This window comes from Hordeum vulgare, chromosome 5H (genome assembly GCF_904849725.1).
Source record: "Hordeum vulgare subsp. vulgare chromosome 5H, MorexV3_pseudomolecules_assembly, whole genome shotgun sequence".
Classification (NCBI taxonomy): Eukaryota; Viridiplantae; Streptophyta; class Magnoliopsida; order Poales; family Poaceae; genus Hordeum; species Hordeum vulgare.
The window spans coordinates 141,621,908-141,766,086 of record NC_058522.1 but is presented as its reverse complement, the minus strand read 5'-3'; positions in this window follow the sequence as shown (position 1 = coordinate 141,766,086).

Sequence of the window (144,179 nt, the reverse complement as noted above, 5' to 3'; positions counted from 1 at the left end):
TTTGTTGCTTTATCTTTGGACAGAGATATCTTGTGGGAGAATGGCTGAATATTTTGGGTGGCTATCTCTAAGCACTTGAGCAACCAATTCATCATAATACCTCACCCCTTTTAATAGTATTGACTTTCCTATGGACTCAAAGTGATTTCTCACAACTGTAACTGTTGAGTCTTCTTGCTTGAAGCTTGATACAATCCTATTCCTGCCTTCCTTAAGGGGTTTCTCCTCACAATCCTTTAGCCAAGGCAGCTTTGAAGTTTTCTAAAATATACTTGGATAAGCTCATTAGTGCAATGATGCATATGATGTGATCAATTATAAAAACCACCTCGGGGAGCAATTGTGCTTTCAATCTCCTCCTTTTGGTAATTGAGGACAACATATAGATCAAAGCTTCAACAAAAGATATAATCAATGATTAGTGTCGGTGGACTAAAGACTGGGGTCCCTAGTGCCACGGGCGCAAAGAGCCCCTGACGGCAGGGCATGGAAGGATCGAGACAAGATGCATCCCCAAGATTACCAAGGGCCCGGCAGACCTGCCTTGCCAGGAAGATAACCAAGGCCAGGCCCATTTAGTGGGCGTGATGAACTCACCAAGTACAGACCTCGACAAGCCTCCCTTGCCGAGATAACAACCGAAGCCCCGGTAAAGCTCCCTTGCCGAGACAAAGACCCAAGGCCCCGGCAAGCTCCCTTGCCGGGATGACGGGGCTAGGCACTGGAGGGCAACCACCGTCGCCACAGTGCCACCGCCCCCAAGTTCCAATGCATTCCGCATGCGCGAGCGCAGCGTCTAGGTGTCGAAACACATGGATACATGTCTTCACCAGCACATTGCTGACAAGGACAAGACACGCATTTAATGCACCTGACAACGGTAGATGGATAAGCACCACCCTAGGTTCACTGTAACTTCTCGTGAACCTACCACCAAGCACTGTAGGTGGCCCCTTTGCCTATAAAAGGAGGCCCTTAGCTCATTCACAAGGGGACAGACTCTTTGGACATTGTCCCATAAGAAGGTCATCAACGATCACTGTAACAATCAACAACAAAACGCTTAATACGACCAGACTAGCAGGACATAGGGTTTTACGCATAAGTGCCCCGAACCTGGGTAATAAGGCTTGCCGAGTGCTGATCGTTACCTCTGCTCTTGACGCCACATTTCCCTCCCTACGATCACAAGGGTTTCATGTTGATTCCCGTAGGTGTCGACCTAGCATCACCGACATCTTTGGCACGCCAGGTAGGGGCTGCGGAGTTCTGCGTGAATCAGAGCAAACTCAGCACCAGATTGTTCGAACTTTGGGTGCTACGCCGCTTTCCCCCGAAACAGGGTACCGTAGCAGGTGCTCTGTTCTGCTACGGCTTCCCAAGGCCTGCACGAGCACGTTGCTACCCATGCGCAGGGCAGGGAGGTGGAGGCTCCAAAGGCGGTGCCGTCGGGCCGATGCGTCGCTCGGGGCTAACGCGTAGTTGTCGAGGGCGTGCCTGGGCGCTTCAGAGAGGCCCCGACGCATACTCCGGCGGACCCAACTCTGCGGAGTAATGCATAGTCGTTGAGGATGCGCCACCTCCAGTGCGAGTGTTGTGCCCCTGAGGGCATTCGCATCGTCGCCTAAGGACACGCTCGGGGGCTCCGCAAGCACAGCCTAGCAAGAGAAAAGCAAAGGGGTTACACCCTTGCCAGCTTTTCCTCCAAATGACGGTGTCGGACCGTCGGCAAGAAGACTTTGCTGGAGGAAAAAGCCGCCGGGAGCAGTGATTCCCTCCTTGCCGAGGGCTCCGACGCCCTGGCAAAAGACTCAAACGCCATGCAACCGCGGCGTGAGCAGAAGGGTTTTTAAGTTTAAGATTCACATATGAAGTAGATAGATTCTTTGCTTCCCTTTTGAAAGTTTCCAATCTTCGTGTGTGGATTTTGCACATACTGGGACCTTTCCAAAGATCAGTGCACCTTGTCTTTTTTTTGAACTCGTTCAAACAAGCTGAATGGCCACAGAGTGCCTTCAAACAGCTGCGAACCTGATCAACAGAACAAGCGGCTACGTAGCACCCGATTTCGTCTCAAGCTGCGGTTGGCAATTTCCATTGTTGCACTAAATGTGGCAAGGAGCCTTGCCGGTAGTTGCCGGCAAGCTCCCAAATTGTGCAAAGATGAATCATACAAAGAACAGAATCAAGATAAGGGGAAAACAGTCTTTTCTTTCATTTGAATGGATATATTTGGCTCCACTAAGAAAGCATCGTTATCCTAACCTAAAGACTCTGTCTTTTGATGAGGATCAGCCTACGCGGAGGAATTTGAGTTCATGAAGAGAAGGCGTGACAAGGCCCGCGGTACATTCACGCTCGCCCCCCAGCGTTGTACCGACGGAAGCGGGTTCGGCCTGTCAAGCAGCGAGAAGGGGGCGATGGATCCGGTTGAGATCCCCCACTCCGGGGCAAGGGAGGGGCGTGACCGGGCCGCGTCAGTGCATGAAGTACTCAGTCCCAACCGAGGGAATCGCCATCTGATTCAATTCCCCCGGGCTTATGACTAGGCCCGACACCGTCACGGCCACCGCCCCCCTCGTCACCGTCACTCAGAGCGGAACTCTCAATGCTGCTAGATCGACCTTCATAGTAGCCAGGAAGAGCACGTGGGCCCCGTAAAGCAACATGGAGGACCGCCTCAAGGGCAAGCCCCAGGGAAGGCGGAGGCGTTGGAGTAGCGCTCCGCCTCCCCGGGCCTCAACCTCCGCGACGACCGCGGCCCCTCGGCCTTCCTCCACCACGGGCGCTTGGGCCTTCTTCCGCCGCGGGTCACCTAGAAGCTGTGGCATGATCCGAACGGGATCCTCTGGCTGCCCTGGCGATCGATAGTGGCCAACCCCGTCCCCTAACCATGGTTAGGGGCGAGCGCCGACTGTAGACAACAGAAGATCCTGAAGACCAAGGCTGAGGAGTTGGTGGATTCAGAGGGAGTTGGGTGAGAAAAACCCCACGCAAAACCCTCCCAATTTATAGGACGGGGTGTGGGGGCTAGCCTCCCTTGCTCCAGAAGCCACCACCCCTCGTACCCAATCGCTCGAGTTCACAGGCGAACAGAGAACCGCCCTGCTGCACCAATGCATGCACGGGCGGGCCCAACCACTACTGTGCCTTTTAAGGCCACGTCTTCCACCTGTCCATCCATAACTGCGCATGCCACACGCGTGGCAAAGGCGTTTCAGGAGGCGGAGAGGCCACTCCACGCGCAACCTCCCACTTCGCGTATCTCATGCACGGCGTGGGGAAAAGCAACCGCCAGCAGATCCAGCCATGAAGGCCCGTGCACCTCTTTGGGCCTGGCCCAACAACGCTTCGCACGTGTGTGTGGCCCAGGCCCGGGGGCTCCTGTCTGTGCACTAAAGACTAAGGTTCCTAGTGCCCCAGACTTGTGCACGGGCGCAAAGAGCCACTGACGGCAGGTCATGGCAGGACCCAGACAGGATGCATCCCCCAAGATTACCAAGGCCCCGACAAGCCTACCTTGCCGGGAAGATAACCAAGGCCACGCCCATTTAGTGGGCGTGATGAACTCACCAAGTACCAGACCTCAGCAAGCCTCCCTTGCTGGGATGACAACTGAAGCCCCCGACAAGCTCCCTTGCCGGGACAATGACCCAAGGCCCCGGCAATCTCCCTTGCCGGGATGACGGGGCTAGGCACTGGAGGGAAACCGCCCTCGCCACAATGCCACCGCCCCCAAGTTCCAGCGCATTCCGCATGCGCCAGCGCAGCGTCCAGGTGTCAAAACACCTGGATATGTGTCTTCACAAGCACATTGCTGACAAGGACAAGACGTGCATTTAATGCACCTGACAGTGATAGATGGATAAGCATCGTCCTAGGTTCATTGTAAATTCTCGTGAACCTACCACCAAGCACTGTAGGTGACCCCTTTGCCTATAAAAGGAGGCCCTTAGCTCATTCACAAGGGGTTACACTCTTTGGACATTGGTCCAGAAGAAGGTTATGAACGATCACTGTAACAATCAACAACAAAATGCTTAATACGACCAGACCAGCAGGACATAGGGTTTTACGGGTAAGCGACCTGAACCTGGGTAAAAAGGCTTGTCGGGTGCTGATCGTTAGCTCTGCTCTTGACGTCACCTTTCCCGCCCTACTATCACAAGGGTTTCACGTTGATTCCCATAGGTGTCGACCTAGCATCGCTGACAATTAGCATCGATGCTTTGATAAGTATGTGAAAAACAAGAGCTCCCCCTAAATTTGTGCATGATTTTAAGTTAGCCTTTGAATGAAAATGCACAATCGATTAGGATCATGGGTCACTCTTCCATGTCACATACAACTTGGTGGTGCACATAAATGTTATGAATGAATAGTAATGCACATAACTCCAAACAAGAAATTGAATGATCAGGAAGTAGATAGCTCAAAAGTAGTAGTGTGGTAGCAGCAATCAAACAAAGTATATGATCAAACACTTCTCCCAAACGGATAAAGTCATCCAAAAGGCCAATTTTTTTGAAAAAACAAATGATAGCCAATAAAATGCAAAGCTCTCCCTCTCGAAGCCTATTTGATCTATACACTTCTCCTCCTTTGGCAACAAGTTACCAAAAAGTTCAAAGCTCTAGAACTAATCGTCGCTCTAGGCTCGATCTCCTCCGGTAGTTGATGATCGAGTGGATAAAAGAGCGTCCACGAAGGATTGTGTAAATGTCCCTAGAGGTGGAGGTGTAGATAGTGGTGGTGCAGGAGGAAGAGGTGGAGGTGCTGAAGCTTGAGTTGATGAAGATGGTCCTACTTCCGGAACTGGCACATCTGCTGACCTAGTCTCGGTCGTGAACTGAGTAGTAGTAGGAAGAGGTGACTCTTCATCCTCACTACTGGAACAGGATATATGCACAGAATCAACTTCATGCTAGAGCTGCTCAACAATGGTAGTTAATCCGTTACCTTAACATCCAGGTAATGAATGTTTGTTTCCATGATCCTCTAGAGGCTCTTCTGGTTCAGCAAGATCTCAGAAATTTTCTTCTCCATCCCTTGGATGGTGCTGACCAATAATGACATCTGCTCATCTCTAGTCCTGAGCTGTGGGGTTGGATCTTGAAAGTGCATTACATCGACTAGAGGGGGGTGAATAGGAGATTTTTAGAATTTCATCGCTGAGGAAATTCCTTTTGAGCAAATTCCTCACTGATGACTAACTTACAGCGGAAACAGTTACGGATCAGACGTGCAAACTTTCACAATAGCAGTATTACAGAGTGAAGAATGTGAAGAACAGATTGCACAGTAAGCAGGCACGCAGAATACAGATGATGATTAACTTAAGTGAAGAATTTGGGGTTGAGGAAATTCAGAGAAAGTCTTCAGCAAATTCTTCAAACAGTCACAGTGAAAGTCATCAACACATAATACAGAGAAAGTAAAGAGTTGAGGAATTAGAACCCGATTCTTGGTGAAGACTGTTGTTGATGACCCAGTTCCAACTGCTGTGACAGTTGTACATCTAGTTTGGAGAGGCTTGGTATTGAAACCAAAGAACACCCAGTCCCGGGACACATAGTCCCTACCGTATTCTCCTTGAGCTAAGGACACACAGTCCTCGCCCAACACTCGTGGTAAGTCTTCAGGACAGACTTCCAAACCCTCACAAACTCGGTCACCCGGCGATCCACAATTGACTGCTGGATTTCTCTAGACCATGACGCCTAACCGTCTAGAGGATGCACAGTCCTCAAAGGTAAAAGGCTTCAGTCCCACACAGGAACAACTTCTTCAGTGATGCTCAATCACTAGGTTTGGTTTGTGGTTTCGGTGGGTGGTGTATTTCCTCACTGATGATTTACTCTCGAAGGCTCTCAGGAATTTGGGTTGCTCTTATGACAAGTGTCAGTTTCTAACGGAGGAGCCAACCAGCTAGTGGTTGTGGGGGGTGGCTATTTATAGCCTCGGAGCATCCCGACATGATTTGATACTAATGCCCTTAAATAATATGATCGTTGGAGTGGATAAGACCAGTGACTTGGCGTGGTTATCGAAACGGTCGGGACCCTCAACTGTGAGAGTCCTCATGTCACTCATATTCCTCACTTGAGGCTTTTGGTAGGATTAGGCTTGGTTGAGCATCATGAGGAAATCCATTCCATAGTGTTACTTTGACCCCCTTTAACAGTACGGTGTTCCTATTCATCAAATGCGAAGAAAGTAAAACAGAAAACGTAAATCTTCACGCTTCAATTTCTTCAGAACGATTTTCTTCAGGAACCACCGATCTTCTTAATATCAATATCTTCATGAGGAATATGAATTTCATCGTAGATTCCTCGCGATTCATTTCTTCAGCTTCAGACCAAATTCTTCAAGTGAAGACATATATTTTTAGGGGTCGATATTCTTCAAATATCTCAAACTCCTCAATGACTTATAGATCCTGTGTACACTTATAAACACATTAGATACTTAACCTATAATTCTTCAAACCACCAAAATAACTAAGGGGCACTAGATGCACTTACAATCTCCCCCTTTTTGGTGGTTGATGACAATTAGGTTAAGTCTTCAACAGGGATAAAAAATAGGAAGTGTCAATACTCATTTGAGGAATTTGAGAACAAGATTCAGAGAGACTCCCCCTGAAGATGTGCATACTTTGAGGATTCTGCTTTTATAGCAGATGCACATCGATGATTTATATCATGGAGATCTCCCCCTGAATCTTGTAAATCATGCATACATATAACATAACATATGAAGAAAATGAAGATGCATGATGACAAATGGTATCTGACGAATTCTAGCATGCGTGCATTAAAACTTGAGGAATAAGCATGCGAAGAAAAGCGTTCAAAAGCGTTAGAGTACCATCGGGCTTAAGTTACAACTCATTACATAAAAACTTCAGAAGAGCCAAGAGTTTGTAACTTAAATATAATTCATAGGCCCCAAAAATATCCCGCTTGAAGACTAACTCTCGAGTTTCTTCCCCTTTGTCATCAAGTGACAAAAAGGGACAAACTGAGGACTAACGCCCATGGAGACTTCATTTCTTGGCGGTTGATGAAGATCCTTGACGCTTCTTGGGTGTAGTCTTCTTCCTTCGGCCGGTTGCTGTATCGAGTTGTTCCTCATCAGATTCGGCGGTGCGGAATGAAGAGAAGGAGCTGTCTTCAAGATCTGGCATTGGAATGGGCCTGAACTTCTTCTTGGGAGGCCATGACCAGTCAAAGTCCTGCTCAAAGTTCATTTCTTCAAGCTCAGTCTGGGTCTTCAGATGTGAAAGGGTAGCCCAGGTGCGATCAAAAACCTCATGCAGATAGTGATGATTAATCTTCACAGAGTTCTGGGTTTCAGTGAGGGTTTTCAAAATGGCACCAAACTGGCGTTTGACCCATTTGTGATTGTGATCCACCTGCTGATGAAGACTGAGGAGAAGCTCTCTGGTGGTTAGCACTCGAGGAGGAACAGGGCTTGGTGGACGAGTCTCAGTATTGTCCCATGAAGAATATGCGTCTGGCTCTTTGAACTGACCATCAAGGGGCCTGCTGCCTTCGTCAATCACAGACTTTCCTTTTCCCTCAATGGGCTCGAAAGTCTTCTTGTTGACCCGGATAGGAGGCATATAACCAACATGGTTTTGGAAATCAGCGTCGAAGTTGATGCCTGTCCTTGTCCTGATGAATCTCATGATCCATGGGGCATAAATTTTGTGATCAAAGGGGCACATGGCATTGTCGGCCAAAGTCCTCAAGAATATATCATGGATATTCATAGGAATACCGCGAATGATGTTGAAGAGGATATTCTTCATGAGGCCGACAACATCTTCTTCATCGTCATGGCCTTTGATTGGCGCGAGCACACTGCAGAGAATGCGGTAGACAGACCGGGGTGTGTACTTGAGCTCTTGGACGAGGAATGTGGTTCTTGAGGGTTTTCCTTCAGCCAAAGGCTTCATGAGGACTTCCATCATTCCATTTGGCACCTCACGGTCACCATAAAGCTTCACTGCCCCATCTGAAGGAATTGGTACGGGCAGTTCTCTGAGGAGTTCAGAAGCAGGAGCCTTGTAGTGAGTGTTTCGGGTCATCCAATCAAACACCCAAGTGTTGATGTCATCAGCGTTGCCAGAGATGTGCAGAGTTGCATAGAACTGAAGAATGAGCTCACTGTTCCAGTCTGATATGTCGGAGCACATAGGAAGCAAACCTGCATCATGGAGTACACTCAGGAATGGTTCCATGCAAGGTATTGCTTCAAGCTCAACATGAGGAATGTGGCGGTGCTGGAATATCTTGTTGCGTCCACAGAGCACAGAGGCGTAGTAGTTCATCTGAGTCCTTGTCCAAAACTTCAGATGCCTCATTTGAGGCTTGTCATATTGGTTCTCTCCGATGAAATGCATGCGTTCCTCAAAGAAATTTTCTTTGTGAAACTTTGGACGCTTGGAGAAGGGCTGGCGCTGAACTGGCTTGATATTGTGCTGAGGAATGGGAGGGGAAACAACCAGGGCAGTCTCTGGGTTGAGTACAATGAAGTCATTGTCAGGGGAGGGAACATTTTCTTCAGCAGTTTCCTCAGGTTGAGGAATTTCATCGGTTGGTATTTCTTGCTCTGGCTGAGCTTCAGGCTGAGGAATTTCTGCTCCTTTCTCAGCATGAGGAGTTTGGTCAGCCTGTTCAGAATGAGGAGTCTGCTCAGAATGTGCATTTTCCTCAGCTTGTTTTTCTTCAGCTGGCTTTGTGGCAGAAGCAGATTCATCAGCTGCTGCAGCTGAAGCTTGAGCAGGTTCTGTCTAAGGAACAAGAGGTTGAGGACTATCATCATTCTGGATCTCCTCATCAGTATGTTCCTCAGAGGCAACATCCTTCATTTCCTCATCTGCCCTTGTAGTTGGGTCACCAATGATGACCATTTCATATGAAGGTGCAACATTTAGAGGCACCGGGTCCAGAGGGGCAGATTCTTTAGTTTCTTTGAGGCGCTTTGCCTCTATCTTTTCTTGTGCTGAGGAAGCTTTTCTCTTCTTTGCTTCCTTCTTAGCAGCTCTTGTCTTCTTCGCGTCTGATGCAGACAGGATTATCTTCTTGACCTTTGAAGCTTTTGGTGAAGGTGTTCTTTCTGCAGATTCGTCAGCTGGTAGTGAGGAACCAGCTGGAACAGAGTCATTAGCCTGCTTTGATGAAGCAGCTAAATCAGGAGCAGTTTCTTCAGAGGTTGCAATTTCATCAGTTGTAGTCTCGGTGATTATTTCTTCAATGGCCGGTTCATCAGCACGGCGCTCCTGGTGTTCTTCCTCAGCTTGAGGAGTTGCCTCCTCATCAGGAGATGTATCTGCTGGTTGCTCAACCAGGGGCTTAGGAGTTGGTGCTGGTGGTGGGTGTCGTTTGTTGTAGTCATCAACAACACTAGTGGCTAGCTTGATGAAATTGCGCTTGATGCTTTTGCGGTCTGACAGTTTGTCACACTTGTCAGTCAAGACATGCAGCTCTGCCTGGGTTGACACCAGTGCATCAGGAGTCACCTTGAGGAGATTTTGCCTGAGGAATTTCTCCTTTTTGGCCTTTGCAATCTTTGCCTTCTTGGCCTTCTGTTCCTTCCACTTGGCTTCGTTTATGAAGGTGGCCACCATGTGGCTGATGCCAGGAGGAAGTTTCAAATCATCAATGGGTGTGTTTGGGTCCTCATACCATACATTGATGTAGTCGAGAAGGACCTTGGGGTCCATGGCCAGAGGAATAGCACTGCCTGATGCTTGTGCTACCCGTTCTTCCTTGTTTCTGATGATGGCTTGCAGGGTTTCATCATCATACTCATCACTTCCCTCTGATGCAGACGGGACTGCGATGATTTTGCTGGGGCTGAGCAGAGGTGCACGTTCAGTAGTTGCCAAAGTCTTCGCAAGTGGTGTTGAAGACTTTGTCTCTGAGCTTGTTGCAGCTGGGAGTGAGGAGCTGGAGCTGGCGGTCGTAGGCTTCACGACATTTTTCTGTACCGGTTTTTCCTCAGACTTTGGAGGTGGAGCTGAGGATTTTGGTGCAGAGGAGATTGGTGCTGAGGGTTTTGGCGCTGATAGTTTTGGTGTTGAAGGTTTTGGAACCGTGGGTTTTAGAGCTGAGGGTTTTGTGATAGAGGGTTTTGTGACAGAAGCATGTGCAGACTTCTCTTGAGGCTTTGGAGACTTTGGCTTTGTTGGCACAGACTGCGTGTGAGGAATCTCTGAGCCTGAAGTTTCTAACGCTAAGGAATTTGCAGCACCGGAGGCAGCAGCTGAGGATTCATTAAATTTCGTCACTGCAGCTTCAGCTTGCTTCTTGAGCTTGGCCAGATGCCTTTCTTTCTCATCTGGGTAGTCATCAATTGTCATAAGACTTGAGGGATGTGCTACTTGATGATCCTCAAGTGGGGCCCTTCTGCCAGGAGGCTTCAAAGAGAATTTCTTCGCATATTTTGGAGTCACAAACCTGTACTCCTTCCATTCCTTCGCCCATCTGCGTTCAATCTTCTGCAGCCTAATCTTTCTCTTGGCCATTGTCTCAGGTTCTTTATCAGGCGTACAATAGTCTAAGTATAAGTCCTCAGGAATATCAGCAGGTGTGTTCTGCTCCAGTTTCTTTCCTCCCTTCTGTTTCCTTTCTTCCTCCATTTTCTTCAGACGAGGAATTTGCTGATGATTTTGAACTCTTGAGGATTCTGATGAGCCTTGAAGAGTTTCTTCCAGAAACGCTGGAAATGAGTTAATGTGATGAGAACCGAGAGATTCATCAGCTGACATGTGTGTACCTGTGAACAGAGTATAGTTGCAAGGAATTTGGAGAGGTCATATGCGTTCTCAGATTTGAAGAAAATGAAAATGTTTGACAGTTTGAGGAATATAACCAGTGGTTGAGGAATTTGCCTAAGCATACTGTTCTTGGGTTCTAGAGTTGTACAGATCCAAAAATTTGCACAATTGAGGAATCTCGTGAAAATCTTAGATGCTTAGCTAGTTCATCAATGATTGTGGTGATAGATAGTGTTTGAGGAATCACGTGCACATCGTATCTTGAGGAAAAACAGATTTCTCATAGAAGGGGTAAAATTTCAGATCTAATCTGCTGTAAAAATGGGATATATTTACCCTGGAAGGTGCGAACGAAGAACACAGAAAGTAGTGTTGGAGAGGCTCTTCGGTCGAGTGTCCAATGCACCCTAACTTGGTGGCAGAGGTCGTCTACGGCGGCGGCGGACGTAGATGTTCCGACTCCGACATGATCCTGGCGACGAAAAGGTCGAGGCAGTGAAGCTCTTCCTTACCGGCGACAACACTACCAGCGGTGGCGCTAGGGTTCGGTGGAGAGTGCGATGGCAGGAGAGCGATGAGGCGAAGAAGAGGATACCGAGGGGGATAAGGACCTATTTATAGCCCGAAAGTTACTGTTTGGCGCGAAAGTTTCGGACCAAATAGCCCCTGCCTCTACATCTCCGCAGGACAAGTGTAGTTCCCGTACGATGCGGTGGAGATAGTGGAGATCGTGGTTATCCAGTCATGGGAAGTGGGGGTTCAGTTACTGTGCCTTTAAAGAAAACAATTTTTGAATATTTGAGGATTTTTGTTACAAAATCATCAGCCGACAAGGATGCAGTGAGGATTTTGAACAAAGTTTCAAGTAGAACGCATATGAAGAATTGAATAGACTGGATAAGTATAGCATAGAGGGAAAGTCGGGTCTGATCACATTCACTTAGCAGATACATCAACTTGAAGAAATAGGAATAAGTGAATGTTGTTGAGGACTAGAAATCACAGTCTACCTAGGCAAATGAAAGTCATCAAATGTTTTTGAAGATTTTGTGATAGATCAACACAATGAAGAATAACTGTTTTGAAGAAAATGCATTGTGAGGAAATTGATCATTTGAAGAAAATCAACTTGAGGAATTTCACATTGGGCGGTGGCGTTACCCACCATATAAGAATGTTGATTACAGACGCTGCGTACAATTGTCGTAGGGCCCTGAGAATCAATTTCTTCGTTAATATCTTCACATTCAGAGTGACTTTCTTCATCAGTTTGAAGAAAATCGTTTCATCATGTGTTGCACATCTAAGTCATCAACTTTGCATAAGTGTTAGGATGTGTGCATGTTTTTACAAAACATTTGAAGATTCTAAGATATTTAGCTCACACCGCAACTTGCAAAACCTTTTCTCATCCAAGGGCTTAGTGAAGATATCTGCCAATTGATCATCAGTCTTCACATGGCCGATGAGGATATTACCCTTGAGGACATGGTCCCGAAGAAAATGATGACGAATCTGGATGTGCTTGGTCTTCGAGTGCTGTACTGGGTTGTATGCAATCTTGATAGCACTCTCATTGTCACAGTAGAGAGGCACATTCTTCATGTTGATGCCATAATCCTTGAGGGTTTGCTTCATGCATAGCAATTGAGCACAGCAAGAACCAGCAGCAATGTACTCAGCTTCGGCAGTGGAGAGTGATACGCAGTTCTGCTTCTTTGAGGACCAGCAAACTAGTGATCTTCCGAGGAAATGGCATCTGCCAGATGTTGACTTGTGATCCACACGGTCACCAGCATAGTCTGAATCAGAATACCATACCAGATGAAGATTGGAGCCCTTGGGATACCATAATCCTAGTGTTGGTGTGTGAGCTAAGTATCGAAGAATATGTTTCACAGCTTTATGGTGTGATTCCTTTGGTTTTGCTTCAAACGCGCACACATGCAAACACTAAGCATTATATCTAGCCTAGATGCACATAGATACAATAAAGAGCCAATCATAGAATGGTATACCTGCTGATCGAAATCTTTACCATTTTCATCAATGCCGAGGTGGCCGTTGGTAGGCATCGGAGTCTTGGCACCTTTGCATTCATGCATGTCGAATTTCCTCAGAACATCCTTGAGGTATTTCTCCTGTGATGTGAAGATTCCATTGCTTTGTTGACGAATTTGAAGACCTAAGAAGAATTTCAGCTCCCCCATCATGGACATCTGATATTCTTCACTCATCATGTAGGAAAATTCATCACTGTATCTTTTGTTAGTACAGCCAAATATGATATCATCAACATATATTTGACATACAAATAGCTCATTATCATAAGATTTTGTGAAAAGAGTTGGATCGAGTGAACCAGGTTTGAAGCCTTTCTTCATGAGGAATTCCTTCAATGTATCATACCATGACCGAGGGGCTTGCTTGAGGCCATACAGAGCCTTTTTGAGTCTGAAGACTTTGTCTGGATTCTTTGGATCCTCAAAACCTGGGGTTGAGCAACATATACTTCTTCCTCAAGCTTACCATTGAGGAATGCACTTTTCACATCCATTTGATATAAGGTGATGTTATGATGATTAGCATAAGAAAGTAGTATTCGAATGGCTTCAAGTCTAGCAACAGGTGAAAAAGTTTCATCGAAATCTATTCCTTCAACCTGGGTGTAGCCTTGGGCTACTAGTCGTGCCTTATTCCTCACCACTTGACCGTCCTCATCTTGCTTGTTTCGGAAAATCCACTTGGTGCCGATGATGTTATGCTTGCGAGGATCTGGTCGTTTGACGAGGTCCCATACGTCATTCAGCTTGAATTGAAGAAGTTCGTCTTGCATGGCTCGGACACTTTTGAGGGTTCTGTGATGGACACAAAGGAAAAATGCCCACAAAAGTTAACTAAGTGTGAAGCTTTTGAGCGAGTGAGAGGACCTGGCGCGTTGATGTCGTTGAGGATTTTGTCAAGTTCAACTTCGTTTGCAATCCTCTGATGAGTTGGTTGAGGATTTCGTCTGGGCTGAGGAAGTGGTGCTATTGCAATTTCCTCAGGAGCATCTTCTTGGTTTTTATCAGCGATGGGGATCGTTTCTTCACCAATTTCCTCAGTGGGGACAATGTCTTCAGTAGGCTTAAGCTTTATTGCTTCCTCAGGAGACAGCTTATCTGGATCAGAAGGCAATTGCTCTCTTTGCGAGCCATTAGTTTCATCGAACCGCACATCTACAGTCTCAACAACTTTGTTGTGATAGTTGTTGAAGACTCTCTAGGTGTGCGAGTCCTTTCCATAACCGAGCATAAAACCTTCATGTGCCTTAGGTGCAAATTTTGAGCTATGATGAGGATCTCTAATCCAGCATTTTGCACCGAAGATTTTGAAATAACTTACATTGGGTTTCTTGTGAGTGAGGAGTTCATATGAGGTTTTCTTGAGGAATTTGTGAAGATATACCCTGTTGATGATATGACATGCAGTGTTGATTGCTTCAGGCCAGAAGCGACGAGGAGTCTGATATTCTTCAAGCATAGTTCTTGCCATTTCAACCAGACTCCTGTTCTTTCTTTCGACGACACCATTCTGCTGAGGATTATAAGGAGCAGACAATTCGTGAGTAATACCAAGTTCATCAAGATAATCATCAAGACCAGTGTTTTTGAACTTGGTTCCATTATCACTCCTGATATGTTTGATCTTGATGCCGAAGTTCGTCGAGGCCCTTGAAGAAAATCGTTTGAAGATTTCCTGCACTTCAGTTTTATACACTATAATATGCACCCAAGTGTATATGGAATAATCATCAACTACGACAAAGCCATATAGACATGCTGCATTGGTTAGTGTGGCATAGTGAGTAGGTCCAAATAAATCCATATGAAGCAATTCAAATGGACGTGTAGTGGTCATGATGGTTTTGGAGGGATGCTTGGATCTGGTCATTTTCCCAGATTCACAAGCACCACAGAGATGATCCTTGAGGAATTTGACTGATTCGATGCCAATGACATGCTTCTTCTTTGCAAGTGTGTGCAAATTCCTCATGCCTGCATGACCTAGTCTTCGGTGCCACAGCCATCCTTCTGAGGTTTTTGCTAGTAAGCAAGTGGCTGGTTGACGACCTGTAGAGAAATCAACAATGTACAAATCCCCTATTCTTACACCTTCGAAGACTTTGGATCTGTCAGATTCCATGATGACTACACATCTATATCTACCAAAGATAACAATCATATCAAGATCACAAAGCATCGAGACTGACATGAGGTTAAAACCAAGGGATTCAACAAGCATCACTTTGTCCATATGCCTATCCTTGGAAATAGCTACTTTGCCAAGTCCCAATACCTTGCTTTTGCCTTTGTCAGCATATGTGATTTGCTTCAGAGGTGATGGACTTAGTGGCATATTCATCAGTAAGCTTTTATCACCAGTCATGTGATGTGTGCAGCCACTATCGAGAACCCACTCAGTATTTTTGGGTTTGTCATCCTGCAGATGAATTAGTATAGCTTACCATCTCATATGCTTCAGATTTGAAGAATATGATACTAATTTCATCAGATCAGTAATTTCATCATAACAGAAATGTAAGGACGTGTGAAATATTTCTATTTCATCAATCATTAGCTTGCGTCCTATCAAGCATTTCTCAGGTCTCCAGCAAATTCTTCAGATGATGATTTTCATCTGGAGACCTGGCCTGCAGAGATGATTAGGTTGATTTCTTCACCACCCACATCTGAAGGGGTGGTAAAGCGTTCATCATCCTGCGAGCACCATATGAGAAAGGTGGCATTGACGCTAATGCACTTCTCTTAACAGTAGGGGGATTAAAGTACTCATATGAATATGCAGAGAACTGGTTTGAGGATTCATGAACATAATGATTTGAGGAGTAACGCTCATATTCATATTCCTTGTGGTTTCCCTGCATGTTAGACGCATAAGCACGGGTACGAGCATAGTTTTGACCAGTTAAGGTTTTTGATCCTCTTGAAGACTTTGGTCCTCCTGAGGAATTTGATCTAGGGTTCAGATTCTTCAGTGGTGGTGTCATGAGGACATTCACCTGAAGATTTTCAAGACAACTTTTGGGGACCCAGATTTTCCTCAGAGGAGGCTCATTCCTGCAGTTAGTTCCAACATATCGAGCAAATACTTCACCAGATTGATTTTTGAACAGTTTATAGTCGGAATCAAATGACTCATCTGAGAAATAGGATAATTCACATTAGAAGCCAGTTAGATTAGATGAATCGAAAGGAGGCCCAGTAGCAGCAACCCATGATGTTTTGGGATACTGCTCGGGTTTCCAATAAGATCCATCAGCATTTAATTTCCTCTCAAAGGCAATTCCTTCTTTCCTCGGGTTCCTGTTCAAAATCTGCTTTTTGAGCACATCACAAAGGGTTTGATGTCCTTTGAGGCTTTTGTACATACCAGTCAAGTACAATTCCTTCAACCGTGCATTTTCATCCGTAACATTTGTGTTTTCCTCAAGTGAGGAAATAGACACAACAGGTGTAGTTGAAGAATTTGTAGCAGAGGTAGCGTTTGAAGATTCTGGTGAGGAATTAGCAGTTTCGCGTTCAATGCATTTAAGACATGGAGGAATAAATTCAACCTGACTAGAGCTAATCTGTTGAGCTAGTAATGAATCGTTTTCCGTACGAAGATCATCATGAGACATCCTCAGCTTCTCAAGATCAAGCTTCCTTTGAAGAAATTCATAGGAAAGTTTCTCATGATCAGTGAGGAGTGTATCATAACGATCATGAAGATTATCAAATCTAGACTGAAGACATTTCATGTCATGAGTGAGGATTTCGGTAAGGTTCATTTCATCATTCAAGAGATCATCACTCTTGTCTAGCAGTTTCTGAAGCTTTTCCAGAGCAGTTTGTTGTTTAGTGGCAATGATAACAAGTTTACTGTAACTGGGTTTTTTATAATCATTAGGTTCACAGTCACTTGAATCAGAGGAGGAGGCATTGTTTGATACCTTTGAACCTTTTGCCATGTAGCAATAGGTTGGAGCGATGTCATCAGCATAGTCATCAGTATGGATTGTGCAATCATTTTCTTCAAGATTGAAGATTGACTTGTTGACGAAAGTGGTAGCTAGTGCAAGACTAGCCTGTCCGGATTCTGAGTCTTCTCCAGAGCCTTCTTCTTCATCACATTCCTCTGATTCTGCCTCGGAATCCATTTCCTTGCCAATAAGGGCCCGAGCCTTTCTGAAGCTAGTCTTCTTGTGTGAAGAGGACTTTGAAGATAAGGATTTTTAAGATTTCTTCTTCTTCTTCGAGTCATCAGAACTGTCATCCTTGTATTTCTTCTTCTTTGATTCCTTTCCCCAGCGGGGACAATCAGCAATGTAATGACCTAATTTCTTGCACTTCTGACAGGTCCGTTTCTTGTAGTCCTCAGATGCAGATTCTGATTTCCTCATGTCTCTTCTTGATGATTTACCGAACTGGCCTCGTCGTGTAAATCTCTGGAATTTCCTCACAAGCATTGCAAGCTCCTGACCAAATTCTTCAGGGTCACAACTGTTGTCATCTGTGTCTTCTTCTTCAGATGAGGAAATTGCTCTAGCCTTCAGTGCACCTGGTGTGGAATAGCTTTGTCCATATAGATCTCTCTTTCCTTCTAGCTGGAATTCATGAGTATTTAGCCTTTCAAGGATATCAGTTGGATCTAGCATCTTGTAGTCTGGTCTTTCTTGAATCATCAGAACTAGAGTGCCAAATGAAGAATCAAAGGATCTCAGCAGTTTCTTCACAACTTCGTGATCAGTGATGGCTCGAGCTCCCAGTGCTTGCAGTTCATTTGATATATCAGTGAGGTGATCAAAGGTATCTTGGCAGCTTTCATTGTCATGTCTCTTGAAGCGATTGAAGAGATTGTGAAGAATATCAACACGAGAGTCACGTTGGGTTGATACTCCTTCATTTACCTTGCACAGTCTCTCCCAGATCAGTGTTGCAGAGCCCAAGGCACTTACTCTTCCAAACTAGCCAGGGCTCAGATGACCACAGATGATGTTCTTCGCTTGAGAATCGAGTTGCTTGAATTTCTTCACATCAGCTGCAGTGACACTGGCAGAGATGATGTGGACTCCATTTTCCACAATATACCAGAGATCATTATCAATAGCTTGTAAATGCATTTGCATTTTGTTCTTCCAGAAGGGAAAGTTCTTTCCTTCGTAGGTAGGACATGCTGCAGTCACCTTAAAAATGCCTGCAGTCGACATAACTAAACCTCCAGGTGGTTAAACCAAAATCACATAGAACAAGGGAGTACCTTGCTCTGATACCAATTGAAAGTGCGTTATATCGACTAGAGGGGGGTGAATAGGAGATTTTTAGAATTTCAGCGCTGAGGAAGTTCCTTTTGAGGAAATTCCTCATTAATGACTAACTTACAGCGGAAACAGTTATGGATCAGACGTGCAAACTTTCACAATAGCAGTATTACAGAGTGAAGAATGTGAAGAACAGATTGCACAATAAGCAGGCACGCAGAATACAGATGATGATTAACATAAGTGAGGAATTTGGGGTTGAGAAAATTCAGAGAAAGACTTCAGCAAATTCTTCAAACAGTCACACTGAAAGTCATCAACACATAATACAGATAAATTAAAGAGTTGAGGAATTAGAACCCGATTGGTGATGACTGTTGTTGATGACCCAGTTCCAACTGCTGTGACAGTTGTACATCTGGTTTGGAGCGGCTTGGTATTGAAACCAATGGACACCCAGTCCCGGGACACACAGTCCCTACCGTATTCTCCTTGAGCTAAGGACACACAGTCCTCGCCCAATATTCGTGGTAAGTCTTCAGGGCAGACTTCCAAACCCTCACAAACTCGGTCACCCGGCGATCCACAATTGACTGCTGGATTGCTCTAGACCATGACGCCTAACCGTCTGGAGGATGCACAGTCCTCAAAGGTAAAAGGCTTCAGTCCCACACAGGAACAACTTCTTCAGTGATGCTCAATCACTAAGTTTGGTTTGTGGTTTCGGTGGGTGGTGTATTTCCTCAGTGATGATTTACTCTCGAAGGCTCTGAGGAATTTGGGTTGCTCTTATGACAAGTGTCAGTTTCTAACGGAGTAGCCAACCAGCTAGTGCTTGTGGGGGGTGGCTATTTATAGCCTGGGAGCATCCCGACATGATTTGACACAAATGCCCTTAAATAATATGACCGTTGGAGTGGATAAGACCAGTGACTTGGCGTGGTTATCGAAACGGTCGGGACCCTCAACTCTGAGACTCCTCATGTCACTCATATTCCTCACTTGAGGCTTTTGGTAGGATTAGGCTTGGGTTGAGCATCATGGGGAAATCCATTCCATAGTGTTACTTTGACCCCCTTTAACAGTACGGTGTTCCTATTCATCAAATGCGAAGAAAGTAAAACAGAAAACGTGAATCTTCACGCTTCAAGTTCTTCAGAACGATTTTCTTCAGGAACCACCGATCTTCTTAATATCAATATCTTCATGAGGAATATCGATTTCATCGCAGATTCCTCGCGATTCATTTCTTCAGCTTCAGACCAAATTCTTCAACTGAAGACATATATTTTTAGGGGTCGATATTCTTCAAATATCTCAAACTCCTCAATGACTTATAGATCTTGTGTACACTTATAAACACATTAGATACTTAACCTATAAGTCTTCAAACCACCAAAATCACTAAGGGGCACTAGATGCACTTACAGATCTGGAGCATTCCTAGCAGCCTCTGACTCCGCTGCCTCTCGAGATGTAGCTGAGCTGGGATGGGTGGAGTCCATCACAACTTCATTATCTCAAAACTCTGGCTGAACTGGTAGGTGGGACCGATCAAGTAGATATGCATGCTTGCCAATCTTGGCATTGATGAGCATCTAAATATATGGAGCATATCCACATGATTTCTTTTGATTTGCAGCAGTCCTCTTGACAGTGTGAACTATCAAGTCCATCACTATGAACTGGGTGGGGGTGTCTAGATGAGGCATCATGTTGATGGAATAACCTCTAATCATCATCATCTCCTGATTTGGTCATGAGGGTGTATCTCATAATTGTGTTTGTAGTTGGTATCCCTTCTTGCAAGAAATGGACAGAGCCAAACTTGTGCGTATGAACATACTTATGGGGCACTGGCTTGTACATGTTTGCCATAGAGTTATGCTTCATCTTGGGTTCTGAGTACACATACAGATGTCCTTCTTGTTCCTTTGGAGCACCAATGATAGTGGGCCACTCATCCACGGTAGACTCATACGGGTGACCTTCACTCATCCATACAATCCTTCCATCACAATTGAAATGAGCGGTGGAATAGAATTGCATGATCATTTCATCATTCCAAGCAATCATCTCTATGCCAACAAAATCTTCAATATCGACTAGCCTGAAGTTTTCTCTCAAATGAGGAAAATAATGTTCATTGGCCTTGATATATTCCCAATCGACATATCTCATGTCGCTGACTGCAGGACACTTATCAAGCAACAGAGTCTCATATAAATCTTGTTGATCCTTTGTGTGAAAGCGGGGATCAACAACAATTATTCTTCTCACAACATATGGATTAGATGATCTCCATTTCCCAGTCCTTGATCTCTTCTATTTTTCATGTCCTCAGCAGTTGGGTGATCAGCATTGTGGGATGGCAAACGAGCTCTCAGCTTCATTACCATAGAGGCATCCTCTTACTCTTTTGCATCAAACTCTATGGATGTAGAGCCTTTGTTCTTCTCTGATGAAGGAATGTCCTTGATAGTCCTCTTGGGAGCTACAGACTTCTTAGGAGTTGAAGAGTTCTTAGGAACAAAAGGCTTCTTTGGCATAGCATCAGCCATCAGCTTTTTCTTCTTAGGAGGAGGGACCTTAGCTGAAATTTCTTCCTCCTCATCATCAACATCTTCCTCTAGGTCTTCATACATTGAGGTTGGCCTTCCAACTGCATGGACAATTCTCTATCTGGATCTCTTCTGACCTGGCTTCTTTGCAAGCCTAGCTTCTAGAACTTCTATGTCAGCACTTCTCGCATATTTCTTCCTCACAGTCTTCCCGACTATGGTCTTCTCTTTATGCTTTTGGGGAATAAATTCCTCTGGGATAAAGTCAACATCTTTTTCATCTGAATTGACCTTCATTCTGGACCTGGTAGCTGCCTTGGGCAAGCCATGGCAGCTAGGTGTCCCTGGGTCAGAAGGTTTCCTCTCAGGACTAGTGCCTGAATCCATAACAGCACTTGGCTCATTGAAGTTGTTCTGACTATCCTCTAATCCTAACATATTGTCAAATAGCCAAGTAGACAAGCAGACCCTATGAAGGGATATAGAAGATCTCGAAGGGATGAGCATCACAACAATCAGACGTTTTGAAAAGTTTGAACTTTGAAAAAATAGGTTTAACATTCAGCAAAAAGGGATTTCAATTCCACCAAGTCAAACCTATCAGAGCCACCGAGACTGACGTTCTCATCAACAGGAACTTGGCACCCTATTCGGTTTGACCAAAAAGGAGAACTCGGTTTCAGCGAGACTATTCTCAGTAGCCCTAAAACAAACTTGGTAAGACCGTATTTTATGAACCGGTCACACCGAGATTCAATCTTGCGGACGGCTAGGGCTAAGAATTCCATTGTTCTCTAATCTACGAAGTTTTTCTTCTAGAGAGGATGAGTGCAGAAGTGGACATAATTCATCAAAGCCTTAATGCGCAAGAATCAGATTTGGAGCACATAGAGGGGCCGGATCCATACCCTAGCTTGGTGATGGATTCGGTACGACGGCGATGATAGTGAAGATTCCCGTCGATGGTAAAGACTCCGGTGACGAGGGCGCATGGGAGGATCAAGGCGATGTACAAGGGACTAGGGCACGATTGTGAGGAGGAGCGGCTGGCGATATTTGAAGTGATTTCCCAACAGCCGGGTCTACAAGATATATATATCTCCTAGCTTTTGGTGACATCGAGACTGAATTTTCAGTGCAACCGAGTTCCACAACTGTCAACTAACAGTGAAACTCGGTGAGGCCAAAAAGAACAACTCGGTCGTACCGAGATGAGAAAACCCGATCAACCCTAGGCTTCGGTTGGACTGAAATTTTGAGGTTGGTCACATCGAGATGCACTTTGGGAGGTTTTGGAATTCAGCCCTTGTCGAGATGGATCTCCGAGTGCTTCTCACACAGAGTGTCCCTAAACTTCTTGATAAAATTTTGTGTTGTAGCATGAATAGAATTTGAGACAAGAAATCATATATATCTACAGGGAAGTACTTAGGCATTCTTGTATATCCAATTGGCCAAATGAAATAGAAAGCCAAATAACAACAATTGGATATCCTCGAATGAGCAAATTATGCATACCAACATGCTCACACAATTAGATGTCAAATAAAGCATGGTGAACATGCATGAACATTCTAGCATCATTCAAGCACTTTGGCGATGAGGAAGTCATCTATATATGAGTACATTGACATAGGAGCCAAGTAAAATACTTGGTGATAGGTCATACTCATTGATTATGCACAAGTGGGGTTACCACTTTTACATAAAGCATTAATGTGCTCACATCATTTAGGATACGCTTATACTCAAGTCTTCGAGTAAAGCTACCCTAGATGTGACATCCCCCTACGAGGGATAAACTAGACTTGGGTTTTGTCCTAGAATACTTCAAGTAGGTTTAGTAGTTGTGGATGCTCATTGTTGATGAAGATCATCTTTGATTTGGGGCAATCCTAGTTGTTTCTTACCCTTCTCACCTACAAGGGTTAGTCCCAAAGCAAAAATGAACGTATGCAAGAATATCTATGGACATGGCATGAAGTGCATGGGGGGTGATATCCAAACATGCGTTAATTACCTTGTCCTTTGCTTAACTTTGAGGGAATGTGTGACTCCTTGAACTAGTGCATATGGTTGGAGTTGATAGCATATAGTTCTTGCCAAAATGAATAAGAGTGAATTTCAATTAGTGGAGTCACCCCTCAAGAATAGTCTAGTTCTTCCTCTTGGGGACCCACATCAACTTGACGGGGATCCTTGGAGTTGTGGTAGCACTAGATGAGGTAGTGCTAGTGGTGTCCTTGGGAATCCACCCGACCTTGGCTTGGGGTTCTTCCTCAAATGAGTCAATGTCCTCTTGAAGCTTGCCCTTGCCCTTGTGATCTTGTGGTTGAAGGTCATCTTGAGAGCTTGTTCCCTTGGGAAGAGTAGGATCATACTTTTCCTCTTGAGGAACGAACTTCGGGATGGGATATGGACCTTCTTCCCATTCATATCCTTTGGCATTGAAGTAGCCAACACCTTGCTTCTTCCAATATTCTCCTTGCTTGTGCACAATTTCCTTGAATTGCTTACTTTCGGCAAGACTCTTAAAGACACCTCTCTCTATAATTCCTTTCAATAAATTGTTTTCTTGCTCAAGTGTAACTTGGCTAAGAGAATTATTAGTGTAATCAAGAAAGCTACTAGCAACAAAATCATTTAATGTAACTTTAGCATTGTTGTTACTAGATGAAGAAACTTCCTTGCCTTTGTTACTAGTGTTCTTAGGTTTAACTTGTGGAACAAAATTAGACAAGAGTAATCGTTTGACTAGATAAGAAGTACTCTTATTTCAAAAACCATCATTGATTGCTTTTAGAAACTCATGTTGTTGCTCTAAATTTAGCTTCTCGAAGCATAGCTTCGCATGAGTTCTTGCAAGCTCTCTATGATCTTCTATAGTAGTTTCATGATCTAACTTAAGAGTGTTTAATTCTTTCGTTAGTCGTTCAATATTTTTCTTATCATCATCATTTGATTTCTCTTGACTAGCATGATTATTTTTAATTTCATTTTCAATGTTATCACTAGTCTTATCAAGGAGCAAGTCATCTTCTCCTAAAAGTCATTCTCATCACTATCAAAGTCAAAGTACTGAGGGTGTGATACCTTGGGGCCTTTTGCCATGAAGCAGTTTTCAATCCCTTCATTTGGTGAATCAAATAAGTCACTTGAGTTGGAGGAAACGAGTGCAATACCGGCAACACCTTTGTATTGACTATATTCGGAGTTGGAGTGGTAGCTTCTCTCAGATTGATTGTCAGACTCGGAGCCGGAAATCCATTCACTAATGTGAGCTTGATGTCTTCTTCTTGAGATGCTCTTGTTGTACTTGTCCTTCCTCTATGATTCCATTCCCCTCCGGAAGTGTCTTCGTTCATAATGATCTTCTCTACTCCTTCTCTCTCTGCAAGGTGACTCATCTCTTGAGCTTCTTCTTCTAGGCGACTCTTCTATTCTTTTGTGGGGAGCTGAGTACTCATTAGAATAATGTTCGGGCTTTCCATAATTGTAGCAGTTTTGGTCACGACTAGAAGAGTGGTCCTCATCATATCTTGAACATGAGCTTCTCTCCTTGCCTCTACTTTTGTAGAACTTGTTGAATATTCTGACATGAGGATGATCTCTTCATTGGTAACAAGGTTTTCATTTGAAATAGAAGTAGTATCACTTGAAGCTTTGTAAGCACCGCTTGACTTGTTTTGCAACTCATCTTTGTCCTTGAGTGACATTTCATGAGAAACAATCCTTCCAATGACTTCAGTTGGCTTGAGATCCTTGTAGTTTGGCATTATTTCAATTAATGTGCACACGGTGTCATATGTTCCATCCAAGGCTCTAAGTATATTCTTGATGATGAATTTATCGGTCATATCTTCATTCCTAAGCTGGCAGTCTCATTTTTGATGAGAGCTAGCCTAGAGTAGATCTCAGCAACTCCTTCACCATCCTTCATCTTGAACTTGTCAAGCTGACTTTGAAGCACATCCAACTTAGATTCCCTGACAGAATGAGTACCTTTGTGCATATCAATCAAAGTATCCCAAATTTCCTTTGCATTCTCAAGGTGGTTGATTTTGTTGAATTCTCTGGGGCACACACAGTTGAACAGGATATCGTAGGCTTGAGCATTGTATTGCAACATCTTCAACTCATCCACTGTCGCATCACGATCCGATTCTCTTCCTTCTCTGAAGAAATCACCTTGCACAGCAACACAAACAACAGCCCAAACGGTAGAATTATGACGAAGAATATGCATTTTCATCCTATGCTTCCAACTAGCGTAGTTTGTACCATCAAAATATGGACATATACGGTGATAATTTCCCTCACCAGACGCCATACTCTCATATGTTCTGAAATCAATGAAGTGGATACCTAATCTCTGATACCACTTGTAGGATCGAAAGTATGTCTCGAGGGGGGGGGTGATTAGACTACTTGACATGATAAAAACCTAGCCTTTTCCCAATTTTATTTGGGGCCAGTTTTAACAATTATGACTATTCAAGTTCATCCTACACATGCATATCTAAGAGTATAGGAGTGGAATGTAACGACATGCAAATGTAATGTATTGGGTAAGGTAGTAAGATCAAACGCAAAGGTTGACACAACAATTTTTGGCATGGTTTCAATAGGTGGTGGTATCGCACGTCCATGTTAACTGACACTTCAACGCACGGAGGGTGACAACTGTGAGAGTCCATGGAGGGCTCCATCGCAAGGGGTCCACGAAAAAGCGGCCATGTCTATTCCACCATTGCTTCTGTCCACATAGGACTAGCCTCACTCATGGTAAATCTTCATGAAGTATGTGAACTCCTTGCCCTTACAAACTTCTTGGTTCAACTCAACAACATGAAGTAGGAGGCTCCCAGGCAACACCTAACCAATCTAGGAGGCACCATCCTCCAAAAGGTAATAGATGCGGTAGAATGATGAACTCCTTGCTCCAGTGCTTCAAAAGATAGTCTCCTCAACACTCAATCACTCTCTCACAGATTTTCCATGGGTAGGAGAGACTGATTTTGTGGACAGAAAATTGGGGAGGCTAGAGATCAAGTTTGAAATGGATGGATTGGAATATGTTGATCTCAACACATGAGTAGGTGGATCTCTCTTAGAAATATGGATCTCGGAAGTGGGTGTGTGTTCTTAGTGCTTCCTATCTGAATGATAGGAGGTGGACGGGTATATATAGGCATCTCCCAAAATCCAACCGTTACAACATTATTGCCCAACTCGGTGACACACAAAGGAATCTCGGTGGTACCGAGTTGCACTAAATCTGGCAACTTTTGAATTCTCGGTGAGACCAATATATGAATCACCAATACGATGTCCTAAATCAGTTTCCAAATCTTGGTGAGACCAATTTTAATCTCAGAAATGCCGATTCTTACAATTTTCTCAAGAGAAAGTTTTTCACTAAATCTCGGTGGCATCGATAAAAAATTTGGTGGTACCGAGAGGTTATGGTTTGGCAAAGTATGTGTCTGGTGGAAAATTGGTAGGGCCGAGTGGAAAATATTGGTGGCACCAATTTTGCTGGTTTAGCTTTGGACAAAGATATCCTGTGGGAGAATGGCTGAATATTTTTGGTAGCTACCTCTAAGCAGTTGAGCAACCAATTCATCATAATACCTCACCCCCTTTTAATAGTATTGGCTTTCCTATGGACTCAAAGTGATTTCTCACAAATGTAAAATGTAGAATCTTCTTGCTTGAAGCTTGAGCCAATCCTAGGGGATAACCCCGGGGTAAGCAAAAATCAAGCACTTCTCCATTCACCTTTCAAAAACATACATAGGATGACCACTTCTCCACGAAGGGTCGGTTGCTCCTGGTCGACTGCACGGTCGAGTCGGCTCGGGAAATTTCGCTCTCCATCCGGCTCGACTGCGTCCCGCCAGCCAGCGGGTCAGCTCCAGTCACATCGCGATGATAAACTGCGTCACAGTATCTATCAGATTTCGAGCTCCGCAAAACCCTAAAGATTTGAACACTGGAGCGTGTACGGAGGTCTCTCCCTGCTTCGCCTCGCCTGGCCCGCTACTCGATGGAAATGAGGAAGCACTCACTCGAAGGTGAGGTGAACTCACAACACAGTAGTTTACCTAGGTTCGGGACGCTGCAAAGCGTAAAAACCTACTCCTGCTTTTTGTGGATTGCCTCTCACGGAGGTTGATGAACGAGATAGTACAGTGCTCTTGAGCCTCCAGAGGCCAAGTGGCTTGGTGTGTTTCTCTAGGGTTACGATGATCCTTCTTCCTGTTCAGGTATCGTACCCTCTCTATTTATAGTGGAGGCTATGGTCCTCTTCCCTTATAATAGGCGGGAAGGGATCCCACAATGGCGAGTTTCGGTGGGAGACAAGCGAACATACTTCCCTTGTCAAAAGTGGTCTTCGCCTGTAAAGCCGCTGCCAGCGCCACAGAGGTGAACACAGGGATGACGTCCGTCCTGCCGGCGGGGGACCATGGTCTTTTTGCACCGGAAGGGAAACCTTTAGGAGATGCTTTTGGAGTTTCGATTCGCTCCCAGCTCCTTTGCACTAAAGGGGGAACTGTCCTGTCCTGCCATCTTCTAATTGCCTTCCCTTATATGGCGTCATCCTTGACTCCTGAAGCCCGATCTTGCCTTGAAATATCCATCGCCCTGGAGGGGTCCCGAGGAGGGCCCCAGCAGGTCTTGATGTCGCTCTTCCTCACGATGCTTGGCCCCTCGCGAGGGCCTTGTTCGGGGTGGTGCTATTCCTTGCCGACCTTGTGTTGACGAAGTGGGCCAGCTCTGGGCCGCATGCAGGTAGGTCTGTGTACCCCCATTCCCTGAACGCCGATAGTATCCCCCGGGCCCAAGGCGCTCCTGGGTTGGCTTCTTGGCGAAGCCTTGAGGATGGCCCGAAACGTCACCGGCCCCATTTGCCTGTAGTTCAGGTGACACACATGTCTAGAAGCTGCGTGGCGACGCTCTCGCTCCTCGAGGTGCCCCGGTGGTGCTAGGCCACGATGATGCGATTCCCAAGACTCACGCATGCCATAATTTTTCTCATTGAATGTGACCGCACCCAACGGCCTTGGCGGATGTGACCTATCGACGGACAGGTGAGGCGACGTGGGCGGGAGCGCTTCCATCGGCCCACCTCGTGTCCCTCGTGAGTCATGCGACGCCCATGCTCCCGCGATGGTTCGCGGCTAGGGCTCGCCCATAAATACGCCCAGCCCCCTGCAGGGGAAGGCACCGCAACCTTGAGCTCCTTCTCTGCTTCACCATCAACCGCGAGGAGACTTCTTCCCCTCCTTCGCTATTCATCTTCATGGCAACCCCTAGAGATGGCTCTGGCCAGGGAAAGCGTGTGGCGCATCCTGCGCCTTCGCCCGCCTTCGGGGGCAGCGGCAGAGGGCCTTCAGGGCCTTCAAGCTTTCTCTCCCACTGGGTAATGGCTGACAAGTAAGTCCTTCGTTGCGTTTCCTTTGTTTCTTGCTCCGTCTGTTGTCCTTTGGTTGATCTTCCTTCTTCTTCAGCATGCCCTCCTCCAAGAAGCCGAAGCTCGGCGAGCTCCAAGAGGAGGTGTAAGAGCTTCAGGCCTGGCTTGAGAGCATCCAGGCCGCCCTTGACGTCGCTCACCAAGGTGAGGTGGAGGCCAAGGAGGCGCTAGTATCGCTGCAACAGCAGGTCCAGGAGGCGGCGGACGCCGTGTAGGTTGCCCAGGATGAGGCATCGTACGCCAGGTTAATGGCGTCCCAGCGCACCCTATAGTTTGTCGGCATCGCCGACCAGGCGGCCTCCGTGATGCGTCGGTTCACGAGGAGGGCCCCGACGCTGCCCAACATGAGGATCGACGGGGGCTACCTCGTCTTCTTCCAGGAGGTCGTGGAGGCGCTTGAGGCCAGCGTCCATCGCGTGGAGGAGGACAGCGCGTGCAGTGCGCGCGAGCTTCTGGGCCTCGCCCTACCGCTCGTCTTCTCCAACTTGAGCCGCCTTGCCCCGGAGCTCGACGTCCGGCTCATTGTCGAGCCGGCGCCCGTTGAGCCCCACCATCCTCTCCGGGATGAGGTCCGTCCGCACGTGGATGCCCTGGTGGGGTTCTATGTCTAGGTGCCCGCCTCAAGCGAGGAGGGTGATCCCGACGCTGGGCCAGCCGGTGCCATGGGTGACGCCGGCAGCCCCTCCCCTTAGTGCCACAAGCTCCCATTTACCTGCTCTTGTAATGGTGAATCAAGAACTCTGCCTTGCTGGGCGTTAAGCTTTTGCTGCTATTACCTTTGCTGCTCTCCTCTTTTCTTTTGCTTGTGAAGCGATGTTTTGAGTGCTAATGGTCGTTGTAGAGGGGCTGCAGAGCTTAGGGCCGGTTGCGGCAGCTGCCGTAGCTTGGGGGTGACGGAGGAGGCACGACCTTCCGGGAGTTCTGCCCTCCTTAGGCACCTCTTGTGCCGCCGCATGCTTGGGTGTTGGACTCGCTCCTTGCTGCCGTTGGATCCTTAGGCCCTAAATCCTTCGTTAGTGTGCATATTTCGATTCATTGTTAGTTTACCATAAAGCGGGAGGGTCCAGGTCAGGGCATGTTAGGCGCTGAGCTTATGGATTTGCGTCGGTCCCTTGTGTAGTTCCTCTGGTGCATCTCCTATTTCGCAAACGGGAAGAAGTGAAGACCCTTTCGGCACTCTATGTCTGCAGGTCCCGGTCAAACACATTTCCTCGCCGCCGGGAGGTCCAACCCGTTACCAAGGCAGTCCCTCACGGGGCAAGGCCCCAGCACCCTAAGGGAGCTGAGTGGTTTTGCGACCAGCAGGGCTCTCGAGGCACGCTGCTCAAGAGCCCCCTTAACACTCTAGCCGCTCTGCGTCATCGGCCCCAGTCTTAATGGCCGATAAGGCTCCTGAGGCATGCCCAGGAACCCCCTTTCTGGCACCCGATCGATTCCGCACCTTGTCCCTTTTGTCATTGCCCCCGGGGAGCCCTGAGGCCCTCCCGAGACTCTTTGTGGTGTATCAAGTTTTGGTCCGGACCCCCTAACGGGGGTTGACCACTGAAAAACGTTGCCCCTGAGGTGGTCAGTCCTTGCATTCATGCTCCTTGACTCCTTGGGGTGGCGCGGAGTAGTCGTCTCCAAATACGTCCTTCCGACGGGAGGTTCCAAAGCTAGTGAAATAATGAAAGTGCATTATATCGACTAGAGGAGGGTGAATAGGAGATTTTTAGAATTTCATCACTGAGGAAATTCCTTTTGAGGAAATTCCTCATTGATGACTAACTTACAGCGGAAACAGTAAAGGATCAGAAGTGCAAAGTTTCACAACAACAGTTTTTCGGAGTGAGGAATGTGAAAACAGATTGCACTGTGAGCAGGCACACAGACTTAACCTAATTGTCATCAACCACCAAAAAGGGGGAGATTGTAAGTGCATCTAGTGCCCCTTAGTGATTTTGGTGGTTTGAAGACTTATAGGTTAAGTATCTAATGTGTTCATAAGTGTACACGGGATCTATAAGTCATTGAGGAGTTTGAGATATTTGAACAATATCGACCCCTAAAAATATATGTCTTCAGTTGAAGAAATTGGTCTGTAGCTGAAGAAATGAATCGCGAGGAATCTGCGATGAAATTGATATTCCTCATGAAGATACTGATATTGAGAAGACCGGTGGTTCCTGAAGAAAATCATTCTGAAGAAATTGAAGCATGAAGATTTATGTTTTCTGTTTTACTTTCTTCGCATTTGATGAATAGGAACACCGTACTGTTAAAGGGGGTCAAAGTAACACTATGGAATGGATTTCCTCATGATGCTCAACCCAAGCCTAATCCTACCAAAAGCCTCAAGTGAGGAATATGAGTGACATGAGGACTCTCACAGTTGAGGGTCCCGACCGTTTCGATAACCACGCCAAGTTACTGGTCTTATCCACTCCAATGGTCATATTATTTAAGGGCATTCGTGTCAAATCATGTCGGGATGCTCCCAGGCTATAAAATAGCCACCCCCCACAACCACTAGTTGGTTGGCTGCTCCGTTAGAAACTGACACTTGTCATACGAGCAACCCAAATTCCTCGGAGCCTTCGAGAGTAATTCATCAGTGAGGAAATACACCACCCACCGAAACAACAAACCAAACCTAGTGATTGAGCATCATTGAAGAAGTTGTTCTTGTGTGGAACTGAAGCCTTTTACCTTTGAGGACTGTGCATCCTCCAGACGGTTAGGCGTCATGGTCTAGAACGTTCCAGCAGTTCATTGTGGATCGTCGAGTGACCTAGTTTGTGAGGGTTTGGAAGTCTGCCCTGAAGACTTACCACGAGTGTTGGGCGAGGACTGTGTGTCCTTAGCTCAAGGAGAATACAGTAGTGACTGTGTGTCCCGAGACTGCGTGTCCTTTGGTTTCAGTACCAAGCCGCTCCAAACCAGATGTACAACTATCACAGCAGTTGGAACTGGGTCATCAATGACTGTCTTCTCTGAGAATCAGGTTCTAATTCCTCAACACTTTACTTTCTTTGTATTATGTGTTGATGACTTTCACTTTGACTGTTTGAAGAATTTGTTGAAGACTTTCTCTGAATTTCCTCAACCCCAAATTCTTCACAATAGTTAATCATCATCTGTATTCTGCATGCCTGCTTACTCTTTAATCTGTTTTCACATTCTTCACTCTGAAATACTGCTGGTGTGAACGTTTGCACTTCTGATCCTTTACTGTTTGCGCTATAAGTTAGTCATAAGTGAGGAATTTCCTCAAAAGGAATTTCCTTAGTGATGAAATTCTAAAAATCTAGTATTCACCCCCCTCTCGTTGATATAACGCACTTTCACTTGGTATCAGAGCAAGGTGCTCCCTTGTTCTGTGTGATTTTGGTTTAACCACCTGGAGTTTTAGTTATGTCGACTGCAGGCATGTTCAAGGTGACTGCAGCATGTCCTACCTACGAAGGGAAGAACTTTCCCTTCTAGAAGAACAAAATGCAAATGCATCTACAAGCTATTGATAATGATCTCTGGTATATTGTGGAAAATGGCGTCCCCATCATTTCTGCCAGTGTCACTGCAGCTGATGTGAAGAAATTCAAGCAACTTGATTATCAAGCGAAGTACATCATCTGTGGCCATCTGAACCCTGTCCAGTTTGGAAGAGTAAGCGCTTTGGGCTCTGCAACACTGATCTGGGAGAGACTGTGCAAGGTAAATGAAGGAGTATCAACCCAGCGTGACTCTCGTGTTGATATTCTTCGCAATCTCTTCAATCGCTTCAAGAGACATGACAATGAATGCTGCCAAGACACCTTTGATCTCCTCACTGACATATCAAATGAACTGCAAGCACTGGGAGCTCGAGACATCACTGATCACGAAGTTGAGAAGAAACTGCTGAGATCTTTGGATTCTTCATTTGACACTCTAGTTCTGATGATTCAAGAAAGACCAAACTACAAGATGCTGGATCCAGCTGATATCCTTGAAAGGATAAATACTCATCAATTCCAGCTAGAAGAAAAGAGAGATCTATATGGACAAAGCTATTCCAGACCACGTGCACTTAAGGCTAGAGCAATTTCCTCATCTGAAGAAGAAGACACAGATGACAACATTTGTGACCCTGAAGAATTTGGACAGGAGCTTGCAATGCTTGTGAGGAAATTCCAGAGATTTACACGACGTCGCCAGTTCGGTAAATCATCAAGAAGAGACATGAGGAAATCAGAATCTGTATCTGAGGACTACAAGAAACGAACCTGTCACAAGTGCAAGAAATCAGGTTACTACATTGCTGATTGTCCCCGTTGGGGAAAGGAATCAAAGAAGAAGAAATACAAGGATGACAGTTCTGATGACTCAAAAAAGAAGAAGAAATCTTCAAAATCCTCATCTTCAAAGCCCTCATCGCACAAGAAGACTAGTTTCAGAAAGGCTCGGGCACTTATTGGCAAGGAAATGGACTCCGAGGCAGAATCAGAGGAATGTGATGAAGAAGAGGGTTCTGGAGAAGACTCAGAATCCTGACAGGCTAGTCTTGCACTAGCAACCACTTTCGTCAGCAAGTCAATCTTCAATCTTGAAGAAAATGATTGCACCATCCATACTGATGACTTTGCTCGCTCCAACCTATTGCTTCATGGAAAAAGGTTCAAAGGTATCAAATAATGCCTCCTCCTCTGATTCAAGTGATAGTGAACCTAATGATTATAAGATACCCAGTTACAATAAACTTGCCATCATTGCCACTAAACAAAAAACTGCTCTGGAGACGCTTCAGAAACTGCTAGACAAAAGTGATAATCTGTTGAATGATGAAATGAACCTTACCCAAATCCTCACTGATGACATGAAAAGTCTTCAGTCTAGATTTGATAATCTTCAGGATCGTTATGATACACTCCTCACTGATCATGAGAAGCTTTCCTATGAATTTCTTCAAAGGAAGCTTGATCTTGAGATGCTGAGGATGTCTCATGATGATCTTCGTATGGAAAATGATTCATTACTAGCTCAACAGATCAGCGCTAGTCAAGTTGAATTTATACCTCCATGTCTTAAATGCATTGAACGCGAAACTGCTAATTCCTCACCAGAATCATCAAATGCTACCATTGGTACAAATTCTTCAACTGCACCTGTTGTGTCTATTTCCTCACTTGAGGAAAACACAAATGTTACTGATGAAAATGCAGGGTTGAAGGAATTGTACGTGACACGCATGTACAAAAGCCTCAAAGGACATCAAACCCTTTGTGATGTGCTCAAAAAGAAGATCTTGAACAGGAACCCGAGGAAAGACGGAATTGCCTTTGAGAGGAAATTCAATGCTGACGGATCTTATTGGAAACCTGAGCAGTATCCCAAAACCTCATGGGTTGCTGCTACTGGGCCTCCTTTTGATCCATCTAATCTAACTGGCTTCTCATGTGAATTATCCTATTCCTCGGATGAGTCATTTGATTCCAACGATAAACTGTTCAAAAATTAATCTGGTGAAGTATTTGCTCCATATGTTGGAACTAACTGTAGGAATGGCCCTCCTCAAAGGAAAATCTGGGTTCCCAAAAGTTTTCTTGAAAATCTTCAGGTGAATGTCCTCATGACACCACCACTGAAGAATCTGAACCCCAGATCAAATTCCTGAGGAGGACCAAAGTCTTCAAGAGGATCAAAATCCTCAACTGGTCAAAACTATGCTCGTACCCGTGCTTATGCGTCTAACATGCAGGGAAACTACAAGGAATATGAATATGAGCGTTACTCCTGAAATCGTTATGTTCATAAATCCTCAAACCAGTTCTCTGCATATTCATATGAGTACTTTAATCCCCCTACTGTTAAGAGAAGTGCATTAGCTTCAATGCCACCTTTATCATATGGTGCTCGCAGGATGATGAACGCTTTACCACCCCTTCAGATGTGGGTGGTGAAGAAATCGAACTAATCACTTCTGCAGGTCAGGTCTCCAGATGAAAATCATCATTTGAAGAATTTGCTGGAGACCTGAGGAAATGCTTGATAGGACGCAAGCTAATGATTGATGAAATAGAAATATTTCACACGTCCTTACATTTCGGTTATGATGAAATTAGTATCATATTCTTCAAATCTGAAGCATATGAGATGGTAAGCTGTACTAATTCATCTGCAGGATGACAAACCCAAAAATACTGAGTGCGTTCTCGATAGTGGCTGCACATATGACATGACTGGTGATAAAAGCTTACTGATGAATATGCCACTAACTCCATCACCTCTGAAGCAAATCACATATGCTGACAACGGTCCTCAATCAGCCACTTGCTTACTAGCAAAACCTCAAAAGGATGGCTGTGGCACCGAAGATTAGGTCATGCAGGCATGAGGAATTTGCACACACTTGCAAAGAAGAAGCATGTCATCGGCATCCAATCAGTCAAATTCCTCAAGGATCATCTCTGCGGTGCTTGTGAATCTAGGAAAATGACCAGATCCAAGCATCCCTCTAAAACCATCATGACCACTACACGTCCATTCGAATTGCTTCATATGGATTTATTTGGACCTACTCACTATGCCACACTAACCAATGCAGCATATTTATGTGGCTTCGTCATAGTTGATGATTATTCCAGATATACTTGGGTGCATATCATAGTATATAAAACTGAACTGCAGGAAATCTTCAAACGACAATGGAACCGAGTTCAAAAACACTGGTCTTGATGATTATCTTGATGAACTTGGTATTACTCACGAATTGTCTGCTCCTTATACTCCTCAGCAGAATGGTGTCGTCGAAAGGAAGAACAGGACTCTGGTTGAAATGGCAAGAACTATGCTTGAAGAATATCAGACTCCTCGTCGCTTTTGGCCTGAAGCAATCAACATTGCATGTCACATCATCAACAGGGTATATCTTCACAAATTCCTCAAGAAAACCTCATATGAACTCCTCACTGACAAGAAACCCAATGTAAGTTCTTTCAATGTCTTCGGTGCAAAATGCTGGATTAGAGATCCTCATCATAGCTCAAAATTTGCACCTAAGGCACATGAAGGTTTTATGCTCGTTTATGGAAAGGATTCGCACACCTACAGAGTCTTCAACAACTATAACAACAAATTTGTTGAGACTGTAGATGTGCGGTTCGATGAAACTAATGGCTCGCAAAGAAAGCAATTGCCTTCTGATCCAGATAAGCTGTCTCCTGAGGAAGCAATAAAGATTAAGCCTACTGAATACATTGTCCCCACTGAGGAAATTGGTGAACAAATGATCCGCATCGCTGATAAAAACCAAGAAGATGCTCCTGGGGAAATTGCAACTGCACCACTTCCTCAGCCCAAACAAAATCCTCAATCAGCTCATCCGAGGATTGCAAACGAAGTAGAACTTGACAAAATCCTCAACGACATCAACGCGCCAGGTCCTCTCACTCGCTCAAAAGCTTCACACTTAGTTAACTTTTTTGGGCATTTTTCCTTTCTATCCATCACAGAACCCTCAAAAGTTGCTGAGGCTTTTCTGGAACCGGAGTGGATCCAAGCTATGCAAGACGAACTTCTTCAATTCATGCTGAATGACGTATGGGAGCTCGTCAAACGACCAGATCCTCGCAAGCACAACATCATCAGCACCGAGTGGATTTTCCGAAACAAGCAAGATGAGGATGGTCAAGTGGTGAGGAACAAGGCACGACTTGTAGCCCAAGGCTACACCCAGGTTGAAGGAATAGATTTCGATGAAACTTTTGCACCTGTTGCTAGACTTGAAGCTATTCGAATACTACTTGCTTATGCTAATCATCATAGCATCACCTTATATCAAATGGATGTGAAAAGTGCATTCCTCAATGGTAAGCTTGAGGAAGAAGTATATGTTGCTCAGCCCCCAGGTTTTGAGGATCCAAAGAATCCAGACAAAGTCTTCAGACTCAGAAAGGCTCTGTATGACCTCAAGCAAGCCCCTCAGGCATGGTATGATAAATTGAAGGAATTCCTCCTGAAGAAAGGCTTCAAACCTGGTTCACTTGATCCAACTCTTTTCACAAAATCCTATGATAATGAGTTGTTTCTATGTCAAATATATGTTGATGATATCATACTTGGCTGTACTGACAAAAGATACAGTGATGAATTTGCCTACATGATCAGTGAAGAATATCAGATGTCCATGATGGGGGAGCTGAAATTCTTCTTAGGTCTTCAAATTCGTGAACAAAACAATGGAATCTTCATATCACACAAGAAATACCTCAAGGATGTTCTGAGGAAATTCGACATGCACGAATGCAAAGGTGCCAAGACTCCAATGCCTACCAACGGCCACGTCGACACTGATGAAAATGGTAAAGATTTCGATCAGCAGGTATACCGTTCTATGATTGGCTCCTTATTGTATCTATGTGCATCTAGACCAGATATGATGCTTAGTGTTTGCATGTGTGCACGTTTTCAAGCAAAACCGAAGGAATCACACCATAAGGCTGTGAAACATATTCTTCGATACTTAGCTCACACACCAACACTAGGATTATGGTATCCCAAGGGCTCCAATCTTCATCTGGTAGGGTATTCTGATTCAGAGTATGTTGGTGACCGTGTGGATCGCAAGTCAACTTCTGGCACATGCCATTTCCACGGAAGATCACTAGTTTGCTGGTCCTCAAAGAAGCAGAACTGCGTATCACTCTCCACTGCCAAAGATGAGTACATTGCTGCTGGTTCTTGTTGTGCTCAATTGCTGTGGATGAAGCAAACCCTCAAGGACTACGGCATCAACATTAAGAATGTGCCTCTCTACTGTGACAATGAGAGTGCTATCAAGATTGCATACAACGCAGTACAGCACTCGAAGACCAAGCACATCCAGATTCGTCATCATTTTCTTCGGGACCATGTCCTCAAGGGCAATATCCTCATCGACCATGTGAAGACTGATGATCAACTGGCAGATATCTTCACTAAGCCCTTGGATGAAAAAAGGTTTTGCAAGTTGCGGTGTGAGCTAAATATCTTAGAATCTTCAAATGTTTTGTAAAAACATGCACACATCCTAACACTTATGCAAAGTTGATGACTTAGATGTGCAACACATGATGAAACGATTTTCTTCAAGTGATGAAGAAAGTCACTCTGAATGTGAAGAAATTAACGAAGAAATTGATTCTCAGGGCCCTACGACAATTGTACGCGGCGTCTGTAATCAACATTCTTATATGGTGGGTAACGCCACCGCCCAATGTGAAATTCCTCAAGTTGATTTTCTCCAAATGATCAATTTCCTCGCAATGCATTTTTTTTAAAACAGTTGTTCTTCATTGTGATGATCTATTACAAAATCTTCAAAAACACTTGACGACTTTCATTTGCCTAGGTAGACTATGATTTCTAGTCCTCAACAGCATTCACTTATTGCTATTTCTTCAAGTTGATGTTTCTGCCAAGTGAATGTGATCGGACCCTACTTTCCCTCTATGCTATACTTATCCAGTCTATTCAATTCTTCATATGCGTTCTACTTGAAACTTTGTTCAAAATCCTCACTTCATCCTTGTTAGCTGATGATTTTGTAACGAAAATCCTCAAATCTTCAAAAATTGTATTCTTTAAAGGCACAGTAACTGAACCCCCACTTTCCACGGTCGGATAACCACGATCTCCACTATCTCCACCGCATCGTACGGTAGTTACACGTGTCCTGCAGAGACGTAGAGGCATGGCTATTTGGTCCGACATTTTCGCGCCAAACAGTAACTTTTGGGCTATAAATATGTCCTTATCCCCCTCGGTATCCTTTTCTTCGCCTCATCGTTCTCCTGCCACAGCACACTCCACCGAACCCTAGCGCCACCGCGGGTAGTCTAGTCGCCGGTGAGGAAGAGCTTCACTGCCTCGACCTCTTCGTCGCTAGAACCACGCCGGAGTCGGATCATCTTCATCCACCGCCGCCGTAGACGTCCTCTGTCACCGAGTTAGGGTGCATTGGACACTCGAACGAAGAGCCTCTCCAACACTACTTTCTGTGTTCTTCGTACGCACCTTCCAGCATAAATATATCCCATTTTTGTAGCACATTAGATCTGAAATTTTACATCTTCTATGTGAAATCTGTTTTTCCTCAAGATACAATGCGCACATGATTCCTCAAACACTACCTATCACCACAATCATTGATGAACTAGCTAAGCATCTAAGATTTTCACGAGATTCCTCAATTGTGCGAATTTTCGGATCTGTACAACTCTGGAACCCAAGATCAGTATGCTTAGGCAAATTCCTCAACCACTGGTTATATTCCTCAAACTGTCAAACTTTTTCATTTTCTTCAAATCTGAGAAAGCATATGACCTCTCCAAATTCCTCGCAACTATACTCTATTCCCAGGTACACACATGTCAGCTGATGAATCTCTCAGTTCTCATCACATTAACTCATTTGCAGCGTTTCTGGAAGAAACTCTTCAAGGCTCATCAGAATCCTCAAGAGTTCAAAATCATCAGCAAAGTCCTCAACTGAAGAAAATGGAGGAAGAGAGAAAACAGAAGGGAGGAAAGAAATTGGAGCAAAACACAGCGGCTGATATCCCTGAGGACATATACTTGGACTATTATACGCCTGATGAACATGAGACAATGGCCAAGAGAAAGATAAGGCTGGAGAAGATTGAACGCCGATGGGCAAAGGAATGGAAGGAGTACAGGTTTGTGACTCCAAAATATGCGAAGAAATTCGCTTTGAAGCCTCCTGGCAGAAGGGCCCCACTTGAGGATCATCAAGTAGCACATCCCTCAAGTCTCATGACAATTGATGACTACCCAGATGAGAAAGGAAAACATCTGGCCAAGCTCTAGAAGCAAGCAGAAGCTGTAGTGAGGAAATTTAATGAATCCTCAGTTGCTGCCTCCGGTGCTGCTAATTCCTCAGCGGCAGAAACCTCAGGCTCAGAAATTCCACACACGCAGTCTATGCCATCAAAGCAAAGGGCTCCAAAGCCTCAAGAGAAGTCTGCTCAGGCTTCTGTCACAAAACCCTTAGCTCCAAAACCCTCATCTCCAAAACCCTCAGCTCCAAAACCCTCATTACCAAAACCTTCAACACCAAAACCATTAGCGCCAAAATCCTCTGCACCAATCTCCTCAATACCAAAATCCTCAGCTCCACCTCCAAAGCCTCAAGAAAAACCAGTACAGAAGCATGTCGTGAAACCTACGACCGCTAGCTCCAGCTCCTCACTCCCAGCTGCAACTAGCTCGGAGACAAACACCACTTATGAAGACTTTGCCAACTGCTGAACGTGCACCTTTGCCCAGCCCTAGCAAAATCACCGCAGTCCCTTCTGCATTAGAGGGAAGTGATGAATATGATGATGAAACCCTGCAAGCCATCATCAGAAACAAGCAAGAAAGGCTAGCACAAGCATCAGGCAGTGCTATTCCTCTGGCCATGGACGCCAAGGTCCTCCTTGACTACATCAATATATGGTATGAGGACCCAAACACTCCCATTGATGATTTGAAACTTCCTCCTGGCATCAGCCACATGGTGGCCACCTTCATAAATGAAGCCAAGTGGAAAGAACAGTAGGCCAGGCAGGCAAAGGTTGGAAAGGCCAAAAAGGAGAAATTCCTCGGGCAGAATCTCCTCAAACTTACTCCTGATGCACTCGTGTCAACCAGGCAGAGCTGCAAGTATTGACTGACAAGTATGACAAGCTGTCAGCAAAAGCATCATGAGCAATTTCATCAAGCTAGCCACTAGTGTTGTTGATGACTACAACAAGAGAACCGCACCACCCGCACCAACTCCTCAGCCTTTTGTTGAGAAGCCAGCAGATGCATCGCCTGATGAGGAGGAAACTCCTCAAGCTGAGGAAGAACACCAAGAGCACCGTGTTGATGAACCGGCCATTGAAGAAATCATCACGGAAACTGCAACTGATGCAACCACTGATGAGACTGCTCCTGATCCAGCTGCTTCATCAGAGCAGGCTGATGACTCTATTCCAGCTGGTTCCTCACTACCAGCTGAAGAATCTGTAGAAAGAACACCTTCACCAAAAGCATCAAAGGTGAAGAAGATAATTCCGTCTGCATCAGACGCGAACAAAACAAGGGCTGCTAAAAAGGAAGCCAAGAAGAGAAAAGCCTCCTCAGCAGTAGAAGAGACAGAGGCAAAGCGCCTCAAAGAAACTGAAGAAACTGCTCCTCTGGATCCAATGCCTCTAAATGTTGCCCCTTCATATAAGATGGTCATCATTGATGACCCAGCTACAAGGGCAGATGAGGAAATAAAGGATGTCGCCTCTGAGGAACACACTGATGAGGAAATCCACATTGATGACACTCCTCAACCTCTTATTCCTCAGACAGAGACTGCTCAAGCATCAGCTGCACCAGCTGATGAAACTGCTTCTGCCACAAAGCCAGCTGAAGAAAAACAAGGTGAGGAAAATGTACATTCTGAGCAGACTCCTCAAGATGAGGAACAGGCTGACCCAACTACTCAAAATGAGAAAGAAGCAGAAATTCCTCAGCCTGAGGCTGAGCCAGAGCAAGCATCATCTCCCCAGCAAGAAGTACCAGCTGATGAAATTCCTCACCTTGAGGAAAATGATGAAGAAAATGTACCCGCCCAAGACAATGAATTCATTGTGCTCAACCTAGAGACTGCCATTGTTGTTTCCTCCCCCATTCCTCAGCAAAATCTTAAGCCAGTTCAGCGGCAACCATTCTCCAAGCGTCCAAAGTTTTAGAAAGAAGATTTCTTTGAAGAACGCATGTATTTCATCGGAGAGAACCCTTATGACAAGCCTCAAATGAGCATCTGAAGTTTTGGACAAGGACACAGATGAACTACTATTCCTCTGTGCTCTATGGACGTAACAAGATATTCCAGCACAGGCACATTCCTCATGTTGAGCTTGAAGCAATACCCTGCCTGGAACCAGTCCTTAGTGTACTCCACAATGCAGGTTTGCTTCCCATGTGCTCAGACATATCAGACTGGAATAGCGAGCTCATTCTTCAGTTCGATGCCACTCTGCACATATCTGGCAACGCTGATGACATCAACACTTGGGTGTTTGACTGGATGTCCCAAAATACTCACTACAAAGCTCCTGCTTCTGAACTCCTCAGAGAACTGCCCGTACCAATTCCCTCAGATGGGGCAGTGAAGCTTTATGGTGAGCGTCAGCAGCCAAATGGAATGATGGAAGTCCTCATGAAGCCTTTGGCTGCAGGCAAACCCTCAAGAACAACCTTCCTCGTCCATGAGCTCAAGTACACACCATGGTCTGTCTACAGAATCCTCTGCAGTGTGCTCGCGCCAATCGAAGGCCATGATGATGAAGAAGATGTTGTAGGCCTCATGAAGAATATCCTCTTCAACATCATTCATGGTATTCCTATTAATATCCATGATTTCTTCTTGAGGACTTTGGCCGACAATGCCATGTGCCCCTATGATCACAAGATATATGCCCCGTGGATCATGAGATTCATCAGGACAAGGACAGGCATCAACTTTCATGCTGATTGTCAAAACCATGTTGGTTATATGCCTCCTATCCAGGTCAACAAGAAGACTTTTGAACCCATTGAAGGAAAAGGAAAATCTGTGATTGAAGAAGGCAGCAGGCCCCTTGATGGCCAGTTCAGAGAACCAGAAGCGTATTCTTCATGGGACGATACTGAGACTCGTCCAGCAAGCCCAGTTCCTCCTCGCGTGCTGAACACCAGAGAGCTCCTCCTCAGTCTTCACTAGAAGGTGGATCGCAACCACAAATGGGTCAAACGCCAGTTTGGTGCCATTGTGAAAACCCTCACTGAAACACAGAACTCTGTGAAGATTAATCATCACTATCTGCATGAGGTTTTCGATCGCACCTGGGCTACACTTGCACATCTGAAGACTCAGACTGAGCTTGAAGAAATGGACTTTGAGGGAGACTTTGACTAGTCGTGGCCTCCCAAGAGGAAGTTCAGGCCCATTCCAGTGCCAGACCTTGAAGACAGCTCCTTTTCTTCATTCCGCACCGCTGAATCTGATGAGGAACAACTCGACACAGCAAGCGGCCCAAGGAAGAAGACTACCCCCAAGAAGCGTCATGGCTCTTCATCAACCGCCAAGAAATGAAGTCTTCACGGGCGTTAGTCCTCAGTTTGTCCCTTTTTGTCACTTAATGACAAAGGGGGAGAAACTCGAGTTTTAATGCATTTTTGAACATTTTTCTTCGCATGCGTATTCCTCAAGTTTTAATGCACGCATGCTTGAATTCGTCAGATACCATTTGCCATCATGCATCCTCATTTTCTTCATATGATATGTTATATGTATGCACGATCTACAAGACTCAGGGGGAGATCTCCATGATATAAATCATGAATGTGCATCTGCTATAAAAGCAAAATCCTCAAAGTATGCACATCTTCAGGGGGAGTCTCTCTGAATCTTGTTCTCAAATTCCTCAAATGAGTATTTACACTTCATATTTTTGATCCCTGTTGAAGACTTAACCTAATTGTCATCAACCACCAAAAAGGGGGAGATTGTAAGTGCATCTAGTGCCCCTTAGTGATTTTGGTGGTTTGAAGACTAATAGGTTAAGTATCTAATGTGTTCATAAGTATACACATGATCTATAAGTCATTGAGGAGTTTGAGATATTTGAAGAATATCGACCCCTAAAAATATATGTCTTCAGTTGAAGAAATTGCTCTGAAGCTGAAGAAATGAATCGCGAGGAATCTGCGATGAAATTGATATTCGTCATGAAGATATTGATATTGAGAAGACCGGTGGTTCCTGAAGAAAATCATTCTGAAGAAATTGAAGCGTGAAGATTTACGTTTTCTGTTTTACTTTCTTCGCATTTGATGAATAGGAACACCGTACTGTTAAAGGGGGTCAAAGTAACACTATGGAATGGATTTCCTCATGATGCTCAACCCAAGCCTAATCCTACCAAAAGCCTCAAGTGAGGAATATGAGTGACATGAGGACTCTCACAGTTGAGGGTCCCGACCGTTTCGATAACCACGCCAAGTCACTAGTCTTATCCACTCCAACGGTCATATTATTTAAGGGCATTAGTGTCAAATCATGTCGAGATGCTCCCAGGCTATAAATAGCTACCCCCCACAACCACTAGCTGGTTGGCAGCTCCGTTAGAAACTGACACTTGTCATAAGAGAAACCCAAATTCCTCAGAGCCTTCGAGAGTAATTCATCAGTTAGGCAATACACCACCCACCGAAACCACAAACCAAACCTAGTGATTGAGCATCACTGAAGAAGTTGTTCCTGTGTGGAACTGAAGCTTTTTACCTTTGAGGACTCTGCATCCTCCAGACGGTTAGGCGTCATGGTCTAGAACGTTCCAGCAGTTGATTGTGGATCGTCGAGTGACCAAGTTTGTGAGGGTTTGGAAGTCTGCCCCGAAGACTCACCACGAGTGTTGGGCGAGGACTGTGTGTCCTTAGCTCAAGGAGAATATGGTAGGGACTGTGTGTCCCGGGACTGGGTGTCCTTTGGTTTCAATACCAAGCCGCTCCAAACCAGATGTACAACTGTCATAGCAGTTGGAATTGGGTCATCAACGACTGTCTTCTCTGAGAATCGGGTTCTAATTCCTCAACTCTTTACTTCCTCTGTTTTATGTGTTGATGACTTTCACTGTGACTGTTTGAAGAATTTGCTGAAGACTTTCTCTGAAGTTCCTCAACCCCAAATTCTTCACAATAGTTAATCATCATGTGTATTCTGCATGCCTGCTTACTGTGCAATCTATTTTCACATTCTTCACTCTGAAATACTGCTGGTGTGAACGTTTGCACGTCTGATCCTTTACTGTTTCCGCTGTAAGTTAGTCATCAGTGAGGAATTTCCTCAAAAGGAATTTCCTCAGTGATGAAATTCTAAAAATCTCCTATTCACCCCCTCTAGTCGATATAACGCACTTTCAATGACGAATGCATTGTCTTGGTCAGGTGCATTTTCCTCAGCATTTTCCTCAGGGTGAGGAATTTCAGCAGCTCGTACTTCAGGCTGAGGAGATGGTTCTGGCTGGGCGTCAGGCTGAGGGGCTTGCTCGGGCTGTGCATCAGGCTGAGGAATAGCTTCATCTTGCTCAGTTTGAGGAGTTGGGTCAGCCTGTTCCTCATCTTGAGGATTTTGCTCAGAGCGTTAAATTTCATCAGCTTGAGGATTTTCAGTTTGTTCTTCCTCAGGTGGCTTGGTATCAAAGGCAGTTTCATCTGCTGGTGCAGCTGCTCCTTGAGCAACATCTTTCTGAGGAATGAAGGGTTGAGGACTGTCGTCAATATGAATTTCTTCGTCAGTGTGTTCCTCAGAGGTGGCATCCTTCATTTCCTCATCTGCCTTTTGCGCTTGATCATCAATGATGACCATTTCATAAGACAAAGCGACATTTAAGGGCACATGGTCTAGAGGAGCAGTTTCTTCAAGTGCTTTGAGACGCTTGGCCTATGTTTCTTCTTCTGCTGAGGAGGCCTTTCTCTTTTTGGCTTCCTTCTCAGCAGCCCTGGTTTTCTTCACGTCTGATGCAGACGGAGTCATCTTCTTCACCTTTGAAGCTTTTGGTGAAGGGGTTCTCTCGACAGGTTCTTCAGCTAGTATTGCGGAACCAGCTGGAACAGAGTCAGTAGCTTGCTTTGATGAAGCAGCTGGGTCAGGGGCAGTCTCATCAGCTGTAGCAGATTAATCAGCTGGAGCTTCCATGATGATTTCTTCAATAGCTGGTGCATCTGCACGGCTTTCTTGGTGGATTTCCTCAGCCTGAGGAGTTTCCTGATCATGAGGAGATTCGTCTGCTGGCTCCTCAATCAAGGGCTGAGTAGTTGGTGCTAGTGTTGCAGCCTTCTTGTTGTAGTCATCAACAGCTTTAGTGGCCAGCTTGATGAAATTTCTTTTGAGGCTCTTTCGATCTGACAGCTTGGAGTACTTGTCACTCAAATTCTTCAGGCGTCAAGCTGAGGAGATTCTGCTTGAGGAATTTCTCCTTTTTAAGCTTTGCTACCTTGGCCTGTTGTTCTTTCCACTTGGCTTCATTTATGAAAGTGGCCACCATGTGGCTAATGCCAGGGGGAAGTTTTCAAATCATCAAGTGGAGTGTTTGGGTCCTCATACCAGATGTTGATGTAGTCAAGGAGGACCTTGGGGTCCATGGCCAGAGGAATGGCACTGCCTGATGCTTGAGCTACTCTTTCCTGCTTGTTTCTGATGATGGCTTGCAGGGTTTATCATCATATTCATCACTGTCCTCTGATGGAGACGGGACAGTGATGATTTTGCTGGGGCTCGGCAAAGTTGCTCGTTCAGTAGACACCTGAGTCTTCACAGGAGGTGGTGAAGACTTTGTCTCCGAGATGGTTGCAGCTGGGAGTGAGGAGCTGGAGCTGGCGGTCATAGGCTTCATGACTTGCTTCTGTATAGGTGTCTCTTGAGGCTTTGGTGGTGGTGCTGAGTATTTTGGAGCCGAGGAGAGTGGCGCCGATGGTTTTGGTGTTGAGGGTTTTGTAACTGATGCCTGACCAGACTTCTCTTGAGGCTTTGGAGCCCTTGGCTTTGACGGCACAGACTGCGATTGAGGATTTGCTGAACCAGAGGTCTCAGCTGCAGAGGAAGTAACTGCAGCTGAGGCAGCAATTGAGGATTCATTGAATTTCCTCACTGCAGCTTCTGCTTGCTTCTTGAGCTTAGCCAGATGCTTTTCCTTCTCATCTGGATAGTTATCAATGGTCTTCAGGCTTGAGGGATGTGCTACTTGATGAGCCTCAAGTGGGGCCTGTTTGCCAGGGGGCTTCAGAGCGAATTTCTTCGCATACTTGGCAGTCACAAACCTGTATTCTTTCCATTCCTTCTCCCATCGGCGTTCTATCTTCTGCAGCCGTATCTTCCTCTTGGCCATTGTCTCATTTTCATCAAGTGTGCAATAGTCCAAGTAAATATCCTCAGGGATATCCACAGTTGTGTTTTTCTCAAGTTTCATTCCTCCCTTCTGTTTTCTGTCATCCTCCATTTCCTTTAGCTGAGGATTTTTCTGATGAGATTGAACTCTTGAGGATTCTGATGAGACTTGAAGATTTTCTTCCAGAAACACTGCAAATGAGTTAATGTGATGAGAACCGAGATATTCATCAGCTGACATGTGTGTACCTGTGAACAGAGTATAGTTGGGAGGAATTTGGAGAGGTCATATGCGTTCTCAGATTTGAAGAAAATTAAAAAGTTTGACAGTTGAGGAATTTAACGAGTGGTTGAGGAATTTGCTTAAGCATATTCTTTTTGGGTTCGAGAGTTGTACAGATCCAAAAATTTGCACAATTGAGGAATCTCGTGGAAATCTTAGATGCTTAGTATAGTTCATATATGATGTGTTGATAGGCAGTGTTTGAGGAATCAAGTGATTATCGATTCTTTAGGAAAAACAGATTTCACATAGAAGATGTAAAATTGTAGATCTAACTTGCGCTAAAAATGGGATTTTATTTACCCTTGAAGGAGCACATGAAGAACAAAGAGAAGGTGTGTAGAGAGGCTCTTCGGTCGCGTGTCCAATGCACCATAACCCGGCGACAGAGGACGTGTACGGAGGCGGCGGACGAAGATGGTCCGACTCCGGCGTGGTTCCGGCGACGGAGAAGTCGAGGTAGTGAAGCTCTTCCTCACCGGCGACGAGACTACCAGCGATGGCGCTAGGGTTCGGTGGTGTTTGCTGTAGCAGGAGAGCGATGGAGCGAAGAAGAGTTGGCCGAGGGGGATAAGGACATATTTATAGCCAGACAGTTACTGTTGGCGCGAAAATTTGGGACCAAACAGCCCCTGCCTCTACGTCTCCGCAGGACACGTGTAGTTCCCAAACAAGGCGGTGGAGATAGTGGAGATCGTGGTTATCCGATCGTGGGAAGTGGGGTTCAGTTACTATGCATTAAAGAAACAATTTTTGAAGATTTGAGGATTTTCGTTACAAAATCATCAGCTGACAAGGACACGGTGAGGATTTTGAACAAAGTTTCAAGTAGAACGCATATGAAGAATTGAATAGACTGGATGAGTATAGCTTAGAGGGAAAGTAGGGTCCGATCACATTCACTTAGCAGAAATACCAACTTGAAGAAATAGCTATAAGTGAATGCTGTTGAGGACTTGAAATCACAGTCTATCTAGCCAAATGAAAGTCATCAAGTGTTTTTTTTGAAGATTTTATGATAAATCATCATAATGAAGAACAAATGTTTTGATGAAAAACACATTTTGAGGAAATGGAACATTTGAAGAAAATTAACTTGAGGAATTTCACATTGGGCGGTGGCGTGACCCACCATATACGAATGTTGATTACACACGCCGCGTACAATTGTCGTAGGGCCCTGAGAATCAATTTCTTCGTTGATTTCTTCACATTCAGAGTGACATTCTTCATTAGTTGAAGAAAATCGATTCATCATGTGTTGCACATCTAAGTCATCAATTTTGCATAAGTGTTAGGATGTGTGCATGTTTTTACAAAACATTTGAAGATTCTAAGATATTTAGCTCACACCGCAACTTGCAAAACCTTTTCTCATCCAAGGGTTTAGTGAAGATATCTGCCAGTTGATCATCAGTCTTCACATGGTCGATGAGGATATTGCCCTCGAGGACATGGTCCCGAAGAAAATGATGACGAATCTGGATGTGCTTGCTCTTCGAGTGATGTACTGGGTTGTATGCAATCTTGATTGCACTCTCATTGTCACAGTAGAGAGGCACATTCTTCATGTTGATGCCATAGTCCTTGAGGGTTTGCTTCATCCATAGTAACTCAGCATAGCATGAACCAGCAGCAATGTACTCAGCTTTGGCAGTGGAGAGTGATACGCAGTTCTGCTTCTTTGAGGACCAGCAAACTAGTGATCTTCCGAGGAAATGGCATGTGCCATAAGTTGACTTGCGATCCACACGGTCACCAGCATAGTCAGAATCAGAATACCCTACCAGATGAAGATTTGAGCCCTTGGGATACCATCATCCTAGTGTTGGTGTGTGAGCTAAGTGTCGAAGAATATGCTTCACAGCCTTATGGTGTGATTCCTACGGTTTTGCTTGAAAACGTGCACACATGCAAACACTAAGCATTATATGTGGCCTAGATGCACATAGATACAATAAAGAGCCAATCATAGAACGATATACCTGCTGATCAAAATCTTTACCATTTTCATCAGTGCCGAGGTGGCCATTGGTAGGCATTGGAGTCTTGGCACCTTTGCATTCATGCATGTCGAATTTCCTCAGAACATCCTTGAGGTATTTCTCCTGTGATATGAAGATTCCATTGCTTTGTTGACGAATTTGAAGACCTAAGAAGAATTTCAGCTCCCCCATCATGGACATCTGATATTCTTCACTCATCATGTAAGCAAATTCATCACTGTATCGTTTGTCAGTACAGCTAAAAATGATGTCATCGACATATATTTGACACACAAATAGCTCATTATCATCGGATTTAGTGAAAAGAGTTGGATGGAGTGAACCAGGTTTGAAGCCTTTCTTCATGAGGAATTCCTTCAATGTATCATACCATGCTCGAGGGGCTTGCTTGAGACCATAAAGAGCCTTTTTGAGTCTGAAGACTTTGTCTGGATTCTTTGGATCCTCAAAACCTGGGGGCCGAGCAACATATAATTCTTCCTCAAGCTTACCGTTGAGAAATGCACTTTTCACATCCATTTGATATAAGATGATGTTATGATGATTAGCATAAGCAAGTAGTATTCGAATAGCTTCATGTCTAGCAACAGGTGCAAAAGTTTCATCGAAATCTATTCCTTCAACCTGGGTGTAGCCTTGGGCTACAAGTCGTGCCTTGTTCCTCACCACTTGACCGTCCTCATCTTGCTTGTTTCGGAAAATCCACTTGGTGCCGAAGATGTTGTGCTTGCGAGGATCTGGTCGTTTGACGAGCTCCCATACCTCATTCAGCTTGAATTGAAGAAGTTCGTCTTGCATAGCTTGGATCCACTCCGGTTCCAGAAAAGCCTCAACAACTTTTGAGGGTTCTGTGATGGATACAAAGGAAAAATGCCCACAAAAGTTAACTAAGTGTGGAGTTTTTGAGCGAGTGAGAGGACCTAGCGCGTTGATGTCGTTGAGGATTTTTTCAAGTTCTACTTCGTTTGCAATCCTCGGATGAGCTGGTTGAGGATTTCGTCTGGGCTGAGGAAGTGGTTCTGGTGCAATTTCCTCAGGAGCATCTTCTGGATTTTCATCAGTGATGGGAATCGTTCCTTCACCAATTTCCTCTGGAGCCATTAATTTCATCGAACCGCACATCTACAGTCTCACAACTTTGTTGTGATAGTTGTTGAAGACTCTGTAAGTGTGCGAGTCCTTTCCTTAGCCGAGCATAAAACCTTCACGTGTCTTAGGTGCAAATTTTGAGCTATGGTGAGGATCTCTAATCCAGCATTTTGCACCGAAGACTTTGAAATAACTTACATGGGTTTCTTGTCAGTGAGGAGTTCATATGAGGTTTTCTTGAGGAATTTGTGAAGATATACCCTGTTGATGATATGGCATGCAGTGTTGATTGCTTCAGGCCAAAAGCGACGAGGAGTCTGATATTCTTCAAGCATGGTTCTTGCCATTTCAACCAGAGTCCTGTTCTTCCTTTCGACGACACCATTCTGCTGAGGAGTGTAAGGAGCAGATAATTCGTGAGTAATACCAAGTTCATCAAGATAATCATCAAGACCAGTGTTTTTGAACTCGGTTCCATTATCACTCCTGATATGTTTGATCTTGATGCCAAAGTTCGTCGAGGCCCTTGAAGAAAATTGTTTGAAGATTTCCTACACTTCAGTTTTATACACTATGATATGCACCCAAGTATATCTGGAATAATCATCAAATATGACGAAGCCACATCAAGATGCTACATTGGTTAGTGTGGCATAGTGAGTAGGTCCAAATAGATCCATATGAAGCAATTCGAATGGACGAGTAGTGGTCATGATAGTCTTCGAGGGATGCTTGGATCTGGTCATTTTCCCAGATTCACAAGCACCGCAGAGATGATTCTTGAGGAATTTGACTGATTTGATGCTGCTGACATGCTTCTTCTTTGCGAGCGTGTGCAAATTACTCATGCCTGCATGACCTAGTCTTCGGTGCCACAACCATCCTTCTGAGGTTTTTGCTACTAAGCAAGTGGCTGGTTGAGGACCTGTAGAGAAATCAACAATGTACAAATCCCCTCTTCTTACACCTTCGAAAACTTTGGATTTGTCAGATTCCATGATGACTACACATCTATATCTACGAAAGATAACAATCATATCAAGATCATAAAGCATTGATACAGACATGAGGTTAAAACCAAGGGATTCAACAAGCATCACTTTGTCCATATGCCTATCCTTGGAAATAGCCACTTTGCCAAGTCCCAATACCTAGCTTTTACCTTTGTCAGCATATGTCATTTGCTTCAGAGGTGATGGAGTTAATGGCATATTCATCAGTAAGCTTTTATCACCAGTCATGTGATGTGTGCAGCCACTATCAAGCACCCACTCAGTATTCTTGGGTTTGTCATCCTACAGATGAATTAGTACAGCTTAACATCTCATATGCTTCAGATTTGAAGGATATGATATTAATTTCATCAGATAAGAATTTCATCACAACAGAAGTATAAGGACGTGTGAAATATTTCTATTTCATCAATCATTAGCTTGCGTCCTATCAAACATTTCCTCAGGTCTCCAGCAAATTCCTGAGATGATGATTTTCATCCGGAGACGTGACCTGCAGAAGTGATTAGTTCGATTTCTTCACCACCCACATCTGAAGGGGTGGCAAAGCATTCATCATCCTGCGAGCACCATATGAGAAAGGTGGCATTGAAGCCAATGCACTTCTCTTAATAGTAGGGGGGTTAAAGTACTCATATGAATATGCAGAGAACTGGTTTGATGATTTATGATCATAATGATTTGAGGAGTAACGCTAATATTCATATTCCTTATAGTTTCCCTGCATGTTAGAAGCATTAGCATGGGTGCGAGCATAGTTTTGTCCAGTTGATGATTTTGATCCTCTTGAAGACTTTGGTCCTCCTGAGGAATTTGATCTGGGGTTCAGATTCTTCAGTGGTGTTGTCATGAGGACATTCACCTGAAGATTTTCAAGACAACTTTTGGGAACCCTGATTTTCCTCAAGGGAGGGCCATTCCTGCAGTTAGTTCCAACATATCGAGCAAATACTTCACCAGATTGATTTTTGAACAGTTTATAGTTGGAGTCAAATGACTCATCTGAGGAATAGCATAATTCACATGAAAAGCCAGTTATATTAGATGGATCAAAAGGAGGCCCAGTAGCAGCAACCCATGAGGTTTTGGGATACTGCTCAGGTCTCCAATAAGATCCATCAACATTTAATTTCCTCTCAAAGGCAATTCCTTCTTTCCTCGGGTTCCTGTTCAAGATCTGCTTTTTTAGCACATCACCAAGGGTTTGATGTCCTTTGAGGCTTTTGTATATGCCTGTCATGTACAATTCCTTCAAGCCTGCATTTTCATCAGTAACATTTATGTTTTCCTCAAGTGAGGAAATAGACACAACAGGTGCAGTTGAAGAATTTGTAGCAATAGTAGCATTTGATGATTCTGGTGAGGAATTAACAGTTTCGCGTTCAATGCATTTAAGACATGGAGGAATGAAATCAACTTGACCAGCGCTGATCTGTTGAGCTAGTAATGAATTATTTTCCATACGAAGATCATCATGAGACATTCTCAGCTTCTCAAGATCAAGCTTCCTTTGAAGAAATTCATAGGAAAGCTTCTCATGATCAGTGAGGAGTGTATCATAACGATCCTGAAGATTATCAAATCTAGACTGAAGACTTTTCACATCTTCAGTGAGGATTTGGGTAAGGTTCATTTCATCATTCAGCACATCACTTTTATCTAGCAGTTTCTGAAGCTTTTCTAGGGCAGTTTCTTGTTTAGTGGCAATGATAGCAAGTTTACTGTAACTGGGTTTTTTATAATCATTAGATTCAGAGTCACTTGAATCAGAGGAGGAGGCATTCTTTGGTACCTTTGAACCTTTTGCCATAAATAAATAGGTTGGAGCGAAGTCATCAGCATAGTCATCAGTGTGGATGGTGCAGTCATTTTCTTCAAGATTGAAGATTGACTTGCTGACGAAAGTGGTTTCCAGTGCAAGACTAGCCTGTCCGGATTTTGAGTCTTCGTCAGAACCCTCTTCTTCATCACCTTCCTCTAATTCTGCCTCTGAGTCCATTTCCTTGCCAATGAGTGTCCGAGCCTTTCTGAAACTAGTCTTCTTGTGCGATGAGGGCTTTGAAGATGAGGATTTTGACGATTTCTTCTTCTTCTTCGAGTCATCAGAACTGTCATCCTTGTATTTCGTCTTCTTTGATTCCTTTCCCCAACGGGGACAATCAGCAATGTAATGACCTGATTTCTTGCACTTGTGGCAGGTTCGTTTCTTGTAGTCCTCAGATGAAGATTCTGATTTCCTCATGTCTCTTCTTGAAGATTTACCAAACTGGCCACCAATGTTGTCATCTGTGTCTTCTTCTTCAGATGAGGAAATTGCTCTAGCCTTCAGTGCCGGTGGTCTGGAATAACTTGGTCCATATAGATCTTTCTTTTCTTCTAGCTGGAATTCATGAGTATTTAGCCTTTCGAGTATATCAGCTGGATCAAGCAACTTGTAGTCTCGTCTTTCTTGAATCATCAGAACTAAAGTATCAAATGAAGAATCCAAAGATCTCAGTAGTTTCTTCACAACTTCGTGATCAGTGATGTCTCGAGCTCCCAGTGCTTGCAGTTCATTTGATATGTCAGTGAGGCGATCAAAGGTGTCTTGGGAGCTTTCATTGGCATGTCTCTTGAAGCGATTGAAGAGATTGCGAAGAATATCAACACGAGAGTCACGCTGGGTTCATACTCCTTCATTTACCTTGCACAGTTTCTCCCAGATCAGTTTCGTAGAGCCCAAAGCACTTACTCTTCCAAACTGGCATGGGCTCAGATGGCCACAGATGATATTCTTTGCTTGAGAATCGAGTTGCTTGAATTTCTTCACATCAGCAACAGAGACACTAGCAGAGATGATGGGGACACCATGTTCCACAATATACCAGAGATCATTATCAATAGCTTGTAGATGCATTTGCATTTAGTTCTTCCAGAAGGTAAAGTTCTTTCCTTCGAAGGTAGGACATGCTGCAGTCACCTTAAACATACCTGTAGTCGACATAACTAAAACTCCAGGTGGTTAAACCAAAATCAGACAGAACAAGGGAGTACCTTGCTCTGATACCAATTGAAAGTGCGTTATATCGACTAGAGGGGGTGAGTAGGAGATTTTTAGAATTTCATCACTGAGGAAATTCCTTTTGAGGAAATTCCTCACTGATGACTAACTTACAGCGGAAACAGTAAAGGATGAGAAGTGCAAAGTTTCACAACAACAGTTTTTCGGAGTGAGGAATGTGAAAACAGATTGCACTGTGAGCAGGCACGCAGAATACAGATGAGGATTAACTGATGTGAAGAATTTGGGGTTGAGGAAATTCAGAGAAAGTCTTCAGCAAATTCTTCAGACAGTAGCAGCAAAAGTCATCAACACATAATACGAGGAAAGTAAGGTGTTGAGGAATTAGAACCCGTTTCTCAGTGAAGACAGTCGTTGATGACCCAGTTCCAACTGCTGTGAGAGTCGTACATCTGGTTTGGAGCGGCTTGGTATTGAAACCAAAGGATACACAGTCCCGGGACACACAGTCCCTACCGTGTTCTCCTTGGGCTAAGAACACACAGTCCTCACCCAACACTCGTGGTAAGTCTTCAGGGCAGACTTCCAAACGCTCACAAACTTGGTCACCCGACGATCCACAATTTACTGCTGGAAAGCTCTAGACCATGACGCCGAACCGTCTGGAGGATGCACAGTCCTCAAAGGTAAAAGGCTTCAGTCCCACACAGGATGCTCAATCACTAGGTTTGGTTTGTGGTTTCGGTGTATGCGGTATTTCCTCACTGATGAAATACTCTCGGAGACTCTGAGGAATTCGGTTGGTCTTATGACAAGTGTGAGTTTCTAACAGAGCAGCCAACCAGCTAATGGTTGTGGGGGTGGCTATTTATAGCCTGGGAGCATCCCGACATGATTTGACACTAATGCCCTTAAATATTATGACCGTTGGAGTGGATAAGACCAATGACATGGCGTGGCTATCGAAGGGTCGGAACCCTCAACTATGAGAGTCCTCATGTCACTCGTATTCCTCACTTGAGGCTTTTGATAGGATTAGGCTTGGGTTGAGCATCATGAGGAAATTCATTCCAAAGTGTAACTTCGACCCCCTTTAACAGTACGGTGTTCCTATTACTTAAATGCGAAGAAAATAAAACAGAAAGAGTAAATCTTCATGCTTCAAATTCTTCAGAGTGATTTTCTTCAGGATGCACCGGATTCCTCAATTTCAGTATCTTCATGCGGAATATCAATTTCATCGCAGATTCCTCGCGATTCATTTTTTCAGCTTCAGGCCAATTTCTTCAACCGAAGATATATATTTTTAGGGGTCGATATTCTTCAAATATCTCAAACTCCTCAATGACTTATAGATCCTGTGTACACTTATAAACACATTAGATACTGAACCTATAAGTCTTGAAACCACCAAAATCACTAAGGGGCACTAGATGCACTTACAAATAAGAAATGCCAGAGTTTCCCCCCCTTTTTATTTTTCAAACATTAGACATTAAGACTAGTAAAAACCAACTTAAGAAATCAGCCAGTTCAAACTCAGTGGAAAATAGTTCGAATCCAAGAGAAAGCAAGCAAGTGCCTCGTCCGGCATTTAAAGCTCGCATAGTCATTGGCAGACTATATGGGTTTCCTTGCGAGCTGCGAGCATGGTCATTGGCAGGCCATGCTTATTGCCTTCGTCTTTGTACCCAACATGAAGCTAAGGTCTTCCACTAGGCACGGGGTGGACCCCTTCCGCGTCCACGGGGGGCCCTGGGCGTATACAGCCTCGGCTCGTCATTATGTGGGAGTGTCACGGGGGGGGGTGTATATGGGAGGTCGCGAGGATGCTTTGGCCTCATGAGTGTCCCTACTCCCGAGGCATTGGGGCCTGAGCTTCTAGAGTCATTGGGGGAATTTGTTGTACCCAGCGTGGAGCTAAGGTCTTCCACTAGGCGTGGGGTGGACCCCTTCCGCGTCCTCGGGCGGTCCTGGGCGTATACAGCCTCAGCTTGTTATTACGTGAGAGTGTCACGGGATGAAGTAGGTTTCGGAAGGATTGAAGGACGATGAAGATGTGCGACGGGTCGATGCGGGTCTTGCATGCTCGCGCTCCTTCCCTGGAAGCCTATTTAAGGGCCTTTTATGACTCTACATTGTCAGGTTCAGTCCTGCACATTTCCCGACCACTGTTGCATGGGTCAGAGTGAACGGATGTAGCTACGGGTCGGGCCGTGCTTCCCCTGACACCGAACGAATCAGGGTCGCTATCAACGGAAGCTGGTGGCCTTATGACCGGTAAGGCTCTTCAGGCACGTGCTAGCAGTCCACGGCAACGACACTAGAGAAATGTTGTTGATGTGTTCCTGAGTTGATGCCTCCACGGCAACAGAGCCAGAACTGCTCCCAGTTGCTCAACAATCAGCAATTGTCTTGCAATGGCCGACCAGCGCGTGGGTTCGCGGCAGTTTTCGAGGGTAGAGTATTCAACCCAAATTTGTTGGTTCGCCCAATAGGAAGTGAAAGGATACTCTCAAGTATTAGCAGCTGAATGTGTCAGATTCAACCACACCTGAAAGATTAGTATCCTCAAGCAAAGTATGAGTAGCAAAGTAGTATGATAACAATGGTGCCAGAAACGATCTGTTGACGGCATACTATTCCTAACTGTCGTATCAATGGCGCCAGAAGTTGCCCGTGGACGGGAAATATTCTTTCCTGGCAACGGTGCGAGAAAAACGTATTGTAGAAGGTAGCAGCAATGGCAAGGAACAGCAGTAGTGACAACAGTAGCAAGTAGCAGTAGTAGCGAGTGACAGAAGTAGCAAGTAACAGCAGCAGCAAGAGTGGTAATAGAAGCAGAGCAAAGCAAGTAACAGCAGCAGCAACAGTGGTAACAGCAGCAGAGCAAAGCAAATAACAGCAGCAGAGCAAAACAAGTAACAAAGCAAAGCAAAACAAGTAACAACAGCAGTGGGACAAACTCGTAGGCAATGGGTCGGTAATTCGTTGGATGACATTCATCATGCAACATCTATAACACAAAGAGATATGTGGCTAGCTCCCGTTCGTCAATGTGATGTAGGCATGCATTCCGTGTGTCGTCATACATGCTTAGGGAAAAGAACTTGCATGACATCTATTGTCCATCCCTCCCGTGGCAGCGGGGTCCAAAAGGATACTACAGGATATTAAGGTTCTCCTTTTAATAAAGAACCGGAACAACGCATTAGCACTTGGTGAACACATGAACTCCTCAAACTATGGTTATCACCGGGAGTGGTTCCGGTTATGGTCACTCCGGGGTTGCTGGGTCATAACACATAGTAGGTAACTACAACTTGCAAGATCGGATCTAAAACACACATATATTGGGGACAACATAATAATTTCAGATCTATCATGGCACTCGGGCCCTAGTGACAAGCATTAAGCATGGCAAAGTAGTAGCAACATCAATCTCAGAACATAGTGGATACTAGGGATCAATCCCCATCAAAACTAACTCAATTACATGATAGGTCTCATCCTACTCATCACCGCCCAGCGAGCCTACGAATAGATTACTCACAAGCGATGAAGAGTTTTATGGAATTGGAGAGGCAAGAAGGTTGATGATGACGATGGCGACGATCTCCTTGATCCGGAGCCCAAAACGGACTCCAGATCGGCCCTCCAGATGAAGAACAAGATGTGGCGGCGCCTCCGTATCGCAAACGCGATGAAATCTTCTCTTCTGATTTTTTTTCTGGACGAAAGGGAATTTATAGAGCTGAGTTTGACGGCGGCAGACCCACGTGGGCCCCACAAGCTTGGTTACCTCGACGGGGGGGGGGGGGGGGGGCAACAGGGCTTGTGGCCCACTGGCCCATCCCCTCCGGTGGATCTTTGCGCAGGTATTTTTCATATTTTCCAAAAATATTCTCTGTAAATTTTCAGGACGTTCCGAGAACTTTCATTTCTGCAAAAAAACAACACCATGGCAATTCGGCTGAAAACAGCGTCAGTCCGGGTTAGTTCCATTCAAATCATGCAAATTAGAGTCCAAAACACGGGCAAAATAGGTTGGAACGTATCAACTCCCCCAAGCTTAAAACTTTGCTTGTCCGCAAGCAACTCAGTTGACAAACTGAAAGAAAAAGTAAAACTTTGACAAACTCTGTTTGATCTTGTTGTTGCAACTATGTCTAACTCATAACCAAAATTTCAGCAAGATCACAAGTTAACCACATAAACAAGTGACACATAGGTCTCACGGTAAACTAATATCAATGGCATAATCAGCTAGGGAGCAAATAATAATGAGTTTCAGATACCAACAATTCAATCAAAACAAGCATGAAGCAATATGAATTGGTGGTATCTCGCTAGCTCTTTCTGAGACCGCAAAACATAAATGCAGAGCACTTTCAAAGATCAAGGGCTGACTAAACATTGTAATTCATAGCAACGAAGATCCAGTCATAGTCATACTCAATATCAATTAAAAGCAAAGCATAAAAATGACAGAAGTGCTCTCTAATTGGTGCTTAAATAAGAAGAGGATGACTCAACAGGAAAATAAATAGACAAGCCCTTCGCAGAGGGAAGCATTGATTTGCACAGGTGCCAGAGCTCAAGCTTTTGAAAAAAGAGATAATAATTTTGGGTGTCATCCTTTAATTGTCAACGCAATGACCAGGAGTTCTCAATATCTTCCATGCTACTCATGCTATAGGCGGTTCCCAAACAGAAAAGTAAAGTTTTAACTCCCCATTACCAATCAATCACACTACACGGCTAGCCGAATCCTCGGGTTCCGTTCATACTAACATCGATCCAGGGGGAGTCTTGTTTTACAGTTATGTTTTCGATTTAAGCGTGGAACTGGGCATTCCAATTACCGGCCCCTTTCTCGTGAATGACAGTGAATAAACACATGTCGAGGATAACACGCCTAACATGGAAGATACCAATAGCCCCCTATCACCACATGAGTGCTTCGGGCATGCAAAACAGATTATTTCTTGAAGGTTTAGAGAATGGCACATGCAAATTTACTTGCAACGGCAGGTAGATATCTCAAATAAGTAGGTACGGTGGACTCTCATGGAAAAACTATTGGGTTTATGGAAGTGGATGCACAAGCAGTATTCCGCTTAGTACAAGTGAAGACTAGCAAAAGACTCGGAAGCGACCAACTAGAGAGCGACAAGAGTCATCAAGACGCAATGAGTTTGACTAACATGGAGTGCAAGCATGAACAGGATATAAATCACCATGAACACGAACATCATAGAGGCTATGTTGATTTTGTTTCAACTACATGCATGAACATGCGCCAAGTCAAGCCATCCTATCATACTACATCATAGTCATCTCAAAATCTGTGTTGGCATTCAAGACAAACCATTATAAGCTCCTAGCTAAATAAGCATGGCGTCAGAAACTATGATCTCTAAGTTGTCATTGCAAACATGGTTCTCTCAAAACAAAGCTGAATCTGGGATGACAAGCTAGTCATATTTACAAAAAAAATAGATAGAGTTCATACCAGCTTTTCCAGTGTTAGTCGCTTCATCATATATCATCATTATTGCCTTTCACTTGCACGATCGAATGATGTGAACAATAATAAGAGTGCTCGTGCATTGGACTAAGATGAATCTGTAGGCAAACACAAAGGTGAAGACAAAGTAATATGGATCTTTAACAAATGAACAGGTATGCAGGCGAGAGCCACTAAACATTGTAACCAATATCTTCTACCTTGACCCAAAGAAAAAGAAAACTATTTATACGGGAAAGCTCCCGACAAGCAAAATAAGAAAGGAAAATCTTTTTGGGTTTTCTCAAAAAGAACACAAAACAAGAAAACAAGAAAAAGAAAATAAACTAGCATGGATAATACAGTGGCAAAGTGTAAACACCGGCTAACAAAGTGAAAGCACAAACATGAATGTAAGGTCGGTGAGAACACGTACTCCCTCAAGCTTAGGCGTTTGGCCTAGCTTGGTCTACTCCCAAGGATGGTCCTGGCGAAACCCAAAATCATAATCGGGGTTATACGGGAGTGCTGCAGCCACTGCCTGAATAGCTGCCTCACGGAGATGAGCAGCCGTCGCCTCCCTCTCATACTCCTCTGCCTCTCCTATGGTTATGTAGTATCTCCGTTTTACCTGAAAGTCAAAGAAAGAAGGAGCAAGAAGGGTAATATGGAAAACATGCTACCGGTTAAATATCAATCGGTATAGGAGGGATTCATCATCCCTCTCAAGGAACTGGTAGCGTGTCATAGCGACGCGGTCAAGGAAAGTTGTATGGAGCAGGGGATCTCCTGCACGAATGGGTACTCCAAGAAAATTTGCTATGCGAGTGGCATAGATGCCGCCAAAGAAATCCCCATCAATAGCATTCTTATTCAGCCTCCTTGCTATAATAGCTCCCATGTTGAAGCTTTTTTCACCCGTCACTGCGCTCTTAAGGATACTAAGGTCGGATGCGCATAGGTGACAATGTTCGACCTTGCCGTTAATGCATCTACCTATGAAGAGGGCAAAGTAGTGCAAGGAAGGGAAATGAATGCTTCCTATGGTAGCTTGCGTGATGTCTCTAGTTTCTACAACAGATATACTAGAGAAAAAATCTCTAACCGAAGACTTAGCAGGATCTTTAAGGTTACCCCCATCGGGTATTTTACAAATCCTATTGAAATCCTCCAAATCCATGGCGTAGGATTTATCATATAGATCAAACAGTATGGATGAGTCACGGCCAACTGAAAATTTAAATCTACGCACGAAAGAGGCAGTGAGCAAAGCATATTGTTCACATTTATGTGAGAGGAATTCTTCAAACCCGGCATTGCGGACAAGTGTATCAAACTCATCCTTGAAGCCTGCTTCGATCATGAACTCATCGGAAGGCCATTCACATGGTTGTACAGGTGTGTCCCTTAGTTGATAAGGATCGGGCTCCCGAATAGAAAGACGGGGACCCTTCTTACTTGAGGAACCACGTACTTGGGGTGGTTCTTCTCATCGTCCTTGGGGTTACGACTTGAAGAACCTATCAAGAACCTCCTCATCCTTTTCCTTTTCTAGCTCTGAAAAATTCTGAAATTTTTAGAGACTTTGAAAGAAAAGTGAATAAAGATTAACCCAACTCATAGCAACTACTCCTACTAGTGCCTAGAGACCGCATCACGCGCTAAAACAACTTGGGACCAGCGAAAATCAACATTTAAAGCTCAAGAACAGGGTCACCAAGGTAGCAAGAATACGCGAAGGATAAAGCACTAGAGCAAAAACTAATTGGACCAATGGAGGAGTCACTTACCAAGGAGTAATTTCCCCAAAACGGTTCGGAGAATGGTGCTTTGAGCAAGGAGATCGAAAATAACAGCCAAATGAGCAAGAACACGGTTTTGAGCTGCGAAACGATTTTTTCTGGAGGTAGAAGAAGAGGATGGGAGCTGGAATGAGTGGAGGGGGTCCCGATGGGACCCACAAGCTTGTTTGCTAAGGCCAGGGGGGTGGCCGCGGTGACAGGGCTTGTGGCCCACTGGTGTGGCCCCCAGGCCAGCTCTAAGTCTCCGTATTTTTCAAATATTCCAGAAAAAATCATACTAGATTTTCAAGACCATCAGAGAACTTTTATTTTAGGGGTATTTTACTACCGGACGCTAAAACAGGAAACAGGGAAAACTAAACTAAATCTATCATTTTTCTTCTAAGCTACAGAAAGTGAAATCTTAAAATAGAGGTATGTGACTCTTTGATTCATCCATTTCATGGTCATCGAAAGAAATCCGTCAATGGGGTTGATCAAATACTCATGACAAAACTTTCTCGAATCGCAAAATAGAACGGAGAATTTTCGAATAGCCACTAAGTTACCTCAATGGGGATATGTATCTCCCCAACTAGCAAATCATACTTCATCTTGACACGAGGAATAGGGCATTCAAAGCTCCCAATAAGAATCGATGAAGTTTTTTTGATAGCATTGATGCAATGTACTTGATATCGTTTCTTCGGAAAGTGCACGGTATGCTCATTACCGTTGACATGGAAAGTGACATTGCCTTTGTTGCAATCTATTACAGCCCCTGCAATGTTTAAAAAGGGTCTTCCGAGGATGACAGCCATGGCATCGTCCTCGGGAATATCCAAGATAACAAAGTCTGTTAAGATAGTGGTCTTAGCAACCACAACAGGGACATCCTCGCAAATGCCGACAGGGAAAGCAATTGATTTGTCGGCCATTTGCAGAGAGATTTCAGTGGGTGTCAACTTATCTAGTTCAAGTCTACGATAAAGAGAGAGAGGCATATGACTAACTCCGGCTCCAAGGTCACATATGGCAGTCCTTACGTAGTTTCCTTTAATGGAGAAAGGTATAGTGGGCACTCCGGGATGACCAAGTTTCTTAGGACTTCCACCTTTGAAAGTGTAATTGGCAAGCATGGTGGAGATCTCAAGATGTGATATCTTCCGTTTATTAGTCACGATATCTTTCATGTACTTGGCATTTCGAGATATTTTGAGCATATCAACTAACCGCATCTGCAGAAAGACGGGTCTTATCATTTCAATAAAGCGCTCAAAATCCTCATCATTCTTTTTCTTGGATGGCTTAGGAGGAAAGGGCATAGGTCTCTGAACCCATGGCTCCCTTTCTTTACCATGCTTCCTAGCAGTGAAGTCATTCTTATCGTATCTCTTAGGTTGTGGGTTCCTATGATTAACCGGAGGTTCAATCTCCACATCCTTATCATTGCTAGGTTGAGCATCATTATGAACATTGCTGTCAATATTGTCACCAGGTTCATGTTCATCACCAGATTGTGTTTCTACATCAGACGCAGAAATATCATTTGGTTCTTCAGGTGTGACAGTATTTGGTGAACTAACATGTAGGTTTCTATCATCCTTCTTCTTCTCCTTAGGTTGACTGGGTGTATCAACATTAATTACTTGAGAATCTTGATCAATTCTCTTAGGATGACCTTCAAGATACAAAGGTTTCTGAGTCACTTTGCCTCCGCTAGTAATGACTCTGACAGAGTTGTCATTTAATTCATTGAGCAAGTCATTCTGACCTTTAAGTACTTGTTCTACCTAAGTAGTAATCATAGAGGCATGTTTACTCAGAAGCTTCAGATCATTGACATTTCTGTCTACACAAGCACTTAAATGACTAAGCATACGAGTACTTTGTTCCAAATGTCTCCTAACATAATCATTGAAACTCTGTTGTTTGGCAACAAAGTTGTCAAATTCATCAAAGCATAGGCTAGCGGTTTTGTCAAAAGGAATGTCACTCTCATCGAATCTACGCAGAGAATTTACTTCTACTACCTGTATCGGGTTATCGAGACCATGGATCTCTTCGATAGGTGGTAGATTTTTTACATCTTCAGATTTAATGCCTTTCTCTTGCATAGATTTCTTGGCTTCTTGCATATCTTCGGGACTGAGGAATAGAATACCTCTTTTCTTTGGAGTTGGCTTAGGAGGTGGTTCGGGAATAGTCCAAGCATTATTGTTGATCAAGATGTAATTCAGTAGGATCTCAGCTTGTTCTATAGTTCGTTCCCTGAAAACACAACCGGCACAACTATCTAGATGGTCTCTAGAGGAATTGGTAAGTCCGTTATAGAAGATATCAAGTATCTCATTCTTCTTAAGAGGGTGATCAGTTAAAGCATTCTGTAGCTGGATGAGCCTCCCCCAAGATTGTGGGAGACTCTCTTCTTTGAGTTGAGCAAAGTTGTATATTTCCTGCAAGGCAGCTTGCTTCTTATGGGCAGAGAAATATTTCTCACAGAAGTAATAGACCATATCCTAGGGACTACTCACACATCCAGGAGCAAGAGAAGTAAACTAGGATTTAGCGTCATCCTTTAGAGAGAAAGGAAACATCTTAAGGATATAGTAGTATTGGATCTTCGCCTCACTAGTGAAAAGGGTGTCTATATCGTGTAGTTTGGTAAGATGGGCTACGACCATCTCAGAATCATAACCGTCGAAAGGATCAGATTCGCCTAGAGAGATTATCTCAGGATCGATAATGGATTCATAATCCTTATGAGTGATAAAGATAGGTGAAGTGGCAAACTTTGGGTCGTATTTCATCCTAGCTTTCAGAGATTTTTCATTCCACTTGAGAAGTAATTTCTCAGCATCATAGGCATCCTTACACGCAAGTAAATCTTCACCTATCTATCCCTCCATAACGTAGCCCTCAGGTATATCAGGCATTTCATATCTAGGAGAGCTAGATCTAGCGGGAGCAAAAGCAGGTTCTATATCAATAGTATCAGCAGTTTCAGAAGCATCACGAGCATTGGCATTAACTCTAGCAATATGAGCATCAAGGAATACCCCTAGTGACATATCAGGCAAAGTAGTATCTCTAGCAGTATCAGGCATAGTATCTCTAGCAATATCAGGCATAGCATCTCTAGCAGTCTCAGGCATAGCATCTCTAGCAGTATCAGGCATAGTATCTCTAGCAATATCAAGCATATCATCATCAGGAAAAATAGCATCTCTAGCATCATCAGGCATAGCATCTCTAGCAGTAGCATCATAAGCATCATCAAGCACACGCGACATATCAAGATTTCTAGCAGGAGGTGGTGTCGCATACTTACTCATAACTGAAGGTGAATCAAGTGCAGAGCTAGATGGCAGTTCCTTACCTCCCCTCGTAGTTGAGGGCAAGACTTTGGTTTTTGGATCCACTACTGGAAAACAGTTTTTGGCCATCTGCCTAGTCTTTGCCGTCTGCTAGCTGATGGGAAAGAGTGTCTTTGCCGTCAGCTTCAGCAAAACAGACGGCACAGTACTGGCTGATGGCGTACAGTCTTTTTGCCATCTGTCACCTCTTTGCCGTCTGCTAGCGGACGGCAAATAGTCCAGAGGAAGACGGAAAAGATATAGATAGGCCCACCTGACCGCGGGGTGGCTAGGTCAAACAGGAGTCGGACCTTTGTCGTCTGCTAGCGGACGGCAAAGAGTCCGGAGGCAGACGGCAAAGCGCTAACTCCGTTAACGGCTCCTTCCCCCCCACCCCGCCCCTCTCTCTCTCTCTGTAACGGCTCACCCCGCGCGCCCCTCGCTCTCTCTCCCCACCCTGCACGCTCCTCTCTCTATAACGGCCGCGAGGACCACCGTCGCGCTGCCGCCCCCGTCGCGTCGCTGCCCCTATCGCCCCTGCCGCCGCCCCTGTCGCGCCCCTCTGCCGCCCGTGTCTCCCCTGTCGCCCCCGCCGCCGCCCCTCTCTCTCTCCCCCCCACCTCGCCCCCGCTGCCGCTGCCCCACCACCGTCACGCCGCAGCCCCTGGCGCCCCCGGCGTCGCCCCGCCACCCCCAACACCCGGCCCCTCCACAGCCGCCCCTCTCGGTGAGCCCCCACACCCCCACCCCCACCCCCTGACCCGCATTATTTTTTACTAGTTTTATTATTTTTTAGTAGTTTTAGTAGTTGTTATTGTTAGTAGTTTAAGTGGTAGATTTAGTTAGGTTAGTAGTTTTAGTTAGGTTAGTTAGTTAGCTTGGTTAGTTAGGTGGAGGAGGAGAAGAGGAGAAGAGGAGGAGGAGGAGGGCAAGAAGAGGAGAAGAAGAAGAGGAGTAGGAGGAGGAGGAGGAGGAGAAGAAAAAGAAGAAGAAGAAGAAGAAGAGGAGAAAAAAAATAAGAAGGAGAAGAAGAAGAAAAAGAAAAAGAAGAGAAGAAAAAAATAATAAGGAGAAGAAGTAAAGAAGAAGAGAAGAAGAAGAGAAGAAGAGAATAAGAAAAAATAAGAAGGAGAAGAAGAGAAAAAAGAAGAAGAAGTTGATTTTTTATTGTTTGGTATTTAGTGGTAGCCAGATTCTTTTTTAGTTACTTAGTGGTAGATTCTGTTTTTGTTATAGTGGTAGATTCTGTTTCTGTTATTTTTTTTGCTGTTTAGTGCTATCTAGGTTTAGCGATAGGTTTAGTTAGCTTGGTTAGTTAGGTTTGTTAGTTAGTTAGCTTACTAGAAAGAATAGGAAGAAGAAGAAGAGGAGGAGGAGGAGAAGAGGAGAAGAGGAGGAGGAGGAGAAGAAGAAGAAGAAGAAGAATAGGAGGAGGAGAAGACAAAAAGAAGATCACATGTTTGGTATTTAGTTTTTTGGAATTAATTAGTAGTTTTAGTGGTAGATTCTGTTAGTTAATTAGTAGATTTAGTGGTAGATTCTGTTAGTATATTCGCCCATCATTATTTCTTAGGTTCAAGACTACTTCAAAGAAGATCACATGTTATTTTGTTTAAATCAAGTCTGTCAAAATAATGTATCGTCTATATTTATTGGTACCGGAGCAAAACAGGACAACTTAAATAATATTGCCATCCTCAAATGGAGAAAATATCGAAAAGTTTTATATAAACTGAAAAGTAGTATAGGTAACTTGGAAAGTCCTCTAGACCAAACGGGCAACTTCTGGACCTGCGAACTTTGCGTGGTAGGTGCATGTCCATGCACCAGGGTAATTAACCCAACAATGACATAATTAGCCCATTTAGCTCCAAAATACCATAATAAGCTCAAAATAGCATAAGAACCTTGGTTAGCTCATGAATATTATATACTTAGCTTGTTTTCCTCTAAAATGGGATAATTAGCCCATTTAGCTCAAAAAAGACATAATTAGGTAATTTAGCTCCAACAAGAGGAGAAGAGAAGAAGAAATAGGCAAAATGAAAAGAAAGAAGAAGAAGAAGAAGAAGAGAAGAAGGAGAAGGAGGAGGAGGAGGAGAAGGCCAAGGACCTTCTATCCTTCTCCTCCTCCTCCTTCTCCTCCTCCTCCTCCTTCTTCTTGATTTCTTCTTCTTATCCTCCTCCTCCTCTTTCTTCTCCTCTTTCATATTATCCTTGCTTTAATTAACCCAACAATGACATAATTAGCCCATTTAGCTCCAAAATACCATAATAAGCTCAAAATGGCATAAGAACCTTGGTTAGCTCATTAATATTATATACTTAGCTTGTTTTCCTCTAAAATGGGATAATTAGCCCACTTAGCTCAAAAAAGACATAATTAGGTAATTTAGCTCCAACAAGAGGAGAAGAGGAGAAGAAATAGGCAAAATGAAAAGAAAGAAGAAGAAGAAGAAGAAGAAGAAGAAGAGAAGAAGGAGAAGGAGGAGGAGGAGGAGGAGGAGAAGGCCAAGGACCTTCTAGTCCTTCTCCTCCTCCTCCTTATCCTCCTTCTCCTCCTTCTTCTTGATTTCTTCTTCTTCTCCTCCTCCTCCTCTTTCTTCTCCTCTTTCATATTATCCTTGCTTTAATTTCCGCAACAATGACATAATTAGCCCATTTAGCTCCAAAATGCCATAATAACCTCAAAATGGCATAAGAACCTTGGTTAGCTCACGAATATTATATACTTAGCTTGTTTTCCTCTAAAATGACATAATTGGAATATTTGTGTTGATCGGGTGGATTTACATGTGATAGTTGTCTCGTCGCTGTGAGGTCTGCTGTGCGAAGACCTGCCCATGAGTTGTACGAGCTCCGCCCCTGCATTCGTGGGTCAGTACAAATTTCATCTCCTCCCCGCCCCTTCATTTACCGTGGCTCAGTTTCCGGATGAAACTTTCTAGATTTAGGTAATTCAATTAATTTATCATTATGCGTTGTAAGATTCAGAACTTAAGTTATATATATTTTAATCTTTATTATTCATGTACATATTATTATTCATGTCACTCATTCAATTTTTTTATGTTGTACTAATTTCTTTAAATCTTTATCATGGCAGGTGTTGAAAGATGGTGGGCGTTGGTCCAGAGCGCTCGACGGGTTCTTCCCAGGTACCCCGCACGAGGGGTGGTACTTCCCTTCCACCCCTATCTCTCCGTAAAGCCTTGGCAGACAGTCTTTCGACACCAGCCGGGGGTTCTTCTTCGTCGGCGGCATTGCCCACTTGGAGAGGTGCTGGTCGGGTAGGGAGGAAGGGGAAGGGTACAGGGAGAGGTGGTGGCCGCGGAAGATCCAGGAGGACTGTTGAGCCGTCCTCGCCACCACCACCAGCTCATTCACCCGAGCATAGGACTAGTATGGTCGACCCGTTTGCGGAGGAGGCTACGGGGACTCCGGTCCAGGAGCCTGGTGTTCACGGGCATTCGTCCAATGAGACTCCGGTCCAGGAGCAGCCTCGGGTCGAGGTGCATTCGGCCCAGGAGCAGCCGGAGGAGACTACGGTTCCGGAGGCTTCACCCGACGTGGAGAGGCCCAGATGGGAGCCTTGGCCGGATCGTACCGAGTTACCGGATTAGACCGAGGGTCCGGGTGCCTCAGGGGGCGGGGATGGCTGGGATGAGCATACGGATAGTGAGGGTGATGTGCAGGTGGACGGGGCCACCGTGTACAAGCGTGGTAGTACACGTCTCCCGGTCGCCCCGGCTACCCGCGAGTAGAGGCCGGTGATTAAACCTGAGGAGATAGGTAAGTACATTTACCCTTTTTTTAGGTTTTTCCTTCAAGTTTGTTCAAATATCTAATGCGCTGACCTTATGATACTACAGGGGATGGGTACACCCTCTTGGAGTCCGCAGGCCGAACTCCGTCCTTGGTGTGCTTTGTCGGACAAATTTCCCGGGGTTTGTCACGTTGCCTGGTGAGGGTCAGGTTCCTACACTAGGATTTACCTAGGAGAACTACCAGGCTGCGCAGGCCCCGCCGGAGGAGATTATAGATGGTGTCTTGTGCCACACGAGGGCCGAGATGGTGATCAAGAGCTTTTGGGTAAATTATCCTTTTACAGAATCTAAAATTAACAATATACCTAATTATTGTACTAATCGGTGTTTTCACGTTTGATTGCAGACCTTCTATAGGTGTGAGGATGGATATGAGGAGGAGGCGGCCAGGGTTCTCGAGGTCGAGTGTAGGCGGTTACTACAGAACTTGCGCCACGAGGCTCGGCCGCATGCTATTCGAGATTACTACGGCACGCGTGGTATTAAGAAGCAGAAGAGGGATTGCCGCGGAAAGTTTCTGAAGAAGGAGCAATACATGAAGGTAATTACCTATTCTTAAGTCCTTCTACGTAGTTTTCTTGATTTCATTCATAGGCGTAGCGCTGAAAATTCTTTCTAATAACTTACAGGTGCCCCCGAGATGGTGTGCGAATAAGATGGATTGTTGGGAGGCGTTGGTTGATGAGTGGTGCACAGGCAGGTGGCGAGCCGTCCACTAGAATGCGAAGGATCGGCGTAGCCAAATGGTTGGTGTGCCACACCATCAAGGCAGCGCCAACTTATTTCAGTTTGGACGAAACTGGGTATGTGATTTTCTTCATGATTCATGCAATTCATTCTTGATGCTAATATTTTGTTCCTCTCTTTTAGGCGCATCACAATAACACTGAGATGCCACACTTGTACGACCTTTATGGCATGGCCCATACTGCCTCGTACAAGAACGCGAAGGCATTCTCTGAGTCTGACCTCGATGATCCCAATAACTTCACCAAGATATCATCCCACCAGAAGCTCGTGGCATACAAGGACGCGGGGAAGGCTACGAAAGGGGATGACTTTAACCCTAGCCAGGAACCTTTGGATCCAGAGCTGGTGATGATATCTGGTGGCGGGAGGCCCCATGGCTCGATAGCCATTGGAGATGGGATAATACGTTGTCCACTCACTCTTCCGGAGATCAGGGCGCGCCAGTCGAGCAGATGTCCTGAGATAACGTCTCGTCCACGGCCAGTAGAACTTGCCATCGAGGTTAGTTGTACGGACTAAGAATACTTTCATCCATTTCATTATGTGTGTCACCATAGATCATTACTGTGGTAACGAGGAATGGTGTTTCAGGCTTCTCTTCAGAAAGAGAGAGCGGCAAACCAGGATGCTCTTGAGAAAGAGAGATTGGCAAGCCAGGCTGCTCTTCAGGCTACTCTTGATGAGAGGGACCAGACCACGACACGATTGCTTGAGGAGGAGAGGGCCCGGAATGAGGCGGGTCAACGGGCCCTGTACGAGCTTTTTGTGGTATGTTTTTTTTCACATTAGCCAAATCATGTGTGTAATGTCTGTTTCAATACTAACTAATACGACCCACTCTTCAGGGTCTGTGCGAGAAGAGCGGTCAAGTCCATCCGCCGATGCCCGTCTTCTCTTTGATTGGCACGGTGAGTTTCATAATAAACTAGTATTAATAATTGAGTGTCATCATGCTAACTTAGACATTGCAAAATATCTTTTCTACAGAATAACTCCCGAGCGGCATCGCACGACCCTTCCCCAGGGCAACCATCTCCAAAAGAAGCCGGCGCGAGCAACCGTCGTGTTTCTCCTCCTTGATGACCACTACGGTAAGTTTCTCCTCCAACCTTAGCTTGTTTTCCTCTAAAATGAGATAATTAGCCCATTTAGCTCCAAGAAGACATAATTAGGTAATTTAGCTCCAACAAGAGGAGAAGAAATAGGAAAAATGAAAAGAAAGAAGAAGAAGAAGAAGAGAAGAAGGAGAACGAGGAGAAGGAGGAGGAGGAGGAGGAGGAGGAGGAGGAGGAGAAGGAGAAGGCCAAGGACCTTCTAGTCCTTCTCCTCCTCCTCTTTCTCCTCCTTCTCCTCCTTGATTTCTTATTCTTCTCCTCCTCCTCCTCTTTCTTCTCCTCTTTCATATTATCCTTGCTTTAGTTTCCCCAACAATGACATAATTAGTCCATTTAGCTCCAAAATACCATAATAAGCTCAAAATGGCATAAGAACCTTGGTTAGCTCAAAAAAGACATAATTAGGTAATTTAGCTCCAACAAGAGGAGAAGAGGAGAAGAAATAGGAAAAATGAAAAGAAAGAAGAAGAAGAAGAAGAAGAAGGAGAAGGAGGAGGAGGAGGAGGAGGAGGAGAAACCCAAGGACCTTCTATCCTTCTCCTCCTCCTCCTCCTCCTTCTTCTTGATTTCTTCTTCTTCTCCTCCTCCTCCTCTTTCTTCTCCACTTTCATATTATCCTTGCTTTAATTAACCCAACAATGACATAATTAGCCTATTTAGCTCCAAAATACCATAATAAGCTCAAAATGGCATAAGAACCTTGGTTAGCTCATTAATATTATATAGTTAGCTAGTTTTCCTCTAAAATGGGATAATTAGCCCATTTAGCTCAAAAAAGACATAATTAGGTAATTTAGCTCCAACAAGAGGAGAAGAGGAGAAGAAATAGGCAAAATGAAAAGAAAGAAGAAGAAGAAGAAGAAGAAGAAGAAGAGAAGAAGGAGAAGGAGGAGGACGAGGACGAGGACGAGGAGCAGAAGGCCAAGGACCTTCTATCCTTCTCCTCCTCCTCCTTCTACTCCTCCTCCTGCTCCTCCTCCTCCTCCTTCTTGATTTCTTCTTCTTCTCCTCCTCCTCATATTTCTTCTCCTCTTTCATATTATCCTTGATTTAATTAACACAACAATGACATAACTAGCCCATTTAGCTCCAAAATACCATAATAAGCTCAAAATGGCATAAGAACCTTGGTTAGCTCATTAATATTATATAATTAGCTAGTTTTCCTCAAAAATGGGATAATTAGCCCATTTAGCTCCAAAAAGATATAATTAGGTAATTTAGCTCCAATAGGAGGAGAAGAGGAGAAGAAATAGGCAAAATGAAAAGAAAGAAGAAGAAGAAGAAGAAGAAGAAGAAGAAGAGAAGAAGGAGATGGAGGAGGAGGAGGAGGAGGAGGACAAGGCCAAGGACCTTCTATCCTTCTCCTCCTCCTTATCCTCCTCCTCCTCCTCCTTCTTCTTGATTTATTCTTCTTCTCCTCTTCCTGCTCTTTCTTCTCCTTGTTCATATTATCCTTGCTTTAATTAACCCAACAATGCCATAATTATCCCATTTAGCTCCAAAATACCATAATAAGCTCAAAATGGCATAAGAACCTTGGTTAGCTCATTAATATTATATACTTAGCTAGTTTTTCTCTAAAATGGGATAATTAGCCCATTTAGCTCAAAAAAGACATAATTAGGTAATTTAGCTCCAACAAGAGGAGAAGAAATAGGCAAAATGAAAAGAAAGAAGAAGAAGAAGAAGAAGAAGAAGAAGAGAAGAAGGAGAAGGAGGAGGAGGAGGAGGAGGAGGAGAAGGCCAAGGACCTTCTATCCTTCTCCTCCTCCTCCTTCTCCTCCTCCTTCTCCTCCTCCTTCTCCTCCTCCTCCTTCTCCTCCTCCTCCTCCTTCTCCTCCTCCTCCTCCTCCTCCTTCTCGTCCTCCTCCTCTTCCTTCTCCTCTTTCATATTATCCTTGCATTAATTTCCGCAACAATGACATAATTAGCCCATTTAGCTTCAAAATACCATAATAAGCTCAAAATGGCATAAGTACCTTGGTTAGCTCATTAATATTATATACTTAGCTAGTTTTCCTCTAAAAAGGGATAATTAGCCCATTTAGCTCAAAAAAGACATAATTAGGTAATTTAGCTCCAACAAGAGGAGAAGAGGAGAAGAAATAGGCAAAATGAAAAGAAAGAAGAAGAAGAAGAAGAAGAAGAAGAAGAAAAGAAGGAGAAGGAGGAGGAGGAGAAGGCCAAGGACCTTCTATCCTTCTCCTCCTCCTCCTCCTTCTTCTTGATTTCTTTTTCTTCTCGTCCTCCTCCTCTTCCTTCTCCTCTTTCATATTATCCTTGCTTTAATTTCCGCAACAATGACATAATTAGCCCATTTAGCTCCAAAATACCATAGTAAGCTCAAAATGGCATAAGAACCTTGGTTAGCTCATTAATATTATATACTTAGCTAGTTTTCCTCTAAAAAGGGATAATTAGCCCATTTAGCTCAAAAAAGACATAATTAGGTAATTTAGCTCCAACAAGAGGAGAAGAGGAGAAGAAATAGGCAAAATGAAAAGAAAGAAGAAGAAGAAGAAAAGAAGGAGAAGGAGGAGGAGGAGAAGGCCAAGGACCTTCTATCCTTCTCCTCCTCCTCCTTCTCCTCCTCCTCCTCATTCTTCTTGATTTCTTCTTCTTCTCCTCCTCCTCCTCTTTCTTCTCCTCTTTCATATTATCCTTGCTTTAGTTAACCCAACAATGACATAATTAGCCCATTTAGCTCCAAAATACCATAATAAGCTCAAAATGGCATAAGAACCTTGGTTAGCTCATTAATATTATATACTTAGCTAGTTTTTCTCTAAAATGGGATAAGTAGCCCATTTAGCTCAAAAAGGACATAATTAGGTAATTTAGATCCAACAAGAGGAGAAGAAATAGGCAAAATGAAAAGAAATAAGAAGAAGAAGAAGAAGAAGAGAAGAAGGAGAAGGAGGAGGAGGAGGAGAAGGCGAAGGACCTTCTATCCTTCTCCTCCTCCTCCTTCTCCTCCTCCTCCTCCTTCTTCTTGGTTTCTTCTTCTTCTCGTCCTCCTCCTCTTTCTTCTCCTCTTTCATATTATCCTTGCTTTAATTTCCGCAACAATGACATAATTAGCCCATTTAGCTTCAAAATACCATAATAAGGTCAAAATGGCATAAGAACCTTGGTTAGCTCATTAATATTATATACTTTGCTATTTCCTCTAAAAAGGGATAATTAGCCCATTTAGATCAAAAAAGACATAATTAGGTAATTTAGCTCCAACAAGAGGAGAAGAGGAGAAGAAATAGGCAAAATGAAAAGAAAGAAGAAGAAGAAGAAGAAGAAGAAGAAAAGAAGGAGAAGGAGGAGGAGGAGAAGGCCAAGGACCTTCTATCCTTCTCCTCTTCCTCCTCCTCCTCCTCCGTCTTCTTGATTTCTTCTTCTTCTCGTCCTCCTGCTCTTCCTTCTCCTCTTTCATATTATCCTTGCTTTAATTTCCGCAACAATGACATAATTAGCCCATTTAGCTTCAAAATACCATAATAAGCTCAAAATGGCATAATAACCTTGGTTAGCTCATTAATATTATGTATTTAGCTAGTTTTCCTCTAAAAAGGGATAATTAGCCCATTTAGCTCAAAAAAGACATAATTAGGTAATTTAGCTCCAACAAGAGGAGAAGAGGAGAAGAAATAGGCAAAATGAAAAGAAAGAAGAAGAAGAAGAAGAAGAAGAACAAAAGAAGGAGAAGGAGGAGGAGGAGAAGGCCAAGGACCTTCTATCCTTCTCCTCCTCCTCCTTCTCCTCCTCCTCCTCCTTCTTCTTGATTTCTTATTTTTCTCCTCCTCCTCCTCTTTCTTCTCCTCTTTCATATTATCCTTGCTTTAATTAACCCAACAATGACATAATTAGCCCATTTAGCTCCAATATACCATAATAAGCTCAAAATGGCATAAGAACCTTGGTTAGCTCATTAATATTATATACTTAGCTAGTTTTCCTCTAAAATGGGATAATTAACCCATTTAGCTCAAAAAAGACATAATTAGGTAATTTAGCTCCAACAAGAGGAGAAGAGGAGAAGAAATAGGCAAAATGAAAAGAAAGAAGAAGAAGAAGAAGAAGAAGAATAGAAGAAGGAGAAGGAGGAGGAGGAGGAGGAGGAGGAGAAGGCCAAGGACCTTCTATCCTTCTCCTCCTCCTCCTCCTTCTTCTTGATTTCTTCTTCTTCTCGTCCTCCTCCTCTTCCTTCTCCTCTTTCATATTATCCTTGCTTTAATTTCTCCAACAATGACATAATTAGCCCATTTAGCTCCAAAATACCATAATAAGCTCAAAATGGCATAAGAACCTTGGTTAGCTAATTAATATTATATACTTAGCTAGTTTTCCTCTAAAATGGGATAATTAGCCCATTTAGCTCAAAAAGGACATAGTTAGGTAATTTAGCTCCAACAAGAGGAGGAGAGGAGAAGAAATAGGCAAAATGAAAAGAAAGAAGAAGAAGAAGAGAAGAAGGATAAGGAGGAGGAGGAGGAGGAGGAGGAGGAGAGGGCCAAGTACCTTCTATCCTTCTCCTCCTCCTCCTCCTTCTTCTTGATTTCTTCTTCTTCTCCTCCTCCTCCTCTTTCTTCTCCTCTTTCATATTATCCTTCCTTTAGTTAACCCAACAATGACATAATTAGCCCATTTAGCTCCAAAATACCATAATAAGCTCAAAATGGCATAAGAACCTTGGTTAGCTCATGAAAATTATATACTTAGGTTGTTTTCCTCTAATATGGGATAATTAGCCCATTTAGCTCAAAAAAGACATAATTAGGTAATTTAGTTCCAACAAGAGGAGAAGAGGAGAAGAAATAGGCAAAATGAAAAGAAAGAAGAAGAAGAAGAAGAAGAACAAAAGAAGGAGAAGGAGGAGGAGGAGAAGGCCAAGGACCTTCTATCCTTCTCCTCCTCCTCCTTCTCCTCCTCTTCCTTCTTCTTGATTTCTTCTTTTTCTCCTCCTCCTCCTCTTTCTTCTCCTCTTTCATATTATCCTTGCTTTAATTAACCCAACAATGACATAATTAGCCCATTTAGCTCCAATATACCATAATAAGCTCAAAATGGCATAAGAACCTTGGTTAGCTCATTAATATTATATACTTAGCTAGTTTTCCTCTAAAATGGGATAATTAACCCATTTAGCTCAAAAAAGACATAATTAGGTAATTTAGCTCCAACAAGAGGAGAAGAGGAGAAGAAATAGGCAAAATGAAAAGAAAGAAGAAGAAGAAGAAGAAGAAGAAGAGAAGGAGAAGGAGGAGGAGGAGGAGGAGGAGAAGGCCAAGGACCTTCTATCCTTCTCCTCCTCCTCCTTCTCCTCCTCCTCCTCCTTCTTCTTGATTTCTTCTTCTTCTCGTCCTCCTCCTCTTCCTTCTCCTCTTTCATATTATCCTTGCTTTAATTTCTCCAACAATGACATAATTAGCCCATTTAGCTCCAAAATACCATAATAAGCTCAAAATGGCATAAGAACCTTGGTTAGCTAATTAATATTATATACTTAGCTAGTTTTCCTCTAAAATGGGATAATTAGCCCATTTAGCTCAAAAAGGACATAGTTAGGTAATTTAGCTCCAACAAGAGGAGAAGAGGAGAATAAATAGGCAAAATGAAAAGAAAGAAGAACAAGAAGAGAAGAAGGAGAAGGAGGAGGAGGAGGAGGAGGAGGAGGAGAAGGCCAAGTACCTTCTATCCTTCTCCTCCTCCTCCTTCTCCTCCTCCTCCTCCTTCTTCTTGATTTCTTCTTCTTCTCCTCCTCCTCCTCTTTCTTCTCTTCTTTCATATTATCCTTGCTTTAATTAACCCAACAATGACATAATTAGCCCATTTAGCTCCAAAATATCATAATAAGCTCAAAATGGCATAAGAACCTTGGTTAGCTCATGAATATTATATACTTAGCTTGTTTTCCTCTAAAATAGGATAATTAGCCCAATCAGCTCAAAAAAGATATAATTAGGTAATTTAGCTCCAACAACAGGAGAAGAGGAAAAGAAATAGGCAAAATGAAAAGAAAGAAGAAGAAGAAGAAGAAGAAGAAGAAGAGAAGAAGGAGGAGGAGGAGGAGGATAAGGCCAAGGACCTTCTATCCTTCTCCTCCTCCTCCTTCTACTCCTCCTCCTCCTTCTTCTTGATTTCTTCTTCTTCTCCTCCTCCTCCTATTTCTTCTCCTCTTTCATATTATCCTTGCTTTAATTAACCCAACAATGACATAATTAGCCCATTTAGCTCCAAAATACCATAGTAAGCTCAAAATGGCATAAGAACCTTGGTTAGCTCATTAATATTATATACTTAGCTAGTTTTCCTCTAAAATGGGATAATTAGCCCATTTAGCTCAAGAAAGACATAATTAGGTAATTTAGCTCCAACAATAGGAGAAGAGGATAAGAAATAGGCAAAATGAAAAGAAAGAAGAAGAAGAAGAAGAGAAGAAGAAGAAGGACAAGGAGGAGGAGGAGGAGGAGGAGGAGAAGGCCAAGGACCTTCTATCCTTCTCCTCCTCCTTCTCCTCCTCCTCCTTCTTCTTGATTTCTTCTTCTTCTCCTCCTGCTCCTCTTTCTTCTCCTCTTTCATATTATCCTTGCTTTAGTTAACCGAACAATGACATAATTAGCCCATTTAGCTCCAAAATACCATAATAAGCTCAAAATGGCATAAGAACCTTGGTTAGCTCATGAAAATTATATACTTAGCTTGTTTTCCTCTAATATGGGATAATTAGCCCATTTAGCTCAAAAAAGACATAATTAGGTAATTTAGTTCCAACAAGAGGAGAAGAGGAGAAGAAATAGGCAAAATGAAAAGAAAGAAGAAGAAGAAGAAGAAGAAGAAAAGAAGGAGAAGGAGGAGGAGGAGAAGGCCAAGGACCTTCTATCCTTCTCCTCCTCCTCCTTCTCCTCCTCCTCCTCCTTCTTCTTGATTTCTTCTTTTTCTCCTCCTCCTCCTCCTCTTTCTTCTCCTCTTTCATATTATCCTTGCTTTAATTAACCCAACAATGACATAATTAGCCCATTTAGCTCCAATATACCATAATAAGCTCAAAATGGCATAAGAACCTTGGTTAGCTCATTAATATTATATAATTAGCTAGTTTTCCTCTAAAATGGGATAATTAACCCATTTAGCTCAAAAAAGACATAATTAGGTAATTTAGCTCCAACAAGAGGAGAAGAGGAGAAGAAATAGGCAAAATGAAAAGAAAGAAGAAGAAGAAGAAGAAGAAGAAGAAGAAGAAGAAGAGAAGAAGGAGAAGGAGGAGGAGGAGGAGGAGGAGAAGGCCAAGGACCTTCTATCCTTCTCCTCCTCCTCCTTCTCCTCCTCCTCCTCCCTCTTCTTGATTTCTTCTTCTTCTCGTCCTCCTCCTCTTCCTTCTCCTCTTTCATATTATCCTTGCTTTAATTTCTCGAACAATGACATAATTAGCCCATTTAATTCCAAAATACCATAATAAGCTCAAAATGGCATAAGAACCTTGGTTAGCTCATTAATATTATATACTTAGCTAGTTTTCCTCTAAAATGGGATAATTAGCCCATTTAGCTCAAAAAGGACATAATTAGGTAATTTAGCTCCAACAAGAGGAGAAGAGGAGAATAAATAGGCAAAATGAAAAGAAAGAAGAACAAGAAGAGAAGAAGGAGAAGGAGGAGGAGGAGGAGGAGGAGGAGGAGAAGGCCAAGTACCTTCTATCCTTCTCCTCGTCCTCCTTCTCCTCCTCCTCCTCCTTCTTCTTGATTTCTTCTTCTTCTCCTCCTCCTCCTCTTTCTTCTCCTCTTTCATATTATCCTTGCTTTAATTAACCCAACAATGACATAATTAGCCCATTTAGCTCCAAAATATCATAATAAGCTCAAAATGGCATAAGAACCTTGGTTAGCTCATGAATATTATATACTTAGCTTGTTTTCCTCTAAAATAGGATAATTAGCCCATTTAGCTCAAAAAAGATATAATTAGGTAATTTAGCTCCAACAACAGGAGAAGAGGAGAAGAAATAGGCAAAATGAAAAGAAAGAAGAAGAAGAAGAAGAAGAAGAAGAAGAGAAGAAGGAGGAGGAGGAGGAGGATAAGGCCAAGGACCTTCTATCCTTCTCCTCCACCTCCTTCTCCTCCTCCTCCTCCTTCTTCTTGATTTCTTCTTCTTCTCCTCCTCCTCCTATTTCTTCTCCTCTTTCATATTATCCTTGCTTTAATTAACCCAACAATGACATAATTAGCCCATTTAGCTCCAAAATACCATAGTAAGCTGAAAATGGCATAAGAACCTTGGTTAGCTCATTAATATTATATACTTAGCTAGTTTTCCTCTAAAATGGGATAATTAGCCCATTTAGCTGAAAAAAGACATAATTAGGTAATTTAGCTCCAACAAGAGGAGAAGAGGAGAAGAAATAGGCAAAATGAAAAGAAAGAAGAAGAAGAAGAAGAGAAGAAGAAGAAGGACAAGGAGGAGGAGGAGGAGGAGGAGGAGAAGGCCAAGGACCTTCTATCCTTCTCCTCCTCCTTCTCCTCCTCCTCCTTCTTCTTCTTGATTTCTTCTTCTTCTCCTCCTGCTCCTCTTTCTTCTCCTCTTTCATATTATTCTTGCTTTAATTAACCCAACAATGACATAATTAGCCCATTTAGCTCCAAAATATCATAATAAGCTCAAAATGGCATAAGAACCTTGGTTAGCTCATGAATATTATATACTTAGCTTGTTTTCCTCTAAAATAGGATAATTAGCCCATTTAGCTCAAAAAAGATATAATTAGGTAATTTAGCTCCAACAACAGGAGAAGAGGAGAAGAAATAGGCAAAATGAAAAGAAAGAAGAAGAAGAAGAAGAAGAAGAAGAAGAGAAGAAGGAGGAGGAGGAGGAGGATAAGGCCAAGGACCTTCTATCCTTCTCCTCCACCTCCTTCTCCTCCTCCTCCTCCTTCTTCTTGATTTCTTCTTCTTCTCCTCCTCCTCCTATTTCTTCTCCTCTTTCATATTATCCTTGCTTTAATTAACCCAACAATGACATAATTAGCCCATTTAGCTCCAAAATACCATAGTAAGCTGAAAATGGCATAAGAACCTTGGTTAGCTCATTAATATTATATACTTAGCTAGTTTTCCTCTAAAATGGGATAATTAGCCCATTTAGCTCAAAAAAGACATAATTAGGTAATTTAGCTCCAACAAGAGGAGAAGAGGAGAAGAAATAGGCAAAATGAAAAGAAAAAAGAAGAAGAAGAAGAGAAGAAGAAGAAGGACAAGGAGGAGGAGGAGGAGGAGGAGGAGAAGGCCAAGGACCTTCTATCCTTCTCCTCCTCCTTCTCCTCCTCCTCCTTCTTCTTCTTGATTTCTTCTTCTTCTCCTCCTGCTCCTCTTTCTTCTCCTCTTTCATATTATCCTTGCTTTAGTTAACCCAACAATGACATAATTAGCCCATTTAGCTCCAAAATACCATAATAAGCTCAAAATGGCATAAAAACCTTGGTTAGCTCATGAAAATTATATACTTAGCTTGTTTTCCTCTAATATGGGATAATTAGCCCATTTAGCTCAAAAAAGACATAATTAGGTAATTTAGTTCCAACAAGAGGAGAAGAGGAGAAGAAATAGGCAAAATGAAAAGAAAGAAGAAGAAGAAGAAGAAGAAGAAAAGAAGGAGAAGGAGGAGGAGGAGAAGGCCAAGGACCTTCTATCCTTCTCCTCCTCCTCCTTCTCCTCCTCCTCCTCCTTCTTCTTGATTTCTTCTTTTTCTCCTCCTCCTCCTCCTCTTTCTTCTCCTCTTTCATATTATCCTTGCTTTAATTAACCCAACAATGACATAATTAGCCCATTTAGCTCCAATATACCATAATAAGCTCAAAATGGCATAAGAACCTTGGTCAGCTCATTAATATTATATAATTAGCTAGTTTTCCTCTAAAATGGGATAATTAACCCATTTAGCTCAAAAAAGACATAATTAGGTAATTTAGCTCCAACAAGAGGAGAAGAGGAGAAGAAATAGGCAAAATGAAAAGAAAGAAGAAGAAGAAGAAGAAGAAGAAGAAGAGAAGAAGGAGAAGGAGGAGGAGGAGGAGGAGGAGAAGGCCAAGGACCTTCTATCCTTCTCCTCCTCCTCCTTCTCCTCCTCCTCCTCCCTCTTCTTGATTTCTTCTTATTCTCGTCCTCCTCCTCTTCCTTCTCCTCTTTCATATTATCCTTGCTTTAATTTCTCCAACAATGACATAATTAGCCCATTTAGTTCCAAAATACCATAATAAGCTCAAAATGGCATAAGAACCTTGGTTAGCTCATTAATATTATATACTTAGCTAGTTTTCCTCTAAAATGGGATAATTAGCCCATTTAGCTCAAAAAGGACATAATTAGGTAATTTAGCTCCAACAAGAGGAGAAGAGGAGAATAAATAGGCAAAATGAAAAGAAAGAAGAACAAGAAGGGAAGAAGGAGAAGGAGGAGGAGGAAGAGGAGGAGGAGGAGAAGGCCAAGTACCTTCTATCCTTCTCCTCGTCCTCCTTCTCCTCCTCCTCCTTCTTCTTCTTGATTTCTTCTTCTTCTCCTCCTCCTCCTCTTTCTTCTCCTCTTTCATATTATCCTTGCTTTAATTAACCCAACAATGACATAATTAGCCCATTTAGCTCCAAAATATCATAATAAGCTCAAAATGGCATAAGAACCTTGGTTAGCTCATGAATATTATATACTTAGCTTGTTTTCCTCTAAAATAGGATAATTAGCCCATTTAGCTCAAAAAAGATATAATTAGGTAATTTAGCTCCAACAACAGGAGAAGAGGAGAAGAAATAGGCAAAATGAAAAGAAAGAAGAAGAAGAAGAAGAAGAAGAAGAAGAGAAGAAGGAGGAGGAGGAGGAGGATAAGGCCAAGGACCTTCTATCCTTCTCCTCCACCTCCTTCTCCTCCTCCTCCTCCTTCTTCTTGATTTCTTCTTCTTCTCCTCCTCCTCCTATTTCTTCTCCTCTTTCATATTATCCTTGCTTTAATTAACCCAACAATGACATAATTAGCCCATTTAGCTCCAAAATACCATAGTAAGCTGAAAATGGCATAAGAACCTTGGTTAGCTCATTAATATTATATACTTAGCTAGTTTTCCTCTAAAATGGGATAATTAGCCCATTTAGCTCAAAAAAGACATAATTAGGTAATTTAGCTCCAACAAGAGGAGAAGAGGAGAAGAAATAGGCAAAATGAAAAGAAAAAAGAAGAAGAAGAAGAGAAGAAGAAGAAGGACAAGGAGGAGGAGGAGGAGGAGGAGGAGAAGGCCAAGGACCTTCTATCCTTCTCCTCCTCCTTCTCCTCCTCCTCCTTCTTCTTGATTTCTTCTTCTTCTCCTCCTGCTCCTCTTTCTTCTCCTCTTTCATATTATCCTTGCTTTAGTTAACCGAACAATGACATAATTAGCCCATTTAGCTCCAAAATACCATAATAAGCTCAAAATGGCATAAGAACCTTGGTTAGCTCATGAAAATTATATACTTAGCTTGTTTTCCTCTAATATGGGGTAATTAGCCCATTTAGCTCAAAAAAGACATAATTAGGTAATTTAGTTCCAACAAGAGGAGAAGAGGAGAAGAAATAGGCAAAATGAAAAGAAAGAAGAAGAAGAAGAAGAAGAAGAAGAAAAGAAGGAGAAGGAGGAGGAGGAGAAGGCCAAGGACCTTCTATCCTTCTCCTCCTCCTCCTTCTCCTCCTCCTCCTCCTTCTTCTTGATTTCTTCTTTTTCTCCTCCTCCTCCTCCTCTTTCTTCTCCTCTTTCATATTATCCTTGCTTTAATTAACCCAACAATGACATAATTAGCCCATTTAGCTCCAATATACCATAATAAGCTCAAAATGGCATAAGAACCTTGGTTAGCTCATTAATATTATATAATTAGCTAGTTTTCCTCTAAAATGGGATAATTAACCCATTTAGCTCAAAAAAGACATAATTAGGTAATTTAGCTCCAACAAGAGGAGAAGAGGAGAAGAAATAGGCAAAATGAAAAGAAAGAAGAAGAAGAAGAAGAAGAAGAAGAGAAGAAGGAGAAGGAGGAGGAGGAGGAGGAGGAGAAGGCCAAGGACCTTCTATCCTTCTCCTCCTCCTCCTTCTCCTCCTCCTCCTCCCTCTTCTTGATTTCTTCTTCTTCTCGTCCTCCTCCTCTTCCTTCTCCTCTTTCATATTATCCTTGCTTTAATTTCTCCAACAATGACATAATTAGCCCATTTAGTTCCAAAATACCATAATAAGCTCAAAATGGCATAAGAACCTTGGTTAGCTCATTAATATTATATACTTAGCTAGTTTTCCTCTAAAATGGGATAATTAGCCCATTTAGCTCAAAAAGGACATAATTAGGTAATTTAGCTCCAACAAGAGGAGAAGAGGAGAATAAATAGGCAAAATGAAAAGAAAGAAGAACAAGAAGAGAAGAAGGAGAAGGAGGAGGAGGAAGAGGAGGAGGAGGAGAAGGCCAAGTACCTTCTATCCTTCTCCTCGTCCTCCTTCTCCTCCTCCTCCTCCTTCTTCTTGATTTCTTCTTCTTCTCCTCCTCCTCCTCTTTCTTCTCCTATTTCATATTATCCTTGCTTTAATTAACCCAACAATGACATAATTAGCCCATTTAGCTCCAAAATATCATAATAAGCTCAAAATGGCATAAGAACCTTGGTTAGCTCATGAATATTATATACTTAGCTTGTTTTCCTCTAAAATAGGATAATTAGCCCATTTAGCTCAAAAAAGATATAATTAGGTAATTTAGCTCCAACAACAGGAGAAGAGGAGAAGAAATAGGAAAAATGAAAAGAAAGAAGAAGAAGAAGAAGAAGAAGAAGAAGAAGAGAAGAAGGAGGAGGAGGAGGAGGATAAGGCCAAGGACCTTCTATCCTTCTCCTCCACCTCCTTCTCCTCCTCCTCCTCCTTCTTCTTGATTTCTTCTTCTTCTTCTCCTCCTCCTATTTCTTCTCCTCTTTCATATTATTCTTGCTTTAATTAACCCAACAATGACATAATTAGCTCATTTAGCTCCAAAATACCATAGTAAGCTGAAAATGGCATAAGAACCTTGGTTAGCTCATTAATATTATATACTTAGCTAGTTTTCCTCTAAAATGGGATAATTAGCCCATTTAGCTCAAAAAAGACATAATTAGGTAATTTAGCTCCAACAAGAGGAGAAGAGGAGAAGAAATAGGCAAAATGAAAAGAAAAAAGAAGAAGAAGAAGAGAAGAAGAAGAAGGACAAGGAGGAGGAGGAGGAGGAGGAGGAGAAGGCCAAGGACCTTCTATCCTTCTCCTCCTCCTTCTCCTCCTCCTCCTTCTTCTTCTTGATTTCTTCTTCTTCTCCTCCTGCTCCTCTTTCTTCTCCTCTTTCATATTATCCTTGCTTTAGTTAACCCAACAATGACATAATTAGCCCATTTAGCTCCGAAATACCATAATAAGCTCAAAATGGCATAAAAACCTTGGTTAGCTCATGAAAATTATATACTTAGCTTCTTTTCCTCTAATATGGGATAATTAGCCCATTTAGCTCAAAAAAGACATAATTAGGTAATTTAGTTCCAACAAGAGGAGAAGAGGAGAAGAAATAGGCAAAATGAAAAGAAAGAAGAAGAAGAAGAAGAAGAAGAAAAGAAGGAGAAGGAGGAGGAGGAGAAGGCCAAGGACCTTCTATCCTTCTCCTCCTCCTCCTTCTCCTCCTCCTCCTCCTTCTTCTTGATTTCTTCTTTTTCTCCTCCTCCTCCTCCTCTTTCTTCTCCTCTTTCATATTATCCTTGCTTTAATTAACCCAACAATGACATAATTAGCCCATTTAGCTCCAATATACCATAATAAGCTCAAAATGGCATAAGAACCTTGGTTAGCTCATTAATATTATATAATTAGCTAGTTTTCCTCTAAAATGGGATAATTAACCCATTTAGCTCAAAAAAGACATAATTAGGTAATTTAGCTCCAACAAGAGGAGAAGAGGAGAAGAAATAGGCAAAATGAAAAGAAAGAAGAAGAAGAAGAAGAAGAAGAAGAAGAGAAGAAGGAGAAGGAGGAGGAGGAGGAGGAGGGGAAGGCCAAGGACCTTCTATCCTTCTCCTCCTCCTCCTTCTCCTCCTCCTCCTCCCTCTTCTTGATTGCTTCTTCTTCTCGTCCTCCTCCTCTTCCTTCTCCTCTTTCATATTATCCTTGCTTTAATTTCTCCAACAATGACATAATTAGCCCATTTAGTTCCAAAATACCATAATAAGCTCAAAATGGCATAAGAACCTTGGTTAGCTCATTAATATTATATACTTAGCTAGTTTTCCTCTAAAATGGGATAATTAGCCCATTTAGCTCAAAAAGGACATAATTAGGTAATTTAGCTCCAACAAGAGGAGAAGAGGAGAATAAATAGGCAAAATGAAAAGAAAGAAGAACAAGAAGAGAAGAAGGAGAAGGAGGAGGAGGAAGAGGAGGAGGAGGAGAAGGCCAAGTACCTTCTATCCTTCTCCTCGTCCTCCTTCTCCTCCTCCTCCTCCTTCTTCTTGATTTCTTCTTCTTCTCCTCCTCCTCCTCTTTCTTCTCCTCTTTCATATTATCCTTGCTTTAATTAACCCAACAATGACATAATTAGCCCATTTAGCTCCAAAATAACATAATAAGCTCAAAATGGCATAAGAACCTTGGTTAGCTCATGAATATTATATACTTAGCTTGTTTTCCTCTAAAATAGGATAATTAGCCCATTTACCTCAAAAAAGATATAATTAGGTAATTTAGCTCCAACAACAGGAGAAGAGGAGAAGAAATAGGCAAAATGAAAAGAAAGAAGAAGAAGAAGAAGAAGAAGAAGAAGAGAAGAAGGAGGAGGAGGAGGAGGATAAGGCCAAGGACCTTCTATCCTTCTCCTCCACCTCCTTCTCCTCCTCCTCCTCCTTCTTCTTGATTTCTTCTTCTTCTCCTCCTCCTCCTATTTCTTCTCCTCTTTCATATTATCCTTGCTTTAATTAACCCAACAATGACATAATTAGCCCATTTAGCTCCAAAATACCATAGTAAGCTGAAAATGGCATAAGAACCTTGGTTAGCTCATTAATATTATATACTTAGCTAGTTTTCCTCTAAAATGGGATAATTAGCCCATTTACCTCAAAAAAGACATAATTAGGTAATTTAGCTCCAACAAGAGGAGAAGAGGAGAAGAAATAGGCAAAATGAAAAGAAAGAAGAAGAAGAAGAAGAGAAGAAGAAGAAGGACAAGGAGGAGGAGGAGGAGGAGGAGGAGAAGGCCAAGGACCTTCTATCCTTCTCCTCCTCCTTCTCCTTCTTCTTCTTGATTTCTTCTTCTTCTCCTCCTGCTCCTCTTTCTTCTCCTCTTTCATATTATCCTTGCTTTAGTTAACCCAACAATGACATAATTAGCCCATTTAGCTCCAAAATACCATAATAAGCTCAAAATGGCATAAGAACCTTGGTTAGCTCATGAAAATTATATACTTAGCTTGTTTTCCTCTAATATGGGATAATTAGCCCATTTAGCTCGAAAAAGACATAATTAGGTAATTTAGCTCCAACAAATGATATATAGTTCACCACACATATACTTAGCTTTTTTCCGCTAAAAATGACATAATTAGCTGAAAAACATCATATTTTGTTCTTCTTCTAACTTCCTTATTCACATTTTTGCAGATTGGATATACTACATGCATGGAAGCTGGCATTCATGGAGTTGAACAATGTCGATGGATGAACTTCATATGTATATCATCTAGTTTTCATTTGAGTTGATGAACAATGTCGAACTATATGTATATCTATATATGGATAAACTGTGCAATACTTGGTATGTTGGTTCTTTGGATATATGGGGATGTACATTGGTGAATCATATATGTGTGGTGAATTATACATATGTGTTGGCAAGTATATGTGTGGTGAACTATATATCATATATGTGTGGTGAATTATATAAATGTGCTGTCAAATATATATATATATATATGTGTGTGTGTTTTGAAATAATATAAAACAAAAAAACAGGAACTATATGGTCTCTTTGCCGTCTGCCAGCTGATGGCAAAGACCTGTGCCATCAGCTGGCAGACGGCAAAGGTGCCACATGGCACCCAGCTGTGCATTCTGGGGTGTCTATGTAGTCTCTTTGCCATTAGCCTCCAGGGTGGGCAGACGGCAAAGAATAGAGAACAGGGGAGGGGGGAGGAGGAGGCAGACGACAAAGAGTGGAGAGAGGGGGGAGGGGAGGAGCTGGCAGACGACAAAGATGAACAGGGAGGCAGACGACAAAGATGGAGGGGGAGGGGAGGGGAAGAGAAGGCAGACGGCAAAGATGGACAGGGAGGCAGACGACAAAGATGGACGGGGAGGCAGACGACAAAGCCTCCGTTAACCCCTAACGGAGGCAACGCCTGTCGGCTGCCGTCTCGAGCACTTTGCCGACTGCTCCTAAGGAAAGCTGACGACAAAGAGCTTTGCCGTCCGCTTTGGGGGGGGGGCAGACAGCAAAGAAGGTCCTATGCCGTCGTAGGCTGACGCCGAAATTTTGCCAGCCGTGAGAATCTTAGCCGTTTGTGATATTGTCTTTGCCGTCCGGGATATTGTCTTTGCCGTCTGTGATGGCAGACGACAAAGAAGCTGATTCCTGTAGTGATCTGTCAGATTCTTCATAGTGATATGCAGATATAAATCCCAAGTGACTCAGAGAATATAGCAATCCATTCCCCGGCAACGGCGCCAGAAAAATGCTGCTAGCAGTCCACGGCAACGACACTAGAGAAATGCTGTTGACATGTTCCTGACTTGATGCCTCCACGGCAACAGAGCCAGAAATCCTCCCAGTTGCTCAACAATCAGCAATTGTCTCGCAATGGCCCACCAACGCGTGGGTTCGCGGCAGTTTTCGAGGGTAGAGTATTCAACCCAAAATTGTTGGTTCGCCCAACAGGAAGTGGAAGGATACTCTCAAGTATTAGCAGCTGAATGTGTCAGATTCAACCACATGTGAAGGATTAGTATCTGCAGGCAAAGTATCAGTAGGAAAGTAGTATGATAACAACGGTGCCAGAAACGATCTGTTGACTGCAGACTATTCCTAACTGTTGTATCAATGGCGCCAGAAGTTGCCCGTGGACGGGAAATATTCTTTCCCGACAACAGTGCGAGAAAAAGGTATTGTAGCAGGTAGCAGCAATGGCAAGGAACAGCAGTAGTGACAACAGTAGCAAGTAGCAGCAGTAGCGAGTAACAGTAGTAGCAAGTAGCAGCAGTAGGGAGTAACATCAGTAGCAAGTAACAGGAGCAGCAACAGTGGTAACAACAGTAGAGCAAAGCAAGTAACAGCAGCAACAACAGTGGTAACAGCAGCAGAGCAAAGCAAGTAACAGCAGCAGAGCAAAACAAGTAACAGCAGCACAGCAAACAAGTAACTAGAGCAGTGGGACAAACTCGTAGGCAATGGGTGGCGATTCGTTGGATGACATTCATCATGCAACAGTTATAACACAGAGAGATATGTGGCTATCTCCCGTTCGTCAATGTGATGGAGGCATGCACTCTGTGTGTCGTCATACGTGCTTAGGGAAAAGAACGTGCATGACATCTATTGTCCATCCCTCCCGTGGCTGCGGGGTCCAAAAGGATACTACGGGATATTAAGGTTCTCCTTTTAATAAAGAACCAGAACAACGCATAAGCACTTGGTGAACACATGAACTCCTCAAACTATGGTCATCACCGGGAGTGGTTCTGGTTATTGTCACTCCGGGGTTGTCGGGTCGTATCACATATTAGGTAACTACAACTTGCAAGATCGTATCTAAAACACACATATATTGGTGACAACATAATAATTTCAGATCTGAAATCATGGCACTCGGGCCCTAGTGACAAGCATTAAGCATGGCAAAGTAGTAGCAACATCAATATCAGAATATAGTGGATACTAGGGATCAATCCCCGTCAAAACTAACTCGATTACATGATAGATCTCATCCTACTCATCACCGCCCAGCGAGCCTACGAATAGATTACTCACGAACGATGAAGAGCTTCATGGAATTGGAGAGGGAAGAAGGTTGATGATAATGATGGCGACGATCTCCTTGATCCGGAGCCCAAAATAGACTCCCGATCTGCCCTCCAGATGAAGAACAGGATGTGCCGGCGCCTCCGTATCGCAAACGCGATGAAATCTTCTCTTCTGCTGACTTTGGGGGCGGCAGAGCCACGTGGGCACCACAAGCTTGGTTGTCGCGGCTAGGGGGGGGGGCGCGGCAATAGGGCTTGTGGCCCACTGGCTCATCCCCTCCGGTGGATCTTTGCGCAGGTATTTTTCATATTTTCCAGAAATATTCTCCGTAAATTTTCAGGACGTTCCGAGAACTTCCATTTGTGCACAAAAACAACACCATGGCAATTCTGCTGAAAACAGCATCAGTCCTGGTTAGTTCCATTCAAATCATGCAAATTAGAGTCCAAAACAAGGGCAAAAGAGTTTGGAAAAGTAGATACGATGGAGACGTATCAGCACGACGCTCAGGATCCCCCTTCTAACGCTCGAGCGGCTCCACGTCGTTAGGATCCAATCTCGCACATTTCGCAACCGTCGTTGCATGTGACCGAGTGAACGGATGTAGCCAAGGGGTCATGCCCTGCCTCCCTTGACAATGGCTTGATCAAGGGCGTTGCCAAGGGCGGTAGGTGGCCTTGCGACTGGTAAGGCCCCTGAAGTACCATGCTCCGGAGCCCCCCTTTTGATGTTCAAGTTGTTGTGCATCGCTAGGACCCTGTCCCGCACATTTCCCGACCGCCGCTGCCTGGGACCGAATGGAAGATCTCAGTCATGGGGTCAGGCCCTGCCTCCCCTGATAACGACCGGATCACCAAGGACGATATCAAGGGTGGCAGGTGGCCTTGGACGCCATGCTCCGGAGCACCCTTGGACGCTCAAGCGACTCTGATTTTTTTCCTTGCCGATCGTGGCCCTAGGGAGCTGTGGGGCTCCCCTATCCTCACGTTGGGGCGATGCGTTGTGGCCGGTGCTCCCGAGCGAGGAATGTGGGTCGCCGAAGGACGCAAGTAAGGTAGCGTGTCAGGTTGCCAAGTGGATGTAATGGAAATTGTAAAGGATGCGACTTGCAGAGGTATGCCCCAGGTAGTTGGAGTTCCTGCGGTCAGCAGACACTCCTTAAGTAGTAAACCAAAAAAACTACCTCGCCGAATAGTTGAAGCCCCCTTTGTGCCCGAGGAACACCTCACGAGGCCTGGCACCCGACACCCATGCCTGCATTTTGGTCGTCGCGGTCGATCCGTGCCGCTAGCGTCTCATTGTAGTATTCAACTCGTCCTCTAAAGGCCCGTGAGTTTGGCCTCGCGTAGTCATTCCACGGGGAAGGTAGCTGTTGCCACGCCCCGCGACTGGAGGGCGCCCTCCTACCTGGGCCCCATTGGCCCAGCTCAGGGAGGAGCCCCCGAACACTCCTCACTCTTGAGGAGGGTAGGCGCCACGGGGGGAGGCCTGAAACTCTTCTTCGTCGGGAGGGTCAGGTAGCGCCGCATACTTTGGCACATACGGATCCACATAGGTGCTTGCCCGTCCCCCGCGTCCGTCCATCAGCACGATGGTGGCGGTCCCTCTTGGCGGTGGAGGGGGATCCCCCCGGCCGTGCTGCTCGAAGATCTTCCTGCGGTAGGCCTCCGCATGAAGTCGCTTGTTCTTGCTACCACCGTCGACTGGTCCCGGCGCCACCAGGTACTGACTACCGCCTTGATATCCTGTCCTATCTCTGTTGTCGTAGTTGATCCGTGCCATCGCCTCCGCCCTCTGTTGGCTGCGCCGGATGGAACGCTCCTGTTGGGCAGCCCCGTGCTATCAAGGGCCGACCTTGTCTCGGTGATGCGTGCCAGCGTGCACGTTGGTTGTCCCACCGTTGGCTTCGCATCCCTGGTGGTTATCGGTGTGGTGCATTTCAGGGCCGATCGATGGGGTCTGGAGAAGGTTGAGGGCAGCTCGAAGCGCGTCTCTCTCGGCCCCGCCCAGAATGGGCAGGGCCCCGAAGCTTGTAGCCTTATGGCCGGCGCGTGCTGCGAACCCCCGGTGCACGGTGCCCGTAGCTTTGAAGATGTACCAGGTTGGATGGTCTTCTGGGTGATGGAGATTAGCTCCATGATGTGGTCCACACAAGCATCGAAACCCCTGGTGTCTATCGTTGGCGGAGCATCTCTCGTGCCATCCTCAACGCGTCGTGTGTGCTGAGGTCCCTGCTTCTGTGTCAACCGACCTTCCCCTGCAACGGCACAAGAGGAATGCTGCTAGCACTCCCCGGCAACGAAACTAGAAGAATGTTGTTGATGGCCCACCAGCACGTGGGTTCGCGGCAGTTTTCAAGGGTAGAGTATTCGACCCAAATTTCCTGATTCGCCAGGCAGGAGGTGAGAGGATACTCTCGAGTATTAGTAGCTGAATATGTCAGATTCAATCGCACCTGAAAGATTAATATCTGCAAGCAAAGTAGTAGCAGCAAAGTAACAAGTAACAACAGTGGCAAGGAACAGGAGTAGTGACAGCAGTAGCAAGTAGCAACAGTAGCAAGCGATAGTAGTAACAGCAGTGACAGCAGAGCAAGACAAGTAACAACAGTAGCAGCAGTGGGACGAAACTGTAGGCAATGGGTCGATGATTCGTTTGGATGATATTCATCATGCAACAGTTATAACACTGAGAGATATGTGGCTAGCTCCCGTTCGTCAATGTGATGTAGGCATGCATTCCGTGTGTAGTCATACGTGCTTAGGGAAAAGAACTTGCATGACATTTATTGTCCATCCCTCCCATGGCAGCGGGGTCCAAAAGGATACTACATGATATTAATGTTCTCCTTTTAATAAAGAACCGGAACAACGCATTAGCACTTGGTGAACGCCTGAACTCCTCAAACTATGGTCATCACCGGGAGTGGTTCCGTTTATTTTCTCTCCGGGGTTGCCAGGTCATAACACATAGTAGGTAACTACAACTTGCAAGATCGGATCTAAAACACACATATATTGGTGACAACATAATAATTTCAGATATGAAATCATGGCACTCGGGCCCTAGTGACAAGCATTAAGCATGGCAAAATAGTAGCAACATCAATCTCAGAACATAGTGGATACTAGGGATCAATCCCCGTCAAAACTAACTCGATTACATGATAGATCTCATCCTACTCATCACTGCCCAGCGAGCCTACGAATAGATTACTCATGAACGATGAAGAGCTTCATGCAATTGGAGAGGGAAGAAGGTTGATGACGACGATGGCGACGATTTTCCCTCTCCGGAGCCCAAAACGGACTCCAGATCTGTCCTCCAGATGAAGAACAGGATGTGGCGGCGCCTCCATATCGCAAACGCGATGAAATCTTCTCTTATGAATTTTTTCTGGGCGAAAGTGAATTTATAGAGCTCAGATTGGGGGCGGCAGAGCCACGTGGGCCCCACAAGCTTGGTTGCCGCGGCCAGGGGGTGGCCGTGGCAACAGGGCTTGTGGCCCACTGGCCCATCCCCTCCGGTGGATCTTTCAGCAGGTATTTTCCGTATTTTCCAGAAAAATTCTCCGTAAATTTTCAGGACGTTCCGAGAACTTTAATTTCTGCACAAAAACAACACCATGGCAATTCTGCTGAAAACAACGTCAGTCCGGGTTAGTTCCATTCAAATCATGCAAATTAGAGTCCAAAACAAGGGAAAAAGAGTTTGGAAAAGTAGATACGATGGAGACGTATCAGTCCCCCAAGTTGATGTGGCGCACTGTGAGTGCCCGGGCCGCCGCCCAGCCCCCATGCGCCTGGGTGGCACGGGTGGCCGTCACGGTGGAGACGATGTTGACGACCTGGTACGAGCCGCGAGGTCCTGTGATGCCGGTATGCAAGTCTCCAGCCGCTGTGACATGGCAGTCGGAGACCAGCTCGACGAGGCTCGGAGAAGCAGGTTGGTAGCCGACCATCGGTGCAGCGGTCTGGGAGGGGGAAGCTAGAAGAAAGCCCTCACACGCCCCTACCTGGCACGCCAAATGTTGGATTTTGGGCTCCGCAAAACCCTAAGGATTCGAACACTGGGGCGTGTACGAAGGTCTCTCCCTGCTTCGCCTCGCCTAGCCCGCTACTCGATGGAAACGGCGAAGCACTGACTCGAAGGTGAGGTGAACTCACAACACAATAGTTTACCCAGGTTCGGGATGCTGCGAAGCGTAAAACCCAACTCATGCTTTTGGTGGATTTCTTCTCACGGAGGTTGATGAACGAGATAGTACAGTGCTCTTGAGCCTTCGGAGGCCAAGTGGCTTGGTATGTTGCTCTAGGGTTACGATGATCCCTCTTCCTTTTCAAGTATCCTACCATCTCTATTTATAGTGGAGGCTAGGCTCCTCTTCACTTATCGTAGGTGGGATAGGATCCCATAACGGCCAGTTTTGGTGGGAGACAAGGGAACATGCTTCCCCTGTCAAAACTGGTCTTCGCCTACAAAGCCGCTGCCAGCGCCTCAGAGGTGAGCACAGGGATGACGTCCGTCCTGACGGCGGGTGACCATGGTATTGTTGCATCAGAAGGGAAACCTTTAGGAGATGCTTTTGGAGGCCTGAAGCCCGATCTTGCCTTGAGATATCCGCCGCTCCGGAGGGTTCCCGAGGAGGGCCCCAACGGGTCTTGATGTCGCTCTTCCTCGCAAGGCTTGGCCCCTCGTGAGGGCCTTGTTCGGGGTTGTGCTGTTCCTTGTGACCTTGTGCAGGCGAAATGGGCCAGCTTTGGGCCGCAGGCAGGCAGGTCTGGGTACCCCCATTCCGAGAACACCGACAACATCATCATCAAAGGCATGGCTACAGCGGTTCAGGTACCACTGACCTCACCACACATGGCTACAGTGGAGGCAGTCATACCATTGACCGTCGCTGACTGCGACTAGCCGAGGCGGCATAGTGATGGGCACCCTCTCATCCATTCCATTACCTGCCCCGACGTGGCAACAATATAGTCGGTCATACCGCTGACCTTAGCCGGATGCACAAGATGATGCTGCACAGTGCGGCGTACGCAGTTGCGTAACAAGCACGCACCAATGGCGACGACTGGCCGACGGGCCCCAGCTCCTGACGGGACCAAGCACTCGGCGGGCCCCAAGATGAGACAAGGCTTCTCTAGCAGGTGACCCCCTTGGCCGGCTAGAGAGGATACCATCCGGGTCCCACCCAATACCCTTTATACCTATTGGATGCGAGGGGGTTGACATATAAAACCCCATGGTCTGACCCCATGCAAGGGGTCGGCCAAACACTCACACACACAAACCACATAGGAGATGCAAAGAGAGCTCCGAGATCCTACTTCCACCTCCACTATACATCTCAAGGAGCACATTGTAGCTCCAACCGGTTCATCAACCAAAACCAGCAGGACTAGGGGTGCTACCTCCCATGGAGGGCCCCGAACCTGGGTACATCGTGTGTCTCGCACCACTCGTCCCCAATCCCATTTTTCTAGCCCGCCGGCATTCTTACGGCCCCAACCACGTTCCATGAGCCACCCCATGGCAGGTGTCATGCCCCAGGCGGGACCCCTCGCCAACTCCATCAGATGCATCGCATCCGAGCTGATTAGCACGCAAGTGGAGCTCTCCCTCGTGGAAACTTCCGCGACAATGAGCCCCGGATCCACCTGCTCCGCAGGCCTCACCAACGTTCCTTCGGACGAGTCGTGCCAGAGCCATGCCTCTTCCGAAATAGACGGCCTGAGCGAGCTCTTTTGAACTCAATGATGCATATGCACTTGACGAGTACCCCACCAAGGTACTGGACTTCATCGACCTGCCATCATTCGCGGGAGCAACCGCCTCGAGCGGTGCCCGCAACCTTCGCGTCCTCGTGGAGATAATAGCCACCGGCTCCACCACTAGCCCCGGTCGTGCCAGGGCGCAGGCAGACGCGCTGCTGCTGCGTATCGCACCAGGGCAAACGCACGTGAGTCCGCCATCAAGGCTCGCCCTCGCACCTCCGATCCTCTCCGCTCCACACTTCAGGGGCTGAGCACCCACATCACTCCAACGACCAACCCAACATCGGCCACGGCCGAGCTGGAAATGGCCCACAAGTAGCTGCTCGCGGAGGTCAGCACCCTAGCATCCGCCCTACGCCGGATGGAGTCTGCACATCACGAGTACAACTTCGCCTATGGTCTCACCTTGGCCAGCAACGAGCCCAACCGGTGCGGTGAGGTTCATAGTCATGGACACATAGTCGCCGAGATCCTCGGAGGCAGGCTCCCCACCAATGACAATCCCGCGGCCAACATGAGGGCCGCCCAGATGGCCTACGAGGATTTGGCCACCTTGGAGGGCGAAGAGCGTGTGCAGCAAGAAAAGCACATCCAAGACCTCATCGCTGCTGCGAACTCGCAGTAGGCTCGCTTCGACTCAGCATAAACCGTCTCCGAATCACCCCACCTCAAGGACGAGGACCAACGGGCGGCCTTCCGCCACCAGTAGGACCATCACTCTTCCTCTCCCCCCTGCTCTAGTCAGCGCACCGACGGGAGCCGCGGTAGGCGCTCCCAGCACAGGGTTGAGAAACCGGTGGTCTCGAGCCGGTGTTACGATGCTCCCGAGGGGGCGCCCAGTCGGCTTGTGCCCACACCCTGCCTTCACGACACGTGTGGACACGTTCACCGGCTCCATCTCTTCGGGCCAAGCTCGCGGCTCGGCTCAGACCGCACGTCCCTCGAAGCGAGAACGACGCCCGCCTTCGTCTCGACCGACTGGATCAATTCAACCTCCTCGAGGAGGAGGGCCCGATCGGTCGGCTCCAGCTCCCCCAACGACGGTACCATGACCAATTCCCCGACCAGGACGGGGCCTACATCATCTTCACTAGCGAAGGCAGCGACAAGCACAACCAGCTTCAGCGCCGACATGAGGTGAACTCCACCGTGCCATTGGTTCCGCGGTACTTGTACTGGTCTGAGAAGCCGGTCACCTCGAGCCGGACTGACCACCCGGCCGTGATGCCAAACCCTGGAAGCTATGCTCCCGTCATCGATCCCACTATCGCCTCCAAGAGGCTCACCTGTCGTTTCTCGCAGGTGTTGGTTGACCGCAGGAGAAGCATCAACATTCTCTACCATGACACGCTGCTCAAGCTGCGGCTCGGGGAGAAAGACCAACAGCTGACTCGAACAGTGCTCCACGGCCTGGTGCCGGGGCAATCTTGCTACCCATCGGGAAAATCCAACTCAACATCCTCTTCGGTGACAAGGCCCACTTCCACCGCGAGCAACTATGGTTCGAGGTGGTGGACCTCGAAAGCCCCTATCACACACTCCTCGGCAGGTTGGCGCTCACCATGTTCAGGGCGATCCCTCACTACGCCTACCTCAAGATGAAGATGTCGGGTCCCAAAGGCATCATCACTATAGCTGGTGACTACAAGAAGTCAATCGAGTGCACGTGTGACGGTAGCCGGCTGGCCGAGACGCTGGTGATCGCAGACGAAAAGCGTCAGCTCGACCGGCTCATGGCCCAGACCACCGAGGAGCCGGCCGTGTCAACTCCCCCTTCCCAGCCGGCCAGCGAAGCGACTTTCCAGCCATCCAAAGACACCAAGCAGGTGAAACTCGATCCGGCTAACCCCAAGAAGTGCATCACCATCGGTGCCACCCTCAGCAGCAAATAGAAAGGCAAGCTCGTCGTCTTCCCTCGTGAGAATCGGGACATCTTTGCATGGTCTCCCAAGGACATGTCGGGTGTTCCGAGGAAGTACGCCGAGTACAAGCTTCATGTGCGGCCGGATGCAAAGCCAGTCAAGCAACCCCCGAGCCATTTCTCCGAGGAGAAGCGGCGTATTATAGGAGAAGAGATCGCCCAGCTGCTCCAGGCCGGCTTCATCATGGAAGTTTTCCGCTCGGACTAGCTGGCCAACCTAGTCCTCATGCTGAAGAAAAGCAAAACCCGGCGCATGTGTATCGACTACACAAGCATGAACAATGTATGTCCATAGGATCCATTCGCCCTGCCCCACATCGATCAAGTGATCGACTCCACGGCTGGCTATGACTTGCTATCCTTCCTGGACACCTATTCCGGTTACCACCAGATCAAGCTCGATCCGGCCGACTGGCTGAAAACCTTGTTCATGACTCTGTTCGGAGACTACTGCTATGACACCATATGGTTCGACTTGAAGAACAATAGCGCCACCTTCCAATGCTGCATGCAGAAATGCCACTTGCCCCAATTGGCATGAACGTGCACGTCTACATTGAAGATATCGTCATCAAATCCAAGAAGCACTTTAGCCTCCTCGATAACCTTCGGGAGACCTTCGTCAATCTGCGTGAGTACAAGGTCGGGCTCAACCGGGAGAAATGCGTCTTCGGCGTGCCAGCCGGCTAGCTCCTGGGTTTCTTCATGTCTGCACGTGGTGTCGAAGCGAACCCGGAGAAGATGAAGGCGATCGAGTGCATGCACAAGCCGATGAAGCTCCGCGACGTCCAAAAGTTCGCCGGTTGCCTGGCCTCACTCAGCCGGTTCGTCAACCGGCTCGGCGAGAAGGCGCTGCCCCTCTACCAGCTCATGAAGAAGATGACCAAGTTCGTGTGGACCAACCAAGCAGACGAGGCCTTCCACGACCTCAAGCGATCCCTCTCCAGCGTGCTCATCCTGGCCGCACCAGCCGAAAAGGAACCCATGCTCACATACATCATGGCAACCACTCGAGTGGTCAGTGTCGTTTTGGTGGTGGAACGGCGTGAGGAGGGCAAGGCGCTGCCGGTTCAGCGCCCCGTCTACTATCCGAGTAAGGTCCTCTCCACCTCCAAACAGAACTACCCCCACTACCAGAAGAGGTGCTATGGCATATACTTTGCCGGCAAGAAGTTGAAGCAATACTTCCAGGAGCACACCATCACCATGGTGAGCACGACTCCACTTTAAGAGATTATGGGCAACCGGGACGCCACCGGCCGGATCGCCTAGTGGGCCATCGCCATGGAAAACCACGGTATCTAGTACGAGTGCGCACGACCATCAAGTCCCAGATAGTGGCAGACTTCCTTGTAGACTGGGCCTACTCCCAGTTCGTGTCGCCGCCTCCGGACTCCATGCAATGGTGCATGCACTTCAATGGCTCCAAGATGCAAACCGGCTTGGGAGCCGGCATCGTCCTCTCAACCCCGAAAGGGGATTAGCTCAAGTACGCCCTACAAATCCACTTCGCCGCCTCCAACAACATGGACGAGTATGAGGCGCTCGTCCATGGCCTCTGACTCGCCAAGGAAATTGGCATCCGGCGAATCCTCTGCTTCGGCGAGTAGGATCTGGTGGTGCAGCAGGTCTATGGCAAATTGGACGCCAGGGACGGTATGATGGCCACCTACAGCTTCCTCATCCAACAGCCCACCGGCCCCTTCGAGGGCTGTGAGTTCCATCACGTCCCCTGAGCAGACAATGAGGCGGGAGATGCGCTGGCAAAAATCGGCTCCACCTGGCAGGTGCTCCCAGCCGGCGTCTCCCAAGAGCAGCTGCACAAGCTGTCTCCAAAGTCAGCATCCATCTTTGTGCCCGTGGACCTGTCCGATTCCGCCCCGGGCTCAGGGGCTCCACTGGTTTTGCCCACGCCGTCGGCTCCGGATGGGCCGGAGACAGCCGGCTCCGGACCCGTAGCCATCATGACAGTGGAAAACATGCCCGCCTCCGCCACGGTCCTAGGCCCTTATGGCTCCACCTCGGGGAATCTGATTGGAAACCAGGGGCTCCGATTCCCCCAGTTCCTTAGCTCGAGACGGCTCCGGCTCTTGTCTTAGCCCGGACTTGGGCCCAACCCATCCTCGCCTACATCATGCACGACGAGCTTCCTCTAGACGAAGCAGAAGCTCGACAGGTCCAATGCCGATCCACCGCCTACGCCATCGTCAACCACGAGTTGCTTCGCCGCATTGCAACCGGCGTTTTTCAGCGTTGCGCTTAGTCGGAGAAGGTGAAAGAGATCCTCAGAGACATCCACCAGTGCGAGTGTGGACACCATGCCGCCTCGAGAAGCCTTGTGGACAAGTCCTTTCGCCATGGGTTCTACTAGCCAACGGCCCTGGAAGAAGCAAAGCAACTCGTCAACGAGTGCGAGGGGTGCTAGCGCTTCAGCACATAGAGCCACCTCCCTGCTACGGCCGTCAAGACCATTGAAGACCGCTCGAGGTGGCATGACGCACCTCCTGGTACCCGTCGACAACTTCATGAAGTGGATCGAGGCAAGACTCATCAAGAAGCTGGACGGCCCCGGGACTGTCTAATTCCTCAAGGATATCATCGTCCGCTACAGCTTCCCCCAAAACATCATCACCGACAATGGCACCAACTTCGCCAAAATGCATGAAGGCACTTTTCTGCTCCAAGGAAGGCATCCGGCTCGACCTTGCATCGGTGGCCCATCCGTAGTTCAACGGCCACGCGAAAAGAGCATATGGCTTGATCCTAGCCGGCATCAAGCCATGGCTCGTGATGCCACTGGTCCGGTCGGCCGGCTGTGGATCAAAGAGCTGTCGGCCGTCTTGTGGAGCCTCCGCACCACGCCCAATCGGTCCACCAGTTTTACTCTGTTCTTCCTCGTGTATGGGTCAGAGGCGGTCATTCCCACAGACATCGAGTTTGACTCGCCTCACGTCACCTTGTACATGGAGACGGATGCAAGAGAACAAAGAGAAAATGGCATCGACCTGCTCGAGGAGGCACGCCAGCTGGCCTTGAGCCGGACGACCATCTACAAACAGAAGCTTCGCCACTACCACAACAAACGTATCAGGCCCCTTTCCTTCTGAGATGGGGACTTGGTACTCAGGAGAATCTAGCGAACCGCCGGCCAGCACAAACTGTCCTCCCCATGGGAGAAGCCTTTCATCATCAGCAAGGCACTGCACAACAACACGTACTATTTGATAGACGCCCAGAAGCCACGCAAAAGAGATGCCTCCGGTGAGGAGTCGGAGTGTCCATGGAACACAACACTCCTTCACCCGTTTTACTGCTAAGAGACAAAAAACCAATGTACATATGTGTACCCTACCCTTTTGGGCTTAATGAATCCAATGGGTGTCCCAAGCCAACATTTGGGGCATACCTTTTCGATTTCCTCAAAACATGTTGTTTCTTGAGCAAGCTCCTCGGACCGGCTTCTCGCACCCGGGGGCTCGCTGGCTGGCCTAAGCTCTCTCTCTCTTTGTAGCCGGTCACGTAGTGTGGGCCGAGCAAAAAATCCTTACTGCCCGTCTAGCTAACACCGGCTCCCGGCTGTGTGGCTAGCGAGACCCTGGGACAGAAAGCTTGCCACATACAAACGCCAACTATGAAGGAGCACCCGGTTCGGGCAAGTCGAACCCTCCGCTGTTATTTTTAGCAGGCTTGTGTTGCACTCATCCTATGTCCAAGTGTTCCCGCGGCTCTAGAAATCCATGGCCACTCCCAAAGGCAGATGCCCGTTCTGAGTCATCAAGACCAGTAGGGGGGCTCCTCAGGACCCGGTATCGGGCCTCCGGAACTGCGCTGTCGTCGGCTCTTTGCTCCGTGGCATACTCGTCCCACGTGGAAACGATGCAATATCGCTGGCCCACACGAGAAGCTTGCCCTCTATCGCTGCCAGCTCCACTTCTGTGCCGGCGCGCTAAGACGCAAGCAGGCCCAAGTACAAGTCCCAGTACCACGACTTGGCAACCCAAAGCACCATATATGCGCCGGCTTGTTCCGCCGAGGCGCGCCAGGCGCTCACCCGTGCGCTCCACGGGTCCTCACGATCATAGCCAGCCCAGCCTCCTGGAGCTGCTCCACGGATTTCTCCAGCTCCTTCAGATGGGACTGCAACAGCGATCCCAACCTCATCCATGGTCCAGCCGGCAAACACCGCGATGTGGACGCCCGCATTCCGCCTCTCCTCACGATGGGTGCTATGGCCGCCTCCACCGCATCATGTGTCCCCGGGAAGAGATAGGTGGGAGGACTATGAATGCACAATGTGAGAAAAGAAAAGAAAGGGCGCCTGACCCAAGTTGGCACAAGAAGAAGGCAAGACGAGGAAGACTTACTGCAGAGGAGCATGTCCACCTCATGCGCCTCTTCCTCCACCTCCCGCTCCCTTGTTGCAAACACCTTGACCTGGTTGGCAAGCTCTGTAGGCATTCTAGGAATCGGGGTTCCCAAACCTGCCTGCCTGTGGCCCAGGGTTGGCCCACTTCGTCAAGCGAACACAACTGAGCGCAGCACCACCCAAGACAAGGCCCTCGCGAGGGGCCAAGGTTCATGAGGAGGAACAACATCAAGACCCGTAGGGGTGCTCCTCACGACCCCTCCGGAGCGGCGGATATTCCAAGGCGAGGCTCGGCCTCAGGAGTCAAGGATGACACAGAGCAAGGACAGCCGAGCAGCAGGAAGAAGGGCAGTGCAGTTTCCCCTTTGGTGCAAAGGGGGCAAGGACGTACCGGGGTTCCCAAGGCATCTTCCAACGGTTCCCTTTCTGGTGCAACAAGGCCGTCGTCGCCCACCAGCACGGCAGACGTCATCCTCGGGCCTGTCCCTGCAGCGCGGGTAGCGACTTTACAGGCGAAGAACACCTTTGGGCAGGGGAGCATGTTCCCCTATTCCCCTTCAAAATTGGCCACTGGGAATCCCTTCCCGCCGAAACGATAAGAGAAGAGGACCGGGGACGCCACTATATATAGAGGATAGGTTGCTTCATAGAGGAGGACCCCCGTTTCATTCATTCACCCACTAGCTCCACGCATAGACCTCCAGCCTCTGGAGGAACCTAATACGTCTCAAACGTATCTATAATTTTTGATGGTTTCACGCTGTTATCTTGTCATCTTTGGATGTTTATGTACCTTTTATATCATTTTTTGGGACTAACTTATTAATTCAGTGCCAAGTGCTAGTTCTAGTTTTTTCTGTGTTTTTGACTCTTTTCAGAGCTGATTTTGGAACGGAGTCCAAACGCAATAAAAACCCCAAAATGATTTTTCCCGAACGGAAGAAGATGAGGGGCCTCTGGGCCAAGCCAGGTGGGCTCCTGGGAGCCCACAAGCTCCCACTCTGCCACCAGGGCGAGGCGGCGGTGTCAGGGCTTGTGACCTAGATCCTTGGCCTATATATTCCCAAAAATTCAGCAAAAAATCAGGGGAGCCTCAAAAATATTTTTCTACCGCCGCAAGCTTCCGTTTCAGCGAGATCTCATCTGGAGACCCTTCCCAGCACCCTACCGGCGGGGACTTCGGAGTTGGAGGGCTTCTTCATCATCATCATCGCCCCTCCAATGACTCATGAGTAGTTCACTTCAGACCTACAGGTCCGTAGTTAGTAGCTAGATGGCTTCTTCTCTCTCTTGGATCTTCAATACAAAGTTCTCCATGATCTTCATGGAGATCTATCTGATGTAATCTTCTTTGGCGGTGTGTTTGTCGAGATCGGATGAATTGTGGATTTGTTATCAGATTATCTATGATATATATTTGAGTTTTTGCTGATTTCTTCTATGCATGATTTGATATCCTTCTAAGTCTCTCCGAGTCTTGGTTTTTGTTTGGCCAACTAGATCTATGATTCTTGCAATGGGAGAAGTGCTTGGTTTTGGATTCTACCATGTGGTGACCTTTCCCAGTGACAGTAGGGGCAGCAAGGCACACATTAAGTAGTTGCCATCAAGGGTAACAAGATGGGCTCTGTCGTTGATATGAGATTTTCTGTCTACATCATGTCATCTTGCTTAAGGCGTTACTCTGTTCTTTTGGACCTAATACCCTAGATGCATGCTGGATAGCGGTCGACGTGTGGAGTAATAGTAGTAGATGCAGAAAGTATCGGTCTACTTGTTTTGGACGTGATGCCTATAGATATAATCATTGCCCTAGATATCGTCACGACTTTGTGCGGTTCTATCAATTGCTCGACAGTAATTTGTTCACCCACCGTCTAGTTTCTTTCATGAGAGAAGCCACTAGTAAACACTATGGCCCCCGGGTCTATTCACATCCATCGTTTACACCTCCGCTTTTACTTTGCTTTTTTACTTTGTTGCTTTCAATTCTAACTTGGCAAACAATATATAAGGGATTGACAACCCCTTCATAGCGTTGGGAGCAGGTTCTTTGTGTTTGTGCAGGATCTTGTGATACTCCTCCACTGGATTGATACCTTGGTTCTCAAACTGAGGGAAATACTTACCACCGCTGTCCTACATCACCCTTTCCGCTTCGACGGAACACCAACGCAAGGCTCCAAGGCCACCGGGGGAATCCTTTGCATATTTGTCGAGGAAGTCCCTTAAGGTGTAGCCGTAGCAGAAGGATTCCTCGTGCCGTTGCTGAGGAGTATCAAGCAACACTCCTATTTCTGGCGCCATTGGAAGGTCTTTTGTTGTAGTAGCAGAAATATTTCTGGCGCCGTTGCCGGGGAGGAGAGATAAAGATCTATCCAAGTAGGTCTCACAAACTCATCTCCTGCATTTACTTTTGTTGCGAGTTGCCTCTCGTTTTCCTCTCGCCACTTCACATTTGCCGTTTTCTTTTGCCTTTATCTTTCGCCGTTTTCTTTTGCCTTTGCCATTTTCCTTGGTTGGTTTTCTCGCTTGCTTGTGTGCTTGTTTCTTTGTTGAAGTCATCATGGCTGAAAACACCAAACTTCGCGACTTCTCGAGCAATAATAATAATGATTTTATTAGTACTCCGATTGCCCCCGCCACTAGTGCGGAATCGTATGAAATCAACGCAGCTTTGTTGAATCTTGTTATGAAAGAGCAATTCTCTGGCCTTCCTAGTGAAGACGCCGCATCCCATCTCAATACCTTCATTGAGCTTTGTGATATGCAAAAGAAAAGAGATGTGGATAATGACGTGATTAAGTTGAAACTTTTTCCTTTCTCGTTGCGAGATCGCGCAAAAACTTGGTTTTCTTCTTTGCCTAAAAATAGTATCGATTCTTGGGATAAGTGCAAAGGTGCTTACATATCCAAGTATTCTCCGCCGGCTAAGATCATCTCCTTACGTAACGATATCATGAATTTCCAGCAACTTGATCATGAACATGTTGCACAATCTTGGGAGAGGATGAAGTTTATGATTAGAAATTGTCCCGCTCATGGCTTGAGTTAGTGGATGATTATACAAATCTTTTACGCTGGCTTGAATTTTGCTTCTCGCAATATCTTGGACTCCGCCTCGGGTGGAACGTTCATGGAAATCACGTTAGGAGATGCTACAAAACTCCTAGACAATATCATGACCAACTACTCTCAGTGGCACACTAAAAGGTCGCCTGCTAGCCAAAAGGTGCATGCTATAGAAGAGATTAACTCGCTTAGTGCTAAGATGGATGAGTTGATAAATTTGGTTGCTAGTAGAAATGCTACCGTAGATCCTAATGACATGCCACTATCTTCTTTGGTTGAGAGTAGCAATGCTAGTTTGGACGTGAATTTTGTTGGTAGGAACAATTTTTGCAACAACAATGCTTTTAGAGGAAACTATGTTCCTAGGCCTTTTCCTAGTAACTCCTCTAACAATTATAGCAATTCCTACAGCAACACTTATGGAAATCACAACAAATTACCCTCTGATTTAGAGAGTAGTGTCAAAGAGTTCATCAACTCTCAAAAGATTTTCAATGCGTCCATAGAGGAAAAACTACTCAAAATAGAAGATTTGGCTAAGAGCGTTGATAAGATGTCTTGTGATATTGATGCTTTGCAAGTTAGATGCGCCCCTCCCAAGGTCAACTTGGATGAAACATTGAAAGCTATGTGTGTCTCCATGAATGAGAGCAAAGAAAGAACCGCCCAAATTGGCGCTAGGCATCAATGGTTTAAAAGGGTGCGTTCTAGTCATGCAAATCATGAAGATCTTAAAGTGCTTGGTGTGTCTCCTCTTGAATCTTTGTTTTCACATGTCACACCTATTATTTATGGAGGGGCTCGGTATGAATCCACATTGGTTGAAAAACGCCCCAATGATTTGGAGTCCACCTATCTTGATGATAAAGGTGTGGAGAGTGGAGTGGAAGAAGTCAAAATTTTGGGTAGTAATGAAACTCCCACTTTGGATTTCAAGGAATTCAATTATGATAATTTCTCATTGTTTGAATGCATTTCTTTGATGAAATCCATTGCAAACTCTCCACATGCTTATAGCCAAAGCAAAGCCTTTACCGCACATATCGTAGATGCTATGATGAAATGTCTTCAAGAGAAGCTCGAACTAGAAGTCTCTATACCTAGAAAACTTCATGATGAGTGGGAACCTACTATCAAAATCAAGATCAAAAACTATGAGTGCAATGCTTTGTGTGATTTGGGTGCTAGTGTTTCCGCGATTCCAAAGTCTTGATGTGATATTCTTGGTTTTCATGAGATTGAAGAGTGTTCTTTTAATTTTTATCTTGCGGATTCTACTGTCTAGAAACCCATGGGAGGGATCGATGATATTCTTATTGTTGCAAATAAGAACTATGTACCCGTGGATTTCATTGTACTTGACATAGATTGCAATCCTTCATGTCCCATTATTCTTGGTAGACCTTTCCTAAGGACTATTGGTGCTATCATCGGTATGAAGGAAGGGAATATTATATTTAAATTTCCTTTAAATAAGGGCATGGCGCACTTTCCTAGAAAGAAAATAAGATTGCCTTATGAATCTATGATGAGGGCTACCTATGGTTTGAGAACCAAAGATGACTATACGTGATTTCATCACCTCTTGCCTAGCTAAGGGCGTTAAACAAAAGCGCTTGTTGGGAGGCAACCCAACGAGTTTATCCTTTTTCTTTCTGTTTTGTGTTTTCCACACTTTCATAATTTTGTTACGATTGTGTTTGTGTGTTTCTTTTTGCATTTCTGCCAAGCAAAACCGTTATGATTAGTCTTGGGCATGATCGTTTGGTCATGCTGGGAAAGACAGAAACTTTCTGCTCACGAAAAGAATATCCATGTTTCTTCTGTAATAGCTTTTGAGTTGATTCTTTTTGCTGCTGATTTCTATGAAAATTCTTCAGAATGTCGTAAGTTTTAAGAATTTTTGGAGTACCAGAGGTATACGAAATATACAGATTGCTACAGACTGATCTGCTGTTAACACATTATGTTTTTGTTGTGTTGGTTGCTTATTTTGATGAAACTATGGATAGTATCGGGGGGTATTAGCCATGGAAGATTGAAAATACAGTAACACAACATCAGCACAAGTAGAATTTAAGTTTTCTACAGTACCTAAGAAAGTGGTGGTTTGCTTTCTCATACTAATGTTATCACGAGTTTCTGTTTAAGTTTCGTGTTGTGAAGTTTTCATGTTTTGGGTGAAGTTCTTATGGATAAAAATATAAAGAGTGGCAAGAGCTCAAGCTTGGGGATGCCCAAGGCACCCCTAGATATTCAAGGATGCCGTAAAAGCCTAATCTTGGGGATGCCCCGGGAAGGCATCCCCTCTTTCGTCTTCAATCCATCGATAACGTTACTTGGGGCTATATTTTTATTCACCACATGTTATGTGTTTTTGCTTGGATCGTCTTGTATCGTAGGAGTCTTTTATTTTTTTTGTGTCACAATCATCCTTGATGCACACCTATAGAGATAGACATGCACTCACCATGATTTTGTCGAGCTTCACTTATATCTTTTGGTAGACAATTCAGCTCACATGTGATTCACTTATATCTTTTGAGTTAGACACTTTTCCTCTATGTGCTTCACTTATATCTTTTATCACACAGCGGGGCATGGCTTGGTAGTTGATCTATGATTTGAAAGTAGTCTCAAAAGGGGTAGTTATCCAAAGGGATACGAAAACTTCCACCTTCATGTGCATTGCATAGTTAGAGAAGTTTGAGTCACCTCAATTAGTTTTGAGTTGTGGTTATGGTAATATTGAAGTCATGCTAGTAAGGTGTTGTGGATCCAGAAATACCTGTGTTGAAGTTAGTGATTCCTATAGCATGCACGTATGGTGAACCACTATGTGATGAAATCTGAGCATGATTAGTATATTGATTGTCATCCTTTGCGTGGCGGTCGGGATCGCGCGATGGTTTATACATACCAACCCTTCCCCTAGGAGTATGCGTTGAATGCTTTGTTTTGATAACTAATAAAACTTTTACAACAAGTATATGAGTTCTTCATGACTAATGTTGAGTCCATGGTTTAGATGCACTTTCACCTTCCACCATCACTATCTTCTTAGTGCCGTGCAACTTTCGGCGGTGCACAAAACCCACCATTAGCCTCCCTCAAAACAACCACCATACCTACCTACTATGGCTTTTTCAAAGTCATTCGGAGATATATTGCCATGCAACAACCAACATGACATGTGCCACCACGTCTACATTGCCATTACATGATCGTAAGATAGCTAGCATGATGTTTCCATTGATGTCTATACCATCTAGATCTTTGCCACGGTACACTACCGAAGGCATTCCATATAGAGTCATAGTTGCTCTAAGTTTTGAGTTGAAAGTGTGATGATCATCATTAATGGAGCACTGTCCCATGTGAGGAAATAAAAGAGGCCAAAGAAGCCCACCAAAAAAAAAGAGGCCAAAGAGCCCACCAAATAAATAAAAAATGAATGAGAGAAAAAGAGAGAAGGGACAATGCTACCACTTTTTCCACACTTGTGCATATTAAGCACCATGATCTTCATGATTGAGAGTCTCTCGTTTTGTCACCACCATATAGCTAGTGGGAAATTTTCATTATATAACTTGGCTTGTATATTCCAATGATAGGCTTCCTCAAAATTTCCTTAGGTCATCGTGAGCAAGCAAGTTGGATGCACACCCACTAGTTTTCTTTAAGAGCTTCCACATACTCGTAGCTCTAGTGCATCATTTGTATGGCAATCCCTACTCATTCACATTGATATCTACTAATGAGCATCTCCACAGCTCATTGATATGCCTAGTTAATGTGACTATCTTCTCCTTTTTTGTCTTGCAACCTCCACCTCACTGCACACCATCTATAGTGTTATAACCATGGCTCACGCTCATGTATTGCGTGAGAGTTGAAAAGGTTTGAGAAAGTAAAGGTGTGAAACAATTACTTGGCCAATAACGGGGTTGTGCATGATTTAAATTTGTTGTGCAATGATGATAGAGCATAGCCAGACTATATGCTTTTGTAGGGATAACTTTCTTTGGGCCATGTTATTTGGAAAGTTCATGATTACCTTGCTAGTTTGCTTGAATTATTATTGTTTCCATGTCAATAGCAAACTATTGTTTTGAATCTAATGGATCTGAACATTCACGTCACATAAGAGGAATTACAAAGGACACCTATGCTAGGTAGCATGAAAGCATCAAAAATTCATTCTTTATCACTTCCATACTCGAGGACGAGCAGGAGTTAAGCTTGGGGATGCTTGATACGTCTTGAACGTATCTATACTTTTTGATGGTTTCACGCTGTTATCTTGTCATCTTTGGATGTTTTATGTACCTTTTATATCTTTTTTTGGGACTAACTTATTAATTCAGTGCCAAGTGTCAGTTCCTGTTTTTTTGTGTTTTTGACTCTTTTCAGATCTGATTTTGGAACGGAGTCCAAACGGAATAAGAACCCCGAAATGATTTTTTCCCGAACGAAAGAAGATCAGGGGACCTCTTGGCCAAGCCAGGTGGGCTCGAGGGATCCCACAAGCTTCCACTCCGCCACCAGGGGGAGGCCGCGGTGTCAGGGCTTGTGGCCTCCCTGGCCGCCCCCTGACCTTGATCCTTGGCCTATATATTCCGAACAATTCCGCAAAAAATCAGGGGAGCCTCGAAAATACTTTTCCGCCGCCGCAAGATTCCGTTTCCGCGAGATCTTATCTCGAGACCCTTCCCGGGACCCTGCCTGTGGGGACTTCGGAGTTGGAGGGCTTCTTCATCATCATCATCGCCCCTCCAATGACTCGTGAGTAGTTCACTTCAGACCTACGGGTCCGTAGTTAGTAGCTAGATGGCTTCTTCTCTCTCTTGGATATTCAATACAAAGTTCTCCATGATCTTCATGGAGAACTATCCGATGTAATCTTCTTTGGCGGTGTGTTTGTCGAGATCCGATGAATTGTGGATTTTTGATCAGATTATCTATGATATATATTTGAGTCTTTGTTGATTTCTTATATGCATGATTTGATATCCTTGTAAGTCTCTCCGAGTCTTGGGTTTTGTTTGGCCCACTAGATCTATGATTCTTGCAATGGGAAAAGTGCTTGGTTTTGGGTTCTACCATGTGGTGACCTTTCCCAGTGACAGTAGGGGCAGCAAGGCACACATTAAGTAGTTGCCATCAAGGGTAACAAGATGGTCTCTGTCGTTGATATGAGATTGTCCGTCTACATCATGTCATCTTGCTTAAGGCGTTACTTTGTTCTTTTGGACGTGTGGAGATGCATGCTGGATAGCGGTCGACGTGTGGAATAATAGTAGTAGATGAAGAAAGTATCGGTCTACTTGTTTTGGACATGATGCCTATAGATATAATCATTGCCATAGATATCGTCACGACTTTGCGTGGTTCTATAAATTTCTCGATAGTAATTTGTTCACCCACCGTCTACTTGCTTTCATGAGAGAAGCCACTAGTAAACACTACGCCCCCCAGGTCTATTCACATCCATCGTTTACACCTCCGCTTTTACTTTTCTTTGTTACTTTGTTGCTTTCAGTTCTCACTTGGCAAACAATCTATAAGGGACTGACAACCCCTTCATAGCGTTGCGAGCAGGTTCTTTGTGTTTGTGCAGGATCTTGTGATACTCCTCCACTGGATCGATACCTTGGTTCTCAAACTGAGGGAAATAATTACCACCGCTGTGCTACATCACCCTTTCCGCTTCGAGGGATCACCTACGCAAGGCTCCAAGGCCACGGGGGAAATCCTTTGCATATTTGCCTAGGAAGTCCCTTAAGGCATAGCCGTAGCAGAAGGATTCCTGGTGCCATCGACACGCTTATTTCTGGCGCCATTGGAAGGTCTTTTGTTGCAGTAGCAGCGTCCACCTTGCAGCTTGGATCCTCCGTCTTCGATGGCAGAACCTCAACCTCTCGCACTACCTCCGATGCCGTTTCCAGCGTTTCCCGCACTAATTCGGGCCCCTCCGGCTCATTATCACGTCCCTGCTCTGGCCCTTTGGCGGCATGCGCCATGCTCGCATCCACGCGCGCCACTTCATAGGCTCGCGCGTCCACCTCCCTCTGCCGCATGGGGTCGTGCATCCTCTTGGACCGCTACTCCCTGGCCGGAGACTCTGTACTATAGTCATTCGCCTGCGGCTCTACGTGAGCCCCTCCGGCCACCATCTTTTGAGCTGCCTCCTCCCACGGACGATGCTCCTGCTCAATCAACGCCCTTTGCACCGATTCCATCTCGGCCCAGGCGACGTGCTCCTTCTCGATGGTCACTTCACCCTCCGTCGTCGCCGCACGGGTCGACTTCGCCAGGGTGCCCGAGGCCCTGCTCATCACCCTCCGATGAGGATGAACTTTCACGAAGAGAACAAGATAAAGGGGAACGTGCTCATTGAAGGGCTTACCTGGTGCTGACGGGAACCAACCGCCTAGAAGGCCCCGCCAGCATGACCCGCTGTTCTTTTCGTCGCCTCCACGGCCGCCGCTCGGGGGTCCACCGGCTTCTCGCTTAAGAGGCGGGCGAGCACCCACTTGCTGCTTGCCCCGCTTATTCACTTATGCCTCGTCTCCGGCGGAGCTGCGGACGACTCGGTGCAGCCGCCTCCTTAGCACGCGGGCGTCGTCCGCCGGAGCTTCCAGATCCTCCGTGGTGACTACATCGTGTGACCCTGGCGACTCAGAATCGTCATCAGACCAACCGAGCAGCACAAACTTGAAAAACTCACTTGTCGGCTCGGATCCCTCCGACTCTGCCGCATCATCTCCTAACGCCTCCTATTCGGCACGGGCCGTCTACCTCGGCTCTACCTTGTCGCCATCCTCGATCTCCTTGGGATCCGACTCCGGCACGTCATCTGCCGGCCAATCATAAATCTACAACCGGGAGAACAACTATCGCCGCAAGAGGCATCCGGCAATAGGCACAAGAATGTGGCATGAACAATAGAAGAAAGAAAAAGCGGTGCATCGCTTACCATCGGAGTCGGATGCTCCCGGTCGTAGCGGGCCTTGCCCTAGCTCCTTTCGCCTTCGTCCATCTTGCGGTAGAGATCAAGCTCACCCGCCCCGCCACATGGTGCGGCCGCAGTTCCTTCGTTGAGAGCTGGTACGGGTCGGCCGCCCATTGATACGTTTCCAATGTATCTATAATTTTTGATTGTTCCATGGTGTTACGTTACCATTCTTGGATGTCTTACAATCATTTTATTAAAACTTTATATAATTTTTGGGCCTAACTTATTGACATAGTGCCAAGTGCCAGATGCTATTTTTTGCTTGTTTTTACTTTGCAGGAAATCAGTAAAAAAATGTAGTACAAACGCAGCAAAACTTTTTGGAGAATTTTGCTCGGCCAGAAGACACAGAATGGGCCAAAGAAGCACCACGAGGGGGGCTTCGAGGGGAGCAGCACCCACATGGGCGCGCCAGGGAACCCACGTGCGCCCTGGTGGGTGGTGCCCTCCTCGGTGGCCTCCTGCACCGCCTGTTCACCCTATAAATCCTCCATTATTCCAGAAACCCCAAGCGAGTCGACAAAAAACAATTCCAGCCGCAACAAGTTCCAGAACCTCGAGATCCAATATAGAGCCCTATTCCGGCACTCTGCCGGAGGGGAACACGATCACGGAGGGGTTCATCATCCTCATTGGTGCCTCTTCGATGATGCGTGAGTACTTCATATTAGACCTACGGGTCCGTGGGCAGTAGCTAGATGTCTCCTTCTCTCTATGTATTGCAATACAATGGTCTCTTGGAGATCTATTTGACGTAATGCTTTTGTGCGGTGTGGTTGTTGGTATCCGATAAACATTGAGTTTGTGATCAGATTTTGCCTTGAATTTTGTATCCAATCTTGATTATTAGAGCCTCGTTTTTCTTCTCCCATATTTTGGTTTTGTTTGGCCAACTTGATCTATTTATCTTGCAATGTGAAGAGGTTCTTTGTGATGGGTTTGATCCTGTGGTGTCCTTTCCCAGTGATAGAAGGGGCAACAAGGCACACATGTATCGTCGCTATTAAGTAAAAAAAATATGGGGTCTATTCCTAATTGAATAGATCTTATCTATATCATGTCATCGTTCTTGTTGCATTACTCCATTTTTCCGTGAACTTAATACACTAGATGCATGCTGGATAGCGGTCGATGTGTGGAGTAATAGTAGTAGATGCACGCAGGAGTTGGTCTACTAATCTTGGACGTGATGCCTATATACATGGTCATCGTCATGGCCAACAGTAGTTTGTTCACCCACCGTTGCTATTTTCTTGAGAGAAGCCACTAGTGAAATCTATGCCCCCTGGGTCTATTTCGTCATCATATACTTTCACATCCATATTGCTATTTTCCTTTTCCTTTATTTGAAACTATTTTTTCAGATCTATATTATAAAAAACACAAATATACCTTGCTGCACTTTTTTTGTTACTTCTGTTATTTCGCGTTTACGATAGATCTATTTATCCAAACTATCACTAAACAATCAATCTTTTTACCCGTGAGGGATTGACAACCCCTCTCGTAAGTCAGGTTGCAAGTGTTTGTTATTTGTGTGCAGGCGCCGTCTACATAGTGTTGCATGATTCTCCTACTAGTTCGATAACCTTGGTCTCATCACTGAGGGAAATACCTAGCATTGTTGTGCTACATCATCCCTTCCTCTTTGGGGAAAATAACGACATAATTCAAGTGACATCAAAAGGAATTTCTGGTGCCGTTGCCAGGGAGGATCAAGTCAAGATAGTCTCCCCTCAACGTGCCAATTTATGGCGCTGTTACCGCGGAGATATCATCAACATTATTAGGTTCCTAATTACAAATATCATCTCCTTGCAATTTACATTATGTGCCTTGTGCCTCTTGTTTTAACCTCCCCCACTTCACATTTCCATTTTATTGGCCCTTTTTCCATTTGCCTTTTTGCTTGTTTGCTATCTTTGCTTATGTTGTCATGTGTCTTCTATTTGCTTGCATCTTGACTTGCTAAAAGTCTATTGATATGGATCCTCATCCACTTGCTAATATTTTCAAAAGGCCAACTTATGATGAACCAATTGCTAATGAGTTGAGTGCACTTGATTATCTCTATGAAGTTTTGTTAGAAAATAATGAATCTGGAAATTTTTGATGAAGTGTTGAAAGAATAAATTTATAATGTGATTCATGATAACTCGTTAATTGAAAAGCATGATTGTAATGATGTTACTATAAAATCTATTAATTCCAATTATGTTAATGATATGTAGAACTACAAGCTTGGGGATGATAATTTTGCCATGTCCACTTCTTATTGCAATGATCATGATTGGGGTGATAATGCTTCTTATGAACTTGAAAAATTATTTAAGCGTCACGATGAATATGTTATTGATAATAATGTTTGCAATAGTATCGAAAGTAGGTTTGGAAGAGTGTCAACTTTAGGTGAAAATAATCCCACATATTTGGAGAGTGTTCAATCTTATATTTATTTTGATAAAAGTGGGTTTGGAGAGTTCATAACTTTAGTTGATGATACTCCCATTATTTTTGGAAGATGATAAGACCTTTATGCATGTGGATCATGAAGGGCATATTCTATGTGATAGATATAATGTTGACTTTGAATATGATCTTACATGTAATTATTTTAAAAGAGGAAATTATGGTTGTAGAAATTATCATGATAATAAATTACATCTCTTCATGTTGAGATTGTTGTTGTCTCTTTCTTCTTCCTTCTATATGCTAGTTTTTGCTTGACTTGATAATTTGTTTGCTTATAAAATGCCTATGGATAGGAAGTATGTTAGACTTAAGTGTGTTTTGCATATGCTTTATGATGCTCTCTTGTGTTTCAAGTACTATCTTTCATGTGAGCATCAATAAAATCTTAAGCCTACCTTAATGGATATAAAGAAAGAGCTTGTTGGGAGGCAACCCAATGAATAAAATTTATTTTAATATGTTTTTTTCTATTCTTGAGTTTTCGCACAATTATGCTTCTGTTATGATTGTGTTTTTATGTTCTATTTAGTGTTTGTGCCAAGTAAGACCTTTAGGATGATTCATAAGATGAGTAGAAACAATGTTGAATCTGAAACAGAAACTTTGTCTCCAGTGCATGAATTTTCATTTCTTACTCGAGCGAGATAATGAGCTGAAATTTTAACACAGTATTGTGCTAAAATTTACTTACGGTGTACTAATTTTGAAGAACTGTTAGGGTTATATAAATATGGTTATAGTATAGATTACTGCAGACTGTTCTGTTTAAGACAGATGCTATCTTCATTGCATTGTGTGCCTGTTTTGATGAATCTATGACTTGTATTGGGTGGTATAAGCCATGGTAAAGTTGGACTACAATAGATATAATGAAATACTAAAATATGAATGCGTTTGCAACACTACCTTAAGGTATTAATTTTTGCTTTATTATACTAACGGATCTCATGAGAATTTTGTTAAGTTTTGTGTGATTGAAGTTTTCAAGTTTTGGGTGAGATCACGATGGATGAAGGAATAAGGATTACAAAAGCCTAAGCTTGGGGATGCTTGATGCACCCCAAGAAAATATTCAAGAATTATCAAGCAACTAAGCTTGGGGATGCCCCGAGTGGCATCCCCTCTTTTTCTAACAACCATCTGTATTTTACTTGAAACTATATTTTTATTCCTCACATATTATGTGTTTTTCTTGGAGCGTCTTGCGTGATATGAGTGTTTACTTATTTTTCTTTTGAGTTTGTCATGTGTATCCTTCCTGGACACACCTATTTGAGGGATCCAAGATATGCTATGATTTGTTAAAATTGCTCTATGTGCTTCACTTAAACCTTTTAGAGCTATGGAATTGCTCTAGTGCTTCACTTATATCTTTTTGAGCATGGTGTGCATTATCATTTTTGAATAACTTCTCTCATACTTCACTTAGATCTATTTGAGAGTTAGTAGTTTTGAAGAAATCCTCTCATGCTTCACTCAGATTGTTTTGAGAGAAGAAATTTTTTATGCTCATGATTTTCACTTCAATTATTTGGGCTTGTCAAAAGCAATAGCAATATATGAAACTAGTCCCAAAGTGATAGATATTCAAGAGGGATATAATAAAAACTTTCATGAAGACCATTGGACAAATTAAACTTGATTCCTCGTAATAGTTTTGAGATATGATGATAGAGATATGTGAGTCATGTTAATGAGTAATTATACTTTAGTAAGAATATTGGTGTTAAGGTTTGTGATTCTCTACGCAAGCATGCAAGCCAATAGTTATGCTAAGAAATTACATCGTACTTATGGTGCATTATTCGGTGTTACTTATGCTCAATTCTTGTTTACATGATTTTTTGTTTCTTGGTTGGATGTTACCAATCTTTTGCTAGCCTTCACTTCTACTAAGTAGGAATACTACTTGTGCATCCAAACTCCTTAAAACCAGTTTTGCCATATGAGTCCACTATACCTACCTATATGTGGTATCTCCTTGCCGCTCTAAGAATTTTTTTATGTGTCATCTCTAATATTCAAAATAAATTCCTGTTTTGTGTACCTGTACTAGCTCATGTGGCGTTGAAGGGTGGCTTATATTTTTTTCATGCTAGATATGTTATTCTCAAGATGAGTGTTTATTTACTTGTCATTGCACGAGAGTATGGCGGTAATAGGGATGCCCGGTCCCGAAATGAAAAAAAATGTTCTCAAATAATAAATTCCTTGGAAAATGTTGGTATGTATGGTACCCGTGGATATGGCTAGCCGTGGAATGTGAAAGAAATGGTAGAAAAGGAATAAACTTTATTTTCTGTTTGGGAACCGCCTATGATATATCTAGCATGGAAAGTATGGGGAACTCGAAGTCGTTCTCGTTGACAGGAAAGGTATACCTCCCAAATGTTTTGTCTCTATTTTTTTGCTTTCAGCTCTACAACCTCTACAAATCCCTATTTCCCTTTGCGAAGGGCCTTTCTGTTTACTTTATGCATTTTTTACTTTATGTCTCCATTTTTCTTATTAAAAGCACCAACTAGGGGGAACTATGATCATACTTGAGCATTAGGTGTAGCAAATATGCGAGTGTGTTTCATGAATAGATCAATGATTGAGCATGATGGGCTAGGGATAACTTTCTTTAGTGTTGATATTTTGAAAGACATGATTGCTTGTCGATATGCTTGAATATTAAAGTCTTCATGCGAAAACTAGAATATTGCTTTGAACCGTATGAAAGTCTAAATGTCCAAGCTACAAAGAAAAGAATATGTGATGAACATGATAGGCATCATTCCACATCAAAAATTATGTTTTTATCATTTACCTACTCGAGGACGAGCAGGAATTAAGCTTGGGGATGCTGATACGTCTACAACATATCTATAATTTTTTATAGTTCCATGCTGTTATGTTACATTCTTAGACGTTTTCTAATCCTTTTATCACAACTTTATATCAACTTTTTGGGGCTAACCTATTCACATAGTGCCCAGTGCCAGTTGCTATTTTTTTGCTTCTTTGTTACTTCGCAGGAAATCAGTACCAAACGGAGTCAACACGCAGCAAATCTTTTTGGAGATTTGTTTTTGGGCCAGAAGACACAGGATGGGCCAAAGAAGTACCATAGGGGGGCTCCGAGGGGAGCACGACCCACATGGGGCGCCAGGGAGCCTAGGTGCGCCCTGGTGGGTGGTGCCCTCCTCGGCAGCCTCCTGCACCGCCTCTTCGCCCTATAAATCCCCCAAAATTATAGAAAACCTAAGAGAGCCGACGAAAAACATATCTAGTTGATACAAGTTCGAGAACCATGAGATCCAATCTAGAGCCCTATTCCGACACTCCACCGAAGGGGAACTCGATCACGGAGGGGTTCACCGTCCTCATTGGTGCCTCTCCAATGATGTGTGAGTAATTCATATCAAACCTACGGGTCCGTAGGCAGTATCTGGATGGCTTCTTCGCTCTACGTATCTCAATACAATGGTCTCATGGAGATCTATTTGATGTAATGCTTATGTGCGATGTGTTTGTGTTTGTTGGGATCCGATGAACAATGAGTTTATGACCAGATTTTGCCTTGAATTTTATATCCAATCTTGATTATTATAGCCTTGTATTTCTTCTCCGATATTTGGGTTTTGTTTGGCCAACTTGATCTATTTATCTTGCAATGTGAAGAGGTGCTTTGTGCTGGGTTTGATCTTGTGGTGTCCTTTACCAGTGACGGAAGGGGCAACAAGGCACACATGTATCGTTTCTATTAAGGACAATAAGATGGGGTGTGTTGCTACATGAATAGACCTTGTCTACATCATGTCATCGTTCTTATTGCATTACTCCATTTTCCCCCGAACTTAATACACCAGATGCATGCTCGATAGCGGTCGATTTGTGGAGTAATAGTAGTAGATGCAGGCAGGAGTCGGTCTACTAATCTTGGATGTGATGCCTATATACATGATCGTTTTCTTAGATATCCTCATAATTATTTGTTGTTCTATCAATTTCCCAACCGTAATTTTTTCACCCACCCTTGCTATTTTATTGAGAGAAGCCACTAGTGAAATCTACGCCCCCCGAGTCTATTTCATCATCATATAGTTTCAGATCCATATTGCTATTTGCATTTCCCTTTATTTGCAACTTTTTTCTCAGATCTATATTATCAAAAACAGAAAAATACCTTGCTGCACTTTTTTGTTACTTCTTATATTTCGCATTTCGGAGAGATCTATTTATCCAAACTATCATCAAACTATATATCTTTTTACCCGTGAGCGATTGACACCCCTCTCTTACGTCGGGTTGCAAGTGTTTGTTATTTGCATGCAGACGCCGTCTACATAGTGTTGCATGATTCTCCTATTGGTTTGATAACCTTGGTCTCATCTCTGAGGGAAATACCTATCGTTGTTGTGCTGCATTATCCCTTCCTCTTGGGGGGAAATACTGACGTAGTTCGAGCGGCATCACCCATCTGGCAGATGAGGTATAGGCAGCGCAGCAGCAGCTGGACCTGACGCGCCACCATGGTGGCAATGAGATCCACGGCCGTGAGGCCTTCCTCCATGGCCGACCGCGTCAGCCGGGTGCAGATCTGATCCACCTCGTTAATTAGTTGCGGCAGGTCGGATTTCCACCGGCGGTGCGTCCAAGAAGTCGTTCAAGTAGATGTGGTCATGAGCCGGATCAACGTTCTTCACGTAGAAGAACCCCTTCTGCCAGCTCTTCACCGAGTCTTGCAGGGGAAGCTTTAGGAAGTCGGATCCCGTGCGGTGGTAAACAAGCTCCACTCTGCACGCGGTCATCCCCTTCGTGCTAGTGGACTTGTTCGTCATCGACAGCTACTTGAAGAAGAAGAGCCGACGCCAGAGATCTACGTGCAACTTGATCCCCAAGAAGCCCTTGCACATGGTGACGAAGGCGGCCAGCTGTAGGACGGCATTGGTGGCGAGATGGTGGGGTTATAGACCAAAGTGCGTCAAGAACCGGAAGACGAAGTTGCTCGCCAGCAGCCCAAGCCCTCGGGAGAAGTGCTCCACGAACACCACCACCTCGCCGGCTTGCGTGGTCGGAGAGTTGTCTGCCCCTGCGACGCACGTGGCGACGAGCTCTACTGGCGTTAGCTTGTGAGGATGATGGAGACACTCAATGTACCTCTCGTCAACGTCGCTGCCGTCCCAAGCGCCCCGGGTTGAAGACATGCTCGGCGACGACTTCGGACACGGGGTCGAAGACGAGGAAGGCGCTGAGTCGCGCCGGGAGACGGCGGTGAGCGGCTGCAACGGGCATGCTGCCGGCGTTTCTCTCTCTCTCGATTCGGGAGGGGGAGCGTCGGAGAAGGAAAGGTACGGGGACGAAAGAGCAAATGGCACCCTCAACCCCTCCTCTTTCCCATTTAAACCACGCGCGGGGTAGTGAGGGATGGGATCCGATGCGCACGATCCCCACTACCCGCATGCTGCGCGGGCGACATTACTGCGCATCGGGAGCGCCAACCATCGGCCCCAATCCACAGAAGATCTATGTGCATGCGCCAAGGCTACAGTCAAGTGGGCCCCGCCCCGCGGCGCATTCTTGTCATGCGTGTGGCCTATTTTACCTCGGCCTGCGGCATGCCACATGTGGCGCCCTCCCTTTGCGCGTCGGAGAGCCAGAGGTAGCTCATGCTATGGTCGGCTATGAATCGGGCCGTCTCCATTGGTAACCCCGCAAAAATGCAGGAAAGAATCCAAGCCGACGAGGTCCGCCGCTCCAAGTCAGTATGCCTCCCTAGCTTCGGGCGCTACTGATGGGGGGATAATCCCGGGGTATGCTAAAAGCAAGCAATTCTCCATTCCCCTTTGAAAAAAATACACATGACAACCTCTTCTCCGCGAAAGGCCGGTTGCTCCTATCCGTCTGCATGGTAGAGCCGGCTCGAGCACGGCCACTCTCCATCCAGCTCGACTGCGTCCTGCTAGCAGGCAGGTTAGCTCTAGTCACATCGCTGTGACATACCGCGTTAGCGCATCATCATCAAAGGCATGGCTACAACGGTTCACGTATCCCTGACCGGACCGCGCGTGGCTACAGTGGAGGCGGTCGTACCAGTGACCGTCGCCGACTGCGACTAGCCGAGGCAGCACAGTGACGGGCACAGCCCCATCCACTCCATTACCCTCCCCAGCATGGCAACAGTGCAGGTGGTTGTACCGCTGATCGCAGCCGGCTGCACAAGATGACGCTCCACAGTGCGGCGTACGCCGCTGCGTAAGAAGCACGCACCAATGGCGACAACTGGCTGGCGGGCCCCGGCTTGTGTCGAGACCCAGCAGCTGGCGGGCACCTACATGCGACAAGACTTCTCTAGCCGATGGACCCCTGTCCGGCTAGAGAGGCTGCCAACCGGGCCCCACCCGGTACCCTTTATATCTATTGTTTGCCACGGGGTTGACATATAAAACGCCCTGGTACCACGCCATGCAAGGGGTCGACCGAACACTCGCACGCACACACCGCACATGAGAAACAAAGAGAGCTCCCAACTCCTTCTTCCTCCTACGTCATACAGCTCAAGGAGCACATTGTAGCTCCAACCGGTTCATCGACCAAAACCAACAAGACTAGGGGTGTTACCTCCCACGGAGGGCCCTAAACCTGGGTACATCGTGTGTCTCGCACCACTTGTCCCCAATCCCGTTTCCAGAGCTCTTCGGCGTTCTTACGTTTGATATGCCACCCCCCTAAACCTGGTTAGCATCGTATTTAGCTCGAAGTTCACGGAAAGCACCGTGAATAAAATTTGAACCACCATTAGTCATTAAATATCTAGGGAGTCCAAACGTCGGGAAAATAATATCTTTAAGCATTTTAATAGAAGTGTTATGATCAGCACTACTAGTTGTAATAGCTTCTACCCACTTAGTAATGTAATAAAAAAACAACTAAAATATGAGAATACCCGTTAGAGGAAGGAAAAGGTCCCATATAATCAAAGGCCCAAACATCAAATGGTTCAATAGCAAGTGAATAATTCATAGGTATTTCCTAACGTCTACCAATCTTACCAATTGTTTGAAATTCATCACAAGAAAGTACTAACGAGCATCTTTTCAAATAGTGGGCCCATAGAAACCAGATTGTAATACCTTGTGAGCAGTTCTGTCACCAACGTGGTGCCCTCCGTAGGATTTGGAATGACACTTTCGTAGGACCTGTCTCTGTTCATGCTCACGTACACAACGTCTAATAATACCATCCACTCCTTCTTTGTAAAGATGTGGGTCATCCCAAAAGTATTGTCTTAAGTCATAAGGAGAACTTTTTATTTTGTTGGTATGTGAAACTAGGTGGTATATATTTAGCAACAATGTAATTAGCATAATTCCCATTGGGTCATGAGGAAAACTATCCTCAATGTGAAACTAGGTGGTATATATACCAAGGAGTTCTATGGGAAGCATTTATAATAGCAAGTTGCTCATCAGGAAAATTATCGTCAATAGGCATTGGGCCATCAAGAACATTTTCCATCCTAGACAAATTATCTCCTATAGGGTTTTGAACTCCCTTTCCATCAATGATATGCAAGTCAAATTCTTGAAGAAAAAGCGTCCACCTAATAATTCTAGTCTTAGCGTCTTTCTTTTGACTAAGGTACTTAATGGCATCTTGACCAGTGTCAATAGTAACTTTGGAATCAACAATATAAGGTCTAAACTTATAACATGCAAAGATAACTGCTAAAATTTCCTTCGTAGTAGTAGTGTAGTTTCTTTGAACATTGTCTAGAGTTTTACTAGAATAATGAAAAACATTGAATTTATTGTCTACTATTTGCGCTAGAACATCACCGACATCATAATAACTAAAACAATTTGATCAGTTCGGAGAGGTTTCTTGGGTTGAAATTAATCAAGGGGATACTGCCCTGTTCTTGCAACATAAATGGAAGGTGGGTGATTCAGTTTTGCCTCTTCAAAACGGATTCCCTAGGTTGTTCTCTTATGCCAAGGACACTTTTGTGTCAGTAAAGGATAGCCTGGAGTGTCAAAACATTTTGTCCATGTTCTATTTACCTCTTTCTGAGCAGGCCTACTCTGAGTTTTAGTCCTTGCAAGCTCTCCTTCAGTCTCATGAGAGACAACCTGATTTGAAGGATGTTTGATCGTGGCATGGCATTAATAAGCCCTTCACTCCCAAGCTTTATTACACATCCATGTATCCAAATCATATTTTCAACCCCCTTTGGCTTTAGATGTGGAATAGTTGTTGTACTATGAAAATCAAGGTGTTTGCTTGGATGCTCATAATGGACACATTAAACACCAAAGACATGGTGGAGAGGAGACATTGACATATTAATGATGGGGCCAATTGTATGATGTGCCCCACGCACTCAAGGTAGGATAGAGATCACTTGATTTTCAAATGTATTTTTGGCCAAAGGGTTTGGAACTTCCTATAGATTGACTGGTCTACTCGTAATGAAATGAGGCAGGTTGCACTAAATGTCCGAAGGAATCTTGGTAAACCCTTCTTTGTCAAGGTGGTTTTCGCAGCCTGCTGGAATATTTGGCTGATCAAAAATTGAAAAGTGTTTAGGCATCAGAGACCGAGTTCCAATAAATGGAAAGGGGCTTTTATTCATGACATGTATCTTCTTTCTCATAGAATTAAGGCGAGGCATAAAGAGGAACTTGTTAGTTGGGTTTCTTTCCTTCCCCCTTGAGGGCCTTTTTCTACCCTTAGTTTGTATTAGGTAAGTTATCTTTTGCTTCCCCTCCTGGTTACATCTGGTAACCTTATGTACATACTGTAACAACTTTTTTTATTCCAATAGAAAAGGCTGTGGGGGATTTCCCTACGGTAGCTAGTCAAAAAATAGCATAATCATAAGATCACACATAATTTCAAATGGTAAATTCCAATCAAGTGGTTGAACAACAGGTGAGAAATCAAAGCTTTCTTAAGTATTTCAAAGGCTTCTACACAATCATCATAAAAACAAAGGGAATATATATTTGAAGAAGATTAGTTAGTGGCTTAGAAATCTGTAATAAAAGACCTATAAAAACCAGCGTGACCAAGGAAACTTCGTATACCTTCTATATCTTTAGGACATGGCATTTTATCTATTGTGTCAACTTTAGCTTTGTCTACCTCATTGCCTCATTCAGAGATTTTATGCACAAGTATTATACTTTCATTCACCGTAAAGTGGCACTTATCCTACTTCAAGAGAAGATTAGTTTCTTCACATCTCTCAAAACTCGATCAAGGTTGGTCAAACAAATCATCAAAAGAAGTCACGTATACGGAAAAACCATCCATGAAAACCTCAAAAATCTTTTCACAAAAGTCAAAGAATATAGAAGTCATACATGTTTGAAAGGTACTAGGTGTATTGCATAAACCAAGAGAAATACGTCTATCAGCATAAGTTCAAAAAGGGCATGTGAAAGTGGTTTTCTCTTGGTCTTATTTTGACATGGGTATTTGAGAGAAACCAGAATATCCATCAAGAAAAAAAGAGTGTGTGCTTAGATAATCTTTTTACCTTTTGATTAATAAAAGGAAAGGGGTAATGATCGTTCCTAGCAGCTTTGTTTAATTTCCTGAAATCAATTACCATCCTATAACGAGTTATGAATCTTTGTGGGATAAGTTAATTTTTATAATTTGGTACAGCAGTTATACCTCCTTTCTTAGGAACACATGAACATGACTTACCCATCAACTATGAGCAATAGGATAAGTTATACCTACCTCTAGAAGCTTTAGTATTTGAGTTGTTACTAGTTCCTTCATCTTGAGATTCAAGCGACATTGATGATCAACGAGAGGTTTAGCTTGAGGTTCCAAATTAATCATGTGCTGACATAAAGTAGGGATTATGCCCTTAAGATCAGCAAGAGTATATACAATAGTAGCCTTGTGCTTCTTCAGAGTTTGAAGTAATCTCTTTTCTTCATGCCCAGAAAGGTTAGCACCGGTAATGACATGATATATCTTATTTTTATCAAGATAAACATATTTCAACGTATCAGGTAATGTCTTTAGCTCAAACACGGGATCTCCCTTGGGTGGAGGAGGATCCTGATACATCTCCAATGTATATACAATTTTTTATTGATCCATGCTACAATATTATCATTCTAGGATGCTTTGGGGTCTTTATATACCAATTAATATTATTTTTGAGCACCAACCTATTGACCCAGTGCCAAGTGCTAGTTGTTGTTTTCTGCATATTTTTGGCTTTTCAGGTTTATAGTACCAAACGAAGTCCAATTGCCCCGAATTTTTTTATGATTTTTTCTAGACCAAAATAAGACCTGAAAGCATTTGGAGGAGACCACACACTGCACGAGGGTGGCAACAAACATTAGGGCGTGCCTAGGGGGGTGGTCGCTCCCTGTTGTGTGCTGGCCCCAACTACATATCCTAGTGTACCTCTTCATCCTATAAATTCTCAAATCCTCCCAAAACACTTTTTCCGCCACTTCAAGTCTTTCTTCCGTCGTGTGCTCATCTATAGCCTTTTTCTAGGCCTTGCCGAAGGGGGGTCAATCACAGAGGACTTCTACATCAACCTTGCTACTCCCATGGTGATGTGTGAGTAGTATACCATAGATCTATGTGTCCGTACCTAGTACCTAGATGGCTATCTCTCTCTTGATCTTCAATACAATGATCGTCACCTCTTCACTTTGATCTATCTGATGTAATATTATTATGGAGTGCATTTGTTGGGATCCGATCACTTATGGGTTTATGTTCTGATTATTCATGATACAGATTTGAGTATACTCCAAATTGTAGTTATGATTCTCATTCGCATGATTATCATACCTTTGTAGATCTCTCTGATCTATTGAAACAAAATTAGAATTTCCGACTTTGAGTATCTGTGCAACCGAGTTTGGCCATCTGACCGTTACTCGCCTTTTGGGTGCCACCAAGTTGTGTATATCGGTCTCCCCGAGATTAAAAGTTCATACTTTTAGTACTAGTCTGTACCACCGAGTTATCCACCTCGGTGTCACCGAGTTTGCACTTTTTTGTGGAACAGTTGGATTTTGGCTGCTGCCTATATATACCCCTTCACCCACCTCTCACTCGTGGGAGAAGCACTAAGAACACACACTTCATTTCCAGATCCATTTTCTGAGAGAAAACAACCTACTCATGTGTTGAGACCAAGATATTCCAATCCAATCATTTGAAACTTGATCTCTAGCCTCCCCAACCTGCTTTCCACCAAATCAACCTCTCCTGCCCATGCATATTCTGTGAGAGAGTGATTTTTGGTGAGGAGACTCTTTATAAGCAGAAGAGCAAGGAGTTCATTGATCTACCACACCTATTATCTTTTGGAGGGTGGTGCCTCCTAAATTGGTTAGGTGTCGCTTGGGAGCGTCCTACTTCGTGTTGTGGAGTTGAACCAAGATGTTTGTAAGGGCAAGGAGATCGCCTACTTCGTGAAGATCTACCATGAGTGAGGCTAGTCCTGTGTGGAAGTAAGCCATGGTGGAATAGACAAGGCCGCTTCTTTGTGGACCCCTTGTGGGTGGAGCCCTGTGTGGACTCTCTCAGTAGTTAGCCTCCTTGGGTTGAAGTCTCCACTAACATGGACGTACGATAGCGCCACCTATCGTAACCATGCCAAAAATCGCCGTGTCAACCTCATGTGGTTGATCTCCCTACCTTACTCCTCTACATTACACTTGTATGTTTTACTTTCCGCTGCTATACTCTTAGAACTGCATGTGTAGGGTGACTTAGACTTGTTACAAGTGCTAGATTTTGGTACTCCTAGAAATTAGGATAGGCTATATTTTTAACTTGAGAAGTAGTCTATTCACCCAGCCCCCACTAGTCACATCTTCTATCGATCCCTCAATTGGTATCAGAGCCAGGTTTCCAAAACATTGGTTTAACCTCCATTGGAGGAAGATGAATGTGACTAGTTCCGAGATTTTTGGTTGTAGAGTGCCTATTCTTTATGGGGAGTACTTTAGACTTTGGAGAGACAAAATGCTTGATATACTCAAAGAGTTGCATTTGCGCAAGTATATTAAATATCCTATGCACCTCCCATTGACCCCATACATGCTTCTCATGATGATGAAGTTAATGTGCTTGGTAACCTTAACACTGTCAATCTTATCATTAGATGTTTACCAAGAAATGTGCTTCAACAATTGCAAAACTTTGAGCATGCTCATACCTTGTGGAAAGACTCAGAGAAAATATATCCAAATTATTCCTTGTAAAATATTGAAACCATTGTTCACAAATATATTGCTTTCCATAAGATGAAGCCAACCGATCCTAACTTCGATAAATGCCTATTTGAGCTTCGTGATCTCATGCGTGCTAAAGGAAATGTCATTACCATCAACAACATCATTGTTGAAGCCATTTGAATGCATAAACTTGAATATTGTAATAGCCAAATTTCTGATGAAACTTTTGTCTCTTACGAGGAAACTTCATGCGATGATGACTATGCATAACGTGGCTACTACGATGATGATGAGAACTTCGACACCGAGTATGAGAAGACCATGAAGAATCTCAGTCTTATGGATAACATTAAAGACTACATGGCAGGGGTAAGGAGTGGGTGCTCGAAAGTGGATGCACTAATCACATGATCGGAGATAAAGACATGTACCATGAGATTACACTAAACCGTGGACCTCGGAAGTATGTGACTTGTGGAGACAACTCCAAAGGTAAGGTACTTGGTATTGGTAAGGTGTATGTATCTCATGACAGTTCCATTCAGAATGTCATGCTTGTTGAATCCCTTGGCTACAATCTTTTTTCCGTATCTAGACTAGCAGACTTTGGTTTCGATGTGCTATTTATGATAGTTGAATGCCAAGTGTTTCGTAGCGACAATCATAACATCATCTTTACTGGTTTCCGTAGAGGTGATCTATACATTGTACATTTCTCTAAAATATCCTAACCCTGTACATGTCATATTGCAAAATCTTCTAAAGGTTGGTTATGGCATAGACGGCTTGGACATGTTGGTATGCGTAATCTTGACAAAGTCATCAAAGGTGATGATATTCTTGGTGTTAAAGATGTCATCTTTCACAAAGATAGACTTCATAGTGTTTGTCAAGCAGCAAAACAAGTTGGAGGAAGTCATCCCGTGAAGAACATCATGACCACAAGAAGACCCCTCGAGCAGCTTCACATGGATCTCTTTGGTCCCAACGCATATAAGAGCCTCGGTGGAAATTCTTATGGTCTAGTTATTGTTGATCTTTCTTCCAGATTTACGTGGGTGTTCTTTCTCAATGATAAGTCGATGGTACAGATGATCTTCAAGAACTTTGCTTGAAAATCTCAAAACCACTTTGAAGTGAAGATCAAGAAGGTTTGGAGTGTCAACAGAAAGGTGTTCAAGAACACAAATGTGGATACTTTTCTTGACGAAGATGGTATCTAACATGAGATCTCGGCGACGTACAGACCTCAACAAAAGAGGAAGAACCGGATGCTCATAGAGATGGCGAGAACGATGCTTGACAAATACAAGACTCCGGGACACTTCTAGGCAGAAGCCGTGGAAACAGCTAGCCATGCCACAAACCGACTCTACCTGCACAAGCTTCTTGGTCAAACAACATACGAGCTACTCATCGGTAACAAATCCCAAGTTGGATACTTTCGAGTATTCGGTTGTAAGTGCTATATTCTTGATAAGCAGCGTCTATCTAAATTTGCACCTAAATCTTATGAAGGTTTCCTTCTTGGTTACAGATCAAACTTTCACGCTTATCGTGTCTACAACGACTTCACTCAAAAAGTTGAAGAGATGGTAGCTGTGAAGTTTGATGAGACTAACGGTTCGCAAGTCGAACTATTGATGATTGGTATAGGAGATAAGTAACCTTTGGAATATATAAAAGATTTGTCCATTGGCAAGATTCGTCCCATGGAGGTGAAGGAAAGCACTTCATCAACTCGAGTGTAAGCTCCCACTTCGCGTCAAGGAGAACCGCAAAATGACATAGAAGCATCCATAAGCGATACACAACAGGATGAAGAAGAGGAAGAGAAACATCTTGATGATCCACCTCAACCTTCCTCACCACCACCTCAAGAAGAAGATGATGCCAACGACAATGCTCAAGATAATGAAGATGATGAAGAAGAAGTTCCTCCATCCAACACTAAGAAGCTGTCAAGAGTTAGAGCAAGAGTGGACAGAGATCATCCGCTGAAACAAATCTACAACAACATAAACAACGGGAGAATCACTCGCTCTAAATCTCGTTTAGCAAACTTTTGTGAGCATTATTTCTTCATATCTATCATTTAACCCTTGAAGGTAGAAGAAGCTCTCCAAGATATAGATTGGGTGAATGCCATGCATGAAGAGCTACATAACTTCGAGAGGAACCAAGTATGGACACTTGTTGAAAAACTAGAAGGCGAGAAGAATATCATTGGTATAAGATGGGTGTTTCAGAACAAGCAAGATGAAGACAGAAAAGTTGTACGCAATAAAGCACGTCTCGTAGCCCAAGGATACACGCAAGTCGAAGGTATGGACTATGGTGAGACTTATACTCCTCTTGCTAGAGTTGAAGCCATTCCTCTTCTTCTAGCTGATGACAATCAACATGATATAACTCTCTAACAAATGGATATTAAAAGTGTGTATCTCGATGGAGAAATTGAAGAGGAGGTTTATGTTGAACAACCTCCTGGTTTTGTGAACCCTAAGAAACTTGATCATGTTTACAAACTTCGTAAAGCTTTATATGGTCTTAAACAAACACCTAGAGCTTGGTACAAATGCCTAATGAAGTTTCTCATTGAAAAGGGTTTTGAGATTGGAAAAATTGATGCAACCTTATTCACTAAAAGAGTAAATGGCGAACTATTTGTTTGTCAAATATATTATCTCAAGATTCAATCTAAAAGATTCTTCATTTTCTATTTGTGAGAAATCACTTTCGAGTCCATAGGAAAGCCAATACTATTAAAAGGGGCGAGGTAGTAAAATGAACTGATTGCTTAAATGCTCAAAGTTAGCCACCAAAACTCTCAATCATTTTTCACACATATCCACTTTGTCATGTTCCACATTCACAAATTCGGTGTCACCAACATTTCCACATCGGACCCACTGAGTTTGAACCTCAGACAAAACCCTAGCCATTTCCACCAAATAGGTGCAATCGAAACTGCATCGGTGCTACCAAGTTCAGTGTGACCAACATTTTGTTGCCAAGATACACAAAATCGGAATTTCTGAGTTTGAGTATCGGTGCCATTGAGTTTGGCCATCTGACCGTTAGTCACCTTTTTGGTGCCACCGAGTTGAGTATATCGGTCTCACCGAGATTCAAAAGTTCACACTCTTGGTACTAGTCGGTACCACCGAGTTGTCCACTTCGTGTCACTGATTTTGCACTTCTGTGTGTAAAAGTTGGATTTTGGCTGCTACCTATATATACCCCTTCACCGACCTCTCATTCATGGGAGAAGCACTCAGAACATACACTTCATTTCTAGATCCATTTTCTGTGAGAGAACCACCTACTCATGTCTTGAGACCAAGATATTCCAATCCAACCATTTGAAACTTGATCTCTAGCCTCCCGAAACTGCTTTCCACCAAATCAACCTCTCCTACCCATGCATATTCTGTGAGAGAGTGATTTGTGTTGAGGAGACTATCTTTAGAAGCACAAGAGCAAGGAGTTCATTGATCTACCACATCTATTACCTTTTGGAGGGTGGTGCTTCCTAGATTGGTTAGGTGTCTCTTGGGAGCCGCCTACTTCGTGTTGTGGAGTTGAACCAAAATGTTTGTAAGGGCAAGGAGATCGCCTACTTCGTGATGATCTATTGTGAGTGAGGCTAGTCATGTGTGGACCCCTTATGGGTGGAGCTCTCCGTGGACTCTCGCAGCTGTTACCATCGGTGGGTTGAAGTCTCCACTAACATGGACGTATGATAGAGCCACCTATCGGAACCATGCCAAAAATTGCCGTGTCAACCTCATGCATTTAATCTCCCTACGTTACTCCTCTACATTACACTTGCATGTTTTACTTTCCGCTGCTATACTCTTAGAATTGCATGTGTAGGATGACTTAGACTTGTTACAATTGCTAGATTTCGGTCCTCCTAGAAATTAGGATAGGCTTGATTTTTAACTTGACAAATAGTCTATTCACCCCCCCCCTCTAGACACATATTCTATCGATCCCTCAAAAGGTAGCAGGTGCATTGCATCGACCAAAAGGCATACACCTATAAGCATAAGTTTCGAAAGGGCATGTAAAGGTATTTTTATCTTGGTCCTCTTTTCACACATGTATTTGAGAAAATCCAAAGTAGCCGTCAAGAAAGCAAAAGTGTGTGTTCTTAGATAATCTTTCTAACATTTGATCAATAAAAGGGAAAGGCTAGTGATATTTTCTAGTAGTTTTATTCAATTTCCTAAAGTCAATCACCATACTATAACTAATTACTATCCTTTGTGGAATGAGTTATTTTTTATCCTTGGGAATAACAGTTATAAAACCTTTCTTAGGAACACAACGAACAAGGCTTACCTATTTACTATCAACAATAGGGTAAACTATACCTGCTTCCAGAAGTTTTAGGATTTCAGTTCTTACCAGCTCTTTCAATTTCGGATTGAGGCGGCGTTGATGATCAACGACTGGTTTGGCGCCCGGTTCCATATTGATCTTGTGCTGACAGAGAGTAGGGTTTATGCCTTTAACACCATCAAGAGTATAGACAATAGCAGTGTGTGTTTCTTTAAGGTTTTGAGAAATCTCTTTTATTCATGCACTGAAAGCTAGCACAAATATTAGTAGGATATATTTTCTTGTCATCAAGATAAGCATATTTCAAAGTATCAAGTAAAGACTTGAACACAAACACAGTGTCTCCTTTGGGTGGAGGAGGACCACCTAAAACTGAAACTCGTAAGTTGTGCTTAAGAATGGGTTGCTGATCAAGAAGTATCCTATATAATTCATTTCTTTCATTTAAGTGCATATCATTCTCATGGTCTAGTAGCGACTGTTCTAATGGGTCTGTAGGAGGTACAACAATAGAAGCAAGAATAATTATTTCATCTTTATTAGGCAATTCATTTTCATGATATTGTTGACCAAACTTCGAAAAATTGAACTCATGTGACATATTACCGAAGGTAACTTTAACCTTCTCGATAGCACATTTAATTTCAGCATTAACATTATTTAATAAATGTGTAACGAATATAATGGGGCAAACATTATCTTGTTCTCAACCTAGTACTCAGAAATTAGTGGGATATTTGACCTTTCCACACAATACTTCAACATGTCTAACAATCCCAAGTGGCGATATATTATATCAGTTTGCAAGTTTAATAGTAACATCTATGTCTTTAATCAAAATGGGTGGTATATCATGCATAATTTCTGTATATAATGTAATAGGTATAACATTAATTCTAGCACCTAGATCATAGAGGCCATGGTAACAATGTTCTCCAATATTATCTGAGATAACAGGTGTGCCTACCACAGGTTTATTTTTATCAAGTTTGTCCTGTTTATTTCTAAGAGGCTTCACAATTCTAGCAGCTTCATCACACTCGTAAATAACTTGCCCATCAATGTTATTAGCTAGGAGATCTTTAACCATGGCAACCTTAGGTTCAACATTTATTTTCCCGGAAGTTTTAGGTGTCCTAACAATACTTCTGTTAACCACTATCACATCCCAAGATGCTCTATAATCTTAAGAGGAAAAGGGGGTTTCTCAATGTAAGCAGTAGGAACAACTGGATCTACATGGTTAATAATTATTTCTTCCGTCTTTATTTCAACAAGTTTGTCTTGTAATATTTCAGTAGGAGGATGGAATTTAAACCCCTTCTCCTTGGGGAGATCAACGTAAGTGGCAAAAGTTTTACCGAAGGTAGCTACTATCTCAGGATCAAGACCATATTTGTTGCTAAACTCATGAAAAGGAGGAATCTCTATGAAAGATTTAACGCAATCAAAATTAAATTTTATACCTGATGCCTTACCCCTATCGAGGTCCCAATCTTCAGAATTGCTTTTAATATTTTCTAGAAGATTCCTTATGAATTCAGTAGTCTCCTTCATATAAGAACCAATCGCACAAGCGTCGAGCAATGTTTGATCATCATGAGAAATCCGAGCATAAACCTTTGTATGATCAATTCTCTTGAGAGCTCATGATTGGGGAAAGTTTGCATCATAGATTTAAGCCTCCCCCATGGTTGAGCGATGCTTTCTCCTTCACAAGGACAACAATTATAAATAAAATTCTGATCATGACAAATCAATTGCATATGGTAGAATTTCTGATGAAATTCCAATTTGAAGCGATTCCAATCCTATGATCCAATATCATCAACAGCATGTACCACAATAGTGATTTTCCCTCCAAAGATAATGGGGAAACTTTCTTCTTGACTTTGTATCTGGGTAAACCTAAAAGCTTAAACATTCCACAAATCTCATCGACATATAATAAATGATAATTAGGATGAGTTGTACCATTATAAGGATTATCCAACAGTTTCTCTACCATATTCGAGGAAATCTCATAATAGATACTTTCAGTAGGTTCAACATGTTGAGGGATAATTTCCTGAACTTCCATTCGAGGTGAAGATGCCCCGAACAAGCCACTCAAATGGTGACCATTCATTGTGCCATGCAACAGTAAATTACTGCACGTACCAAAAATATATTCTCACCAATTTCCACTTACCAAAGGTGCTTCGCTCCCCGATAACAGGATCAAAAATCCTTCCTGGTACTTGTGACCTTTGTTGGGTTTTTAGTGAAGAGGAATATGCTATCGCAACACAAAGTGGTAAGTATTTCCCCCGGTTATGAAACCAAGGTTTATCGAACCATTAGGAATCTCAACCACAACTGTCTTCAGCGGCTCCACATAGAAGAACAAACAACTTGCACCCAACACGAGCAAGAGGGTTGTCAACCCCCTTGGTCTCGTTATTTGCAAGCGAATGAGGTGTGTCGATAATTGTAGACAATTGTAAAAATGAAAAATAAAATAAAAGCAAATAAATGGCAGCAAGGTATTGGAGCTTTTAGCAATATGTGGTGAATAGACCCGGGGGCCATAGCTTTCCCTAATGGCATCTCTCATAAAAATAGCACACGGTGGGTAAACAAATTACTGTTGGGCAACTCATAGAAGAGTGGATAGTTATGTGATTTCACGACAATGATCATGTAAATATATGCATCACGTCCCTAAACAAATAGGTCGACTCCTGCCTACACCTATTACTATTACTTCACTTCGAGAGCGCTTCTACTCTTGCCTCTCTACGTATTAAGTTCAAGACAAAAGAAGTAGTGCTTGGAGTAAGATGACATGATACAGACAAAGTAAACTCAACCAATATGAATAAACCCCATTGTTTTACCCTTAGTAGCAGCAACACAAAGATGCAACTTGTCCCCTTCTGTCACTTGGATATAGAAACTCGCCAGGTTGAACCTAATACAACGCACCTCTCGCACCGAAGAAAAATCAATCTAGTTGGCCAAACTCTTTCAATACATCAGGGAGAATTACGAAGCTATCATAATCATGCACATAAGAATCATATTATATATCACAGGACACTAAAATATATATCATGAATAATCTGAATATAAATGTTGCATCCCTAGTCTTTCCACATGCTTTGTGCTAGCATGAGTATTGAATCATGTTTAAAATTTTGCTAAACTTGAAATGGGGACTAACAAAACCCTAGAACCTCATTTGAATAAAACAATACAAATACTTGTGATTTTCAATGAATCCAAAATGGCTTTAACAAATGTAACCATCTCCCATAAATATTGGCAACGACATATCAGAGGTGAATTATATTTTCATAATTTTTTTGATATTTTAAATAACTCGGCAAAGCTACTGAAAATGTCTAATAAAAGCACTATAATTATTTTATTTGTTTAAAAAATGCTAAAACTTTTTATGGGACTTAGTAATATTTAGTTAATATACCATAAATTATTTCAGGGTTTTTTCCATAGGTATTTTTGCCCAAGTAAAAAAAACAAATTGCAGGAAATAGAAAACAGAAATAAAATAAAAAGGGGGAAGTCTACCAGGGCCTTACTTGTTAAGTGGTGGCCTAGCCCACCACCAGCTCGCTCCCTGACGTCTTCCTCCTCTACCAGTAGGCCGAGGAGTGTGAGGCCGCCGCGCCACGACCGCGTGACACGCTAGCAGCAGGATGCCTGCCTGCCTCCCGAGCCAGCGCAATGATGCGGGGATAAGCTCCCCGAGCGCCGTACCAGTCCACCCCGCTCTCATTCGCCCCTGCTCTCTCTTCTCCGTCGCCCTCTATCGCCATGGCCGACGACAGCCGAAGCTGGCCTCCGTAGCGCCGTTTCCCAGGTCGCTCCCGCTCGCCCCCGCCTAGCTCAACGGCTCTGCCTCGAGCTGCTACTGCTGCCCAGCAAGTCACGCTAGACCGGACACACCCAGTAGCCGCCCCAAGGTCTTCTTCCGCCTTCATTCAGTGACGATCGCCGCCGCCATTTGTCATCACCATACCGTCCCCGAGCCCGCATTCAATGGCTACAACCTTGCAGTGAGCTTGCTGATCAATTCCCCCTCTTTTCCCTATCCATTGCTAGCCGTCATATCGGATTGCAGAGAGGCCCGAGAAGGTCCGCCACACAACCTCGATGATGGCGATGCTTCGGTGCTCCTCAAGTCCAACCAGTGTCCCCGTCCGGTTCGAGTGCTCGCATAGTGGATGTAGGTGCCCTCAGGTGGGTAATCCATCCACTACGACGTTGGCTCCAACCTCACCCGATCTCCGGCAGCCACACCGGTCGACGCCGGTGAGTATTTCGGTGCCCCCGCGACCAACTTACCCTGTAGATGGATGCAACCTAGTGCGGGCATCGCTTTGGTAGCACTCGCGTGTCGAGCAGCTACCTCCACCGCGTTTCCAACGACAAACCGCCGTCAGTTTGTTCACCATGGGCGACCCTCCGGCGACGACCGATGTGGCCCGTCATTAGGGACTAACCCCCCTAACTAATATACCTAAGAGACGCTGACAAGTGGGCTCTAGCTGGAGTCAAACCCAAGGTCAACTCAGGACTAACCCTTGAGTCTATGACATGGAGACCCCACATGTGAGTGACACTAACCAGCCCTGGGTCAGTGACGACTGGATCCCACTGGTCAGGTTTGACCTGGCAATGACGAGCTGACCTACTGAGGTCATGCTGACGCCATGGTGACTCATTTAATCTATTTTCCTAATTAGAATAATTCTGGAAATTATGGAATATGTTTAAAACATTGAAAATTCATAGAAATTAATCTGTAACTCAAACTGAAATAAATTTTATATGAAAAATTATCAAAAAAACTCAAGGAATAAATAGGTGCTATTATCATGCATGTTATAACAAGTAATACGTGATGATCATGTCAAATCAATTAAAAGGCATATGAAATACCATATGCGGAGTTTGAATTTGAACCTTAGGTTCAAACCATCGTCATTTAAACATAATGCTAGTTGCATTACATCATCCAACTCATATTGTCATGCCATGATCATGCATCATATTGTTGCAGTTGTTATGTATTGATTGCTACTTTATTTGTATTGCGACAGGCTCTGCTCTGCACGATACTTACGAGTATCCGAATAAAGAAGAGAGTCCTACTGTTGATCAACAAGGCAAGCACCCCTTTTGAACATTTCAATACAATCCCATGTTCTCACTCCTCCTCTTATTTATTGCATTAGGACACAATGTTTCAAATGTTACTTGTTTCGGTAGTTTGACATGGCAACGACCAGTTGACCTGCTAAGGTCATGCTGATGCCATGCTGACGCATTTAATTTATTTTCCTAATTAAAATAATTCTGGAAATTCTAGAATATGTTTAAAACTTTTAAAATTCATAGAAATTAATCTGTAACTCAAATTGAAATGAATTATATATGAAAAATTATCAGAAAAATCCAAGGAATCCATTGGTGCTATTATCATGCATGTTAGAACAATTTATACCTTCTGATCAGGTCAGATCAATTAAAAGGCCTTTGAAATACCATATGTGGAGTTTGAATTTGAACCTTAGGTTCAAACCAACTTCATTGAAATCTAATGCTAGTTGCATTACATCATCCAACTCATATTGTAATACCATGATCATGCATCATATTTTTGCACTTCTTGTGTATTGATTGCTACTTTATTTGTATTGCGATAGGCTCAGCTCCGCACGATACTTAAGAGTATCCAAATGAAGAAGAGATTCCTACTGTTGATCAACAAGGCAAGCACCACTTTTGAACATTCCGATACAATCCCATGTTCTCACTCCTGCTCTTATTTATTGCATTTGGACACAATGTTTCAAATCTTACTTGTTTCGGTAGTTGAACCCATTCCTCTGCATGACCTATCATTGTCATAGTAAATAGCTAAACCAAGCAACCTAGCATACCCGGTAGATGCTTGAGACCTGATGTGCCTTACTATGCTATGCTTGCTATGCTTAGAGTTGTGTCAGGTCAGATTCATTTGGGTGATGAACCGGAGTGAAATGAATGTGTTCTGGTATCAAGAATTAAATGTTGAACCTGATTTGGTAAAGCTATTGATGAGAGCTTGTGTAGGAGTATATGGCAGGCTGTCTCATTGGAACTGCTCTTAGGAACTGAGTTCCGTGTATGTGATCCGAGACTAGCTACTACCACATGTTGGGTCTTGAAATATGACCCCACTCGATTGGTTAATCGCCTAGTACTCTATCCAGGAGTTGCAAGTAGTTTCTGGTGTTTGTAGCATATGCTGGGACCGTGCATAGTGTTGAACTTAAGGGTGGGCTGTGACGCAGTAGTCACATGGCATGGTGTACCAAGTTGCACCCGAATGGTGGTATTGGGAACCCTGCACACATTGTTTGAGGCCATAGCAGAAACTTCGGCCAGACTTCTCTATGGGTTCAGTCTCAAATAGGTGATAAACTTGGACTAGGTGCTTGTGTGGTTAACGGTCGTGTCCAACTCCCTTGCTCGGCTTCCGCTTGAAGGTTGCCGAGGTGCATGATGTGCACATGGTGATAAGTGGCGAGAGCGTGTGTGAAGAAGTACACCCCTTCAGGGTTATGATCTGTTCGAATAGCCACGTCCTTGGATATGGACTGCTTGGAAACATATGTTTTTCATAGATAACTTTAATGGTTACTCACAAAAGTATCAAGACAAGTGTAAGTACCGTGGATGCATTCTTGTAGGAACACATGAAAGAATCCATGGTAGTGTATTGTTGTGGTCATAGTGGACTCGTGTACTCTTTGTCATACTTGTTCAAAAGCACTCATAGTCATAGTAAAGGTTAGCCAAGAGTCAAAGCTGGCTTGCTGCATGAACCCCGCAACTCCCCTTGTTAATACATGTGCATGAGTAGTTACATCTGATTTAAAGTCTTGCTAAGTACTTTTGTACTCATGTTTGCTTAATAATTGTTGTGGACGATACCCATGATCCTTTAGGTGTGTTTTATCTAGAGGTTGATGGAGCAGAGTAGCTGGTATGCCACCTGCGATCCTGAACCCTTGGGATGGGTTATATATAGTCAGGCTATGCACTTCTTTATGCTTTCACTGTTTGTACTCGGACAGCCTTATGCTTCCACTCGGTTTGTTAAACATGCATGTCTGACTTGTGTGCGGGGTCATGAGACCCCTACCTGTATGAACTTATTATGCAAGTCTCTTCGAAGCCTTCTAAATAAATGTTGTGATGTTGTATGGTCATGTTCTGATGCCATTGTTGTATCTACGCATATCGGGCATGTCCTCCTTACGTGTGACTTGCAACGGTATGTATGGGATTTGACCATGTAGTTGTATGCCTTTAGTATTACTCTTTACAGGGAAATGCCTCTTTGTGATTCCGCTGAGCCTTGGTAGCTTGCTACTGCTCAGAACACATTGATTGACCGACATGTATCCTTCTTTGCTGTTGTGAGTGTCCCCTCGGAGAAATGTCACATGGTGTAATTGAATCCATGTAGCTTGCTACGACTCGTCTACATGCAGTTACCAACCAACCTATGCATTGCTAGGTTATGTATGTTTTCCCTATACGGATGTGCCACTTGCTTTTATAGCTAGTTATGTCGACCCGGGTTCTTTGACATTTGAGTGCTAGCGACATGTTCACATACGCGAGTCAAAAGACGCAAATGGGCGTGGCCAAGGTAAGGTGGCAGCCATGGGGATAACCTTGTGTGAGACCGCAAAGTGATGTGATGTGTTACAAGCTGGATTCTTATGGCCTAGGATCAGGGTCCCGACAGCGTTGGTATTAGAGCGCGACTAACTATACGATTACCAAGCCAAATTGGTCGACATCAAGTCTAGAAATTCTTTAGTTATGTAAGGGAATTGATTGTGGAAGCGAACATAAGCCTCTTTTTTACTACTCTTCTCAAGTCATTCTATTTTGAGTCACCCTCATCTTTTTGTGGAGACCCAAACTTATAAGTCGTGATCACCAAATATACGTGCTCAATGATCCCAAAGATCAATGCTCACTAAACACACAAAAACTGAATAACAAGAGTCTTACATCCATACACACCGTCTGATTCAAATAATGACCATTACGGTCAAGTCTTACATAGATAGGGCCTTGAAGGCCAACATACCAAACTTGACCAATAGCGGAAATATTGGTCGACAATGTAAACCCATGCCATCAGCCTTAACCTACACACATTGTGTCTGGGAGCGTCCTAGCTCGTAGGAACGTCACCAAGGTACTCTTCACCGTCCCCTGATCTCTCTTACCTGGTCAATAAAGTAAAAGTGGCAAGCCAATGAGTACATTGAATGTACTCGCAAGCAACCCATGATGTGGAACAAGGAGATAATGAATCGTGATATATCAAAAGTATGTAGCCTTTGCAGAAAGCAACTTTTTCCTTGAATGCAGTAACATGATCAAATGCTTGTATGGATATGCATCATAAGGTAAGCAGTAACCATGTGAATAGGTTAAAGATATCAATATCATCCAAGGACTAAACATCCCATGTTCACCCTCCATGCCAAGTCATCCAACTTGACCAAGTACCATCTTCTTCATACACACACACACTCACACTTGGTTTATGCGAAAACGACTGGACGTAGTTTAAGCAGCACCACCCAACTGTCCTTGACTGTGGACACGACTATTCGAATAGTTTACACTGAGCAGAGGTTGCGCGATGTACCCATGAGATTCGGGAAACTACCGTGTTTTCCACGACCGGCGGTATATAACATACCCGAGGTAAGTACCCAGTCATTTCCTTTCCCCTAACGACACTAGACAAAGAGTCCACTCGATTGGTACCCACCCCACATGATGTACGTATTACGAGCACCAACTCTAGATCGTATGATCCATGTGGGGACCAACGGTGTGCCCAGAACTTGTAAAAATAGCATAGTCGTCCTTCCAGGCACAACCCCGTCCCGAGAGTGACCATGTCACACCCATCACTAGTAAGGTGGGCTCTTTGCTAACACTGAGCATAGTAATCAATAAAGCCTCGTCCCATAAGGGGTATCGTGGTCGCACATGTAAGGTTGGGACGGTCGACACATCTTAATTCTCTCCTTGTTTTCGAAACCACACACACACACCAAATCTTTCTTGGCACACCACTTCTTTCTCAAGTGGTCACCCAACCCAACACCATCACCCTCGGGCATTAGTGGCACCCAACGGGTTTTTTTTGAAAAGTCTTTGTAATCACCTCTGTGTTACCATCACCATGCATATGCTCATCCTATGCTTAGCTCTAATGTCAACCTATCTATTTCATCTATATGACCCTCATAGGTGGTAAGGTCATGCTCAAATGCAAGTGCTCTCGAGGAGCCATTGGAAACGCCATACCAAGGGTTACCGATTTATTCATGCTCATATGCATCGAAATAAAGTAATCATCATGGCTTGCCTTGCTCAAATAGGTCTCCGGAGTCTTCGAGGTCTTCTATTCCAACTCCGAGTACTCCGTCTATTTCACCAACTATCGTTTGAAACAACCATAATAAGCCACACAACAAGCAAGAACAAAAGTGCTCTATAAATAGGAGTTTTATTTTTCTTGGATACCTCCCGTCATGAGAAGAATATCTAAAGCTTATTTTAGTAGATTTGGATTACTCGAGATTTTTAATACAGGAAGTGGAGGCATCACTATCCCCACAAGAAGTATATAGAAAATATTTTATTAAAAATGAGTGGAGGCAGTCATTTAATAGGGCATGAATTTTAAAATATGTAGGAAGTTATTTCACTGGATTTGGGGTTGATATGAATTTCCTATGGATTTTCTAACATTGAATAAGTAGCAAAAGGGGCTATTTATTTGATGCAATAGAAACATGACACAGAAAAATGTTGACTAATGGTGCAAAAATAGTACATGATTTGAGTTGTGTAGGAATTTTGCAAGGTGGGGTAGAATAAATTAGATTTTAACTTGCATTAAATCTCTACAAAAAATATTTTTGGAAAAATGTGCAAAGCGCATATTTGGATAGCCAAGGATTTTATAAGTCACCAGAAATATGAATCATTATATTTGGAGCCAAAATGAGTTAATTATGAATTTTGGGATATTTCTCATAAAAGAAAAAGAGGAGAGGGGGCCTTACGAGAGTTGGGCTAAACCGCGCACTCGGCATGGAATAGCCGTAGGCCTACTGGGCCGGCCGAGCGGCTCGGCCGCGCTCATGCACCGACCACCGAGGAGGCGTATTCATGGGAGTACATTTTCCATGCGGGGAGGCGGATCTGGCCCGAAGCAGTTTCCACTTATGGGGGGAGCTAGGGCCATGACCACCTACATGTTGGGGAATGTAGTAATAATTCAAATTTTCCTTTGTGTCACCAAGGTTAATGTACGTGTCACCAAATTTCCTGCGTGTCACCAAGAGCATCTTCATACCGTTGAAGATTGCTAAGCGGAAGCTTTACAATGAACGCGGTTGATGGAGTCGTACTCGCGACGATTCAAATCGTGGAAGATCCGATCCAAGCACCGAACGAGCGGCGCCTCCGTGTTCAACACACATATAGCCCGGGGACGTATCCTCCTTCTTGATGCAGCAAGGGGGAGGAGAAGTTGAGGGAGAGCTCCGACAGCACGACGACGTGGTGGCGGTGGAGATCATGGTTCTCCGGTAGTGCTTCGCTAAGCACTACGGAGGAGGAGGTGGTGTAGGAGGGGGAAGGGTTGCGCCAGGGCAAGGTGTGAGGCTCCCATGCACCTCCCCACTATATATAGGGGTGGAGGGGGCTAGTTCTTGCCCTCCAAGTCCATTTGGGCGTTGGCAAAGGTGGGAGGAAAGAAATCCCATCCTTTCCCTTCCACACCGTTTGTTATCCCCCCTTTTTAGGGATCTTGATCTTATCCCCTCGGGATATGATCTTATTCCTTCTAAGGGGGGGGACTTGGTGCACCTTGAACAGGGGTGTGGGGCCTTGCCCCCACTACCCATGTTCATGTGGGTCCCCCATTGCAGGTGGGCCCCACTCCGGAACCTTCCAGAACCTTCCCGGTACAATACCAAAAAATCCCGAACATTTTCCGGTGGCCAAAATAGGACTTCCAATATATAAATGTTTACCTCCGGACCATTACGGAACTCCTCGTGACGTCCGGGTTCTCATTCGGGACTCCGAACAACTTTTGGTAACCACATACAATTTCCCAATAAAACTCTAGCATCACCAAACCTTAAGTGTGTAGACCCTACGGGTACGGGAAACATGCAAACATGACCAACACACCTCCCCGGCCAATATCCAATAGCGGGATATGGATACCAATATTGGCTCCCAAATGTTCCATGATGATCTCATCGGATGAACCACGATGTTAGGGATTCACTTAATCCCATATACAATTCCCTTTGACCATCGGTATATTACTTGCCCGAGAATCGATCGTCGGTATCCCTATACCTTGTTCAATCTTGTTACCGACAAGTCCCTTTACTCGTTCTACAACACATGATCTCGTGACTAAATCCTTAGTCACATTGAGCTCATTATGATGATGTATTACCGAGTGGGCCCAGAGATACCTCTCTATCACACGGAGTGACAAATCCAGTCTCGATTCGTACCAACCCAACATACACTTTCGGAGATACTTGTAGTGCACCTTTATAGTCACCCAGTTTCATTGTGACGTTTGATACACCCAAAGCATTCCTACGGTATCCGGAAGTTGCACAATCTCATGGTCTAAGGAAATGATACTTGACATTAGAAAAGCTCTAGCAAACGAACGACACGATCTTGTGCTATGCCTAGAATTGGATCTTGTCCATCACATCATTCTCGTAATGATATGATCGCGTTATTAACGACATCCAATGTCCATGGTCACGAAACCATGACCATGTATTGATCAACGAGCTAGTCAACTAGAGGCTCACTAGGGACATGGTGTGGTCTATGTATTCACACATGTATTACAGTTTCCGGTTAATACAATTATAGCATGAACAATAGACAATTATCATGAACAAGGAAATATAATAATAACCAATTTATTATTAGCTCTAGGGCATATTTCCAACAGTCTGCCACTTGCACTGGAGTCAATAATCTACTTCACATCACTATTTGATTGTAATGAATCTAACACCCATGGGGTTTGATCATATCTTGCTTGTGAGAGAGGTTTTTAGTTAACTCGTCAGAACCTTTCAAATCCGTGCGTGCTTTACAAATCTCGATGTCATCCTGTAGATGCTGCGACCACACACCATTTGGAACCATTCCAAATGACTGCTCCACTATACGAATCCGGTTTACTACTCAGAGTCATCCGGATTAGTGACAAAGCTTGCATCATCGTAACCCTTTACGACGAACTCTTTTTACCACCTCCATAATCAAGAAAAACACTCTTAGTGCACTAGTTACTAAGGATAACTTTGACTGTTGTCTAGTGATCCATTCCTAGATCACTCTTGTAACCCTTGAGTGACTCATGACAAGGCACACTCCAGGTGCGGTACACAACATAGCATACAATAGAGCCTACGGCTAATGCATAGGGGACGATCTTCGTCTTTTTTCTCTGTTCTGTCATGGTCAGATTTTTGAGTCTTCCTCAATATTCACACCTTATAAAACAGCCAAGAACTCTTTCTTTGCCGATCTATTTTGCACTCCTTCAAAATCTTGTCACGGTATGTATTCATTAAAAGTACTATTAAGCGTTTTGATCTATCTTTGTAGATCTTGATGCTCAATGTTTATGTAGCTCAATCTAGGTTTTCCTTTGAAAAACAATTTTCAAACAACCATATATGCTTTCCAGAAATTCTACATCATTTCCGATCAACTCATCAGAAATTCTATAGTGCTCCCACTCACTTCTTTGGAAATACAAGTTTCTCATAAATTTTGTATAAAACCAAAATCATTGATCACCTCATCAAAGCGTATATTCCAGCTCTGAGATGCTTGCTCGAGTCCTTAGGAGGATCGCTGGAGCTTTGCATACTTGTTAGCATCCTTTAGGATCGAAAAAACCTTCTGGTTGTATCAGATACAACCTTTTCCTCAAGGAAACCGTCGAGGAAACTATATTTTGACATCCTATCTGCAACATTTCATAAATGATGCAGCAACTGCAAACATAATTCCAACAGACTTTCAGCATTGCTATGAGCGAGAAAGTTACATCATAGTCAACTCTTTGAACTTGTCGGAAACATCATTGCGACAAGTCAAGCTTCCTTAATGGTGACTTTTCACCATCATCGTCTGTCTTCCTTTTAAAGATACAGTCTTACGACCATCAAGTAGTTCTTCCAAAGTCTACACTTTGTTTTCATACATGGATCCTCTCATGGGTTTTATGGCCTCCAGCCATTTGTCGGAATCTGGGCCCACCATCGCTTCTCCATAGCTCGTAGGTTCATTTGGTGTCTAGCAACATGACCTCCATGACAGGATTACCATACCACTCTGGACTAGTACGCGTCCTTGTTGACCTACGAGGTTTGGTAGTGAATTGATCTGAAGCTTCATGATCACTATCATTAGTTTGCACTTCAATTGGTGTAAGCGCCACAGGAACAACTTCCTGCGCCCTGCTATACACTGGTTGAAGTGATGGTTCAATAACCTCATCAAGTTTCCACCATCCTCCCACTCAATTCTTTCGAGAGAAACTTTTCCTCGAGAACGGACGCGTTACTTGAAACACACACTTTGCTTCTAGATCTGAGATAGGAGGTATACCCAACAGTTTCAGGTGTCCTATGAAGATGCATTTATCTGCTTTGGGTTCAAGCTTATCAGGATAAAACTCTTTCACATCAGCATCACACCTCCAATTTTTTAAGGAACGACAACTTAGGTTTCTCCAAACCATAGTTCACGCGGTGTCATCTCAATGGAATTACGTGGTGCCCTAATTAAAGTGAATGTGGTTGTATCTAATGCTTAACCCAAAAAAAATAGTGGTAATTTGATAAGAGACATCATAGTATGCACGACATCCAATAGGGCGCGGCTATGACGTTCAGACACACCATCACACTATGGTGTTACAGGTTATATTAGTTGTGAAACAATTTCCACAATGTCTTAATTGTGTACCAAACTCGCAACTCAGATATTCATCTCTATGATCATATCGTAGACATTTTGTCCTCTTGTCACGACGATCTTCAACTTCACTCTGACATTACTTGAACCTTTCAATAATTCAGAGTTGTGTTTCATCAAGTAAATATACTACTATCTACTCATATCATTTGCGAAGTAAGAACATAATGATATCCACTGCGTGCCTTGGCACTCATTGGACTGCACACATCAAAATGTATTACTTCCAAGAAGTTACTTTATTGTTCCATCTCACTGGAAAACGAGGCCTTCAATCATCTTGCCCATGTCGTATGATTTGCATGTCTCAAGTGATTCAAAATCAAGTGAGCCCAAACGATCCATCTGCATGGAGTTTCTTCATGCGTTTATAACAATAGACATGGTTCACATGTCTCAAACATTTCAAAAACGAGTGAGTCCAAAGATCCATCAGATGGAGCTTCTGCATGCATTTTATACCAATATGACTCAAGTGGCTATGCCACAATTGGTACTATCATTACTACTTTATATCTTTTGGCATCAATATTATGAACATGAGTACCACTATGATCGAGTTTCAACAAACCATTCATTTTAGGTGCAAGACCATTGAAGGTATTATTCAAATAAACAGAGTAACCATTATTCTCTTTAAATGAACAACCGTATTGTGATAAACACAATCTAATCATGTCTATGCTCAACACAAACACCAAATAACAATTATATAGGTTCAACACTAATCCGATGGTAGAGGGAGCGTCCGATATTTGATCACATCAACCTTGGAAACACTTCCAACACATATCGTCACCTCACCTTTAGCTAGTCTCCGTTTATTTTGTAGCTTTTATTTCGAGTTACTAACACTTAGCAACCGAACCGATATCTACTACCCTAGTGCTACTAGGAGTACTAGTAAAGTACACATACATAGCATGTATATCCAATATACTTTTGTCGACTGTGCGAGCCTTCTCATCTACCAAGTATCTAGGGTAGTTCCTCTTTAGTGACTGTTCCCCTCATTATAGAAGCACTTAGTCTTGTGTTTGGGTTCAACC